The sequence below is a fragment of the Cavia porcellus genome, unplaced genomic scaffold (assembly GCF_034190915.1).
Source record: "Cavia porcellus strain 051 isolate PalLab524CR breed Dunkin Hartley unplaced genomic scaffold, mCavPor4.1 scaffold_25, whole genome shotgun sequence".
Lineage (NCBI taxonomy): Eukaryota > Metazoa > Chordata > Mammalia > Rodentia > Caviidae > Cavia > Cavia porcellus.
This window is the reverse complement of record NW_026947508.1, coordinates 30,014,796-30,131,774: the sequence shown is the minus strand read 5'-3', so window position 1 is coordinate 30,131,774 and position 116,979 is coordinate 30,014,796. Positions and strand designations below refer to the sequence as shown.

The 116,979-nt window shown below is 37.8% G+C and overlaps 1 non-coding gene and 1 pseudogene across 1 annotated transcript; both read left to right on the top strand.

The window, feature by feature from the left end:
- Nucleotides 1-25,045: 25,045 nt before the first annotated feature.
- LOC134473094 (5S ribosomal RNA) lies at nucleotides 25,046-25,164 on the top strand. The gene has a single exon (XR_010043210.1). It is a non-coding gene; the product is annotated as a 5S ribosomal RNA (ribosomal RNA).
- Nucleotides 25,165-33,719: 8,555 nt separating this feature from the next.
- LOC134470271 (zinc finger protein 684-like) lies at nucleotides 33,720-116,256 on the top strand (annotated as a pseudogene).
- Nucleotides 116,257-116,979: the final 723 nt, after the last annotated feature.

The following is a 116,979-nucleotide window of genomic DNA, read 5'->3' as shown; positions in this document are numbered from 1 at the left end:
CAAGAGAAATAGATGAGGGGGGTAGACAGCTAGAATTCAACTAAGAAAGTTTCAAATTTTGTTTGCTTAGAAATGAGATTGGAGTGGTATATTGGAAATAGGTTATTGTTAACATGCTAGATTTTGGCTGATGAATATACAGGTATTAAATTATTAAAAATAACTTTTAAAGGCGTTTGTGGCTTGGCTGTACACTTCTGGAAATTATTTAAAGTGACAGCAGCCAGATACCCAGCTACTGAGAGTTCTGGACCCTCTGAAAGAAGCTGGAACACAGTGTTGAGAGCTATTGTACCCTTTGAAAGAAGATGGAACAGTGTTGTAGCAGGAAGTGAATGACATGGCGTTGGTTTCTGCTGGTGTGGTTATGTCTGTGAATCTGTGACATACTTAGGAATAGACAGGTAAAATGTGTTGTAGATGAATGGTTTTGTTTTATCATGTATTCATGGAGAGCAGCCACCAGAGAAATGCTGTCTTTACCAGTCAGAGGAAACCTTATTGAATGTTGTTTATTAGAGAGCATTTGTGTTTTTGAAACATTTTCATCTTATATTTGGTTGAATTTTATTGAGTTTGTTACAGTTTGGAGCCTCACAGAAGCCCTTTGATTGATGTAGGTAGGGCAAGTAATACTCTTGATAAATGGAGAAACTGAAGCTAAGATTTACTTAGTGACACTCACTTAATAGGGGAGCAGACATTAGAGCCCAAACTCTGCATTTCTTTTCTAGACTTGTACTGTCAAATTTAGGAGTCGTAAAACTAGTGGGCAACTTCCTTAAATGTAGGTCAATTTTTCATTCTTTGGAAGCATTCTGACTAAATCTGCATTCTGTGTCTTTAGAATTCTGGAGGTGAGGATGGGAAGAACTTAGAATAGAAACTCTTAAGGATTGCCAAACAAATTAGGTCTTATTTTGTGAAAGTACGTTGAGAAATTATTTGGAACATGGTTCTACTGAGGGTGCCTGGATTACTGCCACAGCATGAAATCTGTTGTCTCTTGCATGGTGGGCTGGTTATGTAGCCTAAGCTAGTGATCTTCCTGCCTTATTCTCCTCAATTGCTGCGATTACAGGCATGTGTCACCATGCCCAACTGCATGGTGGGTTAGAAGACTGAGAGTATGTAATGTAAAGAAGATGTAACTGAATGGAAAAGACTGGGAGAAAAAGCATAGCAACGAGTAACCTGTCTTTATGTGAGCGTACTTTTATAGTTTAAAAGAAAACAAACTATTTTTTCCAGATGAAAATTTGGAAGAATATGAATGTTAGCACATTTGAAGGGCAGTTTAAAAAGCTGGTATTATCAAAGTATTTTGCTTTCTAAGCAGTTATGAAAATCAATGAGCCTGGTAACTTATTTAATTACAGTCTTGTAGGTCAAGATTCGAGTGAAGTAAGTGGTTTAAGTTTTTGTTAGGTTTTGGTCCTTTCAAGAAATTAATTTTAGTCCTCCAGAGGCAAGCAAAATTTGGTATTGTGGGTTTTGTTTGTTTTGTTTTGTTTTCTTGAGACAAGATTTCACTATGTAGTCCATGCTGGCTTTGAACTCACTATGTAGCGTAGGCTAACCTTAAACTTGTGATCCTCATACCTCACCATCCCAACTGCTGAGATTATAGGCATGTGTCACCACACCTGACTTAAAATACTATTTTTAACTCATAAACATTGGATTTATTCATTTCTCTTACTCGCTCACTTATTTGCCCTCTTGTTATGTGCTGGCATACTGGGGACACAAGTGAAAGCAGAGTTTGCTATCAGCAGAGACTGCAGCTTTTAGTTGGTGAGAGACATCACAGAGATATCTTTGGCATATAGAGGTATCCTGCCATTTCTTCTGTTTATGAATTAGAAAGGCAGAATGGGGGCTGGGGATTTAGCTCAGCGGCATAAGCACCTGCCTGCAAGCAGGCAGTGAGTTCGATCCCCAGTACTGATTAAAAAAAGGAAAAAAGACAAACAACAACAACAACAAAAAGGCAGAATGACTAGTTTGCTTATTTAAAGGATTTAATGCTTTTAGCTGTATATTTAGGTAGTTACAATAGTAGCTGATGTCTTCATGATTCTTTATAGAACATTGAAGATCATTGATCTAAATATAAAGAATTTCCTCATCTGAGGAACAGCTTACTGAAGTAGATGATGTAGGCATTCTGATTTGTATCAGGTTTGCTTTGGTAGCCTGATTAAGAAATACTGTATTGACTCTTCTGGAATGGAAACTCTTTTTAGGTTTTTATCCTCCCTATATTCGGTCGTGCTTCCCTTAACAATAAGGATGTGTTCTGAGAAGGGTGTTGTGAGGTTATTTTGACTTTGTAGGAATATCTAAGTGTGCTGTACTTATACAAACTAAAATGATAATGACTTCACTTAGGGGTGATACATTCTTATGAGACCATTGTCGGTGCAACATGTTATGTGGCTTATGGCTGTCCTTATGTTGTACATGAAATGTGGTAGGCATTGTTGTGTATTTCTTATGCTAATAACAGAAAGAATATTTCATGATTAACTTTAAGAATTTTAATATTACAGATAACTTGTATCAAAAGTTACCTTTTGTCTAGTGTAGAGAGATATACTATATAGTAGTTCTTTCTTCATTCAGTGTAGTGAGCTATCTCACTTCAGCACTTCACATAGTCATTTAGCTTTTCTTTTTGTTTCTCTCTTTCTTTTTTTTGGAGGCAGGGTCTCTGTGGTTCAGGATGGCCTTGAACTCACTATGTACCCCCAGGCTGGCATCAAACTTGTGGTGATCCTTCTGCCTCAGCCTTCCAAATGTTGGGTTTACAACTTGTGCCACTATGCTCAATAGTCATTTAGCTTTTCTTTGAATATTATTGTTGCCTGTAGTTGAAAGGTGACAGCTGTAATTGAGTTAAAATTTGCTTCTAATTTCTTTTTGCCTGTTTTTCCATGTGGAATAGCAGAGACTTTGTTTGCCTGTCACAAGATAACATGTTAAATATTTAAAGGTGAATACTCTTTCAGCAAAAAAAAATTTTTTTTTGATACCTGTGCATTCAATACACTGTTCTGGGTGCTATGAGAAACCCAGACGTAATTAAGAGGTGTTTGTTTACAAGGAATGTGAGGAATGTTACAGAAAAAGAGCCTTGGATTTGCCAAGAAGAGAGTGCTTTTGCTTGATGATGATCAAGAAAGCTTTGTGGAAGAGATAGTGGTTGTGATAATATTAGAGATTGGGTTCTCTAATCTGAAGGCATAGTCGAAGATTTAGAAAGGATGGAGGTGAGAGGAGTAGAAAAAGAATCAATCAGGTTGGTTGTTTGCCAGCTATACTCCAGGATATTAAAAATGCTCGTTATTGTATCCTTAGCACCTGAGGGAGTGTTTGTGAAATAATTGAGGCTCAGTAAAGTTTATTTATTGAATGAATGAATAACTTTTCACATTTTAGAAATACTGAATATCCTTTTCTTAGACATTCACAAAGGAGTCTCAGATATTGAACACTTTGATAAAAGAATGATTATCACTTATTTTCTTTTTTTGTACTGGGGATTGAATTTATGACTGCCTCCTTGTACAAGGCAGGTGCTTATGCCACTGAGCTAAATCCCTAGCCATGTCACTTTTTTTTTTTTAGTTTGTAGACATTCTTTTTTATTTTATGGAAAAAAGGTAAAACAATTTCATAACAAAATAGAATAACAGTAGTTGTACGTTACATGTTGTTATCTTTAAAGTAGTTGCTCAGGGCTGGGGATTTAGCTCAGTGGCATAAGTGCCTGTCTTGCAAGCAGGCAGTCGTGAGTTCGATCCCTGGTACCGATAAAAAGGAAAAAGACAAAAAAAAAAAAAATAAATAAATAAAATAAAGTAGTTGCTCAGGGTTCAGGATATAGGTATAAAGATTTCTGCAATTGTTATTAGCACAAACCTTTTGTTGAACTGAGACACTAATAGTATAACTGCCTTGCATTTTCCCCTCTTTTCCTGCTTTTTCAAATGCCCATTAACAATTCTTGAAATAGTCTGAAAAATATTATGCTGGGTCTGTATGTAGAGATGAGATGGAAGTCTGAAGATCAGTGTTTCTACCTGAAACTAAACATGCCCACTTTCTTCAGTCGTTCTGTACTAGCCGTTTGGTTTCTAACCACTTCACTAGTCTGTATCCCTCCCTGCAAGCATTCTAGCTTGTAAGTGTTCTTAACATGAGTAGCTCAAAACAGAATACAGTACTCTGGTATGAACTAACCACAGTGAAGTGTGCATTGGACACGTTACAGTCCTCCTAGATCTGAGTACTATTCTAATAAGGTCTAAGATTGTATTTTGTTTCTTTTTAGCAGTAGCAACTGAGTCATTGCTTTGGCTCATACTCATACTGGTTTTCATATTAATTTACAAGAGGTTCTTTGAGTAGATTTAAAGAGATTTCTTATTAGGATAGCTAACAAAATGAATACCCATTTTCTTCTGATTGACTATATGCTGTTTTCTAAGCACTAGTTCATTCTTAACTTCCTGAAATCAGAGAAAAAAAAAATTGTACAATGCCAGAGTTGAGGGAGTAACATTCAAAAGACTTTGGTACAAGTGCTTTGTTGAGTGTGCTGTAGAGCATATAAAATAATAATGAATTGCCATTTAGCAATCACTGAGATTCAAATAATTAAGGTATTTTCCACGTGTCTCATTTTTTCTTTGTGCCTGAAGTACCTGAAAGAAAAATTGAGACACTTTTTAAAACCTGTTATTAGTATGTATCTCTAAACAAGACATTTTCATGCATCTGTGTTATGATTATAACAAAATCGATTGTCTTCAGTGTCATCTGATATTCAGTTCATAAATCAGATTCCTACACTTGATCTTAGCCAAAAGGCTGAGCTGTGATAAATCAAATTCCTGATTAAAGATACCTTTTTATTATTTGTTTTTAATTGAATCAATATGTAGACCAAGTCTACACATTGCGTTGGTTATGTTTCTTATTTCTTTTATTCTAACAGCAGTTTCTCCTCCTTACTTTTTGATACCATTTGACTCTTTTGGTTCTTTATGTTTTTGTACCAAAGATGCAGATACTGTTACTATCCCTTTTGAAAATGTATTACGTTTTTCTTCTTTTACATCATTTCAGCAAGCAGTTTGGAATGTAATGTCCAAAAGGAGTACTAGGCATTGAGGTAGGTATGAAGGTTAATTTGACCTAGTAGAAGCCAACATTGTAATGGTAGAGACAGCTGCCTCCTGAAATAATACCAAGTGTATTGTTTGCCCTCTTATGGGTCATGCCTTGTTTACAGTAGCCTCCTATTACTTCCCCTTGGATGCTACCAGTGGAATCTTGTACTGATCAGGACCCATGGTTAATTATTGAGTCAATCTAAATTACGCCTATTTTGGGCCTGTCAGTGCTTATACTGTCTCTTTGGGGGAACTAAAGCAAAGTTCATGTTATAGTTACCATGTAGCATTTTAATTCTCCAACAAGGTTATAAACATCATGTCTTATTTTTCCTTGTGGTTCTGAACTTTGAAGAGACCTGATTCATGCAATAGTTCTACTTTTCCCTGAGTCATTAGGACTTTCTGCCATTTAAAAAGCAATAATGCAGATCTTATTCTACAATCTGAATCAGGGATGACAGATAGACATACAGTACATGATTTGCATGTTAGCGCTTCCCCATCACATGGTCCTGGCAATCTACTAATTTCTGGTTGCTTTTAGACACGACTTTCTCAAGCATTTCGGGCATCCACTATCATTTGAACTTGATTGACAAATGATAATGAAACCTTTGTGCTATCCTTGTCCTAAATCAATATTTCCTGAATTAACTGGTAAATCAGAATCACCTGAGATAACTTTTAATTTCCTGGATTTCATTCTAGACTCCTAAAATTTCTAAAAATGGAATAGAAATGATTCATATGAAGTCAGTAATTTTTTTTTTAAAGACTAACTTTGGGGGACACGGGATAGGTAATTTTTATTTTGTTAGAAAATTCTGGTAATGGAGACTATCCTTCTATCTTTGTTACAGTATAGCATTTAGTTACTCTTGACAACCAGTAAATTCTGATGGGTTTGATTTACTCTTCAAGAGTATGGTAGGTCTTTTGCTTTGAATTACACCAGGGAAAGCACATGAATCAAATGTCCAAGATAAAGATACAGGATCCAGAGTAGTGACATGTTGATTTTCTAAATATAACTGAGGTCAGATTTAAAGCCTCAAAATCTTTCAGTCTTCTAAAAGATTATTCTCTGTTTAGTGAATACTTTTAGAAGTTGTTTAAAATGGAGCTCAATGTTTTTGGACTAAACTTGTAGATTTTTAATATTTCATGTATGTTCATTACAGGGGATTTAAACAAACAATGTGATTTAACTTCATATACTTTCATCATATTTCCCATAAAAATAAATCTATACTTTGAAAAAAGTTCTTTATTTGACCACACAGTTTGTGTGGTCACTGCATCTTGTGGGTAAATTATTGAGTCTAGTAGAGAGACTGAAACTTCAGGATTATCCTGTGGGTTTTTAATGGCTGGCTCAGAAATAGAATCTTGTGTTATTTACTGAATTATGATTTGGTTTGAAGAGGGTGACCTGTGATCTGTTTATATAAATTGCAGGAAGTAAAGTTAGGAGTTTGGAAGAACTTACGAAGCTTGAATGGGTTTTTTTTTTCTTGTCTTCTGTTTCTTCCTGGGCCTGATCTTGATTTAGGAAGAGAAGGTATACCCATTGATTAGAGCTTTCAAAAATAACAAACAGCCAATTGTGGCACATGTGTTGTAGGTTCACCACCACTGGGGTAGCCTAAGTAGTTGATTCATAGGTAACAGTAGAATAAGTTCCTTTAGAATAATTTCAGGTGTATGAACTTTTTTGTGGACTGTATGTATATTTTTGTTAAATACGTTTTATGAATGCACGTCACGTTTGGAAATAATAGAGGCCCAGAAAACAAGGGCTACTGAATGGTTCAAGGGAGGGGACTATTGATTTGAAGGTAATTGCTTTTAGTAGAGTTGCTTTCTAGTATAGTCATTACTTTACTTTTCTAGCATTGGGATTTGGGAATGGATCTTGTACTAATGAGAGAAGTGGGAATTAGAACAAATAAGAACATTTGTATAATGCTTCTGAACACTTTTCCCCCAACAACGTTATTGAGATTTAATCATACACCATATAATTTACCTATTTGAAGTGTAGAATTCACTGTTTTTTAGTATATATTCATAGAGTTGTGTAATCATTGCTACATTCTAATTTTAGAACATTCTCCTCTCCTAAAAGAAGCTCCATACCTTCGAGCAATCTCTATTCTCCTTTTACCTCTTCTCTTCCCCCTAGCCCTAATCTGTGTAACGCAACTACTCAGGTATAACCTAATTGCTAATATCAGTTTGTCAGTTGTGGACATTTAATATAAATGGAATCATACATGTGGTTCTTATGACTAATTTCTTTCACTTAGCATGTTTTCAAAGGTTGTGACATTTTGTCAGAGTATTCTATTGCATGGTTATAACACATTTTGTTTATTCATTAGTTGATGGACATTTGGATTTTTTTTTTCTGTTAGGATTTAGTGCTACTAAGAACATTCTTGTTTAAGTTTTTCTGTGGGTGTAGATTTTATATTTTGGGATATTATATCCAAGGAGCAGAATTGCTGGTTCATATGGTAAATCTATGTTTAACTTTTTGGCAAATCACCAAACTGTTTGCCAGAGGGGCTATGCTATTTTGGATTTCTGCTGGCAACACATGACAGTTTCAGTTTCTACATATCTTTGCAACACTATTATCTTTCTTTTAAAAAAGCAATCCTGGTGGGAATGAAGTAGTATATTACTGTAGTTTGGATTTACATTTCGCTGTGACTAGTGATGATCAACATTTTTTCATGTGTTCATTGGACATTTGTGTATTTTCTTGTAAATATGGCTGGTGAGATCCTTGGATTGTCTTCTTATTGGGCTGTATGAGTTCTTTGTATATTCTGGATACCTAACTCACGGGGTTGGTCCTAAATTGCTTGGGGTAGAAAGAAGTGATTGCTACAAGGACTGTGCTAATTAAAGATTTGATGCATTTTCAGTCATACCTTATTTTAAATTTCTTTTTTCCAGCTCTGGAAGAACTTGGTTTATTCATTCATTTAACAAATGAGGGCTTGCGTGTACCCAAGGTTTTGAGGATGTACAGAGAATAAAACAGACAAAACTTCCTATTCTCATGAAGCTTACATTTGTGGAGGAGAAACTGTAAATAAAAGTTACATCAAATGATGAGAAAAGCTGTGAAGAATAAAGCAGAATAATGATGACAGAATAAAAGTTAAAAGTACTTCTTGCCTTTATTGAATTCTTAATCTATACCTCTGTGCTCTGATTGACTTTATTGCACTTTCCATTTACTTTCACTTTATACAATGGTTGGTTAACTTTCTTTTCCCTCTTGGAATTCTTAACCTCATTGCAGTCTTTTTTTTTTTTTGTCTTTTTCCTTTTTATCCTTTTTATTGGTACCGGGGATCGAACTCACGACTGCCTGCTTGCAAGGCAGGCGCTTATGCCGCTGAGCTAAATCCTCAGCCCCCCCTCATTGCAATCTTAAGTTTTGCTCTCTCTGTTCCACACAATCAACTCTGCAGTTATTTTATACTAACAGCCAGTATCCCTCTGTTGTGTCCATCTTGATACACATTTGACACAATTGCCTTTTTCTCCCTAACATCTCTTGCTGCTATCTGTAATGCTACTTTCTCAAGTTTTTATTCTTTTTGAACAGGTTCCTCTGACCTCTCTTTTAATACTTCCATGGTGCATTGAGGATCCTCATGAATTTAATCAGAGGAGAGCGGATGACAATTTTGCTCAAGCTACACCTGGGTGTGTTCAGGTTTAACTAATGGAGCTGGGGTGGACAACTGATTACTATTCACTCAGCGAGATTCTTTTCCTTGCGCTTCATCTGGCACATTTTACTCTAGCTGATTAAAATACAGATTATTTCCAACACTACTTTAATGATTACTTGTGACTGATAGTAGAGTATATAGTAGTTCATAATGTTAGGTCAAATGGCCTGAATCACAAAGGTTTTTCCTTCATGGAAATTAATGAATTGTATACTTTCTAGATTCAGAAGTAATAAAAGGAGTAGCTTTTTGACCTCTTGCTGTAGTATTTGTTTTCAAAAATTCAGTTCTTTTTGTCTTGTATTATGCTCATGCTTTCATTCAATCTACTTTCATAGTAATTGAAACATGAAGTTAACCTTGGAGAAATTGCCAATAATAATCAGTGGTACATAGTAATTGTCAGAGGTGGAATTCCAGTGTAGGTCTTCAGAATCAAAAATCATTTGTTATGGATTAAAAACTGGTGGTCAATTTAACACCAGCTGAATTAAATCAGCATGGTGCTGAGTGTTGCTGGTCCACCTGAGGAAAGTTGCCAGCATAAAAGGAGATGTGGGGAAAAGTGGGGTGTTGTGTGTTCTCCTAAGTGTTGTTTGGAGCCATTGGTTCTGGAGGAGCTTGTCATGGCTAGCAACTCCGAAATGAATTTAGCTATTTTCATTGGAAGAGCTCAGGACCTTTATCACTGAGAAAGGCTGCGGTTCACTTTGGAGGAACGCTGGTCCTTACATTGAGCATCCCTTCTTGGCTCCAGAGGGCAAGATGTGTGCTGTTTAATCTCCAGCAGAAATTGGCACGGTGGCTTCCTGATATGTCACACTTGAATTCTGATCGTTGAGGAGCTCGGGACCTCATTGTCACTGAGGATGGCTGTGGTAATTTTCAGGGATGCCCTGGTTCTTATTTTGAGTCATCGCTTCTTGGTTCCACTGCAGAACCTTCAATCTACTGCACAAATCCTTCACCCTGCTGGCGTAGACTTTCTAGCTTCTACCGATGACCTTTGGGCCTTCTCTGTATATCCATAAAACAGACTTGAATGGGTCATTGTCATGGGCTCTAGGTTTTCAGCTGGACTCATGCAGAACATTGCTGTGGGATCCAGACCCTTGGCTGGATTTTCTAGATCTTTAGTGTGGTGAACAGATTTCCTGCATTTTCTCTATTTAATGCTGGGTGATTATCATAAAATAGTATAAATTCTGTATCCTGTATGTAGTTGTTTTCCTTGCAACCCCTGCCTACAACATCATCATTGTAAATTCTTTGTAAATTATAAAGCATTGTATTTCTATAAGGGTAGGAGAGGAGAGGGCTTATAGGAATTACTTGGGAACTTTTTGAAAATAACTTTCTCCACGTTCACCTCCTATTCCCAGTAATGCACCAATATACAACTATATTTGTTTTAACAGCTGCTTCCTAAATGTAAATAGTTTGTAACTGTTTAATTGCTTTTATTTAAAGGAATTCCACATTCTTCTGTTGAAAGTGGAATATAATGCAGTAACACACGTTGAAGAGTGCAAAATAGTGAGTGACTTAAAATCCGTATTCTGTGTCATTCTGTACAAACTTGTGACATACTGATTTTCAGAGAATGTGAAGAAAATGCTACTAATTGCTGTTGAAACCAAATTTAAACCATATAAATTATGAATGTAATTGAGGAATGTAATGCATGTCTAGTAGGTGCCATAGAGATACAAGTTTGTAACTTGGAGGACATCAGCAGTGAGATTTCCTGATTTGGGGGTGAATATTATTAGCTTTTTAGGAGATTTTGGTGTTGCTGATTAGTAGCCTGTTAAGTTTGATACGGGTTTTTTTAGTCTACAAGTTTGAGATTCAGGACACCATTCAGTAATCTAACTGAAAACTGGAGAAATCTGCAACTAAGGCATGGCGTTACATTAGAATAGGAAATTTAGCTGGAAACTAGAGTTGGTAGTAAAGGGTAATTGACTGAAGGTTCTAAGGATGTTGCAGCTTGGGGGACTTGATATATAATATCATTTTCCCTCTCTGAACTCTTAGCAGACTGAGAAAACAGGAATCAACAAGTAAAGAAACAAGATGCAGGAAACACCTTTTATTAAAAAATATTTTTTAACCAGGTAAAACTTAGCATGCCATACAGTTTTCTATTTTAGAGTGTACAATTCAGTTTTTAGTACATTCACAAAATTGTGTACTCATTACTATTAGAATATTTTCATTAGGTTTCATCAGGGGGGGTCGTTTGTTTTTGTTTTTTGAGACAGGGTCTTGCTATGTAGTGAACTCACAGCAATCCTGCCTCAGCCTCTCCAGTGCTGGGATTATAGGCGTACACCACTGTACTAGGCTTTCATTAATTCTTAAACCTCTTAGGAGCCAGTCCCCACCAATGACTCCTTGGTGTTCAAGTTTTTTGTTAAGTAAGTTATACCCACCTACCATGCAATTTTTGGAGAGGAGTAAACTACTAGTAGTATTTAGAGAAGTCATATCTCATAAAACTGAGTCCAACAGAAGTTTTCTTCTCTAACAAATGTGAAAATTAAGCTAGAAACCCAAAGGCCGTGCTTAGATGAGAAGGCCATGCCACTTTATCAAGATAGGAAGTACATTAAGTAAAGATGATGAATTCAATTTCAGACAACGCAAATTTGGAATTTCAAGGAAGGGATATTAGATATTTATGTTTGGATAGCAGATTATTCATCCCTGCTGGAGACAAAGATTTTGAGATTCATCTGTATACATGCGATTACAATAGAGGGCCAAGTAAAGCACTCATACAATAAAAACAGAGCAATATCTTTGGTTTTGATTATGCTAACTGGTGTTTCTGCTGTGTATTGCTATGAGTGGCTTGCTTCTTTCTGGGTTTTATGACTGATTGAATTAATGTATTCACATCATTAATTTTATGATCCTATTTGTGGAAGTTTTTTAAAGGCCTAAGTCAAAGAGGATTCCCTAGGGAGAATTTGCATTTGCATGTGTTGAGGTTGAAAAGGAAAACTGCCATCCTGCAGTCACTGTAAACAACTTCTAAGTATGAAGCTTTTAAAATCATAAACATGGGGGAAGGTCAGAATATGGTTGTGAACTATCAGAGGAAACACCACTGCACTGCTGTCTTACCCTTATCTCCTGTCTACACCTGGTGCCAATGTTAAAAATGTAGTTTTCAGTCTGGTGTGATGGTGTATATTTGTAACCCCAGCCTGAGCCTGGAGCTTCTGACTTTTGAAACTAGCCTGCTTTACATTGCAAATTGCCCATCTCCAAATCCCCTCACCTGTAACCTCTCCTCTTCCAAAGCAGTCTTCCTTGTAATTCTTTTGGGTAAGACCTGAACTTCGCTACTTTTGCTGGACCTCAAGAGGCTTCAAATTAATTGAAAATTGGAATTCATATAGTTTGATAAATGTCCTAACGGTGAAGGAAAGCTAGTTTTAGTACTCTGCATATCCCCCTAATTCCCTGCTTATAGTTAGTTTTTGACTTCTGATGATACCTAATTTTTTGTCAGGTTTTTGATTCATTTGTAAAGATTTGAAAATAGATTATCTAGCATTCTAGTTATTTAACTGAACATGGTGACCAAGCCATCTATCATGTCATCCTGGCAGAAATAAAATCATGTCTGTCCAGCGTATGCAGGACACTTAGTTGTTGGTAATTTAGTTAGCTTCTGAATTAAGTTATAAACTTAGAACAGAATCCAGTGTTTTTGTTGGCTTACATAATATTTAGAAAATAAAAAATCGATTTTTAAATTAGATTTTGGATTTCTTCTTTTGAAAAACTGAAAGTTCTTACAATAATGGGCTGAGCAGGATTTGGTGACACATGTCTGTAATCTCAGTCTTCTGGATGGCCGAGAAAGGAGGATTATAAGTTTGAGCTTTCTGTCTACGGAGCTTAATAACTGAGCAAGGTTCTGTTTCAAAAAATCAGGAACTGAGGATGTAGAAAAGTGCAAGACTCTTGAGTTCAGTGCCCAGTACAAACCAAACCTCACCCTGCGCCCCCGCCCAAAAAAAACCTCTCCCACCAACAAAACAATGGGCCTAAAACACTCTTTCTTAGCAGTTGATTAGAGCTGACAGTAGAAGGCGACTCCTTCCTTTCAGACTAAACGTGGTCTCTTTAGTTGTTCAGTCTTATATCACTTGTGCAGTGTATTCACACATATACATCAATACCTGTCCTAACTTACTTCATTTATATTAATGTCTCAGTTATTTTTCTCATTGCTGAGACAAAACACCTGGCACCCTCAAGTTAAAGGAGCAGAGATTTATTTCAACTCACAGTTTGTAGGAGTTTCAGTTCATAGTTGGCTCCACGGCAGATGGGCATGGGAGAAGGGCATCAGAGGAGATGCAGTCCATGGCAAACAGGCAAGAGATTTGCAAGCCGTAGCAGCAAGTTTGCCTGCTTTCTGTTCCTTACTTGTATGTTCCATTTAGGCTACAAGTCTGTTGATTGGTGCCGCCCTTACCCATGGTGGGGTTTCTGTTATCCATCCTTTTAATCCCAGTGTCACACTCTTAATCCACATTCACATACTTTAATCCAGCCACCTTTGAAACTCTCTGTGAGCACATGGGAGTTTGGAGGGGAGGAACATCTAGATGTAAGTCATAATAACAAGAATCTTTGGTGTTTGTGAATCATCCTTTCTCTTATGAAAATATTCAACACTGGCACATCCTTGGGAGAGTAGCACTAATAGACATTTTCATATATGTTCACTTTATTACTTAATTCTAACAGCAAATCTGCAATGGTAAAGCTATAAAAGTGTTACACAGGTGTTCCATTACCAAATTTCAGATAAAGAAACTGAGGTTTGTTGAGGTTATGTGAATTCTTTAAGGTCTCAGCAGTGTTTCAAGTTAGAATTTAAATCTAGAATTCATTCAGACAGAGCTCCTTGTGTTCCAGTGTTAATCTTAACTTTTTTTTTAAACAATGGAACTATTTCTTCAGATGTTTTAGTGAAGTTTAGTAAATAAAACCAATGAAGGTGGCACTGCTTTCATTGAAGAGATACATGAATGGGGGAGCAGTTAATGTTGGAACCAGAGATCTGCATGCCCAATTTGATGAAGGCTTAGGCACCTTTGTGGAATGCTTGGGATTTTCTAAATAATTTGGATACACTAAGCATTATCATTTGTCAGATTATGAAATCTCAGCTCTTTTGGATGTCACAGTTGTAGTATGCTTGCTTCTTTTTTTACTCTTCCTGATGTTTCTTCTATAATACCTCTTCCTATTCAGTAGCATTTCTCATTCATGTGAGTTTGAGTTCTGATAATGGTTGTTCTTTTAGTATTCTATTTTGTTTTTCACAGTTTTAATTAGAATTGTAATGTGATTTATAATTTAATTTATTTTGGAGCATCTAATAATTAACTCTTGTTTACTTTTTAGATTCTCTTTGTGGCCAGATGGTTTGTATGGACAGACTTGTCCATCTGTAACTTCATTAAGGTGAGTGTTCATTTCTTTTTCTCAACACTTAAAAGTAAACTCATTTGACACTGTATTTCAAGGTGAAGTTCATAATAAAACACTGCATCTTGTTTTGTCAAGTAGTGCACTTTGTATAGTGGAGAGATTTTCTGCTTACAGAGATTTTTGTAGTAATGAGATTTGGAAATATTTGTTTCCATTAGTAAGTTTAGTGAACTGAGTGAACTTAGTAAGGTTATGGTTATTTACATGAAATAACATAATTTTACACTTCCTTTGTTGTTTCTTAGCTTTGTATTTGTTTTAACCATAAAATAGTAAATTTTGATTGTTCGTAGCAAATTATTAAAAGAGACTAAAGATACTAATTTTATATTATCCTCTTTTACAATATGTAAAATACGTGAAAAAGTAAAAGTAAGTTATTGTATACATTTCAATGGTTTTAGAATTTTGAAGTCACCAGATCCTTCCTACAGGTTAACTTTTACGTGAAGTTCAATGAATAATGTAGGTAACATACTCTGCTTACTTAGACTTCCATATCTACTTTCATAGTATCTTTTGAGGGATTTTTGTGGTTCCAGTAACAATTTGAAAAATAACCTAAACCTGATTTTTAAGTTGTAACCTTTTGGAGTAGAATATAAAGTGTGATGACAGCATCTGTTAGTTACATGTGGTGTTGCAGTCAGTCCTCTCATTCATTTAGCATATCAAATACCTGGTGCGCTATTTAACACTATCCCCATAATCGTGGAATATACCTACTAGTGGAGAGAAAATTAACAAAACAAGTAGAAATATCTGTTAAGAGAGTGACAGTGATTAGGGCTAAGATAATTAAAATGGAGGACAATGTGAAGTAATGAGGATATGTGTTATTTTAGATAGGGTAGCCAGGGAAAATCACAGAGAAGGTGACAGTTGAACAAAGAACTGAAATAGTGATGGAATGAGCCTTATATTAAGTATGTGGAAGATGACCATTCTACCCCGAAGAAATCCAAGAAGTGCCCAGGCAGAAGGTTTCTCTGTGTGTTTAAAAAATATTGAGGTCTATGTGGCTGGAGCAGAGCTGGAAGAGAGTTGGAATTATCTTGTTACGGAAGACATGAGAGGAGAAAAGACAGATACAAAGTTACTAGAGCCATAAGTGTGAAGCTAAGGAATCCTTAGGATTGAGAGAGATTCTAGTTTTCTAGAATACTACAAAAAGAAAATGAACAGTGAAGCTGTTATTTCATTTTTATGTACTTCTTCCTCAGTAGAAAAACTTTGTGCTTTTATGGCATTTCTTTCTATGGGAGTGGAAATAGATGAAAAGATTGCTTTTCTATTTCCCTTGAGTTTTTTTCCCTTCCTCTGTAAATAAGAGACATCTGAATAGCTCTGAAAAGAGCTTTTTTTTTTTTAATAAAAAGACTCATAATTTCTTTAATCTTCCAAGCTGTTGTAGAACTAATTTGACTCACTGATTTCCTTTTAGTATGATGGAGATAGTCATTTTTCTCTCTCTTTCAATACTGTATTTAAAATTTGGGAATGGTTTCTTCAGGATATTTTGATCTTCCAGTTAATATTTTTCCTTAAATATGTTTTAGTGGTGGGGTTACAATGAAACAGTCATATTAAGGCTGTTCACCAAGTGGATATTAAATATGTAAGTCAAGGTAGGGAGTGGAATGGAAGTGTGTGAAAAAAAACTTTGGACACAATTAAGATAGTAAATGAATTATAGTTGTTCCCCCAGTCATCCTAAATATTTAGAGTAAGTATTGTTTTCTTAGAGATGATATTGGTTCTTTGTTTAATATAGAAATGTATTAGGATTTTGTTGTTGTTTTTTTGTTTTAGTTTTTGGAAATTAGGGTCTCACTGTGTAGCTTAGGCTGGTCTTCAGCCCACTGTGTAGTCTAGGCTGTCCTTGAACTTGTGGTAATCTTCATGTCTTCAGCCTTCCAAGTGTTGAAATTATAGGCATGCACTACCACTCCTGACTTTATTAGGATTAAGAATTCTTACTGTATTTTTAGGATTAAAAAGTAATACTTCATAGAAAGTATGGAAATAAGAAGTACCATTTAATATTTTCAATTCACATAATTTTATTTGCTTATTTACTTTTAAAATGTCTTCATTTAACATAATTTTATTCATTTATTTACATTTTTTGAGACAAGGTTTCACTTCGTAGTTCAAGCTAGCCTTGACTACTTTGTCATCCAGATTGACCTTGATCTCATGGCAGTCTTCCTGCCTCATCTTACCAAGTGCTGGGATTATAGATGTATGCTACCACCAGCTAACCTTACATTTTAATGAAAGTTACAGTAGCAATGTTATATTCTGTATGAGACAGTTTTGTTTCTTTAGTGTTCTTAGCCTAGGCAAAATCCATACTAGTAATTTAAACAGACATGCTTTATAGAGAGAATTGGTAACTAGATATAAAGTTGTTAACTAAGTAATAGAAAAGATAAAAATAAAACTTGTATGAAGATAAGACACAGTAGGGTACCAGGTACTACCTATCAGATTCAAGGACAAGGAAAAAACTTAGAAAAGAAAGCCCCTTTGAACCGAGAGTTAGACCTACTAGGAGAAACTGCAACAACACTTACGCTGGTGTCTGAGCTTGGATGATGGGACCTGTCAGATTGACAGCCAGATCTCTGTTGGGGGGATGCTAACATGAGTTCAGATTGTGATGGATGTAGTTTCTGTGAAACAGTAGAATCTTAAAAATTTAGCATAATCTATTTGATTCCTGAATTTCAATAAGCTGGATTCAAATCCCAAAGAACTTTTATTTCTGAGCAAAGTTTTAATAAGATCAAAAGCTTACTGAATAGTTTATCTAGACAAGTAAATACGATGTATATATCACATGACTTCTTTCACATAATGTAGCAACAGACTGGTTTTATAATTTGATTTTGTCAAAGCAAAATAATTTGTTTCTTTGGGCCTGTTGAGACCCTGTATTTCTCTCAATTACCTAGCATATTTTAGAGTATTGATTTTATGGTTCACATATATATATAGTTTGAGACACTGGTTTACAGTAGCACTTGAAGTAGTTTCTAATGACAATTACTAATCTTTCTGAAACTGCTTCCCCTTTTTCCATGTTTTTCTTGCCTGTTTTCTTTCTGTTAATGCTTGTCCCTTAAAGACACCTTTTATTCTTGATTTAATTTCTGTTTACGAGTAGTATATACTAGGAAACACATAGGGATATTTTAACATGAGCTTTCCCACAAAAATGTTAGTGGCTCATATACATTTCCTATTTATCTGTTTATTTCCCTCATCTTGATATTGATGACCCTGATGTTTCAAACGATCAGAGAGGTAGATTTATTTTAAGGTCTCTTGCTGCCTTGTTTCCAGTAGCAGGCTTGGTATTGACAAGCGTTCTGGTGTGTAGTCTTAAAACGAGGTAGGTGCAGGTTCAGTTCTGTCTTGAGTGCGTATTAGCCATGTAATCTTGGGCAAATTACTTTTCTGTCTTCATGAGTTTAAACATATACAAAGATGTTGGCATTTTTCTTCTCTTCCATTTCCCCTAGTTATAAAACAAGGAAGTTTGTCATTTTTAAAATGAGAGAATGAGACAGATCTTTTGCTATTATCAGCTCAAGAATATGAGCTCTTCTATTTCCTCTTCATCTTAAAATTCTTACATTCTAGAATACCCAAAAGTGTTGAGATTTACCATTGTCCTTTGAACTAAGGAAGTTGCTATCATTTAATACTATATGTTTGTTGTATTTGTAATTCAAAAATTTTTTTAAGGCAATGTCTCGCTTTGTAGCTCAGACTGGACTTAAAATCATATAGTCCAGGCTGGCCTTGAGCTCAAAGTGAGCCTAATGTTTTGACCATCTTTGTGCTGGCATTACAGGAATATGCAAATATGCCTAGTTTAAAATTTTATATTTTTCAGTTTGTTCCACACAGCAGCAGAAGTAGCCTTTGTTTACCATGTAATATATTTTTCATTGTTAAACATTTCTGGATTTTGTAAAATCTTTTTTTTTGGTACCGGGGATCGAACTCATGACCTCAGGCTTGCCAGGCAGGTGCTTATGCCACTGAGCTAAATATCTGCGATTTTGTACAGTCTTATTTATTTGCATGTTTTAAGATGGCATGTTCCATTTAAATGGTGAATAATCTGAAAAGTCTAATTTGACTACTCTAAAACAGTATTTTGGATTTTTGGGGATTATCTTTTGACATTAATTCAAAACACGTAAAATTAGTACTTAGTTAACAGTATCCACATTTTAAGTGTTCACCAGCCACATTTGGCTAATGTTGTCACATTGAACACCACAAACATTTCATTGTTGCAGTAAGTTCTGTTGGACAGTAATGGTATATGGATCCTCTTAATTATAATTTCCTCTTTGAACTGAGAACCCTAATGCTCTGGGGCCTTCATTTCTGAACAGTTATTAAAGGAGTACCATTGCTTTTATAACAATTGGTGTTGTTTTACTGGTGACTTCGGTAGCTAGTATTTATGTTGTACTTTATTACATATTACTTTACTACAAGAGGCATTATTTCCATTCTCGCCACATACCCTATTTGAGTACTTTACATATGTTAATTAAATTCTGCCAATAACTCTGTGAGGTCAGTACCATTATTTTCCTCCTTTCACAAGTGAGTAAATAGAAGCAAAGTTAAGCACTTCAAGCTGATCAGGGACAGGTCTGGGTTTCATATGTACTGGTAGGTCTTGCTTCAGTGCCCGCAGCGCTCTTAACTGTTAAACTCCACTGCCTCTTAGCTATCAATATGTATTGCATTTCAAGGGTTTAAAAAAAGAGAGAGATTTTCCAAAGAGATATGTAATTGGGGATAGTGTAAAATAATAAGCACAAAAGGGAAATACCAATGCAGGAAATTGTGGTGGGAAAGTAATAGAAAACCACTGATTTAATTTTAAAATATATTGTATATGATTGAAAAAATCTTGTTACAAAAAGCAGTAGTTCTTTTGGAAGGAGAGGTGATAGGGAAGTTTAAATTATTATGAATTAATACATGTGAGGAAAATCATTAGAAGTGATAGAGAATAAAAGTACCACTAAATACATGCACGGGGCAGGGGGAGTTAAATATAAAGTCTACTAACAGTGCAATAGCATTAATACTGGAAAATAGAAAAAATGTATGTTTGCTTTAGCAAGCTGCTTTAGTCAAGCTTTGCTTGATTACAAATAAAAGAAACCAGTACTGGATTTTCAAGCAAAAAAATTATATATGCATGTTCTTTTGGCAACCCTGGGATATTTTGTAGACCCCAAGGATAGCTGAGTCTTTGAAGAGGAAGATAGATACTGATGAAAAGTTGCTAAGTAGTATACTATTTTTCCTCTGTTAATTTTCTCTGAATCTAATTTATTTCTTTACTGCTACAGAAAGCTTTCTTTGCCTTTCTGGTACATAATCCTCCTGTAGCTCTCAAGTTCATGCATTTTTCATTGAGGATACCAGTCCAAATTGTTTCAGTTCTAATTCTGATTCCCAGTGAAGAAAATAAGGTGAACAGCTTAGATCATGTTCATACCCTTTTACATTGTTGTTACCTTACTCTGGTACATAGATAGTATGGTATAGGTAGGCTCTGGGAATGGAGGCAGCTCTGAGAAAGGACATTGTTATCTAGGTGAAACACTACAGAAAGTGTCTGATACAGCACAGCATTTGTACAGTGTTGAATGAGAAGAATTCGGATTTTAAGAAGATATATTGGGGATTCAGATTCTTTCTGAATAGGCTTATGAGTAGTGAATGGGATACTTGGTTTCCATCTTTATATCAGAACATCCAAAGTATCCTTATAGATGAGGATTTGAAATTGGACTCTAGTCTTAATTTTACTTAAGGTGATAGAGTCATGCACAATATAACAGCATTTCTGTTGACTGTGGACTGCATTAATGAAGGTGTTTCCATAAGATTATGTTGCCTAATAACATCTAGCTATCTTTGGTTGTGTAGGTAAATGCACTACGTGATATTCACCCAACCAAAATTGCCTAATAGTGCATGTCTCAGAACACACACCATTGTTAAGCAATACATTGCTATATATATTGAGTATTGCTTAGTATGATGCAGAATTCTCTTTAAAAAATGGATGCAGTTGAATGCAGTGACATACAGCTGTAATCCCAGCTGTTTGGGAGTTCAAAGCAGGATTGCAAGTTCAAGGTCAGCCTGGGTAACCTAGCAAGACCCTCTATCTCAGAAAATCAAAAGAGGCAGGGTAGAAGGGAGCATGGATGAGGCCCAAGTTCAATCCCTATCACCAAAAGAGAAGATAGTGTAGAATATGTACCATAATTTGATGTCTCTCAGAATGTATACACCTTAGTCATCACCACATCTAGTGTGGCAAATTTATCCATTGTATCCAAAATCTTCCTAAGACTTCATAATTCTACCTTTCCATCCCTCTCTTAGCAAGGTACCTTTTCTGTCCATTATGTTTGTTTTTCTTTTCTTTCTCTCTCTCTCTTTTTTTTTTTTTTTTTTTTTTGCCGTACTGGGTATTGAACTCACAACCTCGTGCTTGCCAGGCAGGCACTTATGCTGCTGAGCTAAATCCCCAGCCCAATGTTTGTTTTTCTAGAGTTTTATGGGGATTGAATTCACAACCTCGTGCTTCCCAGGCAGGCACTTATGCCGCTGAGCTAAATCCTCAGCCCAATGTTTGTTTTTCTAGAGTTTTTGTATACATAGAATCATTGTGGGTGTGGGGGGATATGCTGGCTTCTTTTATAAAGTATAATTATTTTATGATTTACCTATGTTGCTGAATGTGTCAGTAGTTCATTTCTTTTTATTCCATTGGGTTTGTCTATGCATTCACCCACTGATGATACGTGAATTGTTTCCAGTTTTGGCTATTACAAATAAGCATGCTATGAACATTTGTGTGCACATCTTTCTATAAATATATGGCTTATTTCAAGTAAATTCCTAGGAGTGAAATCAGTAGATCGTGTAATAGATACAGGTTTACCCTTTTAAGAAATTGCTAACCTCCTTCTAAAATAGTTACAGCAGTGTATTAGAAATTCGTATTCTCATCAACACTTGATATGGTTGGTCATTTTAATTTTAGCCGTTCTAGTAGGTGTATAGTAAAACCTCAATGTGATTTTAATTTACATTGCACTTTTGTTGATTCTTTGCCATTGTATATCTTTTTAAAAAAATTACTTAAAAATAAGTTTATTATAACTAATGAATATAAAATCTGACATGTTTTCAAACATTTTCCAAAAAAGGTAAAACCCTCCCTTGTTATCCCTCCCCACGACATACTGGATATTTAGGACAGGAAAACTGTACAGTCCTAAACATGAAATTCTCATTGATTGGTTGGCATTAAAAGTCTCCATTACATAATATTCTACGTAAAGGTCTATTAAATTAAAAAGTCATTGGGCCAGAGATTTAGCTCAGTGGCGTAAGTGCCTGCCTGCCAAGTGCAAGGTCGTGAGTTCAATCCCCGGGACCAAAAAAAAGTAAATTAAAAAATCATTGAGTCACTTAACATTTGTAGTTTGGTTTCTACTGGCATTATGATACTCATTCAAAATGCTAAGGGACTAAAACAGGTAACACTGCACGTGACAGATACTCAAAGTGCATGGATCTATGAAACCACAAACATTCATAAGAATCCTGGATGTGGAATTAAATACGGAATTAAGAACTAATTCAAGGAAATGCATGTCTATTTTAGCCTTTGGCATTTGGTCTAACATAGTTCTTTTTTTATACAGGCATCACTTTGTTCAGTCTATCAGCCAAAAAAATTTATCTGAGTACATTTTTCATTTAACACAGATTGTCCGCAGTCCTATGAAGTAGTTGGGCTGTTTAATGACATTCTAGTAAATTCTCAGGACTCACGGGAGTCATACATTAAAAATACCATGATACTGGCTCATTTGCCTTCTACTATTGCTAACTCCTTATACACCTGCGAACAGACACATACACAGGAGTCTGTGGAGGAGATCAGCTTTGCAAGGGTTACCAATCACCCTGGGTGGTTTCTGTTTGTAAGGTACACACAAGAAAGGCTGATCACACTTTAAAATATATGAAAACATTTAAAACAAGGCCATTCATTCTTATGTTCTTTAACAACCTAGCTGAAAGCATCTTCCATCTGAAAAGAAGTGATTCATAAAGGTAACTAAAGAACTATGAAAAGTTTTGCACATACAATAGTGGTATGCTTTTTTCTTTTAATTAAGCTTATTTTAAAAACAGAAGAGAAATCAATGCATGCATGAACTGTACCAGAGAGGCACCATCAGTGACTGTCCTGTCATGCCCTAGCGTGCCTGAATGCAGCAGTGTGACAAGAAATCATGAAAATGGTCACTGTCCGCAAAACTGTTGACTGAAGCAAGATGGGAACTGGGAACATTGATAGGAAGGCCTAGTGAACTATGTTTATGAAATTGTTGAAATGACCTGTAATGGATTATATCTTAAAATACTATTAGACAGCAAGTGAATGGTTTCATGTCACAACTGTGAAACCCCTGAGTAAGCAGTTGCAGGTAACAAAGGGTCATAGAGGCAGAGAACGTATTTTTAAGGCATTCAACATACACCTTGTGGGAACAGAGGTGCATCACATGCACTGAATTGTATATATAGACTGTATGACATCATGAGGCATCTGAAGTCAGGCCCTTAAGTCCAAACATATTAGCTCATCTAACGGAACAAAGCATCATATATCTTCTTTATCCAAGTCTTTGTTCATATATTTTTCCTATGTTTAAAAATTAGATTTGTTGTTCTGTTTTTATTTTTTTAGTTTTTTGGGTATAAGTCTTCTTTAAGATGTTTGCTCTGCATTTCACAGATGAGAAGGTTTTCTTAGTTTGTGTTCTTCGTTTTCCTAACAGTGTCATTGAAGAACAGAAGTTTTAAATTTTAATTAATTTTGTTTTACTGGGGTTTTTTTGTGTTACATCTAAGAAATATTTGCCTCACCAAATGTTACAAAGATTTCCTCTTATGACTTCTATAAACTTTATAGCATTAGCTTTTACATTTAGCTCTGGTCCATTTTTCAGGTTTTGTTATGATGTGAGCTAAGGGTCATTTGCTAAAATTTTATTTTAATTGCATCTTTTGTATTCAGATTCCTGTCCCTGTACCTACCCCTTTAAATGTTTGGTTCATTATAAAAATTAAGGTGCTTTTGTGTAACAGACTGAACTTATAATCTAATTTTTTTAACCCAGTCTTGAAATTTCAAGAGATTTAACAGTAGGTGTTAGAATGTGCTTCTGATCTTCTGAGAACAAATGCTGCTTAAGTAATTACACCGTTGTATAATAATAGGAATGTCTACAATAATGAATAATAACATACAGAGACTATATGTGTTAATATTATAGATACTCTATTGTTAAACAGCTATGTGTGCTTATTTAAGACTTCTAGGTAATTGAGATGGGTGTGTGTGTGTGTGTGTGCCTTTTCAGGGTCTGTGTACCTTATGAAGAGGCTGGTGTTATTATTTGTGATCAGGGATCTCATGTGCTGTCTGTGGTTGTTTTATTTTTGTTGTTTTTTAACCCACAGTGTAGACTTAAATTCAGTTATATTTATTGCATGTTACATACTCTGGTGACCTCCACAAAGGTGAAAACAAGTAAGTATGTCTAGGAATATTCCCTCCTCCTCTTGATTCCTCCCTTTTCTTTCTTCCTTTTCTCTAGTACTGGGGATTGAGCCCAGGGATGTTCTGCCGCTGAGCCTTATCCCTGGTCTTTTTTATTTGTTTATTGAGACAGTTCTTGCTAACTTGTGTAGGTGGTATTTAAACTTCAGCTCCTCCTGCCTCAGCCATCCTCAGCTGCTGGGATTATAGGCATGTGACAGTGTGCCCAACTAATATTTAATAACATTTTAATCAGTAATAGTTTTCCTCTATTGAATACGTATTACATGCCACACATCGTGGACGAGGTGTTCTGTGTATATTTTTTCATTTGCTGCATGTCATATGGTATCTAAAAAACTGCTCTTATTATAAAAATTGTTTTGACCTTTCATACTGCCCTGAAGGATCCCTGGACCACACTTTGACAGCTGCTGAACCATAGAATTCACATGCAGCAGCATAAACTGTTTCCTTAACATATTCTATTCTGCTTAACACCAAGAGATAAACCAATATCATCTTCTCAGTTAGTCCTTTGCTACCGTTAATGTCAGATTTATTGGTATAGTATCACAAAGGTGAAATACGTGGAGATAAAACAGAATACCAGTATATACTGGATGATGAACAGAAACAGTTTCCTTTCTTCAGTAGTGATTGCAGAGTACAGGTTAAACCTTTAATGAAACAAAATGAACCAGTGGACACAAATTACTTGAAGAATTTTGTTGTTCTTAAAAGAAATACGGCAGATTCTCTTTTGTTTTAGACAGCTGTAAAGATGGTTTTGAATGTTCTCTTATAAAAGCGGCTGCTGGTATTCATCAGTCTACACTACTCAGATTTAAAAATTCCAGTAGACAGAGTGCGATTTAAATGCAGTGTGTGTCTACGGCCATACCACCCTGAACGCGCCCGATCTCGTCTGATCTCGGAAGCTAAGCAGGGTCGGGCCTGGTTAGTACTTGGATGGGAGACCGCCTGGGAATACCGGGTGCTGTAGGCTTTAAAAAAAAAAAAAAAAAAAAAAAAAAAAGTAAATGCAGTGTGTATTTACTGCTAGAAAAACTCACTAATGCCTGCCTCAATGATGTTTTTTTCTCTAAATTTTAAAGTAAAATATTTTAAGATGAGAATTACACATATTTCATAAAAATATATTTTGATCACATATAGGATCACTAAGTTTATACTCTAAATGGAGTTTTGATGAAGTATAGGCCTTGTATGAATTCAGAGTACAATTCTATGAATTTTAAGATTAAATGTTTGTGGGGTAATTTAGAAAGTCTAGAAAATAAATATAAATACATTGTAGTATTTACAGCAGATCCTATGGGAAGAGTTGGAAAAATTCTGAACTTTTAAGTTGGAGGAGGAATCCAAACAATGCTATTATTGTAAAATATGTGAAGTCATTACAAAGGGGAAAATATGTAAAAAGTCATTACGAAAGGAACTCTTAACTAGTTTTCATTTTGCATGATAGAATTTTCCTATTACAACTTTTTTTGAATTATAATAAATTACCTAATTTAGAAAATGTCTACATTGTAAACTTTTCTTTTTTTGAAGATAGAATAGCATCCAAAATAGTTTACCAAGATTTAACAAAATGACCTCTTGAGGTTCTTTTTTCATTTGATTTTGTGGTACGAAGCTCTGAAATCACAATTGTGTTTATTGATGGCAGTTCTTGGTCAAATACCCCAAATTTTTATATAAACTCTATTGTAAAAATGCTGTCACTTTTAGAGGTGAAAATTGTGAAAGTCTGAGTTTTGATAAGTCACCTTCTAGTATTTATTGGGTTCCCTAATCTAACATGATTCTGGTACTTTATATTTTCGCTTCAGATTAATGAAAGCTTTATTTTTTTCTCCTTTTAGGAGGGACTATGTTTGAAAAATGTTGGTTCTCATAGAAAGGTTAAAGGCTTAGTGGAAAGTAGTTCAGTGCTCTTTGTTTTTCTTCTAAATGGAGCACCAGTCAACTTCGGAAAAGGTAGAGTTTTTATTGTAGAGCAAGGAATTAATTTTGGAGTTTTTTTTTTTTTGTTGTTGTTGTTAAAGACAAGACTTACTGTGTATTTCAGGTTGGCCTTGAACTTACTACGTGGCTTAAGCAGGTCTCAAACTTGTGGCAGTGCTCATGCCTCAGCCTCCTGAGTGCTGGGATTATAGACATTAGCCATGTTGTACTTTAAAACATCATCTTTAGGGATCAATATTGTTACCTTTGGGCAGTATGAGAAGAAAGGAGAAAGGAGAGAAAAGGAGAAAGGAGTATGTAAGGAACAAGTTCTATTGAAATTTTATCAGGAGCAAGCAGGTCCTGGACCAGGCAAATGGACATACTTCTTTCTTTTCCTTGTTATACCTTTGTCTTTCTGCTACAAGAAACCAAAGTGTGAATTTTGTACTCTTGGAACTATGGATTTAGAAGTTGTTTGTGGCACAAGTGGGGTTTTTATGGGTTGTTTCAGGAATAATCATAATACTTCTGTGGGAAAAGCATGTTCTCAGTTTTTATACCATATATAAAAATTTAAAACTGCTTTTTGGGTGTTTTGGCGTAAATAATTGACTGCAGGGCTTATTCTTAGCTGAAGATGCTAAGTGATGATTGTGTGATTTAGGATATGTAAGCCTAACACCACTGAGAGATAATCATTTAAAATTTAGAAAATCCGAGAGTACGAATTTGATAATATTAATAGGAAATATTTATTGAGTGCTTGTTGTGCATTAGAAACTGGTCCTAGTGCATATTTTATATGTGTTAACTTTGGAGTGGTTACTGTTTTATCCTCATTGTACAAATAAGGAATCTGAGGTATAAAGCAGCTGATTTACAGCCTGGTTCAACATGGGTACTTGGGAAGGTGAGGCAGCAGGACTGTATGTTCAACCCAGCATAGCCAATTTAGTGAGACCCTGTCTCAGAACAAAAATAAAGAGCCAGACACTCGTTCAGTGGTACAGTGCTTGTCCTGTGTGGCCCTGGATTTAATTTTCAATGCAAAACAAGCAAGGAAACAAACGGCTCCCCCCGCCCCCACACACAAATGACTAATTCACTTTTTTAAAGTCATGTAGCTAAAGTAGGAAGAATTTGGATTCCGATTTAGACAGACTTCTTCTCCCAGGATATGTTCTTAATCACAAAGCCATATGTCTTCTGGTAGAAGACATAGGTTGATATTTTGCTTAAATTGAACCAAGAATAGAAACCTTGGATATTGGTGGTGTATAACTAATTTAGAAAAAAGTATTGCCATCTGTTTTTGTTTTTAAATAGCTGAAGTTGTGGCCTTATTTACAAATCTAGGATTTTCATCTTAAGTTGCAGAGCATAGGTTGAGTGGGAATGCCTTCCGTATAAAATCTGTTATTTTCTCTATCTCTGCTTGTGATTTTAATCAAAGTTTATTACTCTTTTAGGATTTGGTTTTAAGTAGCAAGGAAGAGCCAACACATTCTCAATTTTTCCTGTATTTCTCTGTTTTTGTAGTCTTGATGTATGGTTTGTCTTTCAAATTCCAAAAGTGATAATCCTTTGTCATCAATTTTCCCGTCTGCAATATCGTCATTAATTAATTTACTCTTGAGAACATCTTGTTTTAAGTTCTGTTGTAGCACTCCCCTGCCACATGCTAAATTCTGTATGTGGTAGGAATTACATTTACCTGCGGATGGAGACTTTTATAATAAAAAAAATGCAAAATCTGAAAGTTAAGCAGTCTGGGCCTGGGATGGCAGCTTCACATACCTTTCACACACAAAAAAATCAAATCCAGATTTTTTCTCTTTACATTCATGTCCTCAGTGTTTGGCTTGTTTTCTCAAGATTAATCAGTGATGGAAGATAACTGGTGGAACAATAGCTATTACATTCCAAAAAGAGAGAGAGCAAAGTGCCATCCTGAGTAAAATCAGGATATAATGCTAAGGAAAAGGAAAAGAACAAATATTTAATGCCATGGCTTCTGCTTCTAGTTGCCTTGGGTGCTGAGACACTGCAGTGTAATAGAAGTGACAGTACATATTGACCTCTGAGATTCATGTGACCAGAAGTATGTAAGAATCACTGCAGGATATTACAAAGATTTCTTCTGAGTTCTCAGTTGCTCAATTTTTCATATGCTGCCAAACTTTAAGGTGAAATGCTAGGTGCCAGAAATGGAGTGGGAGGATTCAGTAATATTTGGGTCACAAGATCATTATCCTTTTCATTACCTCGTTATTCTTATTTCCCTGGTGTTTTTCCTTTTACTCCATTTAGGGAGAAAATATGTCTACCATTTCCCTATACTTTTTGGTATCTTTGGAACTTGGAAACTTTTCCAAGTAAGCCTTTGGTACTCCTTAAGAATTGAGTTACAGTGGGAGGCTCAGTGTGGTAAAGCAGTTTAAAAGCATACGTGAAATCATATCAGTGGTAGTGTTTTAGTAGTTTCATTTTAATGCTCCTTACCCTGGAATTTTATGTAAGAGAAACTCCTCACAGACACTCTTTTAATCAGATACCATCGTAGATTGGAGAACTTCAGACATAAGTTCTCCATGCTTTTCTTTCTCCCATAGTAACACATTCTTTTACCTTTACTTCTATCTTCTCAGTTTGCTGTGTTATTCCAGTAGAACTGTCTCCATTTCAGGGTAGTCTTACCTGTCAGTCTGTGCTCTGAGTCATACTTTTTTCCAATTTAGAAAAGATTGATTCTGTGAATATCCATCTCATGTTAGTAAGTTCTCTCTTTCATCTCTTCCTTTTAGCATTTAAGAGTGTTTTTGTCTTATAACAGGTGTTATGATCTTACTGATATGGGGAGAAGTTCATCCACATCTTCATTGCGAAGTTACTATTTCATTCCTCACTTAATGGGCACATAAATTATTTCCAAAATCTAGCTGTTACCAATTGGCTGCTATAAACATGGGTGCACATATATCACTGTGATACAATGTTTTTAATTCTTTTTTTTTTTTTTGTCTTTTTCGTTTTTTATTGGTACCAGGGATCAAACTCACGACTGCCTGCTTACAAGGCAGGCGCTTATGCCGCTGAGCTAAATCTCCAGCCCCTATTTTTAGTTCTTTTAGGAAGACACCCAGAACAGGAATAGCTGGGTTGAATGGGACCTCTAGACCTAGTTTTTTGAGGAATCTCCACACTAATTTCCACAGTGGTTACATCAGTCTGCATTCCCACTAACAGTGGAGAAGAGTTCCTTTTCTCCGTAGGCAGTTGCTCAATCATGAAAGTTCTTCTTTCAAAGAGTTGAGTCTTTTTTTTGGGGGGGGGGGTCTTTTTCCTTTTTTATCGGTACCGGGGATCGAACTCAAGACTGCCTGTTTGCAAGGTCTTATTGATAGTAAAGAATTACACTTCTGTAGAGATACTCTGATACCCTACTATAGGAATATGATCTGATTCTGCTTAGAAGATGGAAGACAGGGAAAAGATTGAGTAGCCTTCTGTGTGGGTTTTTTTTTTTTTTTTTTTTTGGTGCTGGGGACCAAAGTCACGACCTCCTCACACTTGCCAGGCAGGCGCTTATGCCTGCTGAGCTAAATCCCTGGCCCCATTGACCAGCCTTCTGAAAGGGGAGACATTTAGTTAGTAGCTTGAAGGACAAGGAGAAGCTACCAAGGCAGAGTGAAAGGCATATTCCAGAAAAGAATGCTTATATTCCTTAGCAAATTACTGTTATTTTTCAAGTAACTTCTACCTGGTGTGATATTAAGTAGCATTAGAAGTAGTTGTGTATGGTCTCTATCCCCAGTGGGGAGGGAATAGTTGAGAGAGAAAGGAGAGGCTGGAAAGCTTAGGCCTATGATCCAATTATGTATATGAAGCAGCATGTAAAATGCCAAATTGAGGTTAGAGAGGGATTAATAAGAGAATACAAGCTAAAGTAGTTGTAAATTATTTAGATTGAGTAAAATAGGAGGAAGGGAGACATTGAAAATAGTTGGGCATAATGATGTGAAAGCAGTGTTGACAGATTTCTTTGAAATATTTGCGTAGACCTGAGGTGATTAGCAGGGGGGGATGGTGAGGAACCAAGAGTCCAGGAGGTCAGCTAGGAAGCTTATGGAATAAGGTGAAGTAATGAGGGCCTGACATTTCTTAACTAGATTTCCATAACCAGATTCCTCAGAGCTTTCCATGCTGTTTTTAAATTTACCACCATCTGTTCTCTTCTACAAGTGGGTTTCTGTCATCACCATTCCAGTAATAGGTTTCCTTCTAAAGTTACTGGTGATCTGGCCAAATCTAATGGTAGTCTTTTGTGTTTTGCTTAATGGGAAATTACTTAATCACCAGCATAAGCACTAACATTGGAAGCACTTTTTGCCTCACAAGCAAGAATATATAAAATTTAATTATTTGCATACAAAGCAAGAGTTTCATGTTTTTGGTTTGAGACATTTTTTAGTGAATTTAAAATTTGCTCTAGTAGAACAGATGAACATGAGCACAATAACATAATCCTTACATAAATGTCTTTGAAAACTAGGGACCTTTTCTTTCTGTTTACATTTTGACTTTCTTTAAGGCTTTATTGAAGTTCTTTCTTTACTTGTTTCAAAATGGTTGTCCATATTATTATTTCCCTTTTCTGAACTTACAGCACCCAAAGCTCAGTCTTATTCTTTGATTCATTTTTTTCTTGTATTTGTGGTTCCTGATTTGGACTATAGATATTTTCCTCCTACATAGCTCTGTACACATACACTTACAGATTCCTGTTAAATGTATAGATTCCTGTTAAACGTTAAAATTTAAAAATTTTATTTTGCTAAGACTCTTAAAGGGCCTCATTATTTACACTTGTGGAAGGGAACAGAAGGTAAAGGTGGTTTTCAGTAGGGAGTATCTGCAATAAGAATTATATTCCAGTTTGAAACATGCTCCTGTATTAAGTTTGAAAACATATAAACGTGGTACTTTGCCAGTTTGGACAACGTAAAGCTCTACCAGAGATTTGATTAAGGCAAATAGGTTGATAATACGGTATAGTAATAGCCAGTGTTTATTGTGAATGTTTATTCACAGGTACACACTATGAATGAAGTATAAATAATAGTATTATCACCTCCACCCCAGTACTTAATAGTCATTAAACATTGTCTGGAAATGTTCTGAGTGCTTTATTTCTATATCTTGTAGGTACTGTTTTAATTATCTTCCTCATTTTACAGATGAAGTATGGTAGAAAAGGATTGGGAACCAAGAGATCTGATTAAAATCAGTTTTAGTTCTCCTAGATAGTTTGAAATTGGATGAGCCTTTAACTTTAGTGTGCCTTAATTTTGCATCTTTAAATTGAGATTAGTTACAATCTCTGGAGTACTTTCCTACTCATTTGATATTGTATGATCTGTAAATATCTTGTCTGTTTATTCTCAAGTCCTTACAACTTTATGATTGGATTGGTCATTCCTGACTATTACTGTAGAATAATATGTCTTTTCTTTTTTTTTAATTTGTGAAGGTGCTATTTGGGGAAATTTAAAGTTCAGGTTTCAAAGAAATGTATATGCTAAAGAAGGAGAGTTGAGAAGATTAGGAAGGCAAAACTGAATCAGAATATCAGAAAAGCAAAATAATAATGCAGCTCTTCACTGGCAATGTAGGGAGAATCCTCATAGCTGTCTCTTAATTTATAATTGCTGTTGCCTAATCTAGTTTACCTTATTGTACATTCGTTTTCCCCAAGTTACTCCTAGACCAATATTATTAATGAACACTTATTGAATATTTTCTCTGGGCATATGTCAATGCATTTAATTTTCAAAGTAATATTTTAACCGTAGGTGATATTACTGTTTTATTTTACAGGTAAAAAAAATGCAATATTGGGAGATAATGAACATTTTTACAGTTCTGCAACTAACAGCTGCTGGAGGCTATATTTGAATTTTGATCTCACTGATCCCAAAGCCTGTCTTCTTTATTGTTAATTCTATATTGCCTCCTAGAAGTTCATATTCTATTTCAAGTATTGCAGGGTAATTTTTGCTGGGAGCCATTTGGGATGAGGGGCCTATATACAATTTTCTTAGCCAAAATTTTTAGGGGGTGCATTCCTGGGGATTGAACTCAGAGCCTTGCCAAATACTTGGTGAGCTCACTCTCACAAAGCTGCATGCTCAGTCCCAAATGCTTTCTTTTGACTAAGATGCTTTACTTTCTTTTCCCCTTAATTTTGATACCACTTACAAACCTTTTTTATTCTTCTCTGCTGTTTTTCCATGGTTATGATTCCTGTTTCTTTGATCCCAGGATATAAGGGCTTACATGTCTGCTGAAACTTAACAATTTCAGTGTGAGCTGTCAGGCTTTCTTTCTGTATTCTCATCTTTAATTCTCAAAATAGTTTTTCTAGAATATATGTTAACTCTGCAGATTTTATATTATTTTCTTCGAGTGGTAACAGTCTGAATATTTTAGCCTTGAAGATAAATATATTAGTGAATCTAGATTACTGGACATTTGCCCAAGCCTGTCATTGAGCTTGAAATGCTGCTTTTCTCTCTGGCCATTTATCTGATTTAATCTCTTTTATACTCCCAGATCTTTAATTAGTTTTTATAAGCTGGTTTCTTTGCTTTTTTTTTTAATTACTGCCTGGTACTGCCTCTCCTCCTTTTCATATGCTCACCAGTGTCCTTGACTTTGCATTCCTCTTTTCTCTTAACTCCCCCAGCTAGGTTGTCTTTTTGCTATTCTTGTCTGTGCTGGTTTACTCTTCCTACCTCCCACCTGCTCAGTATCTTTTTTTGCTCCATGCAAATTCTATTTCTCAATTACCTTTCTGACTTTATGCCTCTAGCTTACTTTTGGTACTCTTTTGTTGGTATGAGTCCCCTAAAATTTGCATAAAAGAAATTGAGGTACAGATGGATAGTCTTAAGTTTTTAAGGGCTTGTGGTAGTTTGGTGAGTAAAGAGCTGTACTGCAGACCAAGTTTTGTGTACCAAGATCTTGTTGCCCTATTAAAGTGGCAGACATTCTTTTGCAGAAAGATTACCATCAACACCACTTTGTGTATATGTATTATAAACACTTTCAAAATGTGTTTGTTATGTTTTGAAGAGAAGCAAATTAAGAAAAAAGATTGGAAATGTTGATCCTTTAAATACTTGGTTTGGTCATTAACATACTCAATCTTTTTCCTCCAGATTTAACTCAGACTTTCCCTCACTTTGGAACAACTAGATTTGTGAATATTGGATTCTTTTGAGAAGCAGGGGGTCTTTCATTGATACTGACTAAGGAGTCTATTTACCTTCAGGATGACATCTGAACTGGAGAGCAGCCTAACATCTATGGACTGGTTACCACAGCTCACCATGAGAGCAGCCATCCAAAAATCTGATGCGGCACAAAATGCACACGGAACAGGAATTTCTAAGAAGAATGCACTCCTTGACCCAAATACAACTCTAGACCAGCAAGAAGTTCAACAGCACAAAGATGGAAAACCTCCATATAGTTATGCCAGCCTCATTACATTTGCTATTAATAGCTCACCCAAAAAGAAAATGACTTTAAGTGAAATTTACCAGTGGATTTGTGATAACTTCCCATATTATAGAGAGGCTGGCAGTGGTTGGAAGGTAAGGATTTTATTTAAATTACTATTTTTGTGCATTAAGTAATGATAACAGTATTGAGTGCTGATGAAAGTAAAGCTTTGAGGAAGCTTATATAATTGAAGATGAAATTCTGATTGCTCTTCGTTTTTAGGATGTCAGAATGGAATGTTTAAATTTAGATGATTAAATATTTGGTAAACCATTATTAGAGTTTTATTGTATTATTAGACTAAGAGCAGACAATAAAAACAGTCAGAATATTATCTCCAGTAGCTCACAATGCCAACAGTTCAGATAAGTTGCTAGTGAGTCAAGGTAAAAAAAACAATATGGTGGTGTGACTAATACTGTTTCATCATTCATATATTTTTAAAAAAACTTTATTTTGAGTGAATTTTAGACTTACAGCAGTTACGTAAGTAGTACAGGAAATCTCTTGAACTGTATGCTTCATTAGTTTCCTATAATGTTAAGACTTTGCATAGCAATAGAATAATTAAAAAACCAAAAAAATAATATTGATGTATTATTGATTAGATGTTACTGTTTTTCCCTTCCCATATATAGTTTATTAGTAAAGTGGTACCTCAATTTATGAACTTAATTTTTTTTGTGATTGTGGAAAAGATGGCCATATTTGTTTGTATGGGAAAGATGGATGCGGTTGTGTTTGTCATCTGATGGAGAGTTTACAAACAACAGAATTTTACCAATGCTTCTGTTTGCAGTCAAATTGTTTGCAAACAAAAGCATTTATGAATTGGATACCAGTGTGTGTTATGTATTTTTTTTTTTTTTACAAAGTACTTGGTTTCATTGTGGCTTTTAAATATATACATATAACATTTTTATCATATCCATCCCTTCAGACATTAATATTAACTACTGAATAAACCATAGCTATTATTGACATTTCATCAGTTTTGCCACTTACGTTCCAGGATCCAATCCAGAATCTATATTGCATTTACTTGTCATGTCTCCTTAGACTCCTCCAATTTGTAAACGTTCTTCAGTGGCCCTTTTTTGGGGGATTCTTTTATGACCATGACACTTTTGATAAGTAATTGTTAGATATTTTGCAGTTTCTTAGATATTTTGCAGTTTCTCTCAGTGTGGATTTGTCTGATAACTTTTCATGATTAGATGGAGGTATACTGCATTTGAAGGGATGATAATATACTCTCTGCATGTCACATGGTACATAGTGTCAGTATGTCCTATTGGTAATGCTAATCATGGTTCTCTAGGTGATGTTTGCCAGGTTTCTTCACTGTATCACTGGAGAAGATACTTTCTTTGAGTGCCTGCAAATATCTTGTTTCTTCTTAAACTTTTGCCTGTTTTAGCATTCATTGGTAGGTAATAATTCAAGAAAAGTGTACTGTCTTCCAGTAATGACTTTTTTCCCATTTCTTCTATATTTATTAATATTCTTTCATAAGAGTTGTTTTGCTCTTCTTTGTTCTTTTATTTGTAATATGTTGTACTTAGGATATTTATTTTATCTTTGTGCTGTCACTGTCATTCAAATTGTAGCTTTGACCATTGTAAACTAGTACAGGTTGGTCCTATGCTTTTTTTTTAATTTGATGCCGCCTTCTTTTGTGGTACCAAGAGATGTTCTAGGATCACCTCATACCTTCTTTGTCCCAGCCCTGGAATCAACCTTTTCTTTAAGAAACTGATTAATATGGGGCTGGGGATTTAGCTCAGTAGCTAAGTGCCCGCCTTGCAAGCATGTGGTCGTGAGTTTGATCCTTGCTACCGGTCAAAAAAAAAAAAGAAACTGATTAATATACCATTATATTAGTTAGCTTATGTTGTGCAACAAATAATACAACTTACTTTGTTTTGTCTTAGCACGTTTTATTCATTTCTTATGTAGCATTACCCAGTTGTGTGCTATGTGACATATATCTGTGCATGTGTATTCATGTGGAGAATACAGTTTGAGGTATACATTTTCCAGATGATATTGTTTATTTTCTCTTAATCCTTCCTATTTTAATGTGTTTGTCTTATCATTTGATTACATTTATGAAAGACATTTGCTGATTGATCATGTGCTATTTGCTGTGACAGCTAATCACACGTCTTATGGGAAGGAATTGTAGCACACTAAACTTTTTGTGTACCTCTTTGTGTTTTCCATGCCTTAGCACACAGTGCTTTCTTTATAGTAAGCTTCAGTACATATGGTTGGAACTACATTATGATGACTACTTTCAATTGACCTATCTACTTTGTTTTGTTATTTTCATCTTATGCTCATTTTTCTTGTTCTTTCCTACTTACTAGTTACCTTGAGAAATAAACACTTAGATGTTTTGCTTTTGTTGTCCTCTTATTTCTCCTTAGATATTCTTTTGCCCTTCGTTGAGTTGGCATTACCCTGTTACTTTAGCTCATATATTAAATATGTATCTCTTTTTTGTGTATCCACATACCTTATTCAAACAGTACTGTAAAACTTAGGGGTGTTTTCCCTCAGAGATCTTATTTCAATAGCTTTTGTTTCTGAAGGTGAATATCCAAGTGGTAGTTGGATTTTCAGTTTTCTGTGTATCAGGAGCTATTCTGAGGGCTTTGTATCATTGTCTTAAACCACAGAGTAGTTTGTAGATATTATTGTTCACATTTTAAAGTTAAGGAAACTGAAGGTTTGAGAAGTTAAGTAACTGTTGAAATTCTCATCTAGAAAATGGTAGAGTCAAGATTTGGTGCCAGATATGGTAGATTTGGAGATTTCATTGCCCATGTTCTTAATCAGTAGTAAAAAAAATTTATTGAATTCAATTTGACAAAATAAACTCTTTTAATTGGCTCTCATAATATAAGAAGTGATTGTTAACAGTATACTTTAGGTAAGTGCATTTTACACACTGTCAGTGGAGGGGAAAAAATTTTTTTTTGTTTATCTTTTTGAGACAGAGTAGCTCACGCTAGCCTTGGATTTGTGGCACTCCTCCTGAGTGCTGGGTTTATAGGCATTCATCACCGTGCCTGGGATTAATGTTTGACCCATTAAATAAGCCATTTGTGGTGCTTTGTCAGAGCTTTGTCTTTACTCCTAAGCATTATAGCTTTCTTTGGTCAGATTTGGGATGAGAGAGATTTTGATGACCTTGTTTGGCAATGGAAGAATATGATGATAAGAGAGTAGAAATGGCTAAACTTTGAATAAGAAAGCCCACCAGAATTCATTGGTCTTTGCTTCTGTCATTTATTTATTTGTAGTGCAAGAGATAGCAACCAGGACCTTGGAGATGCAAGAAAGGGCTCCACCCCTGAGCTATATTCCGGCCCATTTCATGAGTCTTTATCAGTGGCCGTAAACATAATAGGTGTAAATGCCTGACAGGTGAAGTAATGTAAAAAAGAACCAAACTGAAGAGTGCTTATCTAGTGTGAAAGGAGTAATTTTGTTCTCATTAATTCTTACCTTTCAGGGCATATGGCACAATAATTCCAATTTTTCTCCCAACAGAAGCAAAGCATCTGGATTTTTCTGTGTAATTTTTTAATGTTGCCAATTCTAGTTTTCTTAAATACTTACTCTATAGGTACTTAAAACATAAGTCTATTGTCTGTATTCAGCCTGTAGACTACTAATTGGGAATCTCTGATCTAAATCGTGTTCTCTTTTCAGCTAATTTATAGTTTTTCACTTACTAGATTGAAAAGATTTTCTGTTTGTTCTTGTGCAGTATTGTGCTATGCTTTACCCATACTAAGAAGCTTAGCACAGGGCTTCTGTTTCAGTTAACTTTTTTCTCATTGGTGAGACAAAATACCTGACACCCAAAATTAAGGAAAGGTTTGTTTAGCTCACAATTTGTTGAGGTTTCAGTCCATAATCATCTGACCCCAAGCGTGGCAGCAGTTCAGGCAGAAAAGACTACGACAGCAAAATCAGCAAAAGTGGGGTGGGATGAGCAATCCTCTTTCCCTTTCTTATACTGTAAGCAGACTACCTGAGCTAGGGCAAGTGTAGGACTCACACCATCTTAGTGCCCTCCTTTTGTATAGGATGAGAATGTTTACAGAGTAAGAGCCTGACCCTTTACTGAGACACTTAGCTAAACTTGTAAACTTCTCAAGTTGACACAATTTATCAACCATTACAGTGCCTAAGGGAGTCCATAATCTTTATTGGGTCAAGAAGGATACATGTAAACTAATTATAATGTTGTATCAAAAGCTGTTTAATAGAGTAATGTGGAAAGCTATTCTATAAATAGTTGACTGGGCACACCTGTGTGTGGGTCATAACCAGTATGTCCATTATTTAAGCAATCTAGTAAAGATGTTAACTGAGGGTACAGTCAATGAGAGGTTATAAGGGAGTATGATGAAGTTCTAAAGTGAATGGTTTCATGTACAAAAACCAAACTGCACAAGATGTTCTTCAAAGAATCAGCCAGTGGGATCTCTTATTAAAAAGTTTTTGTATACCAAAAGAAATCACTAACAGAGTGAAAAGACAACCCACAGAACAGGAAAAAATTTTAGCCTCTGTCCCTCGGACAGAGGACTTCTGTCTAGAACATATAAAGAATTGAAAAAAAATCAGGCCCCTCAAATTCAAAGACCCAGTCTAAAAATGGGCATCTGAGATGAATATACATGTCTCAAATGAAGAAATAATAAATGGCAGATAAATATATGAAAAAACATCCAACATTATTGAATGCAGATTCTGCCTCACCCCAGAGAGAATGACTGTCATCGAGGAATTAACCAGTAACAATTGCTGGTGGGGCTGTGAGAAAAAAGGAATCCTTTTCCACTGTTGGTGGGAATGTAGAGTTGTACAACCACTGTGGAAATCATTGTGGAGATTGCTCAAAAAACTAGGATTGTATGCCTCCTATGACCCAGCTATTTCTCTTCTGGGTATTTTCCCAGAAGAATTAAAAACATCATACGACAGCTATATATGTGCACCAATGTTTATAGCAGCACAATTTGAACCAGCTAAATGTTGGAAACAATCTAAACACCCACGATCCGAGGAATGGATAAAAAAGATGTATTTCTGTACAGTGAAGTACTACTCAGCTATAAAGAAGGAGAAAGGATAAACTTGAATCTTTTTATAGGTAATTGGATGCAGCTAGAGACCGCTCTTGCTCATACTCATAAATGAAATAAATCAAAACTCACATACATAAATGTCATATTGTCTTCTAGTGTAAGAAACTGAAAGAGTAAATAAGTCCCAAAATCTGCAGTAGATACTCTTAAAGGAAAAAACTGCTCAAAGAGTAAGAACAAGTGGGATGGAAAGGAGAAAAGGAATGGAAAAGAATATATATATATATGTATTTATTTATTCAAGATAGCTAAGAGAATTATACTAATCTCTTTCAGTTAATTGAAAACAATTTGTGCTTATAATATGTGATCGAGTTTTCATGCCTATATTTTATAAACTGAGCAACTACTTTGAAGATAACAATACACAGTATATTAATTTCCTGTTATGTTCTGAAGTTCTGTATCATTGTTTCTATTTTTTCTCTTTTAAATAAAAAATGAAGTGAATGGTACAAAGAATAAGTACTATATTGAGAAGTTGAGTTGGATCTTTAAAAGTATATTATTAAAAGTAAATCTAGGTATTCTATAATGGAATGATTTTGGAATTTCAGAAAAGGAATTAAAATTTTATACTACTTGCCTTACTTAGGAAAATTAACCTATTAAGTTAATTTAGGAGTTTAAATTAATTTAAGGGAGGAAAAATACAAAAGTATCATGTATGGATGTATTATGCTACATTTTTGTCTGAAGAAAATTATATATTTGTTTATTGTATAAAGAAATTTAGGTGTGGGGCTGGGGATTTAGCTCAGCGGCATAAGCACCTGCCTTGCAAGCAGGCGGTCGTGAATTCGATCCCTGGTACCGATAAAAATGAAAAAGACAAAAAAAAAAAAAAAAAAAAAAAGAAATTTAGGTGTGTTGTATGAACTAAAAATGTACCAAATATAATTGCCTTTATGAGATAAATTATATGGGACTGAGGCAGAAGGAATATAGAAGGAAAAAGGACTTTGAGTATACTTTTTTACATGTTTTACATATTTGAAAAAACCAAGAAATGAAGAAAGAAAATCCTAAAATGAATACAATTAGAAACAAGCCTTACATCAAATTAATAGTGTAGTCAGACAGAAAAATTAAAGAAACTTTTGACTAGTGCACTGTAATTGTACAACTTCAAGGGACACATTTTAAAGTAAAAACACATTGAAGGAAATCATGAAGTTTACTAAGTGGATTAGTATTCGGTAGTCCCACCAGGTAGCATCTGAAGAGGTCCCTTTCAAAGAGGAGACAGTGACTTCAGCTTGCCCCACCTGTGGAGTAGGGTGTAGATTTGCTGATTTATATTACAGAAAAGAATTGTAAGCAGAGTGTGGTGGCACTCACCTGTAATCCCAGCATTTAGGAGGTTGAGGCAGGAAGATCACTGTGAGTTCGAAACCATCCTGGGCTACCTAGTGGTTCAGGGACACCCTGAACTGCATAGACCCTGTCTCAGAAAAACCCAGAACTCAACAAAACAATAAAAAATGAATTGTCAGCGAGAGGCATAGAAAAATGAGAAGGATACACTCAGAGGGGAGAGTAGACTCATAGATGTCCTGGGTCTGGGAGTATTTTATGTGTCCTTGGGGAAGAGGGGTCCTTAAAACATTTAGTATATGTGTTCCTAGTGTCTATTAAGTTACTTATTTAGTAGGCTAGATCAGAATGCAGACTATTCATGTATGTTTGAAGTTTAGAGACATGCTAACTTCTGTAGTGCTGGTTCCTTGAGGATGGCAGTGTTTGGCATTTGCAAATCCATAATATAGGGGGAATGCATAAGACTAATTTATAGGCTTGTGATATCTCTAAGACCCTTAGGACTTTTTGGAGTAAACTTCCTGGAAGGAGAAAGAAAAGTATTGTAACGTTGGATAACTTTGTTCTAAAGCTTCAATTACCTTTGTTTGTTTGTTTCTTTCTTTCTTTGTCATTTTGAGACAGGGTCTCCCTATGCAGTTCATGTTGGCCTTGAGCTCACTTTGTAGCCCAGGTTGGTCTCTAACTGGCAATGATCTTCCTGTCTTGGCCACCCAAATGCTGAGATTACAGGTGTGCACCAGCACATCTAGCTGTTATTTTCTTTTTTTCTTTTTTTTGACTGAGACTTGAACTCATGACCAGGCAGGAGCTGTGCCACTGAGCTATATCCCCAACCCAAATTTTCTTAAAAGTACAATTGTAGTTAAAATGATTTTCCTTGTTTCTTTTCCACTTACCTTTATTTATATCTTGAGTCCCTTCCCCACCTGCCCCCTTTAAGGGATGCTGAGAGGCTTAAGGCCCAAAGATCCGTTGTCTATGGCTGCTTTAAGATATATGAGATACTGACCCTTCCTAGCTGAGGATTGGCAGTCTAGTCCTGATTTATCTACATGAGACTTAGAAGGATCGAGTTTTGTTGTGTTATCCTTCGGTATTTTGAAAAAGAAGGCAAGGTGGTTAGCAACTTAACTGAAATTTAGAGTTGTAGGGAGTATATACATAATTTTTTTTTTTTTTGTCTTTTTCATTTTTTACCGCTACTGGGGATCGAACTCGCGACTGCCTGCTTGCAAGGCAGGCGCTTATGCCGCTGACCTAAATCCCCAGCCCCCTATACATAATGTTTTGCATTGATAATAACACAGCTTGACTTGATGCTGTTGAATTGTGAAAATAAAGACTTTATAAGCACCGGGTGTGGTGGTGCATGCCTATAATTCCAGCACTCAGGAGGCTGAGGCAGGAAGATTGCTGGGAATTCAAGGCCAGCCTGGGCTACAAAGTGAGTAGTAGACCAATCTGAACTGCATAATGAGACCTTGTCTCAAAACAAATAAGCAACTCCAACTTTATCAGCATATTAAGCAAGAGCAAAAAATTAAATGTAAAGTTACGGTGAATAGTGACCCCTTCAAGGTAGCAGAAGTCAGACAGAATTAGGCAGCTTTTGGATGAGCCTTTTATGTTTAATATTAACCTCCATTTGTCCTGAGGTGTGTATCCTGTTTTGCCAATAAAAGTATCTTCCAATTTTTAATTACAGTGATGAAGGAATAAATTAAGTGAAAGGGATCTGTGCTCTTGTGTGACCATTGGGCCATTAAAATTCTTATTACAGGGCTCAGAATCTAGGAGTTGGCCCCTGGTTTGTAGATCTAAAGATCTTTGTTGTGATTGGCTCCAGCTAGCACAAACTACAAAGTGTGGAGTAGATAAGAGGAAGTTTATACCAATACAGTAATAAAGCTTAGTTACTAGAATATTTACATTGGCATTTTTGTCTTACAGGCAAACCTATACATGAAGCCCAATCTTTACCCAAGGGATATTTGAACGTACATCAAAATAACATAATGACAGTACCTAAGAAAGGGTGAGGGACACATTGGAAGAGGTAGTGGGACTGGGAATCTGGACCTCTCGTGGTGGTTTTTTATGTTTTGGTATTTTTTTCTTGAGTAGATTTTGTATCAAGTGGTGTGTTTAGAATTTCTTTTTAGCTCAATGTAGCTCTGTTTTCATATTTTTGTTAACAGTATTTACTCTTTTCAGTTATACTTTCTTACTGGATATTTAAAGATCAAGACAAAAGAAGACTTTGTCAATCAAAATTAATCTTTTTCCTTTCTATTAAGGACAATCAGGGCTCTCAGATGCTACTTTTGGGGCCTTGTGGGGAGCCTCCTGGTTCTACCAGTTGTATCATCTGCTAGGATGGGACAAGGTCTTGACCAAGTCACTTCTCTGGAAAGCAAGCAGGATATTCTCCTCTCTGGGGACCCTCCTCTTGCAGAAACCACATTGACTGGCTCCTAGTGGGGTCCTCAGGTTTCCCATTTGAGAGGTTGGTTGATTCTGTGGAGTTCCAGGATCTTTTTGTTCTGTTGGTCCCTGGCTGACTGGCTGACTATGGAAGGTGAAGACCAGAATATTGAGAGTCCTCGTATCATCTTTTTTATTTATTTATATTTTTTTCTGGTACTGAGGATTGAACTCACAACCTTTCACTTATCAGGCATGTACTTGAGTCTCTGAACTAAATTCCTGGCCCTTTGTAGCATTTTTATAGGTTTTTTTGATTTTTTTACTTTTGGTTTCTAATTCTCAGTTGTTGAGCATCCAAGTTAGTTTACATCACTCTTAAGATGGGAATAATGAGTCCTAATCCTACCTATTGTAATTTTCCCCCCAAATAGTGGGGTATGATACATACAAATATAAAAATGAAATATAAAATGAAACTGAAGAACGATTAGCTTACTTAATGAGGGTTAGCTGTGCTTGCTTCAGCAGCACATATATTAATGAAAGTTACTATTAACAGGAATTAGCATCATATCTGATCTGTCTTACGCATAATGTGTGTCATTTAAAATACTTAAGTTGTATACAGAGAAACTATACTCCTGCAAAATAATAGCAGAAAACAGCCAACAGCAAAAGCAAATCTTTATAATAGTAAAAGCAAATCTAGTACCCTGGGCAAAGAAACATTTATGGGGTCCAGGTCCTCTGATTTTGTTTCTTAGCGACCCAATTGGCATTGGGAATGTTGGATATGGTTAGACTTAATGCTAGAGTTATAGAATCTATAGGTATTAGAGTGTGGGGTACCTGATTTTGGGGCCTAGGTCCCTCTGTTTTGCCTCTTGGCCCTACCCCTGGCATTAGGATGAGATTAGAGATAGACTTAATGTTGAGATATGGGGGCCTGAATATTTGTTAGAGTCCTTTCTGTAAATTTGGCTGCATATATTTTAAAGAAAGTCAAACATAAAGATGAAAGAGAGACAGAATAGGTATCATTGAAGCTTTGAGAAATGTTTTTGCAGCTGACAGCTGCAAATGTATCATATCCAACACTTTAGAATAACAGTTGTGACTGACATTACTATTCCAGGACCATTGACTTTGAAAAATCTTTGCTCAGAAATGATGGTCATAAGACACTTAACGTTACAAAAGTTATGTTTTTGTCATTGCAAGTAATTTTAATGTGAAAGACAACAGTATGGTAAGGTATTTACCTAAACTTCATATTTTAGAAAACTTATGCCTGAGGAGCATAAATATGTTTTAACATACAAAGAAGTTAGCAATAATTATCATCATGGCTTCCTAGAAGGTTTTTTTATATATACTAACTTAGCTTCTACTCATGAGGCAAAATTTAGAATCCTTTAACAGGTCTGTGTAGGATAACAACACTGACAGGAGTCAAAGGATAGCTTTAGACCTTCTGTAAGTTCAAGAAACAGTGCTTATGCCTATAGAGAGCCTTATCAAACACAAGTGGATCTCTTTTATACATTAACAAAATATTGTTTAGTTCAACTGAGTAGATATAGATTGTTTTAAATGGCAGGACTGTCCCACTGAGATTTTTTTTTTGGCATTGTACCAAGTATAAAAAGAAATGTTAAAAAAAAAAAAAAGAACTGTCAAAAGTTTTGATTGTTTTGTTTAAAGTCTAGATACAGTGCAATTATACAAAAGAATATTTATTGATTACTTTGTATTCAACTTATGTACTTCAACTGTAAACTTTGCACATTTACACAAGGCTCACATACAGTCTGTTTAGTACTTAGATGTGTGTATTTGTGTATATCTATATCTGTTGCTGTGTGTGTGTGTGTGTGTGTAGAAAGAACACCAAATGCAGTGTAATCTAAAAGAATTGTTTATTTGACCAGTTATAAATTGATCACTTAAGACTTTACAAAAAAGAAACACCTGAATGACATTTGACTCTCTTAAACTCAATTTCATAAAAAATTAAAATCCTAACAGCAGAAAACGTAAGAAATTATTTTGATAAAAAGTAAAACCTTTCTTTCCTGAGGTAGTTGTAAATTTTTAGCAAGAACACATTGATGAGCACATCAATATTTTTAGTAGGAAACCTTATTGCTTTAAACATAAAGAACTCTTTAAACTTTTAATTATAACCAACTTAGTAGTATGCAATAATCTTTTATGTAGTATTATACATTTAACTCGATAACCTTATGAAGAATATAATCTTAAGCCTTTCCATTTTACATTATTAATAACTCTGAAAACCCAGATATAGTATAGTGTATTTTATAGATCTCAAGAAACTAAGAGTATTCTTTTCTTTCTTTCTTTCATTTTCTTTTTCTTTTAGCGACAGTGTCTCGCTGTGTATTTCAGACTGGCCTTGAACTCACTATGCAACCCAGACTGGCCTTAAGCTTGAGGCAGTCTGCCTCTGCTTCCCAAATGCTGGGATTACAAACAGGTGCCATCACAATTGGCTGTGTTAACAGTTTTAAAGATAATATTTACTTTTATCAACCAATTTAATTTAATTTGTTTGCTAAAGATTTATTTAGGTCATGTGAATAGAAGGCATTTGGGTTAATTATCTGTAAGCCAATTTAAAGTGAATTTTTGGGATTTTAGCAGAATCTGTTTATTTTTAAATTTATTGATACATATTATGTATATGTAATGATCACATTCAACATAGGGAATTTGTACCTGTGCGTGATATATCTTGCTTCCCCCCCCCAATGCCTCTTTCCCTCTCTATTTACAAAAGCTTTGTTTCCATTCTTTCCTTTTCTCATTTTTTAAATAATTTTTTAAAGGTTAGTAAACAGAACAATCTGTACATTAACCAATATCATATGTATATAACCCTGATATTACCAAATTTCATAGATTTTATTTGCAAGTGGAATCCAATAATCCTGTAACAGTGACTAGGTTTTAAAGAGACCTCTGTTGAATTTTCTTGTTTTCTTAATCCCAAGCAGATTTGTTAGCTCTTGAATATCTGTATAATTGTTTTTGTTTTGTTTAGTAAGAAATCGAAGCATTAAGCCAGCTGTCTATAAATATTTTTAAAAGGAAAAAACCAAAATCAGTTGAGTTTTAAAACAATGTAGTAAATGGAGCAGTGTAGACACTTTAGCCAGTTATTACAAAAAACACTTAGAAGAAAGACCAAAAAAAAAAAAAAATCAAAAAACCCAGAAACGAACTTATGTGACACATAAAACAATTACATTAAGTCAAAGTGCACTTCTAGATGCATTGGTCATTTGGAATGTAATAGTTCATTTTTTTGTAGTTTAAATTACAAGTAAAGTAGTCAGAATGCTTCCTTGGCTGTACCAATTCATAAATCATAACAATTTTTATAGCACTCTATAGTTAGTCTAACGTTACAGAATTAAACTGATAAAAGAGTTAGAAGGGGAAAGAGAAGAGCTACAGATTGCCAGATAGAATCTTTGTTCATTTTCTCTCATTGTTTCAAACAAGTCAAATTTGAGACCATGTCTTTACACTCTTTAATGTACACTGAGGACAGGCCCTGAATTAGAAAAATCAACATTGATTAAAGAAAAAAATTTCTGTTTTGAGACAGTTCCAGTTTTGTAAAATATACGCTATGGTGACATTTTGGGGCTATACACTGAGTGATGCATGATGTCCTAAAATAATGTGCATCTCCAAGATCTCCCGTGTATATTTCTGAAAAGAGAAAAGACAGTATTCTTTTAGATGTTTTTCCTTGATCAGATAGCTTCCACTTACCCCAACTTTCTAGGATATGGTAACACTGCTTTTCCTGGGTCATACAACAATCTGACTAATTTTCCTGGGATCAAACAATTTAGCTCAACCTAGTTACCCTGGTATCTGACAACCTGGTGATTTCTAATTTTCTTAAGGTCAGGCAGTGGGCACATCCAAGTTTACCCAGAGATGGCAACAGTACTGCCCCAATTTTCTGTCTTGACTGCTGTCTGGGTGTCCCTGCTATCATGCGGAAATCTGTTTCTAAGCATATCTGGGTTTTCTTGTGTCTTTAATAAATGAGAAAGGAAGGAAAAAAGTCATGCATAAGGGCTATATTTTTCTTAGAAAGTCACTTCTAAGATCTCTAGGGAATGATAAGTTATGTGAAGACTTCGTGGAAAGTCTGCATAGTTACATAAGAAAGTCCAAAGGTTCCTTATTGTAGACTAGTTACAAAGGCTTTCATGTTTTTGTTTTGTTTTGTTTTAAAGTGGGGGAGATAAACACAAGGCTTAGATTATTGCAAGAAAATTAAAAAAAAAAAAAAAAAAAAAGAACAAAGAAACGCAAGAAAACAAACTGACATGAGAGCCCGGTGCTGTGGGAAGTGGCAGAGAAAAGGGTACTAGGACCCTAGGAAACCAAGTATTCAGCTTTGGCAACATTGGAGTTGTCCTGAGCATACTGTGTCCTCACTGCGTCCACTGTGCGGTGATGTCATCTCCGGCACTATTCCATTTCCCTTCATCCCCTCTGTGATGGTGCCATCCCTGGTGCTAAGCCTTCTTGCCTTGTATGTCACTAATGGGTAATGCATCCCTGCAGCATGGCCCTACGTGTGTATTCCTTAGGCTTAGGCAGAATTTCCCCTCAGCAGAGCTTTGTCAGGGGAAATTTGGGCCTTGCTTGTATAATGTGGTACAATAAGCCAGGTAGCAGTGGCTACTGGGTGGACACCCAGCTGCTATAGAGAGGAGGAGATCAGTAGACACGCCAGCCACCATCAGGTAAAGTTCCCCCTCCCCCATTGTCACTGACAGTGTGGGGACTTTTTTGCCTCACATCTTAGACACTTCTCTTATTAGGTAGCTTCTTCTAAAAGTGGCTCCCAGTTAAATGTTACTAAGTTTTTGGGTTACTTGCTTCCCTTTCTGCAGGTGGATTCCAGGTTATTGTCTCAAACAAAAAAATAAGTGACCAAAAAGCAGTAGCAAAGTTTATTTGAAAAAATAATAGTTGAGTGTGAGAGAGACACTGGCTCTGCAAAATGAGCTTGGACCAAGTAAAAGAGGAAGAAATAAGAAGAAGGAGAAGGCAGGGTGGGCTGTTGTGAGGAAAGCCATGATAGCCAGCCAGCTCTTCTTGGCATCTGTGACCTTTAATACTGTAAAAATCTCAAGGAAACCTAGGAGAACTTCTACATATGGGTCCTGAGAGAGGGTGCTGGGATCCCATGCCTCAGGCTAGTGTCAGGTCTAGACCATGCTCCTCAGGTTCTCTCCAGAAACTCACATGCCAGGCTTTGGGAACTGTTTGGAGCATGTGTTCTGGGGTCTTGCAATTAACAAGTCATGCCTACTTTCTCAGCCAGCTTTGCCACACCCTAAATCTCCTATCTCACTTGTGCTTGGTCATTTACTGTACCACCCCTTTAGAAACACACAGTTAAATGGTTTATGTTTTCCTTTTAAAGGGCTAGAAATAAATGGCAGGCTCAGACTGGAAGAAGATGAAGGATAGTAAAAAAAAAGGAAAACTTCATTGAAGAGAAGAAAGAAAAAACTGGGCTCCTACTAGCTTAAGGTTTTTAGGTGACCCAGTCAGGCATCAAAAACCAGTCACCCAATTGCCTCTTTTATTTTCATAATATGGTAGATTCCTCCAGCCCTCCTAAAAAGTAGATTCATGATAATTTAGGGAGATCATGCTTTTCTTATTCTGTTTGGAGAGTGAAAGAAAAAGGGGAGAGATTAAAGATAAACATATCAGTTTGAAGAATTTCCTTTGATCAAGTATGGTTAGGATCCAAAAATGTGCATATTTGGAGGTTTCCCCCTCAGGTGTCACCCAGAGGTTGTTTCCTCATTCTGTGTTTTCAGGATTAGCTTTAACATTTCTGTGTGCAAAAGGTTTTCTCCAGACATTGAGTGGGGCAGTCCACGTGCTTTCCTGGAAGAGCAAGTTTTAAAACTGTCTGACCCAGGAATGGGTTAGATTGACCTAAAGGAATTTCTAATAAAATCACTGCATGTCCTGGGGCATACACCATGACACCTCTTTCCATACCTTCTTAAAGGGAGCAAAACTAAGTTCTTTTAAGTGCTTTTATATGGAAGTACTCATTTTTAGCCAAGCACTTTTTTTTTTTTTTTTTTTTAATGTGTAAGCACTCATTTTTGGAAACCTTTGACCACTAAAAAGGGAAACAATTACAGTGAGAGAAAGCCATATAGAGGGCAGAGTGTTAAAAGGAAAGTGAAACATTGAGCTGAAGTTATCAAATCAGTGCTTCAGTTTACCTCTTACCTAGCTCATCAAAGGAGATATTATCAGAAGGGACCTGAGGAAAAAGAGGATGGACTCATCCATTCCATAGGGGAGGTTGTAGGTTCACTGGCTTAGATCTTTCTACAGAACAGAATTGCAGATTGTGTCAGTGAAAGACATAGAAAGATGTATTAGGTAAAAAGAGAAGAATACACTTGGGAAGCAGTGTAGATGCTCATACATAGATTAAGGTGCTTTATGGTCTGGGCTGGAATGCAAAATATCTGTCAGGTTACTTAATGTGCTAGATCAGAATGCAGACTATTCATACATGTTGGCAGTTTAGAGACATACTGACCCTCTGTAGCTGATTCCTTGAAGATGGCAGTCTTTAGCATTTGTGAATCTGTAGTATGCGGGGAAACACAGGCTCACTTTCCAGGTAAAAAACACAGGCCTAATTTACAGTCTTATTATACTTCTAAGACCCTTAGAAATTTTTGGAGTAAGTTTCCTGAAAAAAGAGAGAAAGCATTGTAACCTTAGGTAACTTTATGTCCAGAGCTGCAGTTTTCTTAACATGTTCACAGTGGGGTCATAATTTGTATGTCTTGCTGGTAGGCCGCTCTGAACCACCAGTGGGACAGTCATTCATATACAACTAGTGGTTCAGACTGGCAGAAATGTGTTAATACAATTTTAAAATTACAATTTTTATTTTCTACTCTTCTAGTTTACCTCAGTTACTACTTTACTAGAGGCATTCTCTACTTCTCATATCTAAGAAAAGAAGTTAGGAACGAGGAAGTTGACAGCAATTCTGAAATTATGTTATGTGCCAGATAGGAAGGAACAAAATAGTATATATGGTAGATTTTGGGAATGAACCATGACACAGTGGGAGAATGATACAGGTAGGTACGTAGTGGTTAATTGTGTTGGAGATTAACTCAAGTTACAATAAAAATTAGTTAGAATGTTTTTAAAATTTAGATTCCTGGCTCACAGATACAGCGATTCTTTTTTTTTTCTTTTCTTCCATTAGTTACTTTGGTTGGATCCTAGGAGTCTGCATTAAATTACATCTGTGAAACTGCTTAGAGATTTTCAGGGCCAAGCATCATACAGCTTGACCGGAGCCATTTTTCTCCAGGTTAACCTGGATCATTCTGATCTTTATTCTGACTTATTTTCTTGGCATTGTTAGCAATAGAGATCATTCAGATTGTGAGGTTTGAAGTAACCTTGTAAATAAGTTCTTGATGTTTTTTTCAACAGATTTGTGATTACATATGAAAAACACTATTTTAGGTTCTGCATTGATAGGCAATGTCCTTGCCCCAGTGGAACCTATTTCTGCTTTGATAGGAAATACATTATGGAGGAGGAAGCAAATAATTACAGGTGTGTAAGAAATCCAGAGGATGATAAAGAAGTATGTTAGAGTACAATCAGACCTGATTATCACTATCAGAAAGGTCTTTCCAACATAAGTGATGCTTAAACTAAGAGCATATCAAAGCTGACTCAATTCGTTTAGCTAAAGGGGAAGAATAAAGTTGGCATCAGTAATCTCTGTAAGTGTAACAATTTAGGGAAACCTTAGAAGGTGAAAGAGAACATTTAAGGGAATAAATGTAGACAGTGAGGTAGAGTTAGAATTTTGGGTTTTTATTCTGAAATGCAGTAAGAAGTCATTGAAAGGTTTTAAGTGAGGTTCAGGTTTGCATGGCAAAGACCTAACTTCCTACAGAGTAGAGAATGGTGGAAGGGGACAAAAGGATACAAAGGGACAACATTTAGAACGAAACTGTTACATTAATCATAGTAAGACTGGTTCCCTGGCTGAAATTGTAAATACAAGTATAAAATAGCTAGATCTCAGAGGTTATGAGATTTTGTGATAGATTTGTTGTAGATGCTAAGAAAGAGGGACTAGGAAAGGATGTCTCCATAGGCTTCCGATCGGAGCAATAATGTGAAGAGTATTTGTAAATGAAAAGGGAAAACTGAAGATCACTTTATAAAGGTTGAACATGTTTATGTTGAGAGATTCCTGGCCATGTGTGGTTGATAGTTGGAAATACCTATTAGGAAGTCAGGAGAAAGGTGTGGGTTAGTGATCTAGTTAGACTTAGGTGATATAGGTGGTCATTGAAGCTGTGGCTGTTGATGAGATTGACTAGACAACAAATACAGAAATGGAAAAAGGACATGGCAGGAACCTAAAATTTTCCAATATTTAACTTTTTGTAGAGGAGAAAGACCACGTGAAAATTTGTCTTCTAAGTCCACACTAAGCTTTTCACAAAATATTTCTTTCATCTGACCATCTGGATTTGTTTTTACCGCCCATCTTGAACTTCTGAGATAGGGAGGTTAATGACCGCTTACCTGATGGTTTTGCTTTTTACCTGTCTTCTTTTAGAGTTAAATTCAATATTTATGATTTTATTTCCTCTTCATGTCTATTTTAATAGTTACACTTCTTTGCAAACCTTTTAGGAATTGCTTTTTAGATTTACTGTATATGTGTCTTACTCTGTTCAGGCTACTATACCAAAAACCATAGAGTAAGTAGATTTCAAAAAATAGACATTTCTTGCTCACAGTCTTAGAGGGTAAAAACTCCAAGATCAAGACCTGGGAGATTTGCTGACTGAAAACTAATGTTGTGGTTATAGTGAAGTAAGGCCCTATTTCCTCATTCATAAATGGCTTATTGTAGTCTTACCTGATGGAAGACTCAAGTGAGCACCTAGGCTTCTTTTATAAACACTAATCCCTTTCATCAGGACAGCCATCATGACCCAGTCACCTTCCAAAGCCCCTACTTCCAAATATTGTCATGTTGGGAATTTGGTTTTAACTTGGGAATTTTGAGGGGTGCACATTCAGTCCATTGGAAGTTTTAACTTACTGCCCTCTAACTTCAAGTAGTATAAACCATTTTTGTACAGCGTAAGAACTTTATATAAATTGTTCTTCCAGTTGCTTTCACTCATCTTTTGTGGGTTACATTTTACTTTTTGTACATGGTAACCCTATAATTTATAATATTGCATGCTCATTTTCTATATATATCTTGTTCTGTGCTTTTCTCTGTGCCTGTATCTGTCTTCCTCTTTCTGGTGGTGGTAGAGATTAAAATGAAGGCCTTTGTAGTGAGCTGCATTTCCTTTTAAAAAGGATCTCTCTTAAATTGCCCAGCCTGAGCTCAGGCTTGTGAATTCCTCCTGTCTCAGCCTCTCAGTGCTGGGGTTACTGATGTAGGGATTACTACCATACTGGGTTATATTTGCCTGGATTTTATTTATTTATTTCTTAAAGCCATTACAGGCAACAAAAAATATTTTAAATTTACCTTCATGTCTGGTATTCCTGGCACTATTTCATTTTATAGATCAAAGTTTCCGTTTGGTTTCATACTTAACAGCTGAAGAACTTACTTATATAATTATTAACCAGCTGATATTACAGGAAATTGTTTCAGCTTTGTGTGTATGTGTGTAGGACCTTAATTTGCTTTCATTTTTGAGAGATATTTTCGCTATACTGTAATTCACATTTTTTTTTTCTCTTTTGAGCATTTTAAGGTATCACTCCACTGTTTTCTGACTTGCAGTTTTGGAGGAGTTTACCGTAGTTCTTATCTTTATTCCTCTATGCATGATTTTTTTTTTGTCTCTAGCTACCTTTGAGATGTTTTCTTTATCTTGGGTTTTAGTGTTTTATCTATAATGAATATAGGAGTGCAGTTTTTTTGTGGAGGGAGGTGGTGCTGTGGGTCAAACTCAAGGTCTCACATATGATAGGCAAGCCCTGTATCTGAGCTATACATCTTTCTGCTTAGTGTTTGGTGTTCTTTGAAAATTTTGCATGTGTGGGTTGAAATCTTGCATTCTTTTTGAAAAATTCTTGGCTGTTAACTTTTTCAGACTTTCATTCTAATTCTCTTTGCTTTCTTCTTCTGAAATGTTAATGTATTATTCCATAGTTGTCAGATGGTTTCTTGAAAACATTTTTTAAAAGTTTTATGCACGTGTATGCATTATGTTCTGATCTGTTTTCAAGTTCTCCAAGTCTTTCTTAGTTGTGTCCAGTTTACTGATGAGCATGTCTAAGGAATTCCAATATGTTTTTTAGATTTGGAGGCTGTTAGGAATTAAACCAAGATCTTGTGTATTTTAGGCAAGCACTGGCATATTGAGCTTCACCCCGAGCTGAAAATTACTAATAATCTTGCTTATATTTGTTTGTTTTTTACTAACATTGTTTTCCTTACAGTTCTCATATATCTGGAAATTCCCTTTCTCTTTGTGCAAAATACTGCCCCCACCCTTTTTCCTGCTGGATCCCTTAACATGTTAATCGTATTAATGCTTTTTGTGTGATGGTCTGTAATACCTACGCCTGAGCTGTCTCTTGTTTGAATTTGTTGATTATCTCTGGACAGTGGAATTTCCTTTCTGTTCTGTGTCTTACTCTTAGAAATCAAAACCAGGGCTATGTGGGTATTAGGCAAGCACTCTGCCACTGAGCGAAATCAGCAATCATATCTGATACTTTTTGACCCAAGTAGCAGATAACATATGTAGCAAAATGATAGAGACTGAAGCTAATAACATTTGTACTTGTAAAAAGGACAAACATCTTTTTTTCTCAGTCCATTCATGTGGGAAGTTGAGTCAGTCTGTTCTTGAGCAAAATTTGGGTTTTGTTGGTGGTGACTTTGTCTTTAGTATACTACCAACTTTGTATTCCTCCAGTTATAGGTTCCTGTTACTTTGTGCTTGGTCTGAAGTCTAGGTACTGTAGAATTTTTTCATTTTTCCCTCTCTTTAGATTTAATTGTGTCTTCCCACCTTGCTGTAGATGAGAGTATCTCTCAATGCTTTTGCCCCTCTGTCAGTAACCTGCTGCTGTAAACTAGAACTAGGTTTTTGATAGGAGCAAGGGGTTTCTCTATTCTGTTGATACAGCCTCAGGCCCCTGAACTTGAGGGTCAGTCCGTGTCGTGCCCCCCCCCCCCCAGCGTTTCTTTCCCTTAGTCCGGACTAGCCTTGTGTCTGTAGTTGCTTTTAGATGGGAGGTTCCTGTTCCATATCTGTCTGTAGCAGACCTCTGTTACAGAAAGTAAGGGGTCCTGGACTGAAGGTTGTTTTGTCTACCTCTGTGAGGGCTAAAAAAGATTTTGGTTTTGCCTTTTCTAGCACACCAGCAACTCTTTACTTGTGTCCTGGGAAGGAGTTTCCTATCTTTCCCTAGAGACAGAAGTCTTTTGTTTCTATTCTTCCCCCAGAAGTAATGACTCTGCCAGAGTTTTATGGTTGAGAGATTTTGCTACCTCTACTTCAAATTTATGTAATTTTTTTTGTCTTTTTTTTTTTCTTTGTAATAGTTTTGAAAGATTGGTGGGCTTTGTAGCTTCTTTACCCCTAGTCTCGTAGTGACAATCACCTCTTTCACTCCTATCACTAAGGGAGACTTTTTTGGTTCACTTAACATCAGTCTTTCTAACTGGTAATAAAGGCTTCATGCAGAACAATTGAGTAGAACTTCCCTTGTTCCTGGAGCTCTTGTTATCCCAAACTGATTTGGCTTTTAAAATTTGAGCTGATTTTTTTATTACCTGCTTAATGGTTGCCAATTTTTATGTTTATATTTTTGGGTTTGTTTTTTTTTTTTCCTTTTTTTCTGTGCTCTGCCCAAGGTAAGAAAGCTTGACTGTCCAGTTTCTCCTTGCATAGCCTTTTCCCTCTTAGGAATGTAGCTTGCTTGGCTGTCTTGCAACCTGAGCTCTCTGGTGTGCTCAAAAATAGGTACTCTCCCCCCTCTCTTTTTTTTTTTTTTTTCTTTTTAAAGCTTACTCAGTATTTTCATGCTGTTTATATCTCAAGCAAAGAGACTTTCCATTTAAAAGTTTTAAATTGCTACTTTGGTAATAAGATAGTGCATTTATATTCTGTGTATAACTTTTCAAAGTTTTTAAATCCTAGAATTGCCCTTTTGAGAAAGAGATTTTACTACAGATATTCTTAGATTTCTGAATTTTATATTAAAAATAAAATTACCTCAAAGTTGCCATTGAAACAGTGGTAAATCACTTGAATCATCTTGCCACCAAATCCCCCACCCTTTGGGAACAAACAGAATTATTTGGGAGTAAACTTTGGAACCTATAATTGAGAAGATAAGGACTTTGAGTATTTTTTGTAAGAACTGAAGTTCCACGTTTTCATGAACAGATTTTCTATTTCATAGACTCTTTAGATTTCCAGAGACATTTTCCTGCCACCTGTTTATTCCTTTCTGATACATTTAGGATACTAGACCTTGCTTGTCCTCTGTTGCTAGTGTCTATCTGCCCCTACCCTCTCACCTGTCTCTATCTCCCCCCACTGCCGTGTATTTTCTTACAAATATAATAAGAACCTAACTGGCCTTTTTATTTTTTCTGGTGATGCTGGCGCTCAACCCAGGGTCTTGTGTGTGCTAGATAGATGCTCATCTACTGAATTATACCTTATCTGTTAACATTTTTAAAAACTGAAAAGGTGGTACACTTGTACCTTGTACTGTTTGGACCTAGCAGGAAGTTTAAAAAAACAGCAACAAAAAAAGATAATAGTTATCACCTAAAATCCCACACAGAATAACTTCTAACATTTTGCATTCTGGTTTGTTTCTAAGAATAAATAAATTTAAAACTACAGTTAAATTCTTGGTATGTATACAATTTTGTATTTAGCATTTAATATTTAATATTACCTCACAGGCATCTCTCTGCCTTACAAAATGATCTTAAACTTTTACATTATTATGGAATCCACTAGAAATTACCTTTACTTGTTACCTTTGTAGTATTTGTAATTTGAAAGTCAGAAAAATTTAAAGCTTATTTTGAAAAGCTTATTCTATTTATAATTATATCACAAGGTATAGAAATAGTTGTTTTTGATTCTGTTTTTAAAGATGGGTTTTTTGGATTCCATTGACCCAGTGGCTTTTCTCCTTTAATTTCAGAATTCCATACGTCATAATCTGTCACTCAACAAATGTTTCCTTAAAGTGCCTCGATCCAAGGATGACCCCGGAAAGGTAGGATTCATTTTCTTAAAACAAAGCAGTTGTATTTTCTATATGTCTCTGGTCATGTTTGAATCTTAAGAATTTGTCTAGTTGATCAGGAAGTTTTGTGAAATAGCACCCCTACCCTATCTCATTTAGTTGGTATGCTTCAAAGACCAACCAGTTAGGTAGAGCTTTCTTTTTAAGCATTAGGAAATTAGTTAGAGAGCTAGTGCTTTGTTATTGTTTATGCATTCTAATTCTAATGTGGTCTTTGATTGCTTTAAGTGTTGTGTATTGAATCAATACAGTGTTTGAATTGCTTGTGAGGAACCACATAGATCTGTGTGTAATTTACAAAAGGAAAAGTATTCTAACTTTGAAATAAAGTTGTTTCTATGTTAATATTCTGTTTTCTTAGTGGCTGTGTTTTCTTCTTGATTCTGTTTATCTTCTGTCATCATCACAGTTTCAGCATTTTATCTACAGAGACATTTTTGTTTGCTTCAATAGCCATGTCAACTGTAATGTGGCCTTAAGTTTGTATAGTGGCTTAGTTTCTAAAGCTCAGAGTACTTGGTTGGACCATGTTTGGTTGATAATTTACCGTGATAATTTACTAGATTACGATTTCAAGACAGGATAACTGTTGGCAAGATACCTTCTTGTTGGGGTGATTAGGCTTTTTCCTTGTCCCTGGAAGAATATTTCTAAAACAAAGATGTGTACTTTGTTATAAAATATCATCTTTTGTTTTTCTGATGTTACCATTCCAGCTGCAGTTTACTTTATTCAAGGCTCAGTGTGAGGAACATCTTGAAGTTTTTCAAACATAACTTTCATGTGGTCTTATTGCATCTTTTTCTGTATTTCTCTGGCCAAGTTCTTTTCTTTGAAAATTGGGTTACAACATTAGGTCTTTGAAGCTTTGTTTTTCCATACCTCAGTTGAGTTTGTTGTTCCCTTTTTTTGGTCTCTGTTTCTTTGTAGCCTTTTCATTGTTACAGTACCTCCTAACTTGTCTGTTTTTTTGGACTCCCTTGCTCCAATTTATAGTTACTTTCACACAGTAGTTGTCAATTTTAAGAATGTTAACTACAGTGATCATACAGTGTCTGCGTTCTCCAACTTTTAATTCTTCTTTGCCCTTAGGTTAAAGTCTAAACATATGAGGTTGTAGGGATAACATGTACTGTGCTCACTGTTTAGCCCCAGTCGCTTGCACAGTGGCTGGTAGCACTGAGGCATCCTGGTATGACTGTATTGGGGCCTCTACCAGACTGTTAACTTCCTGAGGTTATAGATGGAGAATTTTTCATTTCCGTGTTAAAGTACACTCCTGTGTAATACTTTATAGCACTTTGAGTGATCTGACCAATCAAATGGTTATCAAAACTGAGTAGATTATTAAAGTCTTATTTTTTTGCCTATATTTATAACTAAGATGTGACAGCAATTGGTGGCAAAATTCTTTTCCCTTTAATACTGACTTATTATCATGAATTAGAATTTTCTATATATCTTTCATTATAATTTTTTATAGTATATGTAAATCATATTGAAAAATATTTTATTAGAAATCTGAAGGCTAATTGGCTTTTATAAAGAATTAGTTTCAGTTTGATTTTTTAGAAAATTAAAGATAGTAGAAATGAAAAATTAATTCACATGAATCGTATTATATATTAAATTTTGTTCAATTGAAGATCCATTTTAAAAACTTATGCTGATAGGCTAATGTTCTTTAGTGAGAAGTTAAAGCTGTTCTAGTTAATGAAATAGTATGATGCAGTAATGCAGATGGGGAAAACATATTACTCTTTGAAGTTATTCTTTTGGAATAATGCTTATGCAACTGATTCTTATTGCAAGAGTAATGTGTAACTGAACAAAATACAGAAATGAATTGACCCCTCAGATTAAGCACTTGAACTTTTACCATTAGTGTCCAAAGTTAAAGTTGGACAACAACAACAACAACACATCGTTGTTCCCATTTATTTTGGTCACAAATGAATATCATTTGATCTTACGAAGAACACTTACAGAAATGGAGTCACTTTTATTTTTGGTCTCAAATGAAGTTTAAGCCATTGTTCTCATTGAATTTTGGTGAAAAGTAGATGTTACGAATATGATTTTACAAAATACATTTATCTGAGTTGAAAATCTTTTTTATGTCACAATGAGATTTTGTTCAAAAAGAAAGCAAAATTCCTTTGCTTTTAAAATGCTTTGAAAGCCTTACTTGTATCCCGTTTTATAAGAGTAAAGAAACTAATGCCAAAAGATAAGAAGTGAGTTAGATTTGTTGTGGAGTTAGAACTCAAGCGTAATAGCCAGACTGACTTGTTAGTCACAGAAACCCATTATAGATTGACTTATGGGGTATTTCAGGAGAAAATGAAGCTAGGTTCTTAAATTATATCATCACAAGTGTTTCTTTCCATTCTTGAGTTTTGCTGCCTTTTCTGATGGCTTTCTTATTAGCCTAGTTAATGGCACAGATGGCTATTTGCAGTTTCTGGTTTATGTTCTGTCAGTTTAAGTAACTGTAGGAAGAGTATATCTTTTGGTTTTCTTTTAGTGCCCCAGCTCATTTGGAATTACAGCAGAAGTCTTAGAATAAATGCCAAGAAAAAAATCTTGGTTTTTAGACTAATACTTTTTTCCAGTATACCAATCTTCTTTGAGAGAGAGGCCAAAATGTTAGTTAAGTTTTGGTACTTATGAATTGTTTTTTCTTTTTGTATTACAGTGTTTCCTGGCAGTTGAGGAGCTTTTCCAAAACCACCCTCACCACAGTGGGAGAAAACCATTGAGCCAAGGTGGGGTGGGAGTAGATTTTTGGTATGATTCTTGGGTATGGGGTGGACTTTAACTCCTTAGGATTTTGCTAGCTGTGATCCTGACCCCAATAGGTCCAAGAAAGTAGAACTAACTCATATAGCATCTTCTTCTATATATATTTTCATAGTATAGCTTCCTGTTCTTTGTATTACCAGAAAGGTACAAAGACTAGCATAGACTTGAAGTGTGTTGTTGAATTATAAAGGTTTTATATGACTACTTTTTTTCTTGCTCAATTCTTCATGTAAGAAATCCACGTCATAAAAGCCATTCAGGTGCCCTCTCATGTACATTGATGGTCTGAAAGCCATTCACCTCTGTTTCTTGAAATTTGCTTCAAATAACTACATTATTGTTGCCTTTAAAAAGAAATACAACCAGGTATAGTGGCACCCACCTGTAATCCCAGCATTTTGGAGGTTGAGGCAGAAGAGGACTGCTATGAATTTGAGGCCAGTGTCTGCATAGTGAGTTCAGTTAGCCTGAACTATTAGTGAGACTCTGTCTTAAGAAACCAAACAATAAAATAAAATACATACATACATACAAGGAAAAAAAGTACAAAATAAAATTATATTTTTTCATTCATGATTTTTCTGCTTTTGTGGAGGTGTAGATTTCTTTATCCTCAGATGTAACCCTTTTCTCCCTGCCTATCCTCCCATTTGTCTTCATTTTTAAAATTCTGTCTCTTACTATTTCTGTTTTCTTTATTTTTGCTGACATTTTGATCTAAACCTTTTTTGTCTTTTTATTGTGTAATGTATAATACTTCTTAATTATTTTGAAGATCAACATTTTGCTCACATTATGCAAGAGAATCAGTTAAACTTAAAGAAAAAACAGTTCTCTTTCTTTGCTTTCTAGCTTAATGTTTTTCAGCCTTCTTTCTCTTACTCCAGTTAGTGGAAATGATACTTTGACTTGTAAGGAACTAAAGGATCATAGGAAATAATTTCAACAATTGCATAAACAATTAATGACATACAGCTTCTAACAGAACTGAGAAAATTAGTAAGAAGTTTAAGGCCAGCTATTAACTACAGTTAATTCAGGGTAAACAGAAGAGCTTTTTATTTTGCTGGTGTTGGGAGAAAGGTCTTTATTACCTGGACAGGAGAAATTATAAAAGTTCAGTGACTGTAAAGATTGGGGTTTCTTGGTTTGTGGGGAAACAAATATTGTTAGAGAAATACCTTTCAAAATTTCCTACATATGGATGAAATTGTCAGCTTTCGTGGTTTTAATTTATGGTAAGAAACCAGTTTGAGCGCTGGGAAGAGAACATGACCAAGCTTGGCTGAGGGACCAATCAGAACAAAATTTGGATAGAATTAGGAATTAGAAAAATTAATATAACTTGGGGACCAAGAGTAAAGAAATGGATTTGGGCCAATGAGTGAATGTCAAGGCAAAGATGGGTTATGAGAATAAGATAAGTCATTAGACAAACCAGGGTTAAAAAGCCAAGAGTGAGCATAGATACTCACAAGATTTGAAAGATTGAATTAGGTAGAAATGGGGACTAGATCAGTGAGATAACTTTGCAGAAACAAAAGTGCTGTACCTGTACTAGAGCCCTGATGTTGTACTGCTGGTCAGAGCAGTTTAGTTGCAGCTGCTTTATATTTACATATGCAGCATTTTCTGTTCTAAGGCTGGAAAAGAACATTTTGTTGTTGTTGGCCTTTGTAGTTTCTTTTTAAAGATCTAAACTACTTTTAAAAAGTAATATTTAACTCAAATTAATTTTTAAAAATTACGTATAATAAAACACTATATAATTTTAGTGTATAATTCTGACAGTTTTGGCAAACACACAGTACAACCATTACTGTGATCAAGGTTAGAATAGAACTCTTCATTGTCCTTTGGTAGTCATCCCTTACTGAAATTTCCCCAGACCCTGCAACTAGTGATGTTTTCTGATCTTATAATTTTACCTTTTGTAGAATGTCTGAAAATAGCACTCATGTAATAGGTGTTCTTTTGAGTCTGCCTTCTTTCTTTTAGTGTAATGCATTTGAGATTCAAATGCATGTTGTAGACATCAGTTAATTCCATTTTATGGTATATATTCCATTGTATAATTTACCATAGTTTAATCCCTATTTGAAGACCATATAGTTTGTTTCTAGTCGTAAGTTCATTTGACTGTCAAGTTCTTTTCTTTTAGGGTAAGATTCAATAATCAGTTTAACAAATATTAAAGCATAATACAAGTAATGTCATATTAAGTGGGATTGTGAGCAGATTATGATAAACATAGGTAAGGATCTGTGTCTTAGAAGTTCATTGTGATACAGCAAAACCTTATCTCCAATTTAAAAATTGTGAAAGGATTAGGTTAAGGTACTGTGATTTAAAAGCAAAATATGGCTGGTTATTAATTATTTAATAGGGCATATTTAACATTTAGAGAAGCCATTTATAGTCAGTATGCTATTTATATTTTAAAATCCATTAAGAGTAAATTCCCTAACTCTTTCTCTTAGGCAGTACTTAGCTACACTTGGTAATCAGTGTATTTATAAGTGATTAAAAATCTAGATTTGTTCAAAAAGGATTTTCTAGGAAGCTGAGTTGGCACTGGAATAGTTGTTCAGACACTCATGCAGCCAGTTAGCCAGAGTATCCTGTCTTTGACAGAGTACTTTGTTTGATCATTAATAGTCTGTTTTTGTGATTTGAATAGTGTGTGTTTAATCTCCTGCCCAAAGTAGAAGCCTGTCAGAATGAAAGACAGGTAACAGATATAACAAATACACATGAAGATTGAAGCTGAGATGTATAGTTATTTTATATATAGTACATGCAAATAAAAATAGCACTACAAATAGCTTTCTAAAATGTTGAGAAAAAAACAAGACAAACAAACCTTTGAAAATGGATTGCCAAATATAAACTTGGAGAAGGAGAGAAAAGATTAAGATGTAGCATGAATCCTTTTAAGTCACGGACAAAAATTCTGGTACCATGCCTGAAGCTCTTGAAATAGGTGTGCCTTAAGAGCTTAGAAACAGCGGAGGATATTCTATGCTTTTAATTTACTAGTGGAGGGTTAATTGAAGTATAACATTCATAGATTTAGTCTTTTAGGATGGTTAGCTACTTATGATAGAAATAGCTCTCCTCAGGAGTCAGAAGTTAGTGTTTGCCTCTTGGATTTATTGCAGATACGTTGTTTAAGCCTACTTTCAACCTGAGGTTTATTAAAAAGAAGCCATACATTATGTGATAAAGCTAAGGTACTTTGTATAGTCATAAAATTTCAACTAGAAGTAAAGTATCAGAAAAATGTCATGCATTTTATTTGAAGTAATAAATATTTTATAAGATAAAGCCATTTAAGTTTTTTATGTCTTCATTTTTTAATACATTTCCTATATTTAGATTACTTTAGGTTTCCTGACCGTAATGGACTTAGCTGTATTTGTTTGATATTTTCTAAATCAAAAACGTCGTCTAGTTTTCTGTGCCACTCTTATTCCCTTTAAAATTAATCTTGTAGGACTTTTTCCCTCATTACTGGGGATTGGACCCAGAGCCTTCATACTAGGCTACATCTCATATCTTTTTAAAATTTTATTTATTTTTATATCTTTAATTTTTTTTTCTTTTTTGTCTTTTTCCTTTTTATCGGTACCAGGGATCAAACTCACGACTGCCTGCTTGCAAGGCAGGTGCTTATGCCACTGAGCTAAATCCCCAGCCCCTTCTTTAATTTTTTTATGCATGCAAGTCTGATTTATTTTACTCATGGGTATAGTCTTTCATTTCATCCATTTACCTATAAAATGCTCAAGTTTATTCTTTTTATAGCTGAGTAGTACTCCATTTTATAGAAATACCACATCTTTTTATCCATTCTTCTGTTGATGGGCCTTTGGATTGTTTCCAAGATCTAGCTATTAAAAAGTGAGCTACTATAAACATGGGTGCACATATATTGCTGAGGTATGATGTTTTCAATTCTTTTGGGAAGATATCTGGAAGGGGAATAGCTGGGTCAAATGGGACTGCCAATCCTAGTTTTTTGAGGAGCCTATATACTGATATTCAGAGTGGTTGCACCAGTCTGCATTCCTACCAACAGTGGAGAGGGGCTCTTTTTTCCTCACAGCCCCTCCAGCATTTGTTATTGATTGATTTCTTCATAATGACCATTCTTTTTTGGTTCTGGGAATCGAACTCGACCTTGTGGTTGTGAGGCAGGCACTTATGCTGCTGAGCTATGTCCGCAGCCCAGTAATAACTGTTCTTTCCAGTATGAGGTGGAATCTCAGCATTGTTTCAGTTGGCATCTCTCAAATGACCAGTGATGCTGAATATTTTCCATAAATTTATTTACTGTTTGTATGTCTTCATCTGAGAAGGGTGTATTGATTTCAGGTGCCCATTTCTGAATTGGGTCTTTAAATTTGGGAGGTCTGATTTTTTTTTTTTTTTTTTTTTTTTTGGAGTTCTTTATATGTTCTCAGTAGTAATCCTTTGAGGAACAGCTAGCAAACTACTTCTTTTTTTTTTTTTTTTTTTTTTTTTTTTTTTTTTTTTGCCACAGTGTGAGTTGTCTGTTCACTCTGGTGATAGTTTCTCTTGCGGGGCAAAAGCTTTTTAGTAAGATAAGATCCCAGTTGTTGATTCTTTGTAATAGTTTCTTGTGCAATCGGTGTTTTATTTGTAAAGTCTTCACCTACACTAGTGTCTTCAAGAGTTTGCCTATTTTATCTCCCAGTAGACTTAATTTCCCGTTTTAATATTTAGATTTTGGTCCATTTTGAATTTAGTGCATAATGAAAGATATGGGTACAATTTTAATTTTTGGCATATGTAGAGCTAGTTTTTCCAGTACCATTTATAAAGAGGTTATCTTTCATCCAGTGAATGTGTTTGACATGTTTGTCAAAGATAAGGTGGCTGAGCATGTCTGGAGTTGTTTCTGCATCTTCTAATCTGTTCCATTGATCTTCAAGTCTGTTTTTTTTTTTTTTGCCAATACCAAGCTGTTTTTATCACAGTAGCTTTATAGTATAATTTCAAGTCGGTGATTGTGATGCTTCTTTTCTTTGTTGCCAAGAATTGCCTTTGCTATTCTAGATCTCTTCTGGTTCCAGATGAATTTTAGAGTTGTTTTCTCTAATTTTGTGAGATATGTTATTGGAATTTTGATTGGAATTGCATTAAATCTGTATAACAGTTTTGAAAGTATCCTTTTTTCAGAGTACTGTAGTTTTTGATGTAGAGCTTTTTTTTTTTCCCCGTCCTTTGTTAGATTGATTCCCAGCTGTTTCATTTTTTTGGGTCCAGACTAAACAATTTAACAGCTTAGTGAGATCTTGTAGCTGAAAAGAGATCTCTGTTCATTTCTCCTTTCGCCATCCAGCACTCTTTCTTTGTTCCAATAAAGAAATGACATCTGGCTTAGAAATGGAAAGACTCAGTGAAATTAGATGGTCATAGTTCTCCAGCATTACACATATAGCATTACACGTGAGCAGGCTGGAGCCATTTCCCCTCCTCCTAGGAGAAGATGCGAACTCTCAGGCTTTGATGAAACTCAGTTCTCTCAGATCCTTCTGAGAGCAGACAGAGCTTTGGGTTGCACAGTCTCCCATCCTGTGATGTCTTTAAGCCTTTTCAGTGACACGTGGTGAGAGGTGTATGTGATCCATGGTTTAAGAAAACCACTTAGCAAACAAGCTGCTTGTCCTAGCAGATGGTGAAATAGCAGAGGACAAATATGGTGTCTTGATAGGCAATGTCATAGAGGGGAGTCAGAGACCTAGCAGCACTGCAGGGAAGTGATTCAGTCAGCAGATTCTGATAATTTCACAGGGTAAAATTTGAGTGGTTTACATACGCCGCTGTGCCCTGCAATTGAATTATTGTTTCATATTGGTGTCTGTTCATGTACTGCTGCTTTAAATGTTAAAAGACATTGAAAGTCACTCGCTCCCTCTGATGTGTGAAAAAAGACATGCACATCTCTGTCACTTTGTAATTTGTGTTGCACCTCGGTGGCCCTCCAGGCTCCTAGTTTAGGTTTGTGCGTGGGAGTTCTGTCTGGACATAGAACATGCAGGCTTTGTGCTGTGAGTGTGTGCAGAGCTGCCTCTGGCTCTCCCTGTGGACTGAGTGGACTAGGCGGGGGTGTGCCTTGGCTGCCTCTTTCCGCTCCTCACAGCATTCTGCATGTAGGCTTTCTTCTTTCACAAATGTGCGAAGCCTAAGAAAGGCCCAAGCCCTGCGCGAGCAGTGCTCCATGAAAGCCATCTTGGAGGAGCTGATGTCTTCCCCTCTGACCTGTGAGGAAGCAGAGGAGCCCAGCTACTGAGTGTGGCCTGTGAGCTGCACGTCAGAAAAGGATTTTGAGTTCTGGTCTCAAATTCTAAAACTTTTACACATCTGCTTCTCGAAGTGTGTATAAAGTGTATTATTCTCATACCAGGGGTTTATGAGCCTAGAGGCAGTGCTGAGGGTGTGTTATCATCAGTAAAAAAAATTTTTTTTTGAGACAGGGTTTCACTATGAGTTCAGGCTGGTCTTGAACTCACTCTGTAGCCCAGGTTAGCATCAAACTTGCAGCAATCCTCTTGCCTCAGCCTCAGGTGCTGGGATTACAAGCATGTGCCACCATACTGGGTATCAGTGATAACCTTTTTTCCCCCTCTTCCCCAGCGATAACTTTTTATAAAGATCAGAAGGGTGTCAGTCTTCAGCTCTGGCATAAGCTGCTAGGAATACTGGAGATCTGTCTTCACCCCTGACCTGACAGCTGGGGAGGAACATATGCTTATGTGTCCCGTGTGTCCCTCCTCCTCCAGGACCAGTACGGGTCACAAGATGCCTTCTTATTTCCTGTGACCTCCATGAATAAGATCCACCTTGAACATTTGACTTCCTCCCTTGGGGAAAGGGCTTTCTGTGGCCCTTTCTGTGATCAGAACTCAGTCTAGTGGATCTTTCTGTGATCTTACTGGGACTTTCTATTTACTTGACCTCTCACTGTGAAATTATTTCATCTCAATTTCTCTTAGGTCAAGTCACTTTATAACTTCTAACTCATTCTTATAATTTTCCAGTGTTAACATTGGCCATCTTTTTTCACTGAATGGAAAAAAGTTTAAAGGGGAGCTTTTGTATACAGGTAATAGGCTACTAGTTTAAAAAGCCGTATACTAAAATGACAAAGAATATTAACAAAAATTCCTGAAGAGATACTAAAATAGTATCATAAAATAGTATCTATGATGATATTATTTTTCATTTTTTTGCATATTCCCTTCTAGTTATTATCCATGAACATTTTTGTATGCTTCATTTTATAGGTGATATTGTATCAGAAAATGCCCCCCGGCCCGGCCATTATGCTTCAGTTTGTTAGTTGCCCTAGTGATCGAGGCTGTTCTAGTTCCAGCTGCTTGTGTCTCTGAGAAACGGTGGCCACTGGTGCTGCATAGCTGGTCAGCAGGGTGCACATTGTATAAACCAGTCCCCAATTGACGAGCCGTTCTCCCTCTGTATTTCCTGCTTATTTATCCCATGTAAGCCCTAGATCACCAGCAATCAGGGCCTGATGTTTGCGAATGATCCTGATCAGTGCCTATAGATGTAAATAAATCTGCCTCCAAATCCTGGACGTCATTTTGGTGTTTCTGCTTGCTGTGGCAGGTATATGGGTTTTTTCTTTTCTTTTTTTTAGTATTAGGTGACTGAGCTTTATTTTTAGGGCATTTGACCAATGCTAAAAAACTTAAGATAAGCCAAATGTATTTTTCTTGCTCAAAGCAAGTATGTGTTAATGGGTTATTTAACACAAATTCTGCTGTCGGGGACTGGCATCAGGAACTGCCATGTGATTTCTAAGGTCTGTGTCTTTGCAACAGGACACAGTGGAGGAGGAGGACAGACAGGGCTCTGCCCTGCTTGAGGTCTATACAAGATCTCTGGATGTGTGTGAAGGGTATGGATCAGGTTAGGACACTTTCAGGATGGTAAAATCTCTGCCTGTATTGGTTCTGGCAAGCCAGACATAGCTCATCCTCTGCCCTGGGCACACTCCAGCCATGACCACTGTGACATGGAAATTTCTTCTTTTCTTTCCTTCTGCTTCTGCTCGCACAGCTCCCTTTGCTTGTCTGAGCTCTCCAGCTCTCTGTCTGCAACATCCTGCTCAGTCCTAAGGATGCAGCCGGGCGTGGTCTCCGATGTGATGCGCTTCCCGACTCCCCTCCTTTCCAGCCAGCCAGGAGCAAGGGTGTCTTGTGAGTCTTCTAGATCTGGCACACCACCAGCCCCAGGTACGCTGGGCCCTCTCAGGCAGGACGTAGGGCTCCCTCGCCCCGTCTCACACACTGTGTCCGGGCACAGGCAGTGCCCACTGTCAGGTGGGACGTGCGATGCCCCATGCAGTAGCATTGTGCTGTGGATGGCCTCTTCCTCTTTTCTCAGCTCTGGGCTTTGGTTTCTAACATTGCATTACTGACTCTAAAATAGGCATTTAGTTTACATATATATATTTCTTTAATAGTCTTTCTAAAAATATTCTTCTGTTTGTGTCTTTCAAGGCAAGGTGAGTGTAAAGATCACCAGTGCATGGACATGACAGTGCTTGTTGAAATTTGACTGTGGGGCTGCCAAATGAGATGGCGATGAATTAGAAATTTCCTTCTAAACTTTAAGAGAAAATGTTAAAATAGATGAGTACAAGGGTATGACCTGAAGCTTTTGGCTTTAAATGACTTTTCTTAGTTATGTGGCATTAAAAATCTCTGCAGGAAAATCAATAAACCCAACCATATTTTGACAGTGATAAATCTTTATTTTTACTCAAAATTAGTTGCTCTGGTTTCTTATCTCTCTACACTGAAGTCACAGAAATTCTCTTTTCATTATTACATTATGTTTCCATTATACTGCTTTTCCCTTTGAAAATCTCTCTAAAGGCTGACTTTTTGGGCTTTCTGTTAAAGATGTGTTAGCTACACATGATGACAGTTGTTAAATTGAATACAGTCTTTTATATTTCAAAATCTAAACTACTTATTTCCTCTGGACCAAAAATAACTGTGTTTAAAAAGAAAAAAAAATACAAGGGCTAATGGCATAATATGCTGAGTGTTTTGCTCACTAGGAAGACTTTGCTAGTCTAGACAGCAGCCTGCATGTGACCCAGCAGGGACCTCTGTTGACCAGGATGTCACAGGGGTTCACAGAAGTTTGTGTAGTGGATTTTGCTTCTGAATTGCACTGGATGATTCCACTTTATCCAGCAAAACGTTTGCAGCCCACTTAACTTTTCTTTGATGTGTGAGACTTTCTTTATTAAGCTTAATATAAAAGAGGTAGAAAACTGAGACCCCAAAGCACCCTTTAAACATTCCTGTCAAACATTTTACTCCTATAAATAAGATGTAAGAAGTAAAAGTTGGCTCATTTGTATTCTGGAGGGGAGCTTCTCATGCCCTGCACTATGCCTCTGGCCATGCCCGGAGTCTCTGGATTTAGATAATGCGGCCACAAAATAAACGTGTTTGCTGGGTCCATCTGTGGAATATATAATTTGGAAGCATCACTGTTAACTGCCAGATTATATTTTTAACCTTTTAAACTAGTAGTTTCTTGTAATATACTGAGCTATTGAAAATGAGATTAAATCAGGGTCTCAGCTGCCTTGGAGAATGGGGCCGGAAGGAGGTAGGAGGCATCAAAGGTGATCTATCATTCTCCAGGACTGTTCAGTTAGACAGGTGCCTTTTTTAAAAAATCAGAACAACAACAGTAATTGACCATTTCAGCCTTCTGATCCTGGTCCCCGTTTCATCCCCTGATGTAATTTATTGAGTATCAAGAGTTTTGATTGTGCAGCAGATTTATGTGGGACTTTTGCCAGTGGTCTCACTCTAAAGTCAAATATCCATCTTCGTTTCTTTTCTGTCTTCTTTCTCTAACTCCATCCTCCTCCCTCTCCTTTTCTTTCTTCTCTACTTCTCCTTATAGGGAATCCACTCTAACACTGGGGGCAGCAGGAGAGATTTCCCCAAAACACTTTGCATACCAGCCTGGACTGAGACCTGGTCAGCAGGAAGGAAGCAGCCTGGGAAAGCCCTTGTTTTAGTTGGGTTGGAGGCCCTGCAGGACCATGGTGGATGGACACAGTGGGGGCAGTGGGGTGGTTTTGGACAGGGCCAGGCTGGGGAGGGTTGAGGAGGTGTGGGAGCCGGATATCTGCAGCCAGTAATGAGACCTGAAGTGGGAGTGTTATGGGAATCAAGAATTGCAAATCTCAGGTGGCATGAGATACTGAGTGGGCACCGGATGAGGTAGAGAAAAACAAGTTCTTTATTAAGTCCTCTCTGACCCAGAAGAGATAAGTTGTCCAAATTCTGGGCCCTGAGCAATGGGATCGGGAGTTTTATATCTCTGATTTAATTGAGGAGGGCAAAAGAGGGAGCTAAGTGGAATTTTGCAGAAGCACTTTACAGAGGCAAAAGTTAAGCAGGTGCTGTTATCCTCTGAGGTTTGAAAAGGTACACAAGTTGTTAGATTTTGCTTTAGGGGAAGTTTTAGGTACTGGGGAGAAGTTTAAGGAACATTTTTTGGTTAACAGACAAACACAGAACATTTCCTGTTGCACTTGGGGCAGGAGGCAGAAACTTGTAGAAGCAGAGATCTGGGGGCTTTAGGTTTCCTCTTTAGGAGGCTCTGCCAATAGTCTGTGCAGCCAATCTGAGCGGGGTGGCATGGTGGTCAGCTGGGTTGGGTTGCATTTCAATGGGAGGATCCCATCACAAGCATAAATGAACACTTCCCCTGGACTTGGCTTCCTCAAGGGTTCAAAAAACTCCTCTACACTCTGGAGAGGTGTTAGCTACTGATCTCAAAGCTTTCATCACACCAGGGGACAACTGTACCTTGCTACAACATGTAAATGACTTCTTTTTGGCAGTCCCAACCTGAGAGGACTATTATCAGGGAATAAAGACCTCCTACATTTACTCCAGAGATAAAGATATAAGTTATCCAAGAAACAAAGCACACATTTTCTGACAGGAGGTCAGATACCTTCACAAGGACACAGGACGAACGTCAGCTGGGCATAGAGTGGAAGCAAGCTATCTGTGCTCTCCCAATCCCAACTATTCAATACCAAGTAAGACAGTTTCTGGGGGCAGCAGGATTTTGTTGCATCTGGATCCCACAGTCTCATTATTGGCCTAACCACGTTATGGAGCCATGAAGCAGGGGAGAAAAGGAACCTTCCTCTAGGAATCTGATCAAGAGAGAATAAACAGATCAAAGGGTACATGACTCAGGCCCCAGCCTTAGGACTGTCAGACATAAATTAACCCTTCTTCCTATATGTTCATGAATGAAAGAGAATGGCCATAGGAGTCTCAATCCAGGTCAGTGGATCCTGGCATTGCTGGTAGCATACTTGCTGAAGCAGTTGGACTCTGTAGCCCCAGGAAGATCACTATGCCTCAAGGCACTTGCCATCACTGCCCTACTGATGCAGGAAGCTGACAAGTTGACTTTGGATACCGCATTCAATTATAACCTTAATGGACCAGAGTGGGCACCACTGGCTATCCAACCTGAGGATGACCCAGTATAAAAGACTTTATGTGAAAATCCTCACATAACTCTAGAGATAGTAAACACTGTTAACTTGGCCACTTTGCTTTGAGTCAAACTGGAACACACCCCCCACCCAACCATAACTGTGGAAATTGTGGATGAGGTATTCTTAAGCCATGGAGATCTCTCACACTAACCTCTGCAAGATTCAGATGTTGAGTGTTTCACAGATGGGAGCAGTTTTGAATTGGAAGGGGCCCAATGAGCAGGATATACAGTGGCGACACTGGACTCTGTGGTAGAGGCCCAGCCTTTGCCTACCAGAACCTCTGCTCAGAGGGCTGAACTAATAGCCCTGACAAGGGCACCGTTTCCAGCTAAGGACAAAACAGTTAACTACTATAGTGATTCCAAATATATCTTTACCATGCTACTTGTTCTTGGAGCTATGTACAGGGAGAGAGGCTCCTGACTCCTGGGGGGAAATAAAATACAAAGAAAAAATTTTACAGTTCCTCGATACTATATGGCACCAAGGAAAGTGGCTGTTACACACTGCAGGGGACATCAATGAACCGATCTGATAGAGGCCAAAGGAAATCCAAAAGCAGCGAAGCAAAAGAGGCTGTTTTGGCAGCCTCACAACCCCACTGCTGTTTTTGAACAGCACCTAGTCTGTGTGCAGAACAACTCAAAACAAGGGCCAGTGAGGTCCTCTGGGTATCCAACATGTGATACTACTCCGTGTGAAAACTTGCTTGTGAACTTCACTGAATTACCCTGAGTGGAGGCTACTGATGTATGCTAGTGCTAGTCTGCACCTTCTCAGGAGGGGTACAAGTCTTCCCCACTTGGACAGAGAAAGCACTGGAAGTAACAAAACTGCTGTTCAAAGATGTCATCCCAAGGTTTGGACTGCTCCTAACTTTGGGATCAGACAATGGGCCAGCATTCACAGTTTAGTTCATGAGTTCATACAATATTAAAAATAAAATGAAAATTACATAGAGCCTACTGGCCTGAAAGCTCTGAGAAAGTAAAGTACATGAACTGGATGCTCAAAGTATTGCTGAAAAAGTATTGTCAAAAAACACACTTGAGACGGGCCTATTGCCTTCTTCCATGTCCAGTGTACTCCCACCAAATAAATAGGGTAGTCCCCTTAGGAAATCTTGTTCAGCTGGCCAGTCTCAATCATAAGTCAAATTAAGGGTGATCTCTGTAAACTAGAGAAATCAATTCTAATGAGACAGATGCAGGCTTTGGGAATTGCTATGCAAGAAATCCATGCTGAGTGCTGGAGAATATGCCTGCAAGTATAGCAGACTCAATTCACTCAATTCAGAAACTCTGTTTGGGTCAAAAGGTAGAATTCTACTGCCCTAGGACCTATATAGGATGGGCCCCACACTGTTATCTTGTCTACCCCACTGCTATTAAGGGGCTGTGCCTTGGATCTATCACAGCCTGATGTAGTGTCAGTCCAAGACAAGTGGTCCAGCCAACAGGATCCAACCAACCAAACTGATTGATCCTGTGATATGATCAAGCCATTGCCACTGACAACAGTTGTGGTCTAGTCACACTGAAAGCTGACTGGTCTATGTATGGCAGAAGCTTGATGATCATCTTGGGGTTACAACACCACATAAGTCTCTTTTCCTTTATACTTTTTGCTTCCATCTAGGAGAAAATCCTTGGAGAAATGCTCCTGATACATTTACATCATGTGATCAGGAAGCATTGGAACAAGAACCTTACTATATCAGACCTATTGTGAGTGTGTAGGAATGCACAGGGGAATTTGCACTCACAATCAGGTAACCACCTCAGCCTAGGAGATAACCAACTCTATGTCTGTTATGATCTAAAATCCCCCAAACCCCTGACATCTTATGAAGCCTGGTTGGAAGTTTATGCTGGAAAAAAAAAAAGACAGGAAAAGGTAGCCTTTTAAACAGAACTAAGATCCCTTCAAAACATACAGGAAAGTATGGGGGAATATCACTCTCCCATTTATATGCATCATCAGGTTATAACTGGTACTAGAGCTCATTACCAATGATATTGCAAAGACCTTAAATTTACTGGCACAACAGACCTTTAAAATGAAAAAGGCTGTTTGCCAAAGTAGACTGGCCTTAGACTACCTCTTAGCCCAGGAGGGAGGAATATGTGGGAAATTCAATCTATCCAGTTGTTATCTGAAAATTGATGACAATAGTAAGGTAATTGAAGAGACATCACTGCCAGGATCCAAAAATTGGCTCATGTCCCCATCCAAAAGTGCCAAAGATGGTCTTCAGATACTTTGTGGGAAGGCTGGCTCTCAACTTTTAGAGAGCTCAAAACTCTGATAGGGATAGTCCTAGCAATCTTGGAAGTCTGTCTCATCCTTCCTTGTCTCCTACCAATACTTGTCAAAAACATTGAAATAGCTATAGAAACTCTAGTGGACAGACACACCACCGCCCAGTTGATAACCCTAGCTAGATACCAACCCTTGCCTGATGGAAAACTGCCCTGGTGAGACAAAATGGAATGTTGAGGATGATGCTATTGAAGTCTACTTAATAGAGCATCAAAGGGGAGAATAAGGCAGAACTCAGAGAGAAACAGCCTTTCTCTTCCTCTGTAAAATCTCCCCAGCTCAGGTGAGCAACTCCTCACACAACCCTCCCTCAGAACTGTACACTTGCACTTTTTTACTTTGGTCCTGTGCTTTTCTCACTGAAAAGGAAGACATAGGCGGTTCTGTCATGGGACTGTCCTGCCTTAGAGGGGCAATACTAGGTACCAACACTGGTAAAACTAACAAATGGGGCTATAAACAAGCTTCACAGAGTCCTAACATCCTGAGAGGTACAAGATGTGTTTTGTTTCAAAACTGAGATAAGGTTAGCTATGGGGATGACTAATTTCCTTCATTTCACTTCTGTATCTCCACTTGCTAGATATCACAAATTATACAAAAGGGGATCTCTCCTCAGTTCAAGGTCCAGCCTAATTTTGAGCATTTCTAGTGGCTGGGATGGTATACCATTAAAGTCCTCCTGAAAAATCTGTCCTGGTCTCTCCAGTTTTTTGGAAATTCCAAAAAACTTCCATACTGACTAATTATCCGTTCCAAAACTCTCCCATCACAGGTACCCAAGCACAAGAAAGTCTTCTGGTACCATATATCCTTAGATCAGCCAGGCTGAATTCGTTCGTTAGTGAGAACAGAAGAGAAAAGGGTGAGTAGTGGATATGTGTATCTAGTATTGGAGTTAGTACTTGTCTTTGTAGGGCCACTTTATGATGGGGAAAGTGGAAAAGCATTTGATGATCCAGCACATCAATTAGTTAGGTAATCAGGAGGCAACACAGCACCCATTACCATTCATCAGCACAATGATCTTTTGCAAATACTACATTAGTTTGACCAGCAATAACAGCAAGCCCCCCACCAGGCTGAAACAATGAGGTTCTGTCCAAAGTTAATTTTCTCTTCTATTTTTCCTCTAGCCTTCAAACTGCAATGTTTGTTTTGTCAGGTCAGACACAGGGATCAGAGAAATTTTCCTGGGATAGGAGATAGTAAAAGGCCAAGTTCTATAATGTCAGAGCTGGAAAGGGCTTTGTAGATCACTTTCACGTTCATTTGCCATGTCTTTAGGGAGTTCCTCTTTGTCTGGTTCTGTGTTACCTTCTTGTCTTGGCTTACATGCAAGCAAAGAAGAGGAAAGAGGGTTCTACGTTCCCACCTCACACTGGGCCAGTTTATTTATTTTTTTCTTTTTTGAGATGGGGTCTCGCTATGCAGTTCAGGCTGACCTTGAGCTCATTTTGTAGCCCAGACTGGTCTTGAACTCACAAAGATCCTCCCGCCTCAGCCTCCCAAGTGCTGGGATTACAGGTGATTCCAGGCAAGCCACCACGCCCAGCTTGGCCAGTTTATATTATGCACAAAGGAAATCTCCTTTGTAGACTTCTTCACAAAGCAGAGCCCACCAAATCTCAGAAATTCTACACAATTTCCCAGGTCTTTCAGCTGTCTATTGAGACTGCTCCCGTTACACATTTTAGTTTTTGTTCCCTTGGTGCCTGTGAATATTCTTTCTGGTTGCTTTTCTCTCCTTCCCTCCAGTCTTCCTTTGTTCTTTTCTTTACCTCTTTCCTCTCTCAATTCTTTCCTTCTGTATTCACTGGTGGCTTCCTATGTCCCTGGCTTAGCTGGAACACTAAGATGAGTTACCTATAGTCAAAGGCAACATGAATAAGAAAATGGGAGTGACTGCAGGAGAGTCGTGCATCCCCCTGGAAGAAGAGAGCGTCAGATGTGAAGCCCTGGTAGCCCACAGTGTCCTCCTGAGACTGGAAGTTGCTGTGGAATCTTGTCTCTGCCAAGGTCCTGTTCAGTTAAACTGTCACCTGGGCAGCTCCTCTCTTATTTGCTCTTCAGCTCCCTCAACAGACTAACAGGGACCTATCTGATGATACAATGAAGTATAAGGTTAAGATCTAATTTCTATGACTCTTACCATGTTTTCCTCTTTCATGTACTTTTATGGGATTTTCTTTATCACAAAATGAAGCAAAAAATGGAGAGATTTTTTTTTTCTTGGCTGACAGGAAATCAGAGTAAGTTAGAAACTCAAGGAAATAGATGACTCTCTTCTCTGTGAATTTCACGATGACCTGGGGACAAAGATTTTCCCCTAAGAACAGGAAACCTGTCCTCCCAACACAAACTTGAAGAGAAAGTGCCTTTGAGGGCTTAGCACACATGTGGATTTTAGGAAACTCAGGGGTAGCTGAGCTGGGACTGGGAGGATTTAGCAATCACTGCTTCTCCCCTGAGTATCACCAAAAATTGCACGTGTTAGGTAAGGAGAACAATAGTCCAGTATGAGTCAACCTGGTGTGCTTTAAAATATCTTTGAACTACTCTTGGACTGCAAAAGTGTTTATTGAGTAAATAACAGAAATTAAATTTAAGAGTAAACCTTTAACAATTTTTGGACTAACATTGTGATTTTATTATTGGTCAAAATCACTCAAGCTTTGCTCACCATAATATTTAAAGTGAATATACAGGTTCTTGCTTTTTTATTCTCTTATGGGAAGGCTGATATTTATTTAGGGACAAAACCCATCAGTCCAGCTTCAACCCACATACACACATATGCACACTCAGCTCACGTGTATTTGTCAGCTATTCCCAATTCACGCAGGACTGTTGTTTGTGTTAATTTTCATAATCTACTTCCAAGGTGAAGGTAAAAAAGAAGAAATTATTCTCTTGGTTGATAGGAAATATTCTCTTGTGTTGAAAAGAACAATGAAATAAATGATTTTTCTGGAATCCTTACTTCATCTCTCACCCCAGTTTCCATGAAGATACAACTAAGCCTCAGGAAAACGTGTCCACACTCCCGGGAGGCAGATGTTGTGAGTGCCGAATGCCCATGGCCTTGGGTTGGGTTACACAGAATTCCCTCTTCTTTCACCATAGAAGGAAGTCGGTCCAAAGACAGAGGCACAAAGAATTTCCATTTCTCTTCTAGTCACACAAAACTAAATAAGACCAGAAATAAGAAAACTGTTGGAAAGAAACACTATTGAGCTGGATGATGACTGAATTTTATAGCTCCCAAAGATTGAGAATAGGGTGATATTCTCTAAGCTTTTTGATTTATTTTGTGACATTCTTTCCTTTTTCCTTTCTGTTCATTTTTAGAAGCTAAGTAGACTTTTCACTTTTCCTCCTCCCCTCCTTGGCATTTCTTTTCTCTCCAGGATCTTGGTTTTATTTCTCCTGTGCCTTAGGAACATTGACTTTAGAGTCTGAATCTTGATCTAGGCACTCACTATCTTTGTGACGTTGTGCAAATTAGCCTTGTCTGATACGTATTTCTTCTTCCATAAAACAAAATGATACTCCCCCTCTCAAATGGTGACTAGGAGTGTAAACCAAGCTTTTGAAACTGCCACATGCTTACCGTTTCTTGGCATCTATAAGTACTGATAAATGCTGATTTTCTTCATTCAAAGAACACCTGTTATTTTTTTTTTTACATCCAAACCTACATTCTCAGTTCTCAGTTGCCTTCACTAATGCCATTTGTTCTTAAATTCGTAGCGACTTTTCTCTGTTCTCTTGCATATCCCGTCTTTCTGAGACCTTTTTCTGTATGAATGCACCGGATGAACACCTTAGTGTGCTCCTCTTTGGGACCTGAAGTTGTGGGGGAAGGAAGAATGAGTCAGAAAATGAGGTACCGATGAGTTCTTCAGGAGGTGTTTAAGAAGCGGCCTGGCTGCTCTGGGGTCACTTGTTAGTATGAGAATGTGGAAGAGCACATGGACTAGAAAGAGTAGATCCTTGGCGGGGGGGGGGGCATGCCAAAGGAGGAGAAGGAACCAGCAAAAGACATTCAAGGAAATTAATGAGACAGAAGTGTGGAGGAAGGAAAGAAATTGAAGACTGACATCAGAAGTCAAAAGCCAGGGCTAGAGATTGAGAGACTTTTTTTTTTTTTTTTGCAATAGTAGTACATCTACATAGATAGTCTTGAAAGATACCTAACAAGCCTACCTGAGTTACTTAAGAGACAACTTGTAACCATCGCCAGAACATTTCCAGCAGTGAAGTAGTGAGAATGTTGATTGTGATGAGCTGAAGTAAGCAGTGTGGGGAGCAAGCATTGTTGATTTTCCTTACACGCTTGGCCAGGAAGTCAATGTATTTGTTAGAGAAGACTGAAAATCAAGGGAGACTTTTTCCCCCCACATCATGGCGGGCACTGGAGCACATTCATGAGCTGCACGAAGGGAGCCCAATGAGTAATGCAGGAGAGAGAAGAAGCATCATGGAGAAAACAAGATCTGGATCCAGGAGGGAGAGGAAATGGGCTACCCATGGGGATAGAGAGTAGAATTGCCTCAAATACAAGTATAGGTAATAATGGTGATGGGGTAAGGAAGGACGCAAATTTTGATTCGTTCATAAGCACGGAAGATCTTTCTGCATGCTTTTGAGGGCTTTATATGGGCCTCTGAGTCCTCGTGGATCTGGGAGCTTGGATACTTGATTCCCAGGATATAGGATTTTCGTGATCCTCAAATAAAAGGAACTTTAAAATTATTGCTGTCTCCTGAGAGTCCTGTGTGGCAGGGTGCGTAGAGTTTCTGGAGATGGTTGAGGCTCTCAGATCATACCCAGAATACCCAGCTGAAGAGTCTCAACAGCAGTCAGGGAACAAGCTGCTTGATACTGTACTGAACTTCAAAGCTTCCAACAGCCAGAAAGAAAAGGTAGGGAAAGGGAGAGCTGCGTGGGAGCACTGCCTGAGGGGTACCTACCTCTCTTAGCTCTTGTTGCTTATTTATTTTGAGACATGGTTTCACTATGTAGTTCAGACTGGCCTTAAACTCACTACGTAGCCCAGGCTGACCTCACAGCAATCTTCCTGCCTCTGCCTCCCAAGTATGATTACAGACATGCACCACCATGCCTGGCCTTAGTTCTTTTTTTTTAAAATATTTTTTCAGACAGAAGTAGAAACCATTAGCAGTCTTTTAAGAACAAAGGAAAGCACCTTCAGAGGTATCTTACTGGAAATTTGTCCCACCTGCCTTGGCATAGAGCCTATCAACTTGCTGCCAACCTCTTGTGAACTAAAATAGAATTTGTTTGAAAAAAAGCAAAGCATGTAGATAGAAAACACATACAGGAGCTCTAGTTTCCATACTAAGGCTCACATACACAAAACACCGCGTTGTAGTGATGACCAATAGCTAATAAGCATTAAGGAAGCATGGTCGATAACCTCTATCACATATAAGCAAAGACTTGCTTCTATGCTGCTTGGTTCCTAGGAGAATCAGCAAATTTTTAAAAATTTTTTTAACTTTAAAGAGAATAAAACCCAACAAAGCAAAACAGAGTACAGCCAATCAAAACAAAGGAGTAGCCAGGGATTTAGCTCAGCGACATAAGTGCATACCTGGCAAGCGCAAGGTCATGAGTTCAATCCCTGGTACCAACAAAACAAAACAAAACAAAAACAAAAACAAAAAAGGAGTAAAAGTGGTACAGAACTTCAAAACAGGACAATAAGAAATCAACAATGACTACTACAGTATATCTTATTATCTTCACAATAGTTTCCCATATCATCAGATATAGCAAAAATAAAAAATAAAAAAAACAATCAAAACATAACATTGAATAAAACAATAAATTGGAATAAAACAAAGCAGTGAGAACAATACTGCACGTTGTTATTATCACAATAGCTGTTCAGGTTACCAGCCACAGAAATAAAACAGCAAAAGGGAACAAACCATTGGATTTTAAAAGCAAGACAGGAGGAAATCCCCCACACATGTACACTGCCATCATCCAGATGGATACCCTAGATGCAGCACCAGGCCTGCAGAGCCAACCAAACAGTACAAGCATCAAACTGTTCCTTTCAAGAGTGAGGAGTGGTGGCTCACGCCTATAATCCCCGCACTCGGGAGGCTGAGGCAGGAGGATCATTGCAAATTCGAGACCAGCCTGGGCTACAAAGTGAGCTCAAGACCCTGTCTCAAAAAAAGACACACACACAAAAAAAACCCCCTATTTCTTTACCTCAGTTTGAGTGCTCTGAATGAGCAGGTGTGTGTTCTAGGTTTTCAGCCCGTGCATCAGCTGGCTTATGGCAAGACGTGATTTCTCTTCTGGCTGAATCTCTTCCGGATCCAGATGGCAGAGCCTGCTTCATGGGAAGACCAGAGTCAGTGAATCTTAAAATGTTCTTTTTGTCTTTTGGATATTTGATCCCATTACCCTAAATAATGATTTTTGTATTTGAACCTAAATACCCTAAATAATGTTTATTTTACTTCTCTACTTATTCTACTCCACCGAAATTTCTTATAACTCAGGGACCAATCAGAAGACAAGCCACACATTAATGTGAACAAGAAAATTTCAACATAAAGAGTTAATAGGTGTTAGGGTTTATGTTTAGATGTCCCCCCGAAGTTTCATGTGGTGAATGGTGGAGCTTTTTCAGAGGTGGCTGGATCTGGAGTGCGTGATACTGGAATTGATTCATGGTGCAATGCATGGTGCAAGGGTACTAGGATTAAGAGTGTGAGTGCTACACATCCCGGGTAGCCTGGATAAGATAAAAGGGCCCGGGGAACACTGATAAGGTCCCTTGATTGCTTGCTTTTGCTGTCTTCTACCTGCCACAACTGTTTCTCCTCTCAGATGCCTGTCTACTGTACCACCCGGGCTTGGAGCCAGCCAATTTTAGACTCTAGAAATAAAGTTAATACTTAAATAAATCTTTCTCCTTTAACTCTGGGTGTCAGGTATTTTGTGTCAGCTATGAGGAAAGTAAGACAATAGGAAATTGCAGAAGTAGAAGGATTAGCTTGTACAAGGTACAGACAACTGTACCAGCCTCATGCCAGGCACTTTTCTAGATGCCAGAGGATGCACAGTGTGCCAAAAGTCTCTGCCCTCACAAATTTATGGAGAGAAAAAAAAAGAGATGTACAAATAGCTACAACAAAAGTGAGGGGAAAATTACAAAAATCATAGACTCCATGTACATCCATCACCCTGCTTTCTTTAATTATCTTTATTTTAAAATTTTCTTTACCTCCTCTTCCTTCCTCTTCTACTCTGTGTTTTTTTTACCACCTCCTTTTCACTTGCCTCCTCTATTTCCTCTTCACTCTTCTTGCACCTCTACAGAGTCCTCAGGCTTCATCTGGGCCCTCTCTTCCATCCTGGGTAACAAGGCAGGTGACCCAATGTTCTGGTCCCTGCAGACTGCTGAGGTTGGGCAGGCAGGCACCTGGGCCTGCAACATGGAAATGGAATCCATAGGTCTCTGAAGAGTCCAAACAGTTCAGAGATGCCTGGGTTTGTGCATGGGTACCTGTCAGGGTGAAGAAGGCTGAAAGACTAAATTCATGTGTGAGGTTCTCAGAGAAAACACACAGAGGCAGACAGCAACACAGCACTAGCAGGCAGTTGAGCCAGTATCTATTGGCTAACTCTTACGCAGGTTGTTATCATGTATTTACATTCTTATATAGTGGTATACCAGTGCATGCATGTTTGTTTGTGCTAAGTCATGCTTATATAACTGTGTGCCTGCGCTACACAATGGGGTCATGTCCTAACAACAATGTCCAGAAGCATTCTCAAGCCCCACCTCCAGCTTGGAAGCCCTTTGAAGAAGTATCTCACATCTTACCCCTCAAAGGTCAGGGGTATATAAAGGTAACATTCTATATTAAGAGGGCACAAATACCCCCTTGTAAGGCAATTGGCAAATCAAGAGCTGTCTGGTTTTGTAAAACTACCTTTCTCATCTGAGAAGTTTTATCCATGAGCAACATCAAAGCCTGATGGGTAACATTTAAGGCCTGGCCATATGTTGAGCAAGGGCTTCACTAGAAGGTAGGTCTAGTGGCTAGGGATTTAGCTCGGCGGCATAAGCGCCTGCCTTGTAAGCAGGCAGTCGTGAGTTCAATCCCCGGTACCGATAAAAAGGAAAAAGACGAAAAAAAAGAAAGTAGGTCTAGGGTCCCAGCCCCTGGTCAGACACTGTTGCTAGCAGTCAATCCCTATAACAGTCAATTTTCTTGGTCAGATGCTATTCCTAGCAGTCAACCACTGTAATTCCTGGTGAAGGCATCTGCTAAGTCATTTCCTGGTGAGAGAAAATAATACACCACATAGTCAGTTTCTTGGCCACACTCCCATATGTCTCACCATAGGTCTGCACCCCACAAGGGACAGTCACATGTTGCTGCCCAAGCTGACAACCACAGCATCGGTCCCCTAAACACAGTCCAACTCTCTGTGCACACATGTAAGGATTCTTTTTCATGCATCACGAGCAATCAGGCTGCCTGCAACTCTGCCCATTGGCTTGACCTGCCTATTTCGGTTCCAAATCAGAGCATTTTCACAGTGCATTGGACAGTAACTATTGTCCATTATGGTATTGTGTCACAGCTAGACCCATGAGTATAAAGGGCATGAGCCAATGGTCCCTCTTTCCCTTCCACATAGCAAGTAGGAGTCACATCCTGTAGTCTGTCCTCCTGGGTGGATTCTTGAGCTGAGTAAACCAGGGGTCCCAAAACTGTTGCCAGTTCAGCTGCCAATGAGCTGGCTGAAAAAGAGGCCTGCTGTTGGAGATACATCACCCAGTGAGTAAACGTGAGAGCCCGCATCACCCCATTCCTGGAATAGGACATCCATGTTTGTACCCAGCCCTTTATCTGTCCCATGATTCCTAACAGGCATGTAGAGTGGCATGTACTGCTGCTAACTGCTTCTCAATCAGCAAATACCAGCTCTCAGTTTCCTTTCCACAACTGTGACCAAAACCCAACTGTAAGTCTCCAACCTGCCCTGACTCTCCCAGCACCCAATCTGCTTGCCAGCAGAAGCACCGATGTCTTCAGGGAATTCAACCTTCAACAGGGAACCCAGCTCGGCACCCAAAACACAGGAAAGGAGATAAGATAGGACAAAAAATTTTGCAGATCCTGGAGACATCTGGAGACACCCAAAAGTTTACAATGGACACTGCAAAAGACTCTGCCCACTGAGATGCAAAATTGCCAAAAAACTTCAACCTCAGATGTTCATTGGGATCTTCCCACCTATCCCCTGCCTTCTCTCTATCCCTGTAAAAGGGACACACTTCTCTTTATTTGGGGCAGAAGGTCTTACTGTGCTTTCTGCCTGAACCCGGGCACAGTAAATTCCATGCCATTTTGCCTTTATACAAGCCTGACAGTCTCTGCTGTTTACTTGTGTTACAGCAACAGGGTGCTTCCCCACTTTTGTCACAGGCCCCAGCACCTCAACATCATCGACAATGACTGCTAAGATACATGGCAGGTAGAGTCACTGATTCATAGGGCTGGCACCTGTGCAGCTGCCCTCTTTGAGTCCTGAAAAGTAGCTTCTGCTGTGCCTGTCAGCCACATCATGCCCTTCTAGGTCATCTGTAATTGCAGTGGGAATTCTTTGTGTCTTCCCTGCCCAGGTAACACCCAAGAATGTGAGAGACAAGCCTATCCCCTGGACCTTGTCTTCATTCACAGCCCACCACAGGCCAGCAAAGCTCCCTTCAGACAGGGCATGGCAGCTGTCAAATCTGCAGAGCAATCAGAGGTTAACATATCATCATTGAAATGGTGACAGAGTCTGGCTTGGCCTCGGTGTCCAGGTCCCGGGCCACCAAGCCATGACACAAAGTCAGGCTTTAATGCAAATAACCTTGTGGCAGTATCTGGAAGATCCATTGGTCCTGACTGCCAGCGTCAGGGGGAGATTTGCCAGTTATTCACCATTACTTGTCCAGCTGCTGCACAGGCCACGCTGAAGGGCTCTCTGCAGGACATACCACCCCTGCTTCTTCCATTTGAAGACATTTCTTTTTAACTTTAGAGAGATATTTATTTGTTTCACTTAAACTGCTCACTTTGTCAGGTTAAAAAAAATAGAGGCCAGGTCTGGGGATTTAGCTCAGTGGCTTAGGTGCCTGCCTGGTAGGTGCAAGGTCATGAGTTCAATCCCCAGCACCGGAAAAAAAAAAAAAATAGAGGCAAACTTGTTTACATTTTTGAAATAGATAATCTCCCTAGTTCCATTAAAAACAATGCAAATACAAACAGTCTGTATATCTTGCTGGTGAACTCACATAATACTTTAATTCTCTGATCCTTTGATTTCATCTTCCAGCGTTTTTTCTTCAGGGATCAAACTCATGACCTCACACTTGCTCAGGCGCTTATGCTGCTGAGCTAAAGCCCTGGCCCTGATCTGATCTTTTGTCTGTCTGTTTGTTTGTTTGTTTGTTTGGTACTGAGGATCAAACTCACAACCTCTGGCTTGCCAGGGAGGCGTTTATGCCACTGAACTAAATCCCCAGCCCTATTTTTTTTAAGACCATTTCTTCGTGGCCTCCTGGCAGTTGATACTGGTGTGTGGTGTGGATGTCCTCAGATTCTGGTTTTTACCCCTGGAATTTGCAAGCAGGGTTTCCCCAAGGAAGGTCTAGGCCAGCACCAGTCATTAGATCCATGCCTGGTATGTATGCAGCAGCTGGGGAAACAAACATCAGGATAGGGCCGGAGCCTCAGACAATTGGGAGTTCTTAAGGCCTGATCCCAGGCACTGACTTAGCGGTGGCAACGCTGAGCCCCTGTGGCTTGTTCATCACCACTAGAGGTCGTCTCTGTTTCATCACAAGGTGTGCAGCCCTCAACTCTTAACCCCAGCATCAGCTCCTTGTGGCAATCTTGGGGCTGCATGCAACTTCCTGGCACCAAGCCACAAGGGCCTAATGCTCTGTGTCCTTTGGGCCAGGCTGTTCTCCTCTCCGTTTTTCCTCTCCCAGCACCCTCCCGGGACGTGCTGTCCCGGTCTTGGCTGTATTTTATGTCCATGGAGCCTCTGCCAGCCTGCTGTGCACTGCTGCCCAGCCTGGGGCAGGGCACAAGGTCCTCCCAGCTTCCAAGGGCCATGGCCTGAGGTTACAGCTAGGGCCCAGGTAGCTATGCCTCTGCCTTGTGCCAGCGGGAGGCATGCTCCACCTGAAGCCCCCTCCACAGCTCCACACTCTCTCAAACCAGCCTCCTGGCTCTTGGGTCTCCAGCTTTTTCAGCCTCCAGCTGAGCCTGTAGGGCCCTGGAGCTGTCAAGATTGTCCTCTTATATTTTGCCTCTCATATTCTGGTTCGGAGCAGTCTCCTATGGATCAGGAGACTTAGGTTTCACCAAAGGATCAACTGAGTCTGTTGGGGCACAATTATAAGGTAAGAACACATTTATTTTATTTTTTTTTTTATGATGCCAAAGTTTTTATTTTAGACTTCTTAGCAAAGAATATGGCCATAAATTCAACCGACTCATCTACAAATCCTCTAAATTTCCTCCTGGAGAACAGAAAGGCACTTGGCACTTCTTGGATATTATTTTATTTGCTTATATAGTTATGCTAGCAAAATTGTGGTAACTACAGAAGAAAAGAACACATTTATAAAATAGCAACCTTATAGGTATTTCCTGATCATTTAGAGGTCTCTGATCGAGTTTCTGTTCTGCTGTTTCTGCTGAATTCAATTGATTTCGATAGTATCCAAAGTCCAGCTACACATCTCTGATAAATGAGTCAGAGTAACTGTCCATACCCTAAGGCACTGTGGGCTAATTCAAGGACATTTTTAATTATGCTCACTCAGTAAGGGCCTCCTCCCCTGTTCCCAGGTGTTTCTATATTATGATAAACAATTCCTTCATTTCAACAAATCTGTTTAAGATTAGCCTGCCTGTCAGTGTGACTCAATGGGGCCAGAGTAGCTCAGAGATATAAACTCAGAGGTAAAAGACCCTGCCTGCCTGGCAAGCGCAAGATCGTGAATTCAATCCCCAATATCCCCCCGCCCCCTAAAGTGATTCAATGCATGTAATGAATTATGCAATGTTTTCTCACTTACTTTGTACCTCCCACTTCTAAATTCTATACAAACTAAGCTCTCTGTATAGTCAGCACTGTTGCCTTTGTGGAATTATCCCACAACAGCCCATTGGAGTAAAGATTAAACGCTGCCTTGGTGCAAAGTCTTCCTTTTGGCTTGGCTTGAGAATTTTCTCATAACATGTCCATGATTGGGCTGCTGCCCCAGATACAAAGGCCTGCCTGCAACTCAGGATCACTTTCTGCCAGCTCAGCAGGATCACTTTTTGAGCCTCACTGGTGCATTTTGTCGGTCTGTCCTACACGCATATAGAACCTTGAAGGAGGCTCACACGCAAGTCTGTGGATCATTTTTTAAGGTGCTGTCAGGCACCAACTACAAAAGTTTGTTAGTCCAAGCATCCTTCTCTATTCCTGCTTTGGCCATCTGGATGCCAGTGCCTCTGGTGAGAATGCCACTCACAGAGCACAAGCATTTTTTTCTCCACACCTGCCCAGTGGGGCGCATCAGCAGAACTGCAAGCCTGCCATTCCCTCCGGAGGAGCATGTCAATTGTGTCTAAAATCTTTAACCAACCTCTGAGTGTCAGACTGCTTTTAGTCCTCAGGATTGCTACAGCTAACCAGGGACACTTGGGGAAGGGATGTCAGCGGCAGTTTCTCCCAGGGCTCTCCCTCTCTGTCCAGCCCCCGTGAAGGACACTCACCATCCTGTGTTATAAAGCTGGAGGTTGCTTTTCTCGAGTTGCTCAACACAATGCGCTTATGTCTGGGCATACTAGCTTGTTCACTTGTGGTCTCCAGTAGGGATGAACACCACCAAGTCTAGGTCCCAGGCAGGGCCGTATGGAAGGTGCAGACTCGGGGTGACTTGGCAGGGGAATGAGGAGATGTCCCCCCAAAAACTTTGCATGTTTTGCTCCAGGAGGAAGCTACAAAAGAGAAATTGTAAAAATGATAAGAGTCCATGCATCCACTTCACCCTGCTTGCTTTGATTTTTCAAATGCCTAAATCTCCTGCATCTCTTCCTCTAGGTTTTCACGAGTCTTGGGAAAGTGGGTGACCTGATATCCTAGGTCCTACATCCTATTCAGCCTGTTGATTTCTTTTTTTGACTTCCGTGATGATTATCACTACCAACCCTTCGGTCTACTCCAAATCAGAATGTAAGAAGACAAGGTGGGAGTGTATGTGGGAGTGGGGGGATGTTGGTCAGTGGACAGCAGCACAGCCTAATCCTGCAGGAGGTCCCAGGGCCACCTTGGGGAGTGATCTGGGCAGGGCAGCAGTACAATCCCAGTAGGACCAGGCCAGGCAAGGGAAGGTAGAGGAGACGTGGTGTCAGCCTGGGGTGCCTGGCCTGGCCAGCTGTAAGCCTGGATTGAGGGTCAGCGGATCTCACAGGTGTCATGGGCCAGGCCAGCAGTGTGTCGTGGGGGGCAAAGATTTTTTAAAAAGTCTTTGCATCTGTTTTGCTGCAGGAGGGAGCCACATCTCCAGGCAAGCTGACAGCTGGTTGTCTGGGGAATCGAGAATTACAGTCTCCTGTGACACAAGAAATCCAGCAGGCACTGGAAAAGGTGGAGACAACCAAGCTGTTTATTAAGCCTGCTCTTTCTGTCCTGGTTGTGACCTCCCTGCGCTGTGAAAGTGCACAGTGCAAGGGACAGCCCTGAAGAAGGGGATTGAAGGGAGTATACAGGAGGGCAGGCTGCTGGCAGGTGGGTCAGGCCACTGCTCAGATGCCTGCTGGGCCCGTGTGTGTGGACATTTTTATCTCTATCTAGATTATCTTTCAGTACTCTTTGGAGGGTTGGCTTGATGATCATGAATTCTGTCCTTTGTCATGGAAGTATCTTATTTCTCAGTTAATTTTGAAAGATAGTCTTGCAGGGTGTATCAATCTGGGTTGGAAGTTGTTTTCTTTCAGGACTTGAAATACTTCATTCTAAACTCTTCTTGATTTGATGGTTTGTGTTGAGAAGTCTGCCATGATTCTGATGTGCTTTCATTTATAGGCGATCTGTTTCTTTTCTCTCACAGCTTTTAATATTCTGTTTTTGTGCTGAGTTTCTTGGATCTTGATTATTATAGATCTGGGTGTAGATTTATTTTGGTTTTGGCTAGTTGGAATTCATGTTCCTCACTTATCTGCATGTCAGGTCCTTTTCCTATGCTTGAGAAGTCTTCTGCTATTACTTCTGTAAATAGGTATATGGACCCCTGCTTTTTCACTGACACCGATCAGTTTATATTTTTTTCTTTCCATCATCTTGCAAGGCTGTTGAATTGTTATTTCCTGGTTCCTTGTTATTTTTAAGAGACCTTTCCTTTCCTGATCACTGGCTGCAATCCTGTCTTCAAGACCTGAAAGCCTATCTTTAGTTTCGTTCAAGTGGTTGGCCAGCTTTGAATGGAATTTTTAATTTCCTGGATATCTCTCAGATTGATTTGGAGTACTGGAGGTCAAACCCAGGAATCGCTGCTCACTGGGTCGCTAACCAGTGTTCTACTACTTCCCAGCCCTATAGAATTAGTTAGATATTTTATTTCTTTTGGATTCATTTGGAAAATGATAATTTTCCAGAAGTTTGCCCATTTGTGTCTATTTTGTCCAATCTGTTGGCATAAAGCTATTCATGATATCATCTGTTTAAAAAATTTGATTGTTAAAAAGAATAAAAATAACCTTGGGGGCCGGGGATTAAGCTTAGTGGTATAAGCGCCTGCCTAGCAAGAGTGAGGTCATGAGTTCGATCCCTGGTCCCTTCCCAAAATAATAATAATAACCTTGGTACTTCAATAAGTCACAAACAGAAAGGTGCAGAAACATAATGCATAACATAATGTGTAATTATAAAAGAAACATCTGTGTCTTCATCACCCAACTCAAGAGCCACCAGATTGCTGGCACCACAGGAACCCCTGCATGTCCCTTGTAAGGGTATGTACTTCCATTCTTATAATTTCCGCCTGCTATTACACCTTCATGGTTCTCTACAGTTCATCTATGCTGTTCAATGTAATTTAGATTTTTCCACTTTTGAACTTTATGTGAAGAGAATCACTCTCAGGATAGCTCGAGTTGTGCTTTATTCACTTAGTGTTGGATTTACAATGCCACAATCTATGTAGTTGTAAAGTTCTAGCTTATTTATTTTCATTGCTGTTTAATATGCCATAGCACGATTATTTATCCACTTTACCATTGGTAGGAGATTTTTTCATTAGGATTTTTGAGACAGAGTCTCACTACGCAGTTCAGGTTGATCTTGAATTCACTATGGAGCGCAGGCTGACCTCAAACTCATGGTAATACTCCTGCCTCAGCCTCCTGGTTGTGGGAATAACAGGCATGCCCATCACACCTGGCACCTTTGGTAGGCATTTGAATTGTTTCCATTATGAGGCTACATAATCATGTCTGCACAGAACAGTTTTATACATATCTCTCAGTACATAGCACATTGACATAGGGCATTTTGCTAATATAGTAGTAGAAAATGCCTTAGAGGACATAAGTTTCTATTCATTTTACTCTGATAGATGATAAGCTTTCCCTTAAAGTAGTTGTACTATATATACACAGTGTATGGGAGCTCCTATTTGGTATACTGTTTGATATTGTCAGACTTGAATTTTATCTAAGTGCTGTATGTATAGTACTGTTTTGTTACACTTTTTGTATTCCCTGGTTATTTACAAAGTTAAGCATTTTCCCATATATTTATTGTTGGTGATTTAGATTTCATATTTTTGTGATGTACATATAAGATTTGTCCATTTTCCTGTTGGTAGGTTTGGGTTTTTCTAGTTGATTTATAGAAATCCTTTATTTGCAGAAGTCTTTTATTTTATAAAGGAATCTTTTATCAGTTTGGGTTTTTTTTGTTTTGTTTTGTTTTTTTGAGACAGAGGCTTACTATGTAGTCCAGGCTGGTCTCAAACTTGCTATGTAGCTCAGGCTGGCCTCAAACTCATGATCCTCCTGCCTCAGCTTCCCAAGAGTTGGGACATATGTACTACCAAACCTTGAGTTTCTGACTTGTAATATATTTAATTTTTAATATAGCTAAAGATATGTACTATTTTATGGGCATACACGGTACCTAGTTTTTGTCATTTGTTTTCTTTTTAATTTATTATTTTTTTGAGACAGGATTTCACTATGCAGTTCAGGCTGGCCTTGAATATACTTTGCAATCCAGGCTGGAACTTGCAGTGATCCTTCTGCTTCAGACTCCCTAATACTGGGATACAGGTGTGCACCACCACACCTGGCTTCCTAGTTCTCTTGTTTGTGTGGTTAATGTGTGTGTGTGTGTGTGTGTGTGTGTGTGTGTGTGTGTCACACTGAGGATTACTGAGTCACATCTCCTTTTTATTTTGAGACAGGCTTTCACTAAGTTGCCCAGGTGGGATTCAAACTTGTGACTCTCCTGCCTCAGCCTCCCAAAGAGCTGAAATAGTTCATATTTTTGAAAACAAAATTTGTCAAACTTCTTGAGCCTTAGAAGGATGAAGCATTTTATTTGCAATTGTTTCTATCAGGTACTAAAGGCATTGTAAACCCAAGATCATTTTAAACTAAATTTATATTTGAGTAACCACTGAGTTACATATCCAATCCCTTTTTTATTTTATTTTGAGACCTATCTAAAAAGCTGCTTTGCTTTAATTAAGGTCAGGAGGAAGTCTTACTTTCTTAGTGACCAGCAAAAGGACTTATACTATACTAGGTTGTAAGAAAGGCAATGTTGAATTAAATAGTTGATGATGATTACTAAATTGTTTGCTGGATGATAGAAATATTTCCATATAACCTTATTACACAAAGCAAGCATATAATGTTCTCAATTTTCTTAGGCATAAAAAACAATCACCCAGAGATGTCTCTTCAGCACTTCTGAAACCTGGATCATTGAAGGACACTGCTCAAAGGAAGCACTGCACCAAAGTCTCCTCTTCCATTTCATCCAAAGTAAAGCTCGATCTGCAAAACTTCTCTCCCTTCTCTTTACCTAGAAAGACAAGATGATTGCAGTCTACAGCAGTACCAACCCTGCACCCTGTGTGTCCAGGTAAGAATCAACCTGTGACCTCTGATACTGACTGGGAATCAGCATCATCTGCAGAACCCTTGTAAAATATGAATGCCCAAGGTTCTGCCCAGCCATCATGACTCAACCAGTCTGGGATGGTGTTCCTAAATCCAGCATTTTATAAAGCACTCTAGATAATTCTGAAATATAGAACATATAGAAACCTGGAGAGCAGTTCTCTGGTCTCCAACATGACTTCACTCAGCATATCAGGCAGGACAGTACCTCAGCACCTCGCTTCCCTCCCTCTAATCTGCCCAGCCCCTGCTGCCTCAGCCTGGTGCAAGGTAGGTGTCAGGTCTCTGATTGCTCACTTCTCACCTCCCCAGATTATCAAAAACAGCTGATAATACCCGCTTAAAGAAGTGCATCTGACCTTTAGAAGAACTTGCCTTGATTAAGAAATCTCAGGGTGCTAATCATTTAAAAAGACCAAAAAAAAAAAAAAAAAAAAAAAAAAGAAATCTCAGGGTGCTACGGAAGTGAACAGAAAGGAGTTTCCAACCTGGTCAACAGTCACCTCCAGGAGCCAGAGAGTCTCGGACAGCAGTCCCCTTTGTACAAAACAACATATTTACAAATGGTCACAGTGCCAGTGACCTATAAAGTTGATGCGAAATCATTCCTGTCAAGTGTGTAACCCAGAGCCAGGAGTCAGCAAGTTACTAATGTCAGAGGACAGTGCTAGAGACAGCTCTAATGACAGAGTAACCTCTGCTTACTGAACCAAACTACAACCCAAGGAAAGCATGAAAAAGAAGCCAAAATGCTACCTTTAGTCTTATCAGTGGAAATGACAGCTTTGAAGGGTAAATTCTTCAAGCTCCCCCAGGTATCTCTGTGTTTTTAAAATACATAAAGTGCACACTAAAAGCATAGCTTGTGTATTGTTAAATATTGAAGATGTTGCTTTAAGTACAGTGAATACTTCAGATATATTTACAAGCAATATGGTGAAACTTTAATATCTTGCACTACATATGATACAAATATAATCAGAAATAAGTATATCCAGCCTTGTTCAAGCAGCAGGACCCCTCCAGATGGCTCCATGTGCCTTCCTGACCTGCTAGCTTCATTGGCCTGGGTCCTCCTGGACTGCTGTCCCCTTCCATCTGGGGAGCATTGTACCTGCTCACATGGGCCAGCCCAGGCTCCCACCCTTCTATGAGTGCAGCTAGCAGTCTGCCTGGGCCTGAGGCCTCTGTTGAGCTCTCTGTCGCTTTTTGTTGCCAGCAAGGAGAACTCTTTCCCTTCAAGATGTGACTGTGTTCACTCCCGATCCTTCTTCCTGCTAATCAAAAGGTGACATTGGCCGTCTCTAGGTGGCCACACATTACGCCTCATCTCACAACAGGCATTGGGTCTGGAGCTCCCCCGAGTGTGGGAAAGTGACATTTTTATTTCCTGCAAGTGTCCTGCAAGACTCTTACATCATTTCCAGACAAAAGTAAAAATTTACATGTCAACCATCAGCAAGTTTCAGTCCGCGTATATAACTGGCCAGAGATGCTCAGCCCTATAGATAGATTCTTTAAACGTATTTGGCAGAGGGAGCTGCCTTCTTAAACTAAGTATGAGAATAAAAGGGACCTGTTTTCCTAATGAGTTGTTGAGAAATTATTGAAAATGTGATTTTAAAAGCTTCTAGCCAGTGAGCTTAATTCACTGAGCCATGCATTAGGTAAAGGGCTTTTATGAATGCACAAAGAAAGGCCCTCTGAGGTTTTATGTGGGTGTGGAAAGAATGTCTGCCCGGGTCCTCCACCTCCTCCCAAGGCCAGGGCACAAGGCAGAGGTCTAGGGATCTTGCATAACAATGCCAAGGCCAAGACACACTGGAGCTATACTAAGGGTGACTACGCCACCCTGAGCGCACCACTGTTGCAGCCCCCACCAAGCACAGCAGAGTACAACCCTGGCCGCCTGCCCAGCCCACCACCACCCACGGCTACTGCTCCTGAATGTGCCCCCCAACACATTCAGATAAAAAGAACGGAGCCTTCTGTGACATGAATTTATGGCGCTTGAGTTGATGTGGAGGAGGACCAGAAGAGGATTCCATCAAAATGAAGTCACACAAATCTCTAAAGATCAAGATGAGTAACTAGCGAAGAAGATATGAGACTGTGTTTGAAGACTATCACAAGGTTGCTGGGCGTGGTGATGCATGCCTGTAATCCCAGTACTCCGGAGCCTGAGGCAGAACTGCTGTGAATTTGAGACCAGCCTGGGCTACAAAGTGAGTTCAAGGCCAGCCTAAATTGCATAGTGAAACCCTACCTCCAAAAGATAAAACAAAAGAAAGAAGAAAAAAAAAAAAATCACCATGTCGTTTAACCAAGATTTCCTTGAGAATAAGAGCATTCATGGGCACGTGGAATTATACAACACATTGACTCTTTCCTCCTCCACCTAAATATTCTTTGGTACAAGGGACATAAATTCTATTTCTACCCTCTCAGTAGACACTGACTTCTTTAACTTTGATTACCGATCAGATTCCCCGCCTGCCTAGGGCCAGGCACACCTCAGCCTGATGATGCCTCATGACTGTTGCCTGCTCGGGTTGCGTGTACCCTTGGCCTGCCAGCTCAGAGCTCTGGTCTGGCTCCCACTAAGTACTTTGGCATGAGAACAACCTATGTGTGACATCTATCAGCCTTGTGAAGGCCAAGCTAGTCTGGTGATACCTACTTTGATTCCCAAAATATTCCATAAACAATCTAGGCAATCTCATGTGACTAGTAGTCTTATAATCCATAAAGATTCCCCACATAACCTACATTTTTACACATTGAGAAAAAATAAGCAAATAAGGGGCAAGAAGCTTTTCTTATATTGAAACGAGAAAAATACAATGGGCAAGAGTGTCCTGTAAAAATGTACCATGCCAGTATTAAAAAAAAAAAAAAAAAAAAAAAAAAAAACTAAATGAGGATAAAATTCCTAGACAGTCCCTAGGCCTGGAAATGTCCTCGTTCTGAGTATGAATAGTTTCATATTTTTATTTCCACATGGTGTCTCATCATAGCTAGAACCTTGCAGTAAGTTGATTACACTTGACTGCCCTACAGACTGGCAAGCTTTTTCTCTTCTGTGGCTGCATTTATCACTCTAAGCTTATGTTATGGACACATTCAGACATATGAATGTGTGCTTGTGTAATTCCCCCTTTAATTCAATGCATCTGTACTGAGTACAGGCCCCAGCATTGTAATAGGTGCTTCAAGATGTAGAATCAGTGCAGATTTATGCACTAGTTGATGATTGTTTTAAATTCATCACTTTCTAAATGCTGCCTCAAGTATCTCAGCCGTTATGATCCAAGTCCACCCTGTATTAGTAGTATTGTGCCCTTTATAGGAATCTAGGATTATCTGGTATCTGTCCATCCCAGATCAAAGTCATAGCTGCATAATAATTGCCATTGCTGCTTGATTTGTACCCAAAGAACCTTTCTGGATGTAAAGTTTTTATTTAATATGAACCATTTCTCTGAGGTCTGGAGAGGTCACCTGACTGTGGCCAGTATCTATTCTTGAGGGGTGGACACTGATGTCTCTCTAACCCTCCCAGTCATTGTGAAGTGGAGCCCTGTCACACTCTAGACTCCAACTTGCATAATGTCTGCTGCCTTGTGCTACCTACTACATCAGGACGCTTGGCCAATAGTGATATTTGGGCAAGGGTGCTATTCAGCATGATAACTGCCAACAGTTAACTTGCTCAACAATCCTTCTTGGTCTGTTTTTGGTGTTACCATGCACCGGGTTCTTCTTTCTGCCAGCCCACCCTCACCCCCCTACACCCGCACTCCCAGCCCTACAGCCAAGATCCCTGCACAAATTACAGCGGAAACTTTAGAGACATCAAAATGTGTTGGGACAAATTCTCATGGGAGTCATTACTCCTTTCCCATGTGGAAAGCACCTAGGATTCTGCTCTCTCAAAGCACTTCCCAAATCAAAATCAAGTCACTTTCTGTCATTTTCTAGAACTTTCAAACCCAACCATTCTATCTATTTAAAGCAATAATCCTTGTTGGGGATTGGGCGGTGTTAAGGGTTAAGTTACTGACTACAAAAGAAAGTCTGGCCCTGTTGGAAAAGCTCATATTCACAATCTTTGAAGATAAGATAAATGCTCCAGTTGTGGGAATTGAATCTCACTTAGAATTCAAAGACAATAAACTGCCTACCTTACAGATAAGAGTTCTTTTACTTAGCAAGAGTTATTGCTTTGAGTGTTTTTGTTCAAATTTCTCAAGGTCCTGTTCTGTTGCCTCACTTTTACCCCAACTATCACCTTTATTTATTGGAAACACAATAAATACAGGCAAACCTAAGAAGTCTTTGTCTTAGCTCCAAGAGAGTCCTGAGTTCTGACCTTCCTGAACAACCCAAAACCATATTGTTTGTCTCTTATTTCAGGCTTTACCCAACATCTGTCCTAGAAGATCAGGGACCTGGCCAAACTCCTAATACAAAGGCTCTACATGCAACTCCCCAAATATATGCAAACTAAATATAATGATAAAGAAAAATGGTAGAAGATGTACTGCACTTCTGTATGCTGTGAAACTTTAAGACTTGAACTAATGCCTCCTTTAACATAATTCCTTTATAAATGCTTATGTATGTTAAATGCTTTATTGAAATATAACAGTAAAATTCACAAATCTGAAAAGAAAATGAGTCTTTAAAAAAATACATACACACATACAGAGTAGAATGGGCACCAAGTGATCCTGTCTTTGTTGAGCTCGCTCTACAGTGTGCAAATTGTTTCTGGTGCCTGGCTTCCAAAGCAATTCCTTTTCACTTTCCATAAATTCTACTTGCTAACTAGTATTTCCTCAAAAACTGTTATTTTCTTCCAATTAGCCAGAATTTCCCTCTGTTGCTTCCAATTAAAAAAAACAAGACCTATATAGATGTAATTAAAGTGCTTACTTTGTAGAACACTAAAACTCATTATAAACAGTGAATATTTTATGTATAAAAAGCAAGAAGCTAAGAAAGACATAAAAACAGGGGCTGGGGATTTAGCTCAGCGGCATAAGCACCTGCCTTGCAGGCAGGCGGTCGTGAGTTTGGTCCCCGGTACCGATAAAAATGAAAAAGACAAAAAAAAAAAAAAGACATAAAAATATAAATTTAGTAGTGGCCTGGTGATGCAAGCCTATAATCCCAGCCCTGTAGGAGGTTCATGGTAAAGGATGAAAAGTTTGAGCCCAGTCTGGGCAACTTAGTGACTTGGTGAAAACCTGTCTCAAAATAAAAACCACATGCCAGGAATACACCTCAATGTGAGGGCTCTGAGTTCAATTCTCAGCCCTGGAAAATAAATATATAAATGCATATGTGTAAATATAGAAATATGTATGTGCATTTTTATGTGTAAATTTAGCTAAGTAATAAATAAAAAGCATAGACATAAAAGTAACAAAAATAAGATCTAAAATTGTTTCTTTGAAAAGATCAATTTAAAAAAAGTCCATTTTCACTTCTCTTTACTCCAAAAGATTCATTAAAGAATTATTTTTAAAATAATCTTACTATGAAGAAAAATAAAAATAAAGATTGAATAAGATGCATAACACATACATGGAAAATTAGTTCCAATTTTAAGTAATTATGTGTACTTCTGTACCAACAAATATAAAGGCCTAGATGACATTATCAAAATGTATCAAGAGTTGCTGAGGGGTTAGTTCAGCAGTACAAGCAACTGCCTGCCAAAAGGTCATGAGTTCAATCCCCAGTACCCCCCCACCCCAATAAAGTATCAAGAGAGACTTTTTAAATTTTATTTTTGAAAAAAAAGATACAGAATTTCAAAACAAGATAATAGGAGATTAACAATGGTTAAAATAATGCATATTGTTATCTTAAAAGTAGTTACTCAGATTACAAGATAAAGACATGAGAATTTGATCAAACATTGTAAGCACAAATTGCTCTTTTTGATGAACAGATAGAAATTAGTAGCATAGTTATACACAGAGACATATATTTTTATCCCTTCTCTTTTCTCTTTTCCCCCATTCCAGTTGTTTATTTCACTTACTTATAAACCTTGAGTTTATCCTTCTTTATAGCTGAGTAGTACTCCATTATATAAAAATACCATGTCTTTTTAATCCAGTCCTTGGTTAGTGGGTATGTGGGTTGTTTCCAATACAAACTATTCCAATACTAACTATTACAAATTGTGCTGCTATAAATATGAATGCATATATGAATGCTGTGCTATGATATTTTCAATTCTTCTGAGAAAATACCCTGGAGGGAAATAGCTAGATGAAATGGGACCTCCAATTCTAGTTTTGTAAGGAAATCTCCACACTGATTTCCACAGTGGTTGTACCAGTCTACACTCCCACCAATAGTGGAGACGGTTCCTTTTTCCCTCCAGCATTTGTTATTGCTTGATTTCTTGATGATAGCCATCCTTTCTGGGGTGAGATGGAATCTCAGTGTTGTTTTAAATTGCATTTCTTGAATGACCAATGATATTATTTTCCAGTTGTATTTCTTCATCTGAGAAATGTGTATGCATTTCAGATGCCCATTTTTGGATTGGGTCTTTGAATTTGGAGGGGCCTGATTATTTATAGGATCGTAATCATTAACACCATCTAGTACCAAAGGACTAGTGCTGAACCAAATAGCAACTTCTCATCCTTAACAAATTGGGAAGGTAAGTTCTTGGGATAGACATAAAGAACCACCTATATCTATCTGGACAACATCCCTAAAGAACAGACATCTCCTAAGGAAGCCTTAATACTTGTGACCAAGCTATCTACCATAAGAAATAGCCAAGTATCAAAAAAAAAAAAAAAAAAAAGAAAGAAAGAAAGAAATAGCCAAGTATCAACAGAGAAGACAAAATAAAACAACATAAAATGAAATAAATAGAAAAAGACAAGATGCAGAAACAAAATGCAACCCCAGACCCCTAGCCTACCTAGGACAAGCCCAGAACACAGTGAGATAGAGGACATTCAAAGTCAAACTCTGCAACTTTCTGAAATGATAGCAACAGAATCAGAGAGAGAGAGAGAAAGAGAGAGAGGGCTATAGAAAATCTCTTAGGTACAAAAAGAACTGATGCTTAAAATGAAATATATTAGAGTAGATACACATTTTGAAAATAGAAGAACTTATGAAAATTATGGAAATCATATACACCCAACAAAGGAAAGAAATGGAATCTATGTGACAGATCCAAACAGAAATCCAAGAGATTAAAATCATCACTGAAAATATATCAACAGACTAAATGAAGGTGAGGATAGACTATCAGATCTTGAAGACAGAATTGTAGCTAGTGACATTTGCATGCAAAGAAATATCTCTTAAAAATAGCAAGAGACCATGAAAAATAATCCAACAGCTGCAAGATGAATCAAAAAACAACATAAAAAGAAATGGAGATTCCTGGACACATATGAATTACCAAAACTGAATAAAGAAGGTCTAAAAATTCTAAATAACCTGATATCAGTCAATGGAGTTGAAAATGTAATTAAAAACCTACCAACGAAGAAAAGTCCAGGCCCTAATGGATTCATTGCAGAATTCTACAAGAAATTTAGAGAAGACCTAATGCCACTAATGCTGAAATGAATGAAATTGAAAGTGAGAAAATACTTCCAAACTCATTCCTGGAAGCAAGTATTACTCTGTTGTATAAACCAGACAAGGACCCAACCAAAAAACAAAACTACAGACCAATGTTTCTAATGGACCTAGATGCAAAAATCTTTAGTAAGATACTGGAAAACAAAATACAGAAAACGATCAAGAAGATTACACACACACACAAAAAAAGAAGATTACACAACATGACCAAGTAGGATTCATCTCAGGGATGCAGGGGATGGTTCAACATACGCAAATTAATAAACATAATACACCATATCAACAGAGCCAAAGACAAAAATCACTTGATCATCTCAATAGATGCAGAAATAATAGCTAATGCAGTGTATAATAGCTAAATCATGGAAACAACCCAAATGCCCATCAACTAAGGGATGGATAAAGAAGACGTTCCTTTCTTATATAATGGAGTATTACTTGGTGATAAAGAAGAGTAAGTTTGAGGCATTTATAGGTAAATGGATGCAATTTGAGATCATATTCTTAAGTGAAATAAATTGGACTCACATGTGTAAATATCACATTGTGCCCCTAATGTGAGAAGTTGAAAGAGTAAATAAAGACCAAAATGTGCAATAGATTGTGCAAAATTTTTTCAAAAGGGAAGAAGAAACTGCTCATTGTGAAATGGGTAGAAACTGCTCAAAAGGAAAGAAGAACAAGGGCAGGGAAGAGGAAAAGGGAGAACGGCTAAGGGGAAATATTTTTTAAAAGGATAAAATGGAAACAAAGTTTTGTAAATAGGGCAGGGAGGAGGGAATAAAGGAGAGGGGATTGAGAAAAATAGAGAACTCAAAATATGTACAGGTACAGATTCGTATGATGAATATGACCATTAGGTATATCTAAAATGTACCAATTAACTTACTTTTAAAAAATTAAAATGTGTCAAAGATCTAAATATTAAAACAGAAATATTAAATTTCCTGGAAGATAGAACAGGTAGAATTCTCTTTTTTTTTTCTTCTTTTTATCAGTACCGGGGATTGAACTCACTACCACCTGCTTACAAGGCAGGTGCTTATGCCGCTGAGCTAAATCCCCAGCCCCTAACAGGTAGAATTCTTGAAGACGCTGATGTAGGCTAAGATTTTATGATCAAAATTTTAGTGTCACAGGAACTTTCAAAAAGAACCAGCATCTCAAATCTCATCTAAACATTTTGCAGGGGCCGGATATATAGCTCAGTGGCATAATGCCTGTCTAGCATGTACAAGGTCATGAGTTTGATTCCCGGTACCAATAAATTAGTTAATAAATAAAAAACTTTTTCATAGTAAGGAAAACAACCAACAGTGAAGAGACAGCCCATGTTAATATCTAGAATATATAAAGAATTAAAAAGAAATCAGACCTCCAAATTTAAAGACCCAGTCCAAAAATGGGCATCTGAGATGAATACATACTTTTCAGATAAAGAAATAGAAACAGTAAGTAAATATATGAAAAAATGTTCACTATCACTGTTTGTTTGTTTTTTGTCTTTTTCGTTTTTATTGGTACCAGGAATCAAACTCACCATTGCCTGCTTGCAAGGCAGGAGCTTATGCCACTGAGCTAAATCCCCAGCCCTCGATATCACTGGTTATTTGAAAGATGCAAATTAAAACAATGCTGAAAGTCCATCTCACTCCAGAAAGAATGGCTATCAAGAAATCAACCAATAACAAATGTTGGCAGGGCTTGGAAAAAAGGTCGCCTTTTCCACTGTTTCTGTGAATGTAGGTTGGTGCAACCCTTGTGGAAATCAGTGTGGAGATTCCTCAAAAAACTAGGACTAGAGATTCCATTCGACCCAGCTATTCCCCTTTTTGGCATCTCCTTGAAAGAACTGAGAACATCATATTATATTGATACATGCACATCTACATTTATAATAGCTAAATCTGGGGCTGGGGATTTAGCTCAGCAGCATAAGCACCTGCCTTGGAAGCAGGTAGTTGTGAGTTCGATCCCTGGTACCGGTAAAAAGGAAAAAAGACAAAAAAAAAAAAAAAAAAAAAAAAAGCTAAATCTTGGAAACAGCCTAAATTCCCATCAACCAATGAATGGATATAGAAGATGCTATATAGGAAATATACATATACATATATATATAATATACCAAAAAGGATAATATTGAGACATTTCTAGGTAAATGAACGCACCTTGAGAATATACTTTTAAGTGAGATAAATTTGACACACGTTTAAATACTGCATTATTTTCTGGTGTGAGAAACTGAAAGTGTGAATTAGGACAAAATGTAAAATAGACATTGGGAAACAGAAAAAGTTCAAATGAGAAGGGAACAAGGGAGGCAGTGGGGGGAAGGCACGGAAGGAACAGAGAGAGAGAGAGAGAGAATAGAAGAAAAAATGGAAACAAAGTTTTTGTAAGTAAGGAGAGAAGGGAGAGGAAAAGTTTTTGTACATAAGGTTTAACAGATAAAAAAGAAATACCATGTACAGATACAAATTCCCTATAAGGAACGTTATCAAGTATATCTAAAATGTACTAAGAAAAAAAAAAGAATTGTTTGTATTGTATTATTTGCTTTACTTCCTCTTTTTCCATTTTTCCCTGCGATTTTTACCAAACACTCTTCAGAACTTATCAGACTTCCACCACTCTGCCAAAACAGAACTGATAGAATTTTCGGCGTGGCTAAAAAGATAGGAAATATGAAATAAAAGTGGCCTTTATTTTAAGAATGTGGAGAGAGACTCCATGACCTCCAGGGTCTGGCTTTCTCTCTGCCGGACACGTGGTGTGGGGGCATACATATAGCTTAGGTTTGAGGTGAACCTAAGGGGCATTAGGGTTGCACAGGTAGCCCATTGGAATTAACTTTTCCCCACAGGTAAATTGCCTAGAGGGGGAAAGGTGACCTCAAGACAGCCCCTTGGTTCCGCCTCCCAGCCTCCCACCGCTGCAGCTTCCCCATTCAGGGCAAAATCATTTCAAATTCCTCCCAAGCAACCAACTGAGTCGGGAAGGAGTTTTAGTTTATATAAAATTAGAAGTGGGAGGTACAAAGCAAGTGACCAAACATTACATAACTGGTTACATACATTGATTACATATTGAATTATATATTGACAGACAGGCTAGTTTTGAAACAACAGAAACATTCCAGGAATCAGGGGAGGGGGCACTTCCAGAATGAGTATACTTAAGGGCATTACCATAATAGAGGAATTGTCCCCGAGAGAGAGAGCTTTCACTGAATGAACACAGCAGCCCAAGGTGCCTTACGGTATAGACAATTGCTCTGACATTGTCAGGGTCAACTGAATTTACCAGAGACAGCACAACAGAAACTTGGTCAAAGTCCTAGAAATAGCTATAAATTTACCATCGCATGAATGCGTTTCTACATTATGACTGTGCACCAACATTTTAGCATACTGCTAACTTAGAATTTCCATTATTTAAAATTCTAAAGTCTATTTTTATTTTTTTAATGAAATGATACGGTATATACAATCCGCTTTAAAAACGAACTTGATAAGGTACAACCCTTGGGATAGCAACTCCGTACTAGCGCTCTAAAGGGGAAGAACTACCGGAGGTTTTCCGGGAATAAGCTGCGCGGGCCTTATGGAAAATGTGGTCTTGGAGAGACAGCCTACACCCCGAAGGATCCTGGGAACTGTAGGCGAGCAGTTACTTCCGCACAGGCGCAGTGGGGCTGTACCCGGTATTCAGTGAGCTGCTGGCGCTGCGTGCAGCATGCCTTGGAGTCGCCTCTCTTAGTGTCTGTAGTGCGCTGTAACCTGATCCTGGTTTTAGAGCCGAGGACGCGGCGGTGAAAAGGTGGCAGGTATGGCATGGCTTTGCAGGGACTCGGGAGACGTGAAGAAAGTACGGGGAGAACCAAGAGGGCCAGTTTGCGGGTTTCCCCTACAGAAGATTAAACTGTACAGCCCTCAAGTGCTTTCACCCCAAGTGCGTTTGGGTGTGTTGGTTTTGTCCAACCTGAGTAATTCAGAGAAAACAGTAGAACTCCGGCTGGCACTAGGTACGTACTTAAACTTGGGTGTGACTGGGACTAGCCCATTTTGCATTCCTGCTCTTGTAGGTAAGGGCCTCGGAGTAGAAGTTTGCATGCAAGTGACCCTTGTTGGTACAGAAACTTGAAAGTCAATTCAAGGGATCTGGGAAGCAGGCATTTCTAGAGAAACTATGCATTCTTAAGATAATCATCTGTAGAATTACTTAAATTCCCTCACGATTTTGGGTATGAGGAACCTGAAACAGAAAGAGGTGAAATTACTTGCCTAGGCTCGCACAATTTTGCAGTTTTAAGACCGAAGATTCCAACCCATATGTGTTATTTTACAAACATCATTCCAGTTTTACAACATAGCACTCCTGCGTAGCACAGAGTTGGGTGTTGTGGTTAACGTTATTGTCAACTGATTGGTTTGAGAAATATCTAGATTACTAAAGAGCACTCTTGGGTGTGACTACCTGGGACTTGGGTGTGTGACCTTATTTCTGATTTTTGGCCCCTTTCTTGCTCTTTCCTTGTTACTCTGCTGGAACCTACCAACCATGCACTGAAACTTGTAAAACTGTGAACAAAATAAACTTTTTTTCGTTTAGGCTGTGTTTCTCTGGAAAGGTAACTAATACAGGTGTGTACTTCCCTTTTGAAATATTTGAATAATGAATACTGGGTAAATTTTGATTTGTAGTCATTTTATGAGAGTCTTGTATTTGCCGCTCTTCCCATGAAGGCTATAAACGAAGCAGTGACTCCTGTTTGCCAGTTTTAGCAGTGTTGATTAAAATTTCAGAAATTCCAGTTCATAGATGATGTAGACCCATAGAGAAAGATTTGCCTTCTAAACTGAATGCTCCAGCTTTACCGTGAACGAATGGGTGGACTAACAGATGAACCTGCATTTGTGAATGTAGCCTTGTAAAGAAAGCTGAGCCTTGGCTGCTGGAAGCGGCTGCATGCCTTAAGAGGCTGAGGCAGTCAGATCATTTGAGCCCAGAAGTTCAAGATAGCCTAAGCAATTTACTGAAATCTCAATCTAATTCAAGATCTGTTGCACCAGCTTCAGTCCGTAGAGCAGAGAATCACAGGAAGAAAATAATTTCTAGATACACATACCGAGAGCTTTGGAAACCCAGGGTTTTAGTCTTTGAACTCATTTATTAGTTCTTTGGGATAAATTTATACAAGAGAGAAAAATCACTGGTTTAAAGTTTCACAGCTTGGCCTTAAGAGTTGTGAAATAAGAAAAAGTGTTTAAGTTCTACATATTCCTAACAGAATCCCAAGTAGAGTTGTATATATGTGGAACATGAATGTTTTTGACTTCATAGAAATACCTTTATCCCATTTCTGAGGCTGCAGTGGTCTGGTAGGCTACTTCTCATTTGGTGGAATAGTTTTATGTTACAGTCTTGGTGTCCCATGTCTTTCTATTCTCCCTATTTTTACTTTCATAGGTTTGTGTCTCAAAACTGCAGGAAATGATCAACTTTCAGGTAAGACATCTATATATTCATTTAAATTTCCCGAAAATCCATATAAGGAAAAGAAAATATAGAGTTAGGGACCTAAGTTTAGTTGAATAGAAGGTCAGGTTCAAGTGGAAGTTTAGGAAATAAGATGATGTAATGTTGTGTGGTTTACATATAATTGGAATAAATTGCCAGGGGTTGGTGATATAGCTTCGTGGCACAAGCACCTGCCTGGCAAGCTCAAGGTCCTGAGTTTGATTCCTGGTACATATATATATATTTTTTCAGTCTTCTTGAAAGACATATTAAATGGATAATCAACTAAAGTATTGGCATTGTGTGTGAGGATAAAGCAAAATAATTGCTCAAATAAGTAAAATTTTTTTTCCTGGCATATTTCTCTGAAGAAAATTTCTTCTAATGGGTTGTTATATAGGTACTGTTAGAAATAACATTTATAGGGGCTGGGGATTTAGCTCAGCGGCATAAGCACCTGCCTTGCAAGCAGGCAGTTGTGAGTTCGATCCCTGGTACCGATAAAAAGGAAAAAGACAAAAAAAAAAAAAAAGAAAGAAAGAAAGAACATTCATAGCTATGATATATATATATATCAAATGTCCCAGACTATTGCTTGTTCATTTTGTTTTTTAGAGACAGAGTCTTGCTATGTAGTTCAGGCTGGTCTTGAACTCATTATGTAAACCTACTAGCCTTGAACTTGTGGTGATCCTTTTGCCTCTGCTTCCCTAGATTACAGGCATGCGCCACCATACCCAGTTCCCATGACTTTATCTTAGAGTGTTTTCTGGAGTAAGCAGAGAGCCCAGTGTCAAATGATGTTAAGTGAGCTCAATTTATCTGTCCAAGTACATGGCCTTTTTAATGTTCCATATGATCTGTATTTTTTCAGTTCTCTAGCTATGTTGAACATTTTCTCAGTATCCATTTTAAGGTCATTGCATTCAAAGAATATTTTCCAGCACCATAAAGCAGAGTGTTAGGTAAATTTAAAGATTAATTTGGTTACCCAGATTAACAAGTTTTGAAATTATTAGTTTTTTTTCTTTTTCTCCTTGAAATCAAGTGGATTTAGGGAAATAAAATAAAACAAATATATGTATGTCTCCTTTAATCCCTGGGGGGAAAATAAAGATTAATTTGGGAGTAAGAAGTCTTCTCTATTTGTTTTTTCTGTCTTTTTTTCTTTAGCTAGGGTTTCACTGTGTAGTCCAGGCTGGCCTTGAACTCACTGTGTAGCTCAGGCTGGCCCTGAACTTGGGGCACTCCTCCTGCCTCAGTCTCCGGAGTACTGGGATTACAGGTGTGCGACCACCGTGGCCAGTTTAATGATCTGTTTTGTGGTAGATGCACAGTTATGTGCCTTTGTTTATTACTTTTTGTTTTGCTTTTTGGTTTTTGTTGCTGTTCGAGGGATAAATCTAGGGCCTTGTGTACCGTAGACAAGTAGATCCACAACTGAACCCCTAATTCTAGTGCTTTTAATTTTTACCTGTCACACATGATTTTGGCTTTTTGGTTAAAAGGGGTTTTTTTTATCATGTTAAAAAAAAAATCAATGTTTTCCAATCCTATGTGAGTTTAGCATGTAAATCTTAAAGCTTTGCTAACATCCTGTTGTACTATGTAGAACCTAATAGATTAGAAAATCTCGGAGGGAGTAATTTTATTCCTTTTGATATTAATACAGCCTGCTGGGATTCATTAAATGTTTTATGAATGAATGACTAAGAACATGTCATATTTTAAAATAGCTTTATTAAAATACAATTCACATATTATAAAAGTGACCCTGGCCGGAGACATAGCTCAGTGGCAAAGTACCTGCCTGGCAATGGCAGTGTTGTGACTTTGATCTCCGATACCAACAAAAAAAGTGACCCAATTCAAATGTACACAGTCAAGTGGCTTTTATACATTTATCAGATTTTATTGATACATTCATCAGAGAATTTGTATCTGTACATGATATAGCTTTTTTTGTTTTGTGTTTTCTCCTTTGCCCTACCCCCCTTCCGCCCCCTTTCCTCCTCCTCCTTATACTGTGTAAAGGCAGATCCTCTGCACCCTAGGATGTAAACTGCTGAGTCACTAAGTTAAACTTCTGAACTTCTGGTGTCAGTGAATCAGCCCTTACACCTCTCCATTTACAAAAGCTTTATTTCCCTGTTTTCCTTCTTTTGTCTTTTTTCCTTTCCTTTTCCCTTCTTTCCTTTCCCCTTCCTCTCTCCCTTGGGCATTTATTATTATTCATACCCTTCTGTAGGAATCACTACTGTCTAATTTCAGATCATCCCTCAAGGAAACTTCCATACCCATTAAAAGTCAGTGACTCCCTGTTTCTCCTTTCCCCAGCTCTAATCTACTGCTTTCTTCTGTACATTGTATGTAAATGGAATCATATAATACAGGATTTTTTTGAATGGATTTTTCACCCAGCATAGTATTTTCAAGGTTCATCCATGTTGCATATGGTACCAAAGCGAACACATCATCCATGTTGTAAATGTATCCGTGCTTTGGGGCTGGGGATTTAGCTCAGCAGCAGAAGTGCCTGCCTGGCAAGTGTGAGGTTGTGAGTTCAATCCCCAGTACCACAAAAAAAACACAAAACAAAATGTATCGGTGCTTCATTCTTTTTTATTACTGAATAATAATATCTTGTCCTATGGAAATGTTACATTTTGTTTATCCTTTTGTCAGTAAATGGATGCTAAATTTTTTCCATTTTTGGACTAAAACCAGTAATTCTGCTAAGAGCATGTGTGTACAGGATTTTGTGTGGATATTTGCTTTGATTCTCGTGAAATTGCAGGGTCATGTGTTAACTTAATGGTTGACATTTTGAGAAACTACCAAACTATTTTCCAGAGTTGCTACATTTTGCAGTACCACCCAAGATATACAAGAATTATATTTTCTCCACAATCTTAGTAACCCTTTCATTGTGCTTCTTTGATTTTCGGATCCTTGTTAGTGTCAAGTGCTACATCTCACTGTGGTTTTGATTTGTATTTCACTAATGACTAATGATATTGAGCATCATTTTATGTCTTTTTATTACATATATTGGAGAAACTATTCAAATCCTTGGGCTATTTTTAAATTATCTTTTTATTGTTTTTGTTTTTGAGACAGTCTCGCTGTAGTTCAGGTTGGCCTTGAACTCACCCCAAGCTCATCTCAAACTTGTGATCCTTCTGCCTCAGTTTCCCCAGTGCTAGCATTACAGGGTGTGTTACCACAATTGGCTGTTACTGTTAAATTTTAGGAGTGCTTTGTTCTAGGTGTAAGTTTCTTACTAGATACATGTTTATAAATATTTTTCCTATTCTTTTTCTTTTCATTTTTGTCCTATGATGCACAAAAGTGTTTAATTTTTATGAATTGCAACTTATTTCTTCTTTTATCACTTATACTTTTTCTGTTATATTTAAGAAACCACTGCCTAGCGATAGTCATAAAGATTTTCTCCTATGTTGTCTTCTAAGAATTTAACAGTTTTAGTTCTCATCTTTAAGTCTCCGATCCATCTTAGTTCATTTTTGTTTGTGATGTCTGGTGGGTAGGAGTTCACCACATTCTTTTATGTCTGGCTGTCTACATGTCTCAACACCATTTGTTGAAATAACTCTTTTTCCTATTGAATTTTTCTGACATTGGTTGGATATTTTTCATCTATCTGATTTGTGTGCAAAGTATATTTCTGAATCAGTTATATAGTAGTTACTGCACATAACTTTCCCCAAACTCAGGGGCTGGGGATTTAGCTCAGCGGCATAAGCACTTGCCTTGAAGGCAGGCAGTCTTGAGTTCCATCCCTGGTACCGATAAAAAGGAAAAAGACAAAAAAAAAAAAAAAAACTTTCCCCAAACTCAAGAGTGAACATGTAATAAGTGTGATGATTCTCTTGTAAGTCCCTAATAATGCATGCATTAATTTGACGATGAATGTACTATTACAGGAATCAGTGACATTTCGGGATGTGGCTGTGGACTTCACCCCAGAGGAGTGGCAACTGCTTGACTGTGATCAGAGAATGATGTATTGGGATGTGATGTTGGACAACTATAGAAATCTCATTTCAGTGGGTAAGGTCAGTGGGTGGTAACTTTTCAGTGTAACTTGGAATGTACCAATCGGTGCCCTTCCAGACTTGTGAAAACTGAACATTTGACCCTGAATTTCAGTGGTCAAAGATTCCTAATCCCCTTTAGGAATCAAGTAGTCCTTTTATGTTTCTACCACCCGTTGGAGAAGGGGCTTTGTTCTAGAGTCTGTTTGTCAAGGCTCTGAGATTTAAGGAAGCAGGCTTGTGTTGTGAGGTAGTCATTTGTCCCTAGCACTTTGTCTCTCTTGTGTGTTGTCTTCCCATGAACAGGGTCTCCAGTTACTAAACCAGAACTGATCCTCAAGACAGAACAAGGACAAGAGCCATGGCCAGAGGAGGAAGAAAATCTACATTGGAGCTATCCAGGTAAGTGAGAGAAAATTAGATGGGAGTCCTTGGAATTGGTATCCCAGTTGGTCAGTGAGGGACATGCACTTTTGAAATGCCTCTTAGGAAGCACCTCTTAAAAACTTCACACCTTTGTAAGTGATTGGCTGCTCTTGCTGTAACATCATCAAATTCCCCAGCGTACCTTCCTTTCCTTCTACCCACAGCTCTTACTCTTTGCTCAGCTGTTGTAGAGAAGGATGCTTCTTTCTACCCTGGCTCCTCACATTACCTGTTTCATCTAAGTCCTGGCTTTATTTCTGTTCTCATAGTTCCTAAGCCCTCATTTTTTTTCTTCTCAACATGATTACAGTTCTTTTTCTGTAATTAACTCTTATAATGTAGTTTAGTTATACGGATTTAAAGCATTGTACCAATCACTGTCTAACCTTGGGCAAATTATTTTGTAGCATAATTTTCTTTATTAATACAATAAGAATTATATTAATGCCTACCTTAGGTTTCCTGAAAAGAATGCAAGAGCTAATACATGTAAAACACTTCCAGTAGTTGGCAGAATAAGTGTTCAGTATATGTTCACTTAGGGTTAGAAATAAACTTATTCTTCATTTTGCATTATGTACCCCAGTGTTGTGTTTTTGTTGTTTTGCTTTGTTTGATACTGGGTCTTATACCCAGGGACTTTACACTAAGCTATATCCTCAGCCTTTTTTTTATTTTGAGGCAGATTCTCACCAAGTTGTTAAATTGTCCAGCCTTTTATAGGTATTTTTAAATTTTGAGACAGGGTTTTATTAGTAAATGGCTCAGACTGGACTTGAACTTGAGTACCCCTGCAGTGACTGGGAGAGTCAAGTGGCAATAAAGATTTTATTACTCATTGGTCCTGGAGGATACTCTGCATTGATTAGAGGACACACATTGAGGGACTGAGAGAGGGACCCATTGTCCAGTGCTCTAATTGGGTCTAAGGTATTATTCAAACACCTTGGATGAGGAGGTTTACTGTGTGTTTTTTTGTTTTGGTCTTTTTTTTTTTTTTTTGTCTTTTTGAGACAGGGTCTCTCCATGCAGTTCAGGCTGGCCTTGAGCTCACTTTACAGCCTAGGCTAGTCTTGAACTCGCAACGATTCTCCTGCCTCAGCCTCCTGAGTGCTGGGATTACAGGCCTGGCTGTTTTGGTCTTCTTGACACAGAGTTTCATTATGCAGTTCAGGCTGGACTTACACTCACTTTGTAGCCCAGGCTGGCCTCAAACTCACAGCGATCCTCCTGCCTCAGCCTCTCAAGTGCTGAGATTGCAGGTGTGCACCACCATGCCCAGCTTATTAGGTGGTTTTAAAGCATGGAAGCACAAGTACCTGGAGGTCACACGGTGACTGAGAGGTGCTTACTGGGACATATCTGCTAGTTCCTGTAGGGTTTGAAGATCACCGGCCCAGTCAAGTCGGCTATGTCTGTACTACAGAGAATTAAGTGATCACCAGAGAACACTGTTGTATACAGTGGAAATATGAATCGAGAGGAACTGGACAGTGGAAGGGGTATAGCACTGGAAACTGTCAAGCATGACTGAGCCCTGCTTCCGGTCATGTAATTGACCAGAATGTAAGTTAAACTTACATTCAAAATGAAGCTGAGGCAACATAAACCTACAAGAATCACTACACTTATCTTGTTTATCTTTAGTTTCATTGATAATATGGGTATGTTCTAGTGTATCACTTGGTAACACTGATTGATATCTTTTGAAATTCTTCAACTCACTTTGGGTTGTTTGCTAGCTAACCCATCTTGCTGATCTGTACTCATCTCTTTTTGCCTCCTCTACTGTCTTCTCCTCTCCACAGTAGCTCCCTCAGATGGATCATCACTCCATCTCCAGCACCTTTACCTTAGTAACTTTCCATTCCCATAAGTTTTATGCAAGCCAAGTCTGGTGGTGTGTGCCGGAATCCCAGCACTTGGGATGCCACGGCAGGAGGATTGCTGTGAGTTTGAGGCCAGCCTGGGCTACAAAGTGAGTTTAGGGCTAGTCTACAGTGCATAGCAAAAACCCTGTTGCAAAAAAAAAAAAATTTATATATATGTATATTTTCAGTTTTTCAGTCTTTTTATAGTAACTAATTTTAAAAATTCTTTAAACTTTTTTTTTTTTTTTTTTTTGGTGGGGGATCGAACTCACAACTGCACACTTGCAGGCCAGGCACTTACGCCACTGAGTTAAATCCCCAGCCCTAAACCTTCCTATTTTATATTGTAATAAAGAATCATGACTGGTCAGTGCTTTATACAGGAAAGAGTAATAAAGTAATGGCTGTGTTCACTTTGGCAGCACATATTAAAACTGGACTGATAAAGATTAGCATGACCGCTCTGCAGGAATAATACTTCATACTGAGCCCGCTAAAAAACGTATGCACACATCAGGAAAAGAAAAACTTGTATAAATATTTTAATACTCAACTTATTAAGATATTATCAGATTAATACAAGTTATCTTTAGCCTCTACAATTGCAAGAGGTGCTCAAAGGAGTCACTAGCTTCCAGATGTTTGGTAGTACAGTGAATTGCTGCTTGCTAACTTTGGTCCCTTGAGACTACTGTGCATGAGTTTTCAATTTCTTCTCGAACAACTGGTACTGTAGTGGGTTTTCTGTGATATATGACATCCTGTAGGGTCCTCTATACGAGGGTAACATCATCTGTTAAAAAAAAACCCACACTATTTTCCTAAAGTATGTATACATTTTTTGGGTGGACCTTGTAGTGTTAGAGTCATCTCAGTAGGCAGTTTTTTCTCCCAGTAGTTTCACTTGAAATGGTATATAACTTTATGGCCTATATGAGTTTAGCTATTCACTTATCTAACATTGACTCAACAGAAAATTTCATTTTCCACAAAATTTTCATTTTCAAATGATTCAGACACCAGTTCCTTAGAACCATATCTTGTGACACAAACCAAGTGATTTTTGTTTTCTTTGCTTTTTCAGATGGTCTCATTATGTAGTCTGTGTAGTCCAGGTTGACCTTGAATTTGCTGTGTAAATTAAACCAGACTTGAATTTGTGATCTTCCTGTCTCAGTCTCCAGGGTGCTGGGATTATGTGCCATCATCCTGGCCTTAAACCAAGTGAATTTTAATTACTGATATTGTATCTGGGCTGTTTGTATTTATATTTTTCGTATTTCCATTTTTTTCTTGTTTATCTTAGATGTTACTCCATGACTTAACCAAATTATTTCATTTTATCTCTATCCCGAAAAATGTAAGTCAGTCCTTTAACCTTTATTGTGATTATTCAGATGTTTTCTAGTGCCCTCTAACGCCGTTCTGTTTTGCTTATTTAAAATTATCTGTCTTGCCAAGCGTAGTGGTGCATGCCTAGAATTCCAGCACTTGGGAGGCTGAGGCAGGAGGATTGCTACAGGTTCAAGGCCAGCCTGGGCTACCAAGGCCATCCTGACCAACATAGTGAAGCCCTGTCTTAAAACAAACAAACAAAGAACTTATCTTAAAAACAAAACAAGAAACAGCTATCCTTTCCCTATTCTATGAGAATTGGGCTCTCTTATATCCTTTATAGACAGTTTTCTTTTTCTGTATCAGTCCTTTTAATTCTGGTGAACTCTACCTAAAGGCAGTATGCTATTAAGTTTGAGGTCAATTTTTTTCCCCCTTTCATAAAACCCTGTATCAATTTCTGCCTTCTTGAACTCCTGACAACTTGACATATTCTGTCTTGGACTTAAAAAAGAAAAAAAAAAAAAAAAACAACCTTGTGGCTTCTAAGACATAGTCTTTATGATAGTATCCTAAAGAAAGAACTGTATAATTTGTTTTAATAAATATTTCATTAATTCACTATTGTAGAGCCAGGCATCATGGGTCATATTTATTTTTTTCCCATACTACACTTTTAAAATTTTTTCCTGCCTGATTAGCTTTATTCTATTTTGATTAGCTTTATTCTATTTTACTTTGCTTGGTTGTATTCTCTTTAAAATGAAAATTTAACAATAAAATGTTCCTGAGAAAGATTCAAAGAAAGCAAAAACTCATTACCATTTGCTAATATAAAAATGTAACTGGAAGCACAAAACATTTAAAATATTGTAAAATTTGATGAGTATAAAACATTTATTTCTTGCCCAATAAAAAACGCAGTTTTGTTCTAGTTAATATCATCAAAATGAATGGTATAGGCAAGTGACTGTGTTAATCAGCTTTCTATAACTGTGACAAAATACCTGAGAAAAACAGCTTAAAGGAGGAGAGACTTACTTGGCTCTGGGTTTCAGTCTTTGATGACCTGGCTCCACTGCTGTTAGACCTGTGATAAGGCAGAAATATGCAGAACATAGCAGAGGAAAGTCTTCCCTCATAGCAACTGGGGAGCAGCTAGGGAGAGAGCCAGAGCCTGAGAGGAAGGGTAGCAATAAGGTATTTGTACAGTCTTCAAGGTCACACATCCATGACCTACTCTCTTCAACCAAGCCCCACTTCCCAAATTTCCATCGCCTCCCAGTGATTCCATCAAATCATGAAACCATTGTCGACTAATACCCTGAGACTTTATTTGTTTCTCCGCTACAGTCTGGTAGGTCAGCAGGCTCCAGGGCAGTATGGCCTGGCACAGGGACATAGTAGAAGAAAAGCTGCTCACTTCATGGTGCCCAGGAAGCAGAGTGAAGGGAGAGGCCAGGAAGGGAAACCTACCCTCCCGGGTCACACCCCTAAGAACCCCCCTTATCTGACCAGGCTCCATCTCCCAACAATAAGTTAGCTAATGCCCCATAATCCAGTCACCTTCCAAATGGATGAGGCTTAGCAGTGCAAAAAGTGATAATGCAATTGGAAATTATGTCATATTTTGAATTTTGATGTCTTCGGGGCTGGCAATATATGGTACTTGGCCAAGATGCTGGGTGGCAGTAATGGGCCACAGCTCCCAGTCAGTCATAGGAGCATAAGGGTAAACAACCGGTATTCTACCGTGCACTGTGTTATCATCTAAAATGTTTGGTAGATTAAAAATATTAAATGTGTTTTAACTTTAATAATATTTTCAACTTACAAAGAGTTTATTAGGATATGTAAGCTGTAAGTTGAACATCTACAGAGAGGTCTAGAATCTGTGGAATAGACAATACTGAGGACTAGTGAAATGCATGCTTAGATCCCATAAGTGAATTCATATCTTGCATTTTTGTATACCTGGCAAATTACCCTAGATTTTCCAGTTGGTTATTGTTTGTAGTTACTTCCCATTGGTTTTACTAGAAAAGAAAGAAGTGAATCCCCACACTAGAGCCACTGTATAGTGAATTTATACTGAGGCCTACTGCCTACCACTCAGTACAGTAAGATACAGAGCGAGAAGTTGGCAGTGGTGTACTGTACTAACATTCCACATGGAGGGAAACTCCAGAGTGGAGAATGATGATCCTTCCTCCCCCATTTTTTAAAATGAAGTCATAGATTTGAGATATATAAGATTTTGAGGATAGGAGCAAAATAAATAAGGAGTAAAACAGCTTTCCAGAGACTAGTTTATCAGGCAGACTGAAAGAGTATCTAATATTCTCAATACAGATGCAACAGATAATTTATCATACACAGAAACACAGCCAGAATCAAAATGTTAGCAAATCTATGACTGGACTAAGAATGACTTGCCTATGCATGACCTGCCGGAGCTCATACACTCCTAGGCTTACAAGTACACGCAGAATGAATGTGAACTGTTGGGAGAGTTGGAGACGAGCTCCAGATACGCCTCATCTGGACGTCTCATCTAGAGAACGGAGATTCAGGAATCTCTTAAAGGAAATTGGTATTCTGCAGGATGACTAGAAGGAAAAAGAAACGAGAGAAATAGGGAACTATTTGTCCAGGGTAATTAAGAATTTGTAGAGAAGACTCTGCCTCTTTTCTGCCTCCTCCAAACCTAGTCTTGCCCAGAGCTCCTCTGTCTCCTCTTCCCCTTGTGACTTTAGCCATTAACCAGAGCTCCAAAGTGGCCCTCTTCATTCTGTGACTTAATCTTGTACCCTTATTTCAGTGTTTTGACTTCTGCATTTTATTTACTGTTCCTTGAGCTTATTTTATTGACTTTCTACAGATCATGTTAAATCATCTGTTCTTTTATTATTCATTTGCCTCCATTTCCTTCTTAGCAGTTTTCTTCTTAAAGTTCAAGAACACCAAAATAAATTTAGGGTTTATTTCAGAATAAGAGACTTGATTTGAAACCACAGACTTTTCTGTCTGTAACACTTTGGAGGGGAAAAAATAACTAGGAATGTTTTATTGTACTCCTTTTTAGAAGCTGACTGTCTACTTGATGAACCAGAGAAGCAGCAGGAAAGCAAAGACAATTTTTTGAAGTCGGTTTTGTTCACGTTCAATAGAATTCTGAATATGGAGAAACTCCACCTTATAATAGGAGCACAAATCTTAATCCAACAAGAAAAAAGTCACATAAACGTAAATCATATGGGAAGAATTTGGAACCTAATTTACACTTACTTGATTATAATAGAAGTTACACTGGAGAAAACTCCTGTGAATGCAATGAATGTGGGAAAGCCTTCAAAAAGAAGTTTCATTTCATTAGACATGAAACAAGTCACACAAGAAAAAAGTCCTTAGAATGTAATGTCTGTGGGAAAGCTTATAGTAGGAAGGCATACCTCATAGCTCATCAGAAAATGCATAGTGGAGAGAGACCCTATAGATGCCCTGAGTGTGGGAAAGCTTTTACACAGAAATCCTACCTTGTGAACCACAAAAGACTTCACACTGGAGAAAAACCTTATAAGTGCAGTCAGTGTGGGAAAACATTCATTTGGAGCTCTTCTTTTAATCAACATGTGAAGTCTCATATGCTTGAGAACCCGTTTGAATGTAAGGAATGTGGGAAAACCTTCAAGTATAGTTCATCCCTCTATAAGCATTCTAGAAGTCACACAGGAGAGAAACCCTACCGATGTGTCGTGTGTGGCAAGGCCTTTGGCAACACATCTGTACTTGTTACACATCAAAGAATTCATACAGGAGAGAAACCTTACGGATGTATTGAATGTGGCAAAGCCTTCATCAAGAAGTCTCATCTCCTTAGACATCAGGTAACTCATACAGGAGAGAAGCCCTATGAATGTAACATATGTCGGAGAGCATTTTCCCCGAAGTCAAATCTTATTGTACATCAAAAAATGCATACTTAGTATTTATGAATACAACAGCCTTAAATACCAGATGAATCTGTTAAATAGCAGAGAACTCATGGTGCGAAGTCCACTATTTGAATGCTCAAGTGTACAGTCCTGTCAGAAAAAAATGTCAGTGCCAATCATGTCTTGGCTGTGATAAATTTCTTTTAAAAACACACAAAAAAATTGAACTACAGATAATATAGCATAGAGCTTGGAAAGTCGGTATAAATTAAATAATGAGTCAGGGCAAACTAGGTACCATTTCTGGTTTTTATGATAAATATATAAGTTGAATGTAAAATAAATGCTTAATACACTGGTAGGTTATTAATGTCTGTGGTGCCCGTAGTCCTTGCTGAGGTGGAAAGATCACTTGGGTCTAAGAGCTCACAATCAGCCGAGGCAACACAGTGAGACTAAGTCTCAAAAACAAATAAGAACCAAAAACAAAAATACTAAAAAGTTTCTACAGGGGCTGGGAATTCAGCTCAGCGGTATAAGCGCCTGCCTGGCAAGCATGAGGTTGTGAGTTCCTTCCCCGGTACCAAATATAAATAAATAAAAAATCAAAGTTTCTACGGGACAAAAGTTATGATTTTTTCCTTCCATCTCTAATAACATCTGCATAATTGAGGAAATGTGGTTTATGTAATATAAACTGGGGTCAGGGATTTAGCTCAGCAGTATAAGCGCATGCCTGGCAAGCCAGAGATTGTGAGTTTGATTCCTGGTGTCAAAAAACAAAACAAACATATATATAATGAATTTCAGTAATATTTTCACTATTTTATTGGCACTTTTTAAAATTTTATTTTTGCTTGTACTGGCAATTAAACCCAGGGCCCTTGGCACCAAGTACTTCCCAATTCTTTATTTCGCATTTTTATTTTATTTTTTGAGATGGTCTTGCTCTGTAGTTTAGGCTGACTTTGAACTCACTTTGTAGCCCAAATGGCCTCAAACTCACAGCAGTCCTTCTGCCTCAGTCTTCCAAGTGCTAGAATTACAGGTATGCGCCACCACACCTGGTTTTATTGGCAGTTTTAACAGGCACAGCAGTGTTACTGAATCTGGGTCTCTGCATTAATTATAGAAGTAAAGACTTTATTTTTTTTTCTTTTTGTTTTTTTTTAAGACAAGATCTCACTTTGAGGTGCAGGCTGGCCTTGAATTTGCTACGTAGCCCAGACTCTTTGAATTCATGGCAACCCTCCTGCCTCAGCCTCCTGAGTGCCGGGGTTAGAGGCATGTGCCATCACACCCCACTAAGATTCTTACAAGGATGTTTTCCTATGTATGTAAATGCCAAAACAAAACAAAGTTTAACAAGATATTAATTGAAAAAAGCAATTTTGTTTTGTATTACAGTAAGCTTTCAGGTAAGGAAAAGTATGTATTAAATAAAACATTTGTACTTTAAATATTTGGTTTTTTTTCATTGGTGTATAATCATAAGCTCAAAGAAATTTAACTTTGTATGTGAATTTCATAAGTTAGGGTGTCATGAGACTTTGTAACTTTGGAGAAGAAAGGTTTGTGGTTTTGTTTTCCTATGAAATTGATAATAGGTTTAGGATGGGGGATATAGATAGCTCAGTGGTACAGCACCTGCCTGGCAAGCACAAGGTCCTGAGTTCAATTTCCACTACAAGAAAAAAAAAATTGATAATAGGTTTAGTTCTTAGGGTTGCCTAAGATTTCCCATATAACCAGCATAGGCATCATTTATCACGTTTGGAAAGACCAAGTTTTTCTGTTTTAACTTTATATGGAATGCGACATTTTTAGGTTCTACATATTCCTTTCAAAGATTAACCAGGCGGGGCTGGGGATTTAGCTCAGCAGCATAAGCACCTGCCTTGCAAGTAGGCGGTCGTGAGTTCGATCCCTGGTACTGATAAAAAATGGAAAAAAAAAAAAAAAAGATTAACCAGGCTTCATTTATACTGATGTTCGTAGCAGAGTGTGGTGGTGCACACCTGCAATTCCAGCACTCAAAATAACTGAGTTCAGGGATGGCCTGAACTACACAGTGAGACCCTGTCTCAAAAAACAAACAAAACAAAACCAAAAAATAGTTGACATTCTTACTGCTCTGCACAATATTTTTGATAATTTAAAAAAAATATGGCTTAAGTGGTAAT